The sequence below is a fragment of the Periplaneta americana genome, chromosome 11 (assembly GCF_040183065.1).
Source record: "Periplaneta americana isolate PAMFEO1 chromosome 11, P.americana_PAMFEO1_priV1, whole genome shotgun sequence".
NCBI lineage: Eukaryota > Metazoa > Arthropoda > Insecta > Blattodea > Blattidae > Periplaneta > Periplaneta americana.
The window spans coordinates 32,866,896-33,011,074 of NC_091127.1; the positions used below are offsets into that span (position 1 = coordinate 32,866,896).

Below are 144,179 nucleotides of genomic sequence, written 5' to 3' on the forward strand. Positions count from 1 at the left end.
GTGCCCGATGTCTGGATGAAGGGGCGCCGCGTACATGTGGAGACCTGGTTTCCCGTTCTTAAGAATGATCTTGGAATAGACTTTCCCATGAGTTGCTGAGTTGTAACCCATCGTCCTTGTTAATGTTCATGGGGTGTAGTTTGATGTGGATGGCTTCTTTGACCAGTCTTCTGTATAAGTTGTCTTCTTTATCTATTATCTTGATATCAGTGGCGGCTGATTGACTGAGGCAAGTGAGGCCGGGCCTCAATCACTTACTTAACTGAAATCAAATTTTGTTTTTATGTAATGTATTAGTAATTTCAATGAAGCATATATTGCTGTATAGAAGCATTTGAAAACTTTGTGATGTAGATAGACCTGTTTTGCAGTAAAATTTGTTCCTGAGGCCAGGATCGCTCGTGCCAGGTCTGCTTTTGCATTTTCGTGTGTCTTCGCGGGCTTTTGAGGTTGTGCTTAAAATGTTGTAACTGAGGCACAATTCGTCCGGCCTGGTCAGGTTTCACTCCTCCTAACCATGGGCCGGCCTCAAGGGTAGAGTGGGGTAGGAATAGGGTGACTTGTCTTCCTAAATAGGCCATAAATAACAAACATTCCAGCTCTTTGGCAGGCAGAGGCCCACACTATTCTCTCCTTTTATGTCTTAGTTTATGACTTAAGCAAGGGTTATTGTACTTCGTGTAGTGAATCTGGGTCAATGTTGTTATGTATTTCGGGTAAATACAAACAGAAACAAATGCCAGAAATAATTCTGGTGTAGTTAATTCATTGTTAGAGTGTCCTTTTTCGAGAAGAAATATTGAAAGAAAGGAAGTTTTAAATAAAGAGAGAGCCTGTCGAGATACCTATGACATTGCTGAAAATTTTTCTGACAGATAATCTTAAAACGCGAGTTTCTATTGCATCCTGGTATGGGCAACATAAATGGTTAAGTAGTAATGTGGTGCAAAATAAACTTCTCTGTTGGCCTTATTTGTTGCTGTCAAAGGAAAAAAAAATAAAAAGAAAAGAAAGAAAGGGAAATTTCAACACATAATATGGGTTGCTTCATCACACTGAAACAATCACTGAAACTCGCAGCATAACAGCTTATTTGGTGAGTGAAATTATTATTTTTCATTATTAGTAATAATAATAATAATAATAATAATAATAATAATAATAATAGACTAATATTAATAATAATAATACAGTAATAATGATATTAATAATCTAATAATAATAATTAATATCATAAATAAACATTTTCTATCGGAGGCACTTAAACTAGTTGCATCTGGCCTCACCGAGGATTTCGATCACCGGCCGCTACTGCTTGATATTGTCGAAATCGGTGGTGTGGCCTGAATCTGTGTAAGGCTACAGCTGGTTTTTCGTATGGTCCGTATTTGCAGAGTCACATGTTTTCCTTCCTTCAATCTTACATCATACGTCCAGTTTGGCCTATGTATTTTAGATCGCAGGAGCAATGGACCATGTATATTTCGGCTGATTGGAGGTATGGAAGTTTATCTTTGACTTTGACTAACGAGTGGGAGATCTTGCGTGGGGTGTTGTATACAGTCTTGATATTGAATTTCTTAGTAATTTCCCAATTCTGTCTGTGGTTCCTTCTATGTATACATACTTATCAATAAAAACTTTTTTGTTTTTTGTAACCAGAAACATAAATAATGAGGGGGTCAGAAGTAAGGAGGTATAAGTGCAATAGTTACTTTAGAGAAAATGTGATAAAAAAAAGTTATTAAGCTTTTGTAAATTCCGTGAAGTTTTAATTTTAAATATTAATGTGTGATGTGGTTAAAGAAATATATATCACTTTGTCACTAAAATTTTATATGCTGTAGTTTACCCAGGATGCACTTTACTCATCTTTTTTTTTTTTTAGAAAACAAAATGTCACTTGTACCCCTTTGCTTCAGATCCCCACATATGACAATGAAAAAATTGAAGTCATTAGTTAATATAAGTTTTTCTTGCATATGTTTATTATATAACATTTCATTTATATACAAGAATTAACTGTTAAGTTCTCAATCCCAGTCCCAGATGCCATTGCACTGTTTGATGGTGTCCATGTTTTCTCTTCTGGACCTCGTTACAGCACTGGCTTCACCCTTCACTGTGATTCTTTTCCTTACGGCAACTTTTTCTCGCTTTTGTAATGTCTTCTTAACCCGACTTCGAATTTCTTCTGGAGCTATTGTTGCTGCTGTTGAGGTACTGTAGACACTGCAACTGTTGCTAAATAGCCTCGTCCTCCCCTGTTTACATTCAGATAGTTCTTCGCCAGATGAACAATCAGCACTCTCTTCTTCCTTCTGTACTTGAACCTCTTCACGGTCAATCTCCAGAGACTTGGTATCTGTTGTAGTAGTTAAAAGTACACGAGAATTATCAGACTCAGAAGTACTGTGGGTATAATCGTCACCAGTTTTCCTCTGTTTTTCATTGAATTCTTCATTCAACATATCTTCTACTTCTTTCCGTAATTCTTCCACTTCTTCATTCCCAATTGTCTCATTTTCTTTGTTTATTTCAACACTACTTCCATTTTCTTCTGTTACAATTCCCATTTCAACATGTAGATCTTTCTCCATTTGACGTGTGAAACCACTGGCTGATACTTCTACATCCAGATCATCTTCTCTCCTATAAAAAAAAAATATTTTTACAAAGCTATCCTATAACATGCCGTAAAAATGACAGGGGTGTTGTTTTCCTGAAAATAATTCACACTATACTCTTAATTTATTCATACATGTGGGAAAGAACTTCCAGCATTCAATTTGATATTGAGCAGACCTAAAATTCGTTTAGAAATTCAAATAAAGCAAAGTATGTCTTGTCTATGCAGATAATGTGACTATGTTAGGAGAAAATCCACAAACCATTAGGGAAAACACGAGAATTTTACTGGAAGCAAGTAAAGAGATAGGTTTGGAAGTAAATCCCGAAAAGACAAAGTATATGATTATGTCTCGTGACGAGAATATTGTATGAAATGGAAATATAAAAATTGGAAATTTATCTTTTGAAGAGGTGGAGAAGTTCAAATATCTTGGAGCAACAGTAACAAATATAAATGACACTCGGGAGGAAATTAAACACAGAATAAATATGGGAAATGCCTGTTATTATTTGGTTGAGAAGCTTTTATCATTCAGTCTGCTGTCAAAAAATCTGAAAGTTAGAATTTATAAAACAGTTATATTACCAGTTGTTCTTTATGGTTGTGAAACTTGGACTCTCACTTTGAGAGAGGAACATAGGTTAAGGGTGTTTGAGAATAAGATGCTTAGGAAAATATTTGGGGCTAAGAGGGATGAAGTTACAGGAGAATGGAGAAAGTTACACAACATAGAACTGCATGCCTTGTATTCTTCACCTGACATAATTAGGAACATTAAATCCAGACATTTGAGATGGGCAGGGCATGTAGCACATATGGGTGAATCTAGAAATGCATATAGAGTGTTAGTTGGGAGGCCGGAGGGAAAAAGACCTTTAGGGAGGCCGAGACATAGATGGGAAGATAATATTAAAATGGATTTGAGGGATATGATGATAGAGAATGGATTAATCTTGCTCAGGATAGGGACCAATGGCGGGCTTATGTGAGGGCAGCAATGAACCTCTGGGTTCCTTAAAAGCCAGTAAGTAAGTATGTCTTTGCCCTGTTTGAAATCAAGCTCAATGTTTTGCATCCATGGACAATGATATTATCATTCAAGTAACCATAAAATCTAAGATGGAAATTGACTCAGTAGTATAAAATATGTAATAATTTATTCAAATACTATCTAGATTATTATGTTTCTCATCTATTTTTCGACATAGGAAGCCAGTTTACTCCCAAGAGATTTAATATTTTTCAATATTTAATTAGGTAACTCGTTAACACCGAATTTAAATGCTACTGTGATGTGTAACTTGGGTCTAAATAATATTATAACTTTAAATTTTAATTTATGTACTAATAACAAAAATATCATACATAGTTTGAAAAATGTTTCAAATTTCACAACTAGGAGAACGATTCCAACAACAATATAGATTATGAAATGTCTGGATAATGATTTGGATGGAGTTATGCAACAACAGACCAACAGACAATTTGAAAAAAATTGAGATATTTGCACAAATCTGATGTTGGCTGGATTATTTAATTCGGAAAAAACCAGGAATGTGATATCTCCAAAATTTGTTTATTGCATAAAATTTATTTATTTATTTATTTAGTTATTTATTTACTTACTTATTTATTTTGCAATATTAAATCAACTGATGGTCTGTTATTAAAAATTGGTTAGCCTTTTTATTATTATTTGTGCCATTTTTTGTAATAATATAAATGTTACAAAACTTCTTGCATAAAATGTTTAATAAAAATCAGATTTATTTCAATGGTCAGTATCTCCAAAACAGGTTTTTGTTGATTCGTCTCTTATTGTGTAACTCGTCCAATTGTAAATGGTACCTGGGAGGAATAGAGATCTATAGCCAATTTTCATAAATGGCAAAATAATATTATGGCGATTCTAAAATACAAATACTTTACGTAAAATAGTGCAAATATCTACTTAAACCACAAAATTAAGTTACATAGCCTATCTAACTTTTTGTAATTACTAAAAAAAAGGTATTTTTGTGCAAATCTGCAAAACTAAAGTTCATCTTTATTTTGTTTGGACCATACTAATTTCATTCATGTATGCCCTTTGAATGAAAATTCGAGAAGAAAATAATCATAATAATAAAAGAATATCAATAACATAATAAAAAAAATTAATTTTTGCTAAAAACACGAAATGTATATTGAGAAACTATGTCATCTTCAAGACACCTAACCTCTTTCTAGGGTTGTGTTGAGTAAATTCTAGATCCCATGATACATTAAAATCTATATTACAGTAAATAAATTTATGAATAATTGTAATTTTACGTACAATATATCGCTGAAAGTTGGGTGCAAGCTGCTTTCATAGCCAAATCGTCTCTTAAAGAAGTCACGAACACAGTTCACATCTCTATCAAAATACCTGCAAAACAGAAGAAAAAAGAAATTATTTATAAGATCGTATACATTCAGACTTGAAGAGTCAATGCAACAAGGGGGAATGTCGTAAATTTGTGAAAAATGAGATGAAGGTTCAGTATTATATATCAAAGGGAATAGAATACAATACACTTTGTTGCACTGCAAGAAAGATGATAGTTCCAGATCTACATCGTGTTGTCCACACCTGTGGAGTAACGGTTAGCACGTCTAGCCTCGAAACCAGGTAGCCCAGGTTCGATTCCCGTTGGGGCAAGTTGCCTGGTTGAGGTCTTTCCAGGGTTTTCCCTCAACCCAATATGAGCAAATGCTGGGTAACTTTCGGTGTTGGACCCCGGACTCCTTTCACCGGCATGATCACCTTCATCTCATTCAGACGCTAAATAACCTAAGATGTTGATAAAGCATCAAAAAATAACCTACTAAAAAAAAATCTACATCATGTTGACGAATTGGTATACAACATAAAAAAGGGAGAATGTCAAAGTTTAAATTTCATTTCCTGCAAAATTAAATAAATTCGACATTTTCCCTTTTTGCAGTGGACCCTTCACTTGTTAACTGCATTCGTAATTTTAATTTATGAATTTATGATTAATATAAAAAAATAATTTCTCGGTAAGTTAATTACACTGAAATAGTCTATATTTTCTTCACTATGCATTCAAACAATTTCAATCCACTGGAAAGCAATGTATAGACATATTGGTTATCAATAACTCCAGATATTGTCTTGTAGGTCATCTTATATGCTATTCTCTCGAATTCAGGCTTGGAAGTTACTGCTGAATTGGGATAACACTTTGCATTGTTAATCAAATAGCTTCTTTTAAAAAATAATGTTTGCAAGGTGTTATCCTTTAGTCACATTCTTCTGCTCTGGAAGAATTATCAGCCCTATGCATAGTTTGACATGAAAGAGCTGCTGTTGTATGGCTTATATGAATATCTGTCAACTGTACTATCCCTACATAAAGTGTTACTCCATACACCCAACCATCCTGAACATGGGCCCTCAATATTTGTCTCCTGGAGAGAAAGAGTGGAAAATACCTAGCTACACTACTACCAATTATCAACCTTCACTTTGAGCATTGTATGCAGCAATTCTCTGCCAATAAAAGCAGTGTCTCAGAGAGAGCTTTTCTCACAATTCTCCTGTCAACTTTTTACCACGTAATTCTTTTTATTTATTTTAGAACAGTGAACTTGTCAGACAGGATCATCTTCAATATTCTACCTTCATTCTGACTTAAATAGTGTGAAGCTTATGGTTTTTCTTATTAAAATCTGCAGTATTTTGGGAGATTGAACAAAAGAATAAGCATTTTAACTTCGGAATATATATAAGTCTTTCTTGTGTTAAATTTTAACACACCTTGTTAACATGTTTCGACCTATTTTGGGTCATCTTCAGAACTGGTCGTTGTTGGTCTTGGCGCCTCTTGTTTCCTGTGTGAGTGCATTCGTAGTGTAGAGTCAAAGAGTGCATGTGTTTTGAAATTGAGTTGTGTGTTGAGAATATCGTTGGGGTGTGTTTTCGTGTGTCTGTATATTTCATATTGTTCTAGCGTGTTGAGTTTCTGGCTTTTTGGTTGGACGTGCAGTATTTCCATGTCTGTGTTGATGTCTCTGTAGGTGTGGTTGGCATTTATGATGTGTTCTGCATATGTGGAGGTGTTTTGTAATTTTGTTATGGCTGTGATGTGTTCTTTGTAACGTGTTTGAAATGATCTGCCTGTCGGACCTATTAGAAGTTGTTGCAGGTGTTACATTTGAGTTTGTATATGCCTGTGTGGTTGTATTTGTTTGTGTTGTTTGTGTGTCGAGATGTTTTTGTAGAGTGTTATTTGTTCTGTATGCGATGTTGTAATTTAATTTCTTGAATGAGGTTGCAGTTTTATGTGTGTTTTTGTTTTCGTATGTTAGTGTGATGTATTTTTTGTGTTCTTGTGTTTGTGTTGTATTCTTCTGCTTTTTGTGGCTTTGTTTTGTCTTACATATTATGTTGTCTATTATGTTGGGGTTGTATCCATTTTCTTGTGCTATGTATTTGATTGTGTTTAGCTCTTCGTTGTGATCCTGTTGGTTCATTGGTATGTTGAGTAGTCTGTGTACCATTGTTTGGAATGCAGCTTGGTTGAATGTGTTGTGTATGTGTGTTGTTGTTGTGGGTTTTCTGTATACTTTGAATGTGTGTTTGTTGTCTACTTTTGTTATTGTGATGTCTAGATCACATTTTAACTACTTAAAGAAATCTAAATAACTTAATAGCTCATCAGTCTCACAAATTTTAAGCGTAATTTTAAGTTTCACTTTGAGAACAATGTCTTACAAAACTGCAGTATATTCAGGACTGAAAAGCAGTCTCTCTCTCTTTTAACCTACCCCTCCCAAGAGTATGTATTATTATGTGTTGAAATGTACATCACAGTGATTGTCACCCTATGGTACAAAGTTCTTACATCTCAGCATTTGGATGTGATGTTGACATCATTTGTGGGAAATCTATAAGAATTGGTTTTCCATCATCTGTTAACATCAGATTGAATTCGTTGAAGTCTCCATGTATGACTCCATGGTTGCCAAGTCTTACAATCAAATTCATCAAGTCGTCATACAGAGCCTCCACATCTGGAACCTCGTACACTTGACACCTAGAGAAACAAAAGAATGTAGCCATGAGGACAGAGACAATTTCATGCTGCTTTAAAAAAAAACTGTACAGTAAGTGTTTTTAGCACCAGTCAAGAAGATCTTAAAGGAGCACTGTACTAAAAAATTTGAATTTTTTTTTTTAATTGGGTTATTTTACGACGCTGTATCAACATCTAGGTTATTTAGCGTCTGAATGAAATGAAGGTGATAATGCCAGTGAAATGAGTCCGGGGTCCAGCACCGAAAGTTACCCAGCATTTGCTCGTGATGGGTTGAGGGAAAACCCCGGAAAAAACCTCAACCAGGTAACTTGCCCCGACTGGGATTCGAACCCGGGCCACCTGGTTTCACGGCTAGACGCGCTGACTGTTACTCCACAGGTGTGGACTGCATTTTAAGTTAGCATATTTACAGTACCGGTACAAAGACTATTAAAAGTGAAAACTAGATATTTTTAAGACTATAGATCCTCTGTACTCATGTTTAAAGAAATTCGCCATTGCCACTGCATGTTGTGTGTGCTGGGCCACTATATCTGGAATCTAAATTTTTTCAGCTTTTTCTCTGCTTGGTTTTACAGTGAACTTATGTCGCATGGCTTAAACCAGCGATGGCCAACTGGTGGCCCATGACCTGATTTATTCTGGCCTCAGAAAGTCTGAGATTTATTTATTGCAAGTCGCAACTTTTACTACTATAACGACATAGTATTCAGTTTTATCAGTTCACACTTCACTTAGTTTAGGGTTTTTTTGGTAGACTATATATGTTGTCACTGTATTGAATATTCTCTGAGTGCATGTGTGTGTCATTATTAGGGGGCGGATGTTGATGACCTAAAAATCTACTTAAAATTATCAATAAAATGCCCTTAAAATAATGGAAAAATTACATAAAATTAAAAGAAAATGACATTTAAATATTATTCACCATACTTGCAACGCAACTTCTTAAAAATTTTTTCACCTTGTTTCAATGACTGTCCTGCAGATGTTGGAGAAAGGAGGCAACTTCCTGGAATTTGACTGAGATAAAGGAAAAGAGCATGCAAGATTTTAATGAACGTTTACAATGTGTTTCAATCAGGGGTGGTTCATGTCAGTGCCTTCATTCTCTGTCTTCTCCTCCTTCTGCTCTTCACTTTTGTTACCAGACCTTCCAGATGGGGAGTGTAAACGACAAAACTAATTGTGGGCGCAAAGAGGATTCTTGCAACCTTTGTGTTGAAAATACTGTACTGTCTACACTGTAGTACATCCCTTCTGAACCATACTGGGGACACAACATCCTATTGTCTAGGAAACGATCAAAGTTCTCCCCCTTCCAAACATAAATTCTAAAGACAACCTCATACCAACAAAAGAACAGTAGCAGTCAAAATCCTCACTTAAACTAGGCTGTTGTCAAGCATTTTATATTACTTCTGTTGTGTGAGGTGAAGCCTTCAGTGAAATGGCGGATGGACTTTAGAGTTTGTTCCAAACTATAAAACTCAAACTTCACTGTTGCTCAGTTATTCAGTAGGTAATTACTAGTAGGGCCTACTACTGACCTGTTTGCTTAGAAAAAGATTTAACAGATCTATATGTAAAGAAGGAAGTAAAATGCATTCAAAGTTCTTCAAAATATTAAAAATGACCAAAAATGCCCGAAAAAATGTAAAAATGAGCTATTAGTTCAAAAACTTCAAAAATACAAAAAATTCAATATAAGAAATTAACTTTTTACGTTGATATTAACATAGAAAGGATTTCTATATTAATAGGCATCATCCTAATGTGAAAAATAAGATGACTTTTCATCAACAACCATCCCCTAGTCATTACATACCATTAATAAACTGATATCATTTTGTGTGAAGGCCAACCACTTTGTTTGTAATCAGTTCACACAGGTCACAGGAGATGTTGTCAACACTGCATTAGAAAATACAGTAAAACCTCGATAAGACGCACCCGTGTAATACGCTTTATTTGTCCGGTCCCTGCACATTTCAAATATAACACCTTTATAAAATACCCCGTTTGTTGTGCTCAAGTCCCACATAATATGCTGTTTTTGTGAAATATTTTCGATGTAATTTTCAGCAATGTACTGTAACAGCATTGAAACATCTTGGTCATTCAGCTCACTGGTGCCATTAACCTGAAAAGTATTGGTATTCGACCCTTCACCTGCGCATTTAAACCTTCATACTTTATACCTTAATATACCTCACCCTCTTGTTACGCTCTTTTATTCGACTTCTTACCTGCGTGGTTAAAGCCTACATACAGTTACAATATCTCACCCTCTTGCTAACCCTCTCCCTCAAACAACATTCCTCACTCGGCCGTAATAAAATTCTGGAAATTTTCTCGGCAGTTTGTTGTCCTTTTGTGTATTGAAGTGTCTGTGAATGTGATTACAATGAGTGTTAAACGAAAAGCCCTTTCTGTGTCGGAAAAATTGGAAATCTTACGAAAGTACGATGAGAACAGTACTCTTACTCAGAAACAACTCCCTGATGCATTAGGAATCCCATCATCATCAACATTAAGAACGATAATAAAAAATCGCGACTGTATCACTACAGCTGCGACGTCGGAAGGATGCAATTGCAGAAACTGAAGTTTGGTAAACACGAGGATTTGGAGAAATTGCACACGGTAAACAACTATAAATGTTTTTTTTTTTTTTTTCCGAAAGAATTGAGTACAGTACATAATGTAAATGTCTTTGACGCAGAGTACAGTAATTACATAATGGAGTAATACTGTATTACCTTTCATGAATCATGTATTTCAACAAAGAAAAATGCTAATAGATACGTATACAAAAAAAAAAGGGTAAAGGTATCCCCGTAACGTGCCATGAAGGCACTTGGGGGGGCATGGAGGTAGAGCCCCATGCTTTCCATGACCTCAGCAATAGAATGAGGTGGTGTGGTCGGCACCACGCTCTGACCGCCTTTTACCCCCGGGAAAGACCCGGTACTCAATTTTATAGGAGGCTGAGTGAACCTCGGGGCCATTCTGAAAGTTTGGCAACGAGAAAAAATCCTGTCGCCACCTGGGATCGAACCCCGGACCTTCCAGTCCGTAGCCAGCTGCTCTACCAACTGAGCTACCCGGCCGCCTAATAGATACATATATAAGTCAAAATTAGTACAAGTTAAAATTAGTATACCCGCCTAATACACGGTCCCGGTTAATACGCATTTTATACCTGGTCCCTTGAACAGCATCTTATCAGGGTTTTACTGTAATGTAAATTTGTAATAATGATAGGTACTGTAACTCCTTCAAAAATTATCTGTTTACAGTAAATAACATTTCCAATTCCGACCATTAAAAAGTGGAACATAAATTTGGGGACAAGATTACCTACTTCTTCCATCATAAGATCAGCTTAAAACTAGGAATAGTCGACAACCTCATCCAATGTGTACCTATAGTCTAACATTAAATGAACTAACATGGGTTTTCCATCCACAAGTTCCATGACTACACAATGCCTGTTGAAGTCGATGGGTTTGGGCACAGGGAAGCCACGTTCATGCAAAGCCTTCATGTATGCAAACTCCTTAGTAGCTGAAATTCGAGACAGATACAACCAGGAAGCTGCATGTCGGTGCTGGTGGTAATCACGTTTCTCTTTCAAGTTGCGAAAACATGTGCGACCAAGCCTGAAATTAAAATGCAACGGTTAAGTTCTGTGCTCAGTAAATGAACACGTTATGTTTTTCCGTATCATCTACTCATATATTCTTTCACACTTAACACATTTTCTTGCCATTTCAAGTACTTTTAACCTTATTTGTAGAGCTCTGATATGTAGAAGGAAAAAAACAAATATGCACTATAGATATGTAATTACAATTAATATCAAATCAATCTTCTTAATGTATCCAGCTGTTTGCTGACAACATAAAGTCCACTATAGTCCACTGTAGTCTATTCAGTTGTTTTTCACGAGAAATGAGAGGTATTTTGATCGGTGTTCATTATAGACGCCTGTTGCTAGTAGCCAGAGTTGGGGTGTAGTCAATATATACTGCAGGGCTGTGTCTTCTGCAACCGGTATTGATGAGTTTAATTTTTTTCTTTTGTGGTTTATGGATGGACAGTATAGAAGAATGTGTTTCAGATCATCATGATTATTACACTACAGACAAGTAGGATTATCAGAAATGTTAAATCAGTATAGGTACAATTGAGTGGCAATGTGACCTGTTCTGGCGCTTGTTAAAAATGTTTGAACATGTCTGGGCAAGTTTTTGTACATTTTCAGGTCATTTGGTTTCTTTTGTAGAGACTGTAAAATTTTTCCTTTGTCAGAAGAGAGCTAATTGTTGATCCATAGGTTTGTAAAATGAGACTTTACTGAAGCAAAAGCACTGGATAGAGATATCAGTTGAAGAGGTCTTGGTTGCAAATATGTTGCCTGTTTTGCAATATTATCGACTTTCTCATTTCCAGGTATACCACAATGATTAGGTATCCATTGAAATGTTATTTCCTTTTGGAGTTCTTTTAATTTACTTAGAACTCAAAATACAATTAATATAATTATAGTACAATTAGTTCAGCTTATTTTCTGCTATCATAGATTAAAACGGAAGTCATTCTTAGAATATGAGATATTGTTCAGTTCATAATACACACACATTACAGAAATCTGCCAAATTTACTTACGCAAGTACTAAAATGATTACAACTTTCTACTTTTCTCATTATGTGAAGTATAAAGACAGTACTGTGATAAACTTACTTAAAAAAAAATGATTTCGAGATTTTTACGACAATACAGGTTTTCAGCATTCATTATACCAAAGAAAGTAGCTTTGCCATTCCGTCAGTCAGTGTACAGTGATTTCACCTGAACTATTTTCATAGTTTGCTAATATTCAGTATCTACGAGTTATTTCAATGCACATGAAATCTTTTCTATTAAAAAAATTACTAAGTTTCTGTTTAAAAAAGTGAAAGTTTCTTGAAATCAGCTTCAAAATTTGATTCTTACATTAAGTTACAGAAAGTATGTTCCATTTGCTTTTAATTGGGAAAAATAATTATTACTTACATAATTAATTATGCAACTTAATGGCATATATACCTCTAATTGAGGTTCAGACTGATATGTATATATCTATTATCAGACAGTACATCTCGCCTAACAATATGTGTTATTGTTTGTATGCATCTGAAGTCTGATTAGTGTTGTAGCTAATCGGCGATGTATGCAATGAAGAGTGGCTGAACAAGAGTAGATTATGGACCTTCATCTGGCCACCCTACCCCATTATCTCCTGGCCTAATTGCCTCATAAGTTGCATTCAGTTCTTTAAAATTACCAAAAAAAATATTAAGTTCCTAAATAATTATTCCCAATTCAGTATATAGTCTGAGAGGCGAGTTTCTCATACAGAAAAATCACAATGATATGCTTCTAACACAATCCGTACATTTGTTTGTAGTTTTCAACTGTTAATATGTCTTACCTGTGAAGTTTCAAACAAAGTGGTTGGCCTTCTTCATTTGCAACAGTATAAATGTTTGATTCCTTTCCAACACCTATTTGATTTCCAAATGAAGAAACTATATTTCTGATGGTGAGAGTTTTCAGTGCCAAATAATCGTATCCAGAGTTTGTCAATCTGTAACCATCATCTAAAACCAATGATATTTCAATGTTAGCATGTGTGAATAAAATAAATAAACTAATGTGCGAAAGATACAAATATTATCATTGATACAAACACCATTCTTGCTTTTTTGTTTTCATGTATGGAAACAATTTCACCATGTTTATGTTCTGCTGCTATTATCCAAAATGTTTAGTTGATTTAAGATTTTGTTTACATAGGACATTTTATCTTTACTAACTAAAATCATACGCAAAATTGTGAACAAAATGAGTGAAATAGCACAAATACGGTATAATACAAAAGTCTACTGTACAATGTCTCATAATACCAACAATGTGATAAAAATGATCAAGGGACATAAATTATGGCATTCTGCCTCAAACTCCGATACCCAGTATTGTACAAGTAATGGCTAAGGACCTACTATCAACAAATGTATCACCTAAAGTAAATCAAGTCCTTACAGTATTCAAATATCTAGATTACGGGCGCACTTCCGTACAGGGGCAGGGGTATTTCCTCTAAGGTTAGAGCCCAGTTTCGGGGGGGGGGGTGCGTACGTGTGTGTGTGTGTGTGTGTGTGTGTTAATCGATAATTAGGGGCTAGAAAATATTGAGAACAGGACGCATGTTTATATGACAATTTTTTCGATTAATACACACACTTAAACTGGGCTCTAACCTTATTAGAGAAATGACACTGCCCCTGTACGGAAGTGCGATCGTGTCGCGTGCTATAAAAGAACCAATATGCATTATGTATTATAGCCTACATGTAAATTAGGGCCTATATGTAAAATATTCCAGGAAACCTAGGCCTACCAGTAATTTACTTGCCCGGAAAAACTTTGATCCTGCTATGCACCACACATGAGAGAAAAAAAAAACTACTGTAGCCCTATTTAAATCGTTGTAACTCTATATTATACTCTTCATACAGAATTTCCTAATTTCCAGTGGAGTACGTATTGGCGTTTTTTTTTAAATCTACAAAATGGTCTATTAGCCTACTTACAATGTTTTCCACGTTCGTAGCTTAGAAGTCTGTGCTTGCACAACTCTTTCAGGAGTTTATGAACACCCCCATGTCTCAAATTAGCTATAGATGCTGCTAGAGGTCCTGGCACAAGCTCGTGGTTCTTCATTCCCATTTCGATCTGAAAACAATCCAACAATATAGCATACATATCTGAAATAACGTCCGGTCTTAACTCATTCTAGAATTCGATCGTCAAATTCTAATTTCTCTCTGATTTATTCTTAACAATATAAACCGAAGCAACTGCAATAAAACTTGTGACATATTAGGCCTATATTATGTTGATTAACTCTTAGGCTAAATTAGCGCTGAAGTAGTTCCCTTCGTACTCCGTTTATACACCTTGCACATACGAATCTATGACAGATTAGGTTTGGTTAGTTTAGGCTTTTATTATGCCTTCCGTACCTATAAGATTTAAAAAATCCCTTATAAATTGAACGATTTTCACTTTCGAAATCACCGGAACTACCTCAGCGATAGTTTCACCAACTTCTCTTGCGATCTTTATATTAAATGTCAGTAGGCCTATATTGATCTTTTTGTTATTTTTGTATTACATATCATTCATATCGGGGTATACAGTCTAGAAGTCTAGTTTCAAGGAATGCATGCATGAGAATAAAAAAAATGTTCTCTGTAATTTATTGGTTCATACTTTGCAAACAGAGTTTGTAATAACTGAGTGACCCCTCTGATTTGCACTTGTTTTGATGGTAGACAGAATGCATAATACGGTGATTTACAAAAACATTGACTATTCGGTGAAACTGAATAGGTTACTAACAACTCTCGTATTACAGTATTTGTAAAGTGATTGCTTATTTGTTTTTTAACAGTAAGCTATTTAGGACAGTTAACCTATATCAATCACCATGTCAGCATCACTTACCGCAGTTAAAACTCTGAAATCTTCCTTTGTTAAGTATCGCAAGATAGTAACATTCAGTTTCCCCATATTAAGTTCTGGCAGATATCTATATAATTATATTAGCAATTCCAAACAATACAAGTTATAACACTCAATAACAATAACCAACGTGCAACCTATCCTGTGTGATCATATAAACTACTACAATAACAAATCTCTCTGATATTCGAGAGGTCGAAAAAAATTACGAGTATAATATTGGTAAAGAGTGGTTACAGAATGTATCATCTTTGACACAGTACATGACTCTGCGTTGTATTATGAAAATTGTGTAGTTGATTACGTATATAATAATTTTGCACTAACGTTTTCGAAGGAAATAAAAGAAAATACTTAGCTATTCTATTGTACTTTACATACTCGTACCAAACTACTTGCACAGGCATTATAAACTGACGTAAGGGATAGCATGACTTTTCTATTTGCAGCTTTATTTTTCCTTGATAAAAATTTATTTCGGTGTATTTGAGTTACAGAATACAAGTAATGTAAATATTCAACCAAATGGGAATCTTAATAATAGATTTAAGTCATTACAGGTGGTTTACATAGCCTACTGTTAGCCTAGATCATTCTAGATCATAGTATGATCTAGGCTGTTAGTCAATAATGCGTAACAGCGGACGTTGACATTACACAATAGGTAGGTTCAGTATATTTGAAGGCGACGTGACAGGTGGGAGGAGTGTGCACTACTTTATCCTAATAATATACAAAACGGAAAGAGATTGGGGAAAACCCCCTCCAAATATCGTGAAGGTTAGTTCCTGTCTAATTTGAATGTCATGTCATATTTATAGTATAAAGATGGAAATGTGGACTAATGTTACCGTTTGTTTTCAGAAATACACATTACAAACTTTGTGTAGTTTAATGGAGTCGTTAGTAAGATGGAAACGAAGTTAATAAAATGGTTCAGTAAGACTGTTAGTAGGAGAATCAACATGACAGAGTCAGCAAAGAAACGTGAAACAAAGGGTGAGTTATCAGAAGTTATTCAAGAGAAGATAAACATATCCGTGCATAAAGAAATTGAGAAAGGTAGAATAGAGAATGATCAATTTGTAGTAGTAAATCAGTCTACAATGAACTCCCATCATTCTGAATGTAGGTTAGTGTCTGCATGTGCTTACAATGCGCCAAATATTGCAGAACCAGAAACTAAAAGTGATGTGAGAGAAATTTGTGGATCTTCACAGTGTTCAACAGATGCTGAAATACCTGAGAATGAATTGGTGTTAGATTCATCGTGTGTTGCAGTAGGTTTATGTGATGAAATAGGACTGTCATCGAATTCAAATTCAGCCAGTGAATTAATAAGTGTGAATTCAAGTGCAATGAGTGTGGCGCCCAGCATATATTCAGCATTAACTGCAGATGAATTAGCCTTAGTTGAGAGCGATCTTGAAATGTTTTTAAATAGAACATGCCCGATCACATACTATGATTTCTGTGTGGTAACCTGTGACATAGATTATGAAGAAGCAGCAAAATTCAGATCCGAATTTTGTAAGGAATATAATTTAACAGGATGTATGTTGTATGATCCTGATATTGCAAGTTTAGGAGAGGATATATTTGACCAGTACGAAGCAATGATGGAAATAAGTACAAAAGTATTCTTTTATCATACTGAAAACTACAAGAAAGATCATGTTCATCTTCGTGTGCAAAATGGTGCTGTATACCAACAACTTTGGGAACGAATGCGTAGAGACAGAGATAAATGTGTACCAGTATTTCCTAATGGGAGTCACAGAGTAGGACTTGCTCTTTCAGGTGTGTCAGGACTCGATCCCACTATTCCAGATAATATGCGCAGAAGAGTTCTAGTAACATTCAATGATAGGATACGAAAAATTCGTGTGTTGAAGCAAGAGAATGCCAAGAGAAGAAGATCAGAACTTTATAAACAATTACTTTCCAAATATGTTAGTCAGTATATGATTAAAAAGAAATCTCATTTACCTATAAGTGAAACAGAATCTACTAGTACTGCTCTTTCCGAAACTGGAATATTAAGTTTGCAAGAAACATTATCATCACTCCCTATTGAAGAAGAGTCGCAGAAAGATATATGTAAACTTGTAACTGAAAGCTGTGAAAATATGTCTCAACTTGAACAAAAACTGTGTGACGTCAGTATAACTCAATCGTCAGGTATTCACATAGGTCCTAGGATAGAAGTGAATGTGCACATCAACAAGAGTGAAGGACAAGAATGTTGCCACAGTTCAGATTCAGATGATAATTGACATCATATGACGACCTGGAACACATGTTTTATCCAAGGAGTTGGCATTAGACTGTGTGTAAAAGGATCTTAAAATGGAGTTTTTATACAGATACCAGTAGTGAATTTCTTAATCCAGCTTTTAACATATAAAAAGTGGCAGAAAATAAGATCTTTTAACAGTCAATATTTGTAAAATTTGTTTTAAAAAAATAATATGGAGAACACTGTTAGTTGATAGGTTGTTGTCATTTTTCTTACGTAGAATGGTCGTTAAAGTAGATAGTTAGTGTAAAAAAAGGTATAAAGTATTGCCAACTAATAAGGAAACCTTCAAAATCAGGTCGTTATCTGCTTTGCAAATTTGTACACCTACAAATAATGTAGCCTCTAATGTCAAAAAGCAACTCATATGAAAAATGTAGCTCAAATTGTCGATACAAATTATAATATAATAGAATACAAAAACAAGTTTTAAATGTAACTTAAAATGTTCCATTATCATCAACATCGTCACCATCACCACTATCACTGGTATTAATCCTTTTATTTGTCATTAACGAAGACAAGTTGGATGTGTTGCATCTTACAGTATAGTATAGGTCTAGGCTAAAGTCAGATTGGTAACGTGCAAGTTACAATGTATAGTAGGATTTTTCAAAGGATCCCCAGTCGGTCTCTTTTGTTGCTAGAAGAACTTAGCTGCACGGTCCACCCCGGTCATTAAGGGACGCGTGCGGAAATTTCTAGGCGCGCAGTTGTCACATTTTACATTTACTTCGCCACGTGGGTATGAAACAATCGTATATTTATTTCTATACAACAAATTGTACTTTAATTCAATCAATCACGAATTAATTAATGGTTAATTTTGAGTTACTGTGTGCATAAATCCGTTATAGAATCATTGTACGGTCAACTTCTTCAAACTAATATATTTTCATACTTTGAGTATATCAATAATAATAATAATAATAATAATAATAATAATAAAATAATAATAACACCGAAATAATATTGTCAATTTGTGTTTCGTGTCTAAATTCGCAGCGAAATCTGAAATGTTATGTAATAAAATATGACATTTTTCTTCTCTTACCTCTATTCATCGTCACTCTCTCCTAAATGAATCACAAATCTCTCTTGGTTACTGTACCTGTCGTGCTTCATATAATTCCCTTCCGTTTTAATTGCATGTTGAACACAGGAGCACCAATTATGGGGACCGATTGTTGCAGCTCCATCACGCAGAAGTTAACACACTAGACTCAAGTCGCGATAATATTGTTTTTCCTAAAATTAGACTTCAGTTGATACCAGATCATTTCCAAAGGTCGACCTGGTTGGCGCAGTTGGTATAGCGCTGACCTTCTATGTTCGAGGTTGCGGGTTCGATCCCGGGCTAGGTCGATGGCGTTTGTGTGCTTAAATGCGACAGGCTCATGTTAGTAGATTTACTGGCATGTAAAAGAACTCCTGCGGGATAAAATTCCGGCACACCGGCGACGTTGATATAACCTCGGCAGTTGCGAGCGTTGTTAAATAAAACATAACATTTAACATTCCCAAAGGATTTAGAACACAGTGGTACGGAGGAAATCGTAACACAACGTGTCCATATGAGGCTGCGAGCTCCTCCACTGCATGTTTCTTACTGCATGGCTGATTTGATAGCCTGCAACATAACTCCCTTGATGGGTATGGGCTTGGGCAGGGTTATATTATTGTCCTAATAAAGTTAATTATGTCTTTAAAATTGCTGTTCATCTATCATTGCTATCTTGGGGTTGTAAAAAACTAAGTAATTTACAATATACTCCACGAAATAATAATAATAATAATAATAATAATAATAAAAATAAAATTACAGAAGACTTTCAAACAGCGAACAAAACACGTGAATTGTTAGAACATATTAAGAAAGACTGCAGTTAGTTTTAGCATTCAGGGGAGAATTGGCAACATTTATGTTTGCCTCAGAAAGCGGAAACAGAGATTACCCCATCCCCCGAGTGGGCAGAAAAGGTTGGCGGGACCGTCTTACTTCAAAAGACAACCGCTCAGCGTGCGGTAGCCTCTGTCTTTAACTGGGGATGCATAGAGCGAGCCTACTATAACTAAGTTGATGTACACTGTAAACTGGATGTTGTATTATCACTTGAATACTTGTGAAGAACGTCATAGACCTATCCTCTTTGCTGTATGGCTGCCATTGGCTAGAGCACTGGACTCATATTGTGGACCCAGATGAATTCCCCAATGTACCCCCAATTTATGACTATGTTGGACAAGTCCGTGGTCCAGGTGACATGGGTTTTGTTCTGGGACATCCCAATAAATCTCCATCATCATCTCATCATAGGCGTAGCATAGGCCAGCCTCCTATGACACATCTGGGCAATGACTCTCGGTGATTTGGTCTACACAACTGGCTTCATATAGATGAATGACAAACAGTCAAGTACCCGCCATGCTGATAAGAATTGAAGGATAATGGAGAGTGATGTTAAATGTGTTCGAACAATCTGACAAGAATTACTCAATTTCAGATTTTGCGCAGTTTTTGGAATCTGGTTTTTGGTTGACATGTTGGCATTCTGGACATCATTGTAGGAAGTTCTTGTGTAGCTGTCTTGAAATGTTTGCCCTTATATTACATTTTATTTGTTCTCTTGTGGAAGCCTAGCCTATGGTGTAATTTTATGAGAATTTGTAGTTTAGAATCAACTTTTTTCTCAGTGAATTTAAATCTTTATGTTCATTTTTTCGTCAAATATTGACCCAATTTCTCGAAACTCTTTTCAACTTATTTTTTTATAATCTGTCCTGAGAATGGGCACCATGGTAAATTGTGAAAAACAATCTTTTTACCTCTCTCACAAATTTTGACCTTTAAAGACTGACTTTGGGACGTATCATTTATGTTCAAAGTATTTCTGTGAGGTTAATGCATACAACATTTTATTATGTACCATACTTTTCACTTTAGTCTCTCTGGACTGTAGATGTAGTTAGTCTTACATAAAATCCATAGTATTTTTATTTGTTAACATAGCTATCAAAAACTAATCATTTTTAACTGTTCTTTGCTACTAACTGGTTAGATGAAAAGAAGGTAAATGTAATATAGGACTAGAGTTACTCAAAAGTCACAAAATATTTAAAAATTCTCTTTGTTAAGAAATAATTTTATAGAAAAATTACAGCACAGTTTTGTTCATAAATGAATGGGAGTTTATTTCACAGGAATTTCTGTTCAAATTGTTTATTTATTTTTTTTTTCAAATTCATACCAGAAAATAATAATTGTTTTGCTTCTGCAAATGCGAATTGGCCATATTCAGTGTCACTGTGAATGGAATGTAATAGAGACTGTTTCAGTGCATCGAAAATATTCAGAACTCTAAATTTATTGATTGAGGTATGGACCCTGTGATTATGGAAGTTTGTAAAAAAAAATTTGAAGAGACTGGTTTCGTCTCAGATAAAAAGAACATTGTGTGGTGTCTGTAAAAAAAACGATGTAAACGCTGCAGTGGTTTTACAAGAAATCTAGAAAATTAGACAAAATTCTGAATATGGAACATGCAGTATGGATCAAGTTGCAAGTTGGCAGCAGATGAGCTGCTCAACAGTGTGGCATATTCTCAGAAATTGATTTATATCGGAATAAACCCCAAAAATGTGTTATTATTTTTCTATAAACTTAGGCCTAACTCTTAACAAAGAGGACTTTAAAATGTTTCGAGACTTTTGAATAAACTTTATATTTATGACGAATACCTGGCTTCATAAGCGGATTTTTTCGTGTGTTCCTTTTACATTTAAAGGAATCAAATTTATGTACCTGTAGTCTTAACACATACTGTTTCCCCGAAGAATCTCAAGAAATTAAGCCCAGTAGCATTGCATAGCTGTCATACACTGCAGTATTCTGGATTTATTTCCAGTTTATGAGGTGCACAATGGGCCATTTGTGCCCAAATGCTATATTAGTAGTACACACCCTTAATTTTTATTTATTTCCCATCAACCTTGTCTGGACATGGCAGATTTGATGCATTCCAGTTCAAATCCGTCATTTCCATATAAAGTGAATATAACAGTGTACTATTTAATACTGCATAGCTACCATATTATACTATACAACACGAATGCAGTAATAATAATAATAATAATAATAATAATAATAATAATAATAATAATATCATACTAAATTCTCTTCACTAAATTTATCATTTCTAAATGTTTTATCATCATTATTATTATTATTATTATTATTATTATTATTATTATTATTATTATTATTATTAATCTTTTAACTTGTTTACTGAACTGTTTGACAATTACTAATTTGGTTACTCTTTAACTAATAGCTTTTGTAGAGTGAAGGATTCTGTCACATTATAATCTGTCTTCACATAGTTCTTTTATCTTCTTTTCCAATCTAATTTTGACTCTGAACAGAAATTTACCTAAATTATTAAACTTGTTAATGTTTAACAGCCTGCTTAGCTTTATGAAGACTATTTTCACGTTTATCTTCAAAAATTTATTACCGGTACCTATTCCGCTACAGCCACAGAAATATTATGAAACAGTAACTTAAATATTTTGAACATGTTTAACTTGAGGACATACACTGTAATGTATTGTTACTTCAGCAGAACTAAAAATTATGAAAGTGTACTTTTTATTATTATTTTTTTTTTTTTAAGTATTCATGCTATTATACTTGTAGCAAGTTATAAGACCAGTATAAAACGAAGTGTTTTGTTCATTCCATTTAAACCGCATTGTTAATATCAGGTCCGAATTTTTATGACTTAAAAACTGCCAAAAAAAATTATTAGATTTACTTAAAATAGTGAAAATTTATCTGTAATAAGAGTACTCTTAAAACTTTCACTAAAACATTATTTATTTACCTTAATACCAGAATAGTCAGCTTATTTTTCTTGTTAATTTACGTAACTTTTCATGTCCATGATGGTGTGAATATACGCTAATTGAACACTTAGTCTAGTTTGAGTGTCTTGACTTTTCCAACACTTCTGCAGAGTGCAGAAAAAAAAATGGAAAGAGCATCCACTTGCATTTTGCTATGTTAACATGCGAGAGTAACTTTTTTTAGTGTTTAGTATGTGTTTGTATTATTGCTTAATGCTGCGGTGACATATTGAGGTAATATTATGTACTTTATGAAACTTTTCCTGACAAGCTTATGCTAAAAATTGTAATGCAGAAAAATTTCAAAACTGAATTGTAAGCTATAAACGATTAAAAGAAGTTTATAAAAATGACACAGAAATTGAAGAAAGAATATTGAAGTTCAAATGGCAAAATACTGTAATAATGATTATGAAAGTTATCATAATGAAATCGGATACATTTTTACAACTAAGATACCGTGATCAAATTTTACAGATTAGCATTGTTTGTGAAATACCAAATCAGAGATCATTTATCATTAAAATCTGGGTGATTATTGTTGTTATTCATTATTATTGTTATTATTATATAAATCTACTTATAATAATCAATAATTTAAATCCATGACATATTTATAATGGTTTAAGTTGGTAATTTGCTTTGAAATTATCCTCATATTACAGTATATTTAAATATAGTGTTTAAGATCATTATGTCAGGTTCCTTTCAGAATGGAAGTGGTATTGTTTGATTCTGTTTATCTTTGCATTTCAGATCACAATTACATTTATTTTGTAATGTAACAATGTCCAGTAAAACGGAAAATGTATGCCAAAGATGGCAGAAATATTAGAAAGATTATTTCCATGTTTTAAGAAGCAAACTGAAAGGGAACAGACAAGGCGTACAAGAAACAGACTTCTAAAATGGCATTCAAAGAGATTATCATTGAAGCGAAATGGAGGATGTAATAACGTAAACGAACCAATTCCACTTTCTACTTGGCCTGGGCAACAGTTACGTCACAGTATAGAGGAAACTATTGCAGAAGAAAATTTTTGTTTGGATGTCACACACATTTCGGACATCGAGATGCAAGTAGAGAACGAACTGCAGGAGTCTTGTCCATTTGAAATGAAAGACCAGTACGACTTCTGTATGATTTGTTCAGAGACTGATACCTGCGAAGCAGAAGAATTGACTAGAGATCTAAGCAAACGTTTTCAACTTAAAGGGCATCTTGTCTGGAACTCAGTTTATCTTGGTGCTGATCAGTTCACAGTGTTCGAAGACGTGATAGAGAGGAGCTCTATGGTTGTATTTTATGTCACAAAGAGATTTACAGAAGATGAGTTTTGTTGTCATATAGCAAGAAATAGATTAGTAAGTCCTGTTGAAATGTGTGGTACCGGTGTGATTAGAGATATTCCACTTTTGATAGATCGTGATGTAATATTGCCAGAATCTCTTCGACTTGTACAGAAACTCACTTTACAATATGTTGGAGCCCAATTCCCGAAAATTTTTACAGATAAGATTCGTTTTGAAAAAGTTGAAAGGCAGGTTCAACGTGAAATGTTGACAGATAATTTGAGACTCTCTCTTATGAGAGATGTTGTGAAGAGAATCAGTGTTAGATGAGTTTTCTTGAGAAATTAAGAGTACAAATGTAATTAGTGCCTTACTTTTAGGAGAGAGTTTTGTAGATCTGTGGTTCACATGGAGTCGGAATTTTAAAGATGGCGATCTGTTTTACGTATTGTTTCGGTTAGATTATAAGTAAAAGGTGTTATGTTGACTATTGGCTCTGCTGTGATCAGATATAAATCATTTGATGGCAACTGAGCTGTCAGCTTCCCATAAGAAAATGAGTCAGAGAAGACTGATGCCATTTGTTAGAGTGAAACATTTTATATGGGACTAATTTTTTTCAGAGATGATTCTCGTTTTGTTGGAGTTGTTTCAACTGATTGATATTACATTTTCCAAGTTACGTTTTCGAATATAGCACTTCTCTTTCACATGTGTTAATGCTCAAATGGATGTTTATGATCTATATGTTTTTAAACATTATTCTCATTTGTTAAGTTGTATATTTTCGCGATTGCTTCGTATTTTTTATGAATCATAAGTATACGTCAGAGCTTGTTAACTTCCAATATGTTTTAAACATTATTCTCATTTGTTAAGTTGTATATTTTCGCGATTCCTTCGTATTTTTTATGAATCATAAGTATATGTCAGAGCTTGTTAACTTCCAGTATGTTTTAAACATTATTCTCATTTAAGTTGTATATTTTCGCGATTGCTTCATATTTTTTATGAATAATAAGTATACTTCAGATCTTGTTAACTATTAATATGTTTATTCAGTGCTTTTTTTCTGGCTGAACACTGTTCCAGCACTTTTTTGTTGTATTTTTCACCAAGGAACCAAGAAAATGTTAATTATGTTTTTAACTTCATGAACTCCGCTTAGGCATTGAAAGTCTTGAAGTTGGACAAAAAGGAGGTTAAAAACGACAACTCTCGTGCACTGGACAGAAGGCCTAATTATCTCTCCATCCACTGCAATATATTATACACAGAGTTCCATTATCTTCTTTCTCCAGAAGGAAAGCACTGTGTTTATTGAAATGTATTGGAAAGTAAACAAACCTTTTTTTATATGCCCTAATAATTGTATGAAATTGCTTATATAAGAAGTATAACCGAGTATTTAATGCACAGAGTATTTTAAAACTACGTATTCAGGCTTCATAGTGTTTAATAAAGCAATAATGGAATGGAAATGATTTAGAAGAAAGTGAACATTGTTGTTTGGGATGATTGACATGTACACTCTCCATCCCAAAAGTTATTGGACGAATTTTTTCTCGGGCATAATAATATAGCTTGTGCTTTCAAAATAGTTTCCTTGCACAGCACAGTGATGTATAGGTCCAGTGGTATTGAAGGTCTTTGAAGCACCTCTAGAACGTGTCTTTCATAATGGAGTTAAGTTGCATGTAGAGAGCCCATTTGATGTCTTCCACATCATCAAAATGTCTGTCTTCTACTTTAAGTTATTTTGTTGTTTAATCAACTGTCCAAAAACAGGTTGGAACCTTACAAGCAACACTAGTAAGGCATCACTCATGAGGCATTTAAGGCAGGAGATAATGAGGTAATGTGGTCAGAGAATAAAATGAAAATTCGCAAAGGGACATGTCAGGCGAGTAGGGGGCTCAGTTTTTAATGGCTGTGAAATAATCATGAAGATAGTCATTCCATGGAAATATTACTGTGCAAATTAATCTGTGTTTAACTTTATATTTTGTTTATATAATTATAAATGTTACAAATATATTTACTATCAGTTATACTACATTGTAATAATTGTATATGGAGGCCTATATATTTTTTATTATATATGGTGAATGGATAGAAAATTTCCCTTAAATATTTTGTATATTGATTTTAACTGAACTTAAGAGCTCATGATGCCCCACAATATCTTGACACTGCAAATTTATTTCCTGATTCTAGGAAATATATCAGTAATAAAGTATTTTAAGTTGGCTTTGGGAGAACTGTTTTACTTACAAGGCTTTAACACATGGCATCAATTTCATAGTATTTCCTACCAGTATTGCGTCATTTCTTAGTTTCATGTAGGGATAGTAATATGTCCTCTATAAGCAAGACAGTACCGGTAGCCTGTATATTTGTCTGAGTGACAATATAAAAGAGGGAATCTGTTTTTGTAAAATGATAGTTTGTGCAAACATAAGGCAATATTCACTCATTCATAGCGTTCTGCCCAAGGACAGGTCTTTCACTACAAATCCAACATTCTTCAGTCTTCCCTAATTTCTGTCTTCCTCTTAGTCTCCGCATATAATCCATATATCTTAATTTCGTCTATCATTTGATATCTTCTTCTGCCCCGAACTCTTCTCCCATTCACCATTTCTTTCAGTGCATCCTTCAGAAGGCAGTTTCTTCTCAACCAGTGACCCAACCAATTCCTTTTCCTCTTCCTGATCATCATCATCATCCATAGCAGTACAGCCCGGATCGGGCCTCGGCTTCCTTAAGAATTCTTCTCCATCGGTCTCGATCTTTAGCCACCGTCCACCAGTTCTTCACTCCAAGCCTCTTAATGTCGTCCATAACACAGTCCATCCATCGTAGCTTTGGCCTTCCAACTCTTCTTCCTCCAACAATCCCATATTCCATAACCTTCCTAGGTATTTCACATTCATCATTATCTTAACATGCCCTGCCCATCTCAAACGAGCAATCTTAATGGATGTTATTATATCGGGAGACTCATAAAGCTCTCTTCCTGATCAGTTTCACCATATCCATTCTTTCGAAGACTGCTTCGTTTCTTATTCTGTCTGTCCATTTCACACACTCCATCCTTCTCCATATCCACATTTCAAATGCTTCTAGTCGCTTCTCTTCCTTACTTCTTTCTCCAGAGATCCGCAGAAGATGCTCCTTTTTCTATTAAAAGCTTCCTTTGTCATTGCTGTTCTCCTTTTGACTAATTGGCAGCAACTCATGTTACTGCTAATAGTACACCCCAAGTATTTGAAGCTGTCCACTTGCTCTACTGCCTCATTTAGAATTCTCAAGTTTACCTCCTTTACTTTTCTTCCTATGACCATGGTCTTCTCTTGTTGGCATTTATCTTCATTCCATACTGCTCACAACTGTCATTTAGCTCTAGTAGCATATCCCTTAGTATCATTTCTCCCATGTTCCGAAAACAGTTCTTCACTAAATCCTCCAAGTAGATGTTGAACAGTGTAGGTGATAAAGATCATCCTTGACGTACTCCTCTCCAAGGTAATATTGTAATACAGATTTTCATTGCTGTATCATTGAATTACCAAACACAGGTTACCTTAAGATGTATCTCTGTGTACATTATGAATGAAAATGATTACTGACTTGATGAAAAACACGATTTCATCTACTATATATTAGTAAACATAATCCGTTTGGCAGTCTCCAATTAAGTTCAGATATAAGCCTGCTATAGTAAATGATAATGTTTATGCTTATGCAACACTAAATATATATTGCATTTTAGTTACACATTTTGCCAATATTATTTCTTAGCAATTAAAAAGGAATGATTTATTATGCACGTGTATATTTTGGATACAATGTACTGTACTGCAATTTTAACTCATTTTCTTTTATATGGTTATGATTTGGTAATTGTCATAATGTTCATAATAAATCATTTGCGTAGCAGGGCAGTGTAAGCTGTTCTCTACGAAAGTAATTTAATCACCTTAATACTGTATGATTGCAAGTAGTGTATTTTTAATGTTTCTCTTTTTAAGCTAATTAAGTTACTTTAATTTTAGTTAATTAATTTTGATGTAATTGAGATCTAATATAGTTCTGCTCATTAATGTTCCTCTACAGACAATTAACATTTATGGCCTGTACTTAATAAATCTGTATTTAAGAAGAGATTAAGTGATGAAGGTAATAACATCTTCTCTAAGCTATGAATTAGTGAATCATTTTCATTGAAATTCATTTTTTGAAGCTGTAATAAATACCGATATATATATATATATATTTTACAAAAAGACAGAGAGAGGTGATATTAGTTGCTTATAAATAGAGCCCAGATTTCCATGAAAATGCATGTTTTTATATAAGCTTGTTAAACTTCTCAAACTTTGCAAATATTCGTTTTATGACTTATCAGTTCCAAATAATCGTACTTCTTCTGTGCATGTATGCATGTTTTGTCATTTTTGGAACTAAATTCAAGCATAATGGATATTTTGAAGATTTTAAATTTAATAGTATATATTTAGACTTTTATATTGCATATTATGTACGTTTTTCTAATTTTAGTGCACATATTATATTAACTTGCGTAATAGTGCCTTTTATGAATGTTGCTTCATATCTTTGAAAAATATTGGAGTGCAAGAGGTCAAATGACTTTGTCAAACGCCTGGCATTAGAAAACAACAACAACATGAATGTTGCTTCGTAGAATCTAGTAGAGTATTTCCAAATTATTTTTCTACTGAGAAAAAATACAAGAAAGCTACCGGTAATAATGATTTTGTGACATTGTACCTGATAACTAATCTTTGGACTTTCTACTAAACTCTCTTTTGTTACACTGGAATTTCCAACCTCCAACTCTTGCTTGTTACAAGCCAGAGATCAAAATACTGAACGAAACAAAGTCAGAACCAGCATGCTTGCAAACTGCAATTTAATATATTTTTGTGTCGAATTGTGAAGTGTTGCTGTAGCTCCTTTTAGAACTGCAATAAGCGATCTTCTGTCTATATGGATTGAGGGAAAGGAATTTCTGAAGATGGACAGTGATGTAGTTTATTGTGATTATTGTAATAAAGACGTAAGTACTTTTATATTTTGGGGCGTGTGATAGTATAACACTGCAAAGTTGGAATGTCGAGGGTTCGATTCCTGATGGGGTCATGATCATGCGGAAATGTAAAACACAATTCGACCTCACTTTTTCCCAAATTTCTTGACTTATGTATGCACCTCTGAATTCTTGTAACATAGAAAGATAATTTTCTGTGTTCAGGAATGTTCTTCAGCGAAACACATGAGCTTAAGTGAAGAAAATCTGAGAAATTAGTTGTCATACGTTGTTTCAAAATAAAATAAAAATGTAACATAATGTGGAATTCAATTTTTATATATTTTTTTTTTCTTCATTGTGCTTGTTTTGTCATATGACAGTACATGAATGCATGCATGTTTTAAATATTTGATAGTGCATAGAAATCTGGGCTCTACTTATGAAATACTTTTTATGGTGCTGACAAATCTGAAGATTGCATTTATTATAATTTAAAAAAATAAATATTCAGTAGTTTAGTTATGAGAAGTGTTACTTTATAAGTAAAAATATGGACAGGAAATTTAACTGTGGACAGTATTAAATATATTTTATATAAATGTTTACTATGTATTTTTAATGATGAAATAAAAATTTGCTTATATTTTAAAATGCTAGTTGTTAATTTTCGATGCCTCAGCATAATATATTACTAGTCCTTTCTCTTAAGTCTTCATCCATCATGTATATACCTCGGATTTTAAGTTAAATGTCAATTTTTTTCTGTTGGGATGAACTAGAACTAGTTAAATACGAGTATCTTCACATTTTATATAGAATATGAATGTTTGAAAGCAGTTTTATGGTGCATAAAAATGCCTGTTTTACTCATTGGGACCTATTTTTAAAGTTTTAGCAAGAGGAGTAGAATAGAAGCCCGTTGATGTGGTTGATGCCTCAGTTACATGAAGATAAACCAGGTTTTTTATTTCAACAAGATAGGGCTCCACCACATTTCCATCTGGAAGTGCGAGAGTATATTAATGAGCATCTACCACAATGTTGGTATGGACGGGCTTCTAACAACGATCGGTGTGTTCTCCGTTGGCCTCCTCGGTCTCCAGATCTGACTCCCTATGATTTTTTTCTATGGGGGTTTGTCAGAGATCAAGTGTATGTACCTCCTTTGCCATTTAATCTTGAAGAACTTAATAACCGGATCCGTGCGGCAGTGGCTAGAGTTGATCGTGATATATTCCAGCGGGTGTGGCAGGAGTTAGACTACCGAGTGGATGTTTGTCGCGTGACGCAAGGAAGTCACATCGAGCAGTTGATGGACCAAAAACTTGATGAGTTTCTCTTTTTATTGGTATAACTTTCAATAATGTATGTCTCATACTTTTCATAATACAAGGCTATGGAATTGGGTAAAGCCTTTGTAGTAGCCCTGTATATGCTGTTAATTATTGGGAAGCTAGAAGGATAATGACTTCACAGTTGAAACCACGAATATCATCCTAATGGCAAGAACAACTCATCTAGGAATTAAATATAACAAAATTACTCAACTGATATTGTATAAAAGAGAAAACTTTAATGCAACACAATTTACAATAGGAACCAGAACTCGACTAGGCTTATATGTAACATACATTACATAACAGTTTCTCATATATAAGATAAAATAATTTAATGCATCAAAAATACACATAATAAATGGTAAATATAAACAATCCTTTAAAAAGTTCCATAACAAAAAGAAATTACATTTATCAGAGTAAGACTTTTTTTTTGTCATTTAATTTCATGGCAACAAGCAAAGCCTTGTAAATGTAAGTCTTACATTCTCGTATTTGCTCTTGAATTTGGAGTTTCAAATGAACAAGTACAAAAATCTTTTTTTTTTTTTTTTTTTTTTTAATTTCTTTCTTACTAATGTCTACATTACAAAATGTACCGGTATATATTTTTTGTGTTATAAATTACCGTCAATCGGGTATACTTTACACAAGGGGGGTAACTTTACACATTTCTAGAAAAATGTTTAGAAGGCAGCACATTACAGACAATGTGTAGCAACTCCGTGGAACTGATTCTATGTGACAACAGGACATATGTGTGGTAGACTGAAGTGTGTGCCATTATTAAAACTGTTATACACCATTTTTCTAGAAATGTGTAAAGTTACCCCCCTTGTGTAAAGTATACCCGGTCGACTGTACAATGATTGTAGGCACTTTCTTGTTCACAAGTATTTTGTTGTGCAAGAGGATGACAGAAAACTAAAGAATGGTGGGGTATATCATTAGAGCAACAAGTTTGTGAGAAGAAATATCTGTATAAATATTGTGACAACACTATGATTACCTTTTGAATTACAATTTCATATATTCGATGAACACCTGTGTAATAACTATTAAAAATTGATCTTCATGTACATTACTATTGTCGCACCATCGGATCTGTGCCCCTTCAGTGCTGTCGTCATTCTTGGAAAAGTTAACACCTCTACTCACCCCATTCCACCCGTTTCTCTCCCACTACGTCAAACAGCAGGCCACGAATCTTGCCGAATAGGGATGCTGCCAAACTTCCGTCAAACAGTGTCATGAATATTTCTTATAATAATGTAAGGTTAATTATTACTTATTCATAATTTAATTTAAGTAGGTCTAATGACGCTGATTGACTTATGATTGTTTGCAGATAATTATATTATTACAGTGGATATTTATTGGTTAAATTGAAATTACATCAGAAACATCATCGCTTTGCCAGCATTTTTTAACAGTATAATGTGGATGTATCCATGTTTCGTCTAAATACACAATATACTTTCCTTCTCTGCGAAATGCGCAATTTTCTTAAATAACTGGCCCTCCATGCTACAATATGATTTTTTTCAATCAAAATACATTTTGTATTTCTACATTTTTAAATTCTAAATCCCATGTCTCGAATCACTTTCCGTAGCGTTTCTCTCCCTCCTTGGAAATTTATTGCTTCTCTCGCAACCTTCAATAATTTCTCCAATGTCGGAACTTCTTTCTGCATGGTATAAAATTCTTGTATCTTTATTCTTAAAATACATCTGTCCATATCATCTACAAGAATTAAAGGTTCCCTTGGTCTGTTCTTCCCTGGTGACTCTAGCTTTTCATCTCCTGCACAGACTCCCTCTCTCCTGATTTTCTTTATTAGGCGCTCTGACCTGTCTATATAAATTACATAACAAAGTTGTATTATATTAGTATTAGTTAAGTAAGTAATTTTAATATGTAACCAATTGAAATAAAATAAGCCTCACATGTGATCGCAGCTGCTCTTTTCGTTGCCTGATATATAGGAAACAAATACTGACCTGTTTGTTTCTCTTCATCGCAAAATGCTATTACTTGCTTAATAATATTTCTTTCACCACTTCATGTTGAGTTGACAACACTGGATTGCAAGTGCAAATAAACTGTCCCGCAAGAAGGCTCAAAATTGTGAGTAGTGGGGGAGAGAAAGACAGAGGGATAGAAAAGAGAGAAATAGGAATACAGGGAGAGAAATGAATTGCCGAGGCTGAAAAGGAATTAAGGTTCAGTTCGCATATCCTACGGGGGCACAGATCCGATGGTCGGACTATACTAAAACATACTGAAAAACAAAACATTCTGATTAACTTCAAAAACAGTTGGCAATCCTATAGGCAGTTAATATATTACAATTGTATTTTTCTGTACCTATTGTGATTTTATCTTTGTACTTGTATTTTTTTTCTCCCCTTTTTTTTGCATTTATGTTGTCTTTTTTGTATTTGTCTTTATAATTTCATTTCCTTTTCTTATTTACTTCTCTGTATATTTGATATATTTTGTATAATTGTATTCTGGTGGTGTGGTAGAGAAGGCCTCATGGCCTTAACTGCACCATATTAAATAAATAAATAAATCTTTCATACAACTTTTAATGTTTGGTGATAGGCCATAATGAATCAGGTAGCAACATATACTACATATTACCCTCATATTTATGATTGCATAGAATTTAAATATCCTCTTTAAATATTGTCATAAGTTCTAAAGGCCTCTGAATAATTTACCTAATAAATTCTAAACCTAAAAAGCTATTCACTAGAATAGAATGGTGCGTTTATCCTAGATGAAGTTAAAAAATGGAAGCTACATCACTATTGGACAAAAAGTTTTGATCACTATAACAGAAACAAAAGAAAAGTTATCAAAAGAAACTGATTCTACATATTATAGTAGAAAATAAATAGATCATTGCTTGACGAAGTTATACATTGGGTATCTCGGAACAAATTCCAAACTGCCCTGAGTGTATTCATTATCTTCTGCATCTTGAATATTCTGGGGGCCAAACATACATTCAGCATATGTTGGAGGAGCTGAAAATGCAGAGAAATAAGTTGTACAATTTTGTTACAAAAAATATACAATAATACTGTAATACAGTAATACACAATAGTATAAAAAATACTAAAGGACAGTTTTAAATGGCAGTCATGTGACGTGGAGAGCAATATAGCCAACATCGCAAATATGAAGCCGATGAAGTAACACTCGATGATTTTAGCATAAGAATATTTTGCTTGCGTTTCACGGAATCCATTGTGTAACAGCAGCACTTAGCGATAATAACCATGATACTATCTATCACTAGAATGAAATTTTTGCGCGCTGTATGAACAGAGAATTTCACACTTTTCTATTTAGACTCATCTAAAACCCTTTCGAAAACGGGCGAGTTCAAGTGTTAAATTGAAAGATATCATCTCTGTGCATTGTTTTCAAGGTCCAAGTGACAGCTTACCGATGCTACCCGATATACTCCAGGGACATAACGGCTTTTTTCGTCTCTGTTTTCACACGTGAACAATGTAAAGAGTAAACACGATATGTGGCATGTGCGATCCATAAAAACCACTCACATCTTCATCCGACTCTTCCCTTTCGCATGAATGACTTTTTTTTTTGGTCTAACCAAAAGTGCCGTTGTTTTGGTATTGCCAGTTATTTGGGTGTCAGATACGAGGGATTTGACTGAACTCAATTTATTGAGTCATTCACCTACACATGTTCTATACCAAAGCTATGTAGATTCAACATCATTACTAGAACAAGTGTTGAAGTTAAAATGTAAAAATTACATAGATGTTACTTACGCATATCGGGATAAGTTGGTGCAGAGGGTTCGTAAACTGGTTTGTTTATTTGGTTTCCTTCAGCATCTGATGTCTGTTGATCGGGTACATTACTACGGGATACATTGGCATCGACATATTGTGGCTGAGAGTCAGGACCAGATGGGATAGCCCAGCCAATGTTAGCTTCCACTGGTGAAGGTATTTGATAAGATATCAGTGGAACTGTTCCGAGCACAATTGGTGTGCTTGTTTTCAGATCACTATGACAACGACTTACTTCTGCTACCACCTGGGAATAAAAAGTATAAACACGAAACTAAATCTCTCTTATTTTAAAATTAACTGATAGTAAAAGCATGAGATGAATATATTAAAAAATTTATTTTGAATAAACAGTTCATATCATAATATGGATTTTCGTCATAGTTGAAGTTCATGGATCTTCGTCATAGCTGAAGTTCGGATATACAGGGAGGAAGTGAATAACCTTGAAGCTTGAAAGGGATGATAGGGTACATGTAAATGAATAGAAAACCTACATTACGTTTTGTGATTAAATGCGTGGTTAATTACTCGTAGTAAATTAAGTTTGAAGTTTCGGAAGTCCGGCAATATCGTCGCTAATAACTCTACTCATGATACAGATGTAAGAGGTCAACGAACTCGGTGAGTCTCCATATGTAGACTGTCAAGCTACCAAGATGTTGCCATTCGCTCGCTTCGAACAATGGTTTGAAATTAGAGCTTTTTAAAATTAAATTTACACGAAAACCGTGCATGCTATTGAAATATGCCAGAGGGATAAATTAGTCTTTATTAGATTTCCTATCTATGTGGACAAAAATCACGATCCTACTCGCAATAGTTACCGAATAAGAGATTGTTAAACATTTGGAAAAAAATTCTGAAAATAAAACTATGAACTTTCCACTAATATGATATTATAGTTCTTTGTTACATATAACATGAGCTATTCACTCTGGAAATCTGCAAGACTACTTCACTTCCACTATATGGAGAGATAAATATGTTGTTGTTTTTTAATGCCAGACGTTTGACAATAAAGTCATTTGACCTCTTGCATTCCAATATTTTTCAAAAATATTGTCATGGTCAGCCACTGAAGCACAGATTTTGAGGTGTTCCGAATCCATTTCTTGATTTGAGTTGCACAATGGGCAGTTAGGGGACTGATACATTCCAATTCTATGCAGGTGCTCGGCCAAACAATCATGGCCTGTTGCCAATCTAATGCAGCTACAGATGATTTGCGTGTTAAATCGGGAATTAACTGTGGATTACAACACAGAGAGTTCCATTTTTTCCCGTGAGATTGTGTTATCAAATTTTATTTGTTGAATTCTAAGTATGTAGATTTAATAAATCTTATAAATATAAGATAAATATAAATTATGCACAAAAAATGTACCAAAATGTGTATTATCATTGTCGTCAATATCATATCTGTTAAAAGTTTCAAAGATGTTTCTAGATTTTTCCCCCTTATCTTACCTGGCATTAAAAATTCGTACTAATAATCTGTATCCATTCTATTGATTGACTGAAGCAGAAATAATGCTACAAATATTTTGAGAACTTGTATATGAATTCCTTCAATGCCAGAAGGCAGAATGCTTGATGTATTTATTTAACATAGTCATTGCATGCATGAATCAGTAATAGATAGTTAACAATTTGATTGTAAACTGTAGACAATTTTATTATTAATACACAAAAATTTTAGCACTCCCCTGAAAGAGAGTGATCTCGTACTCAGGGGAGCATAATGCTGTATACCTATTTGGTAACTCCACACTATTGCGTTTACTGCTGCTAAAAATAAACGGAAGTTCCTTTTCCGTACTGCCTTCATATTACATAATAAATAATCGAAATTCTAACTTCTACTGTATTTTTGGAATGATCGTACTCAAAACTGATTGTTAGCGACTGATAGCTTATTTCCACAACAAAGGGACATAAAACATTGTTTGTCTGCACTTGAAAAGCTCAACATAGAAATGTTTTATTATAGGAAAGTGTGCAGCATGTTTTGCAGGTGGCATGAGAATCTCCAGTGCAATGCAGTCTTTTTACAGGCCATTGCATAGCTTAAAAATAACATTATAGAAGATATGCCCGTGTTCTTGCATCCTCGCAAGATTTCTTGGGGCTGTTGGGAAATCTATATAAACTCCAAACCTCTTGCCTACTTCGTCTTATTCTCGAATATACTATTCCAATGAAGGAATTGTGATAATTTTCAAGGAAATAAAACCAATCATTTCGTTTCTTTTTCCTTGTTTCTCTGATGATGGAGCTGACATATAATAATAATCCGTGGCAGTCAGTGGCGTAGCGTCAATGTAAGCTAAAAAGCTTAGCTTCCCCAGTTAATAATAATTTCATAATAAACCTGCAGTTTATGGAGAAAATTATTTATTAATTTTAATAGAATTTATATTTACGTGTTAAATATTGTGATGCGGCAGCTCAGGATGATTTGTGATGCAGAAGTAAACGAGAAGCCTGCACACACCAGCTTGCAAGCAGACCGGCTTCTTCTGTGTAATCCACCCCGCAGATTTTCCATCCCTTTCTAACTAAGCTACCTTAGTCGCAAGGCTCGCAAAGAAGCTAGCTTTAACATTTAAAATAAGTAGTTTCCGAGTTATCCCTTTTCGTCAGTTGTGTTCCGTTGAAGTGTTAGTGTGCATTGTGGCTGATATAATAAATAATGAACGAAATAACAGTTCCTGACACTGATTTACTTGAATTTTTTTAGGACAATTGTATTATCAAAACTGACTTACGAACAAAAGTGTGATTTAAAAAACAAATGACCGACTCCCTTGCTGTCAATGAAGGACACAACCAAAAGACAGACGCATACTTACGTAATGATACTAATATTGTGATTTCTCTAAGTATGACAGGGAGTGAGCTAATGTTATACGTATACGTGTCTATTTGTTAAGAGATATGTGTAAACTGTGAAATCATATTTTATTACGTATCATTTGAGGTCATGCCTTATTGGTGTTACTTACGATGTTCCAACCAATCTTCGACTGCTGACTTGAAATTGAGTACTATTTATTTTAAGACTGTATTTTTGTAATACGTTTTCTCATATTGCATGAAAGACAACTTAAGTTAGCTTCCCCTGCTCAAAATTTCATGCTACGCCACTGGTGGCAGTACAGCCCATGAAGAGCCAAACCCTACCAGCCGGCTGCTGGCCTCACGGCCACATGCCAAAGCAGAGGTGGACGATCATCCAACCAGATTGGATGTATCGTGTGGTTAGCATGATGAGCCTCCCAGCTGTTATAGCTGGTTTGCGTAACCGGGGAGATGACATATTGCTCTGAGAATTCAAAAGCTTGTACTGCATCAATACGGGAATACATAAAAAAATCTTAACTTAATGTATTTTCTCTGGATATAAAATCATCAGCTAAGACATAATTTTTCATAAGTTAAGAATGTTTCCTAGAACTTTCATTTTGCATATAAATCTAGGATTTGATCATGATTTAGTAATACCTTCAAATAATACGACAGGTCGATTATGTCACAATTATCCAAGTCGGATGGAGGTAAAGGTGGGATTTTCATATTCTCTGTCGCAGTTTTGGAATTATTGGGAGGAACTGCAGGAAACGTCACTTCTTCAAGTGTAATTTCTTCTTCACGGGAACTGCCATAAGGGGAAGTTGCAATAAATGTGATGAGCTGTAACAATCGTTAGGAAAAGTATGAATTATTTACAGAAACTTGCTATATTGAAATTTTTCAATTATGGTTTTATATTATATTATTTAAATGCCATATTCAAAAACACTGCCTTTTGTTAGTTAAGAATAGGAGTGCTGTCATTTTTTATGTCTGAAGCTGTACATAAAGTGCAGAAAGTTGAGTGGCAGAACAAGACAAGCATTTCAAATTTTCAGTTTTTTTTTAAAAACCTCGTTTCACTTGATTCATCACTGTGCATACTTTCTTTTCATCATAGATTTCATTCCCTTATCGGTATACTTTTCTAGAGCCACTTTTATTTATAAGGCATTTTTTTTTCAAATAATTTCAAATATATTTTCAAATTTTTTAAAAAAAGGTAGATGTAAATTTCCTGGCAGATTATTTTCCAACACGAAAAGCAATATTGGAATTTAGTAGATAAGTTTAATAAAACAAGTTCTATGACAAACCAGAAAAGAAAAAGAAGACGCCATGTGCTTAAAGAGGAAAAACTTTAATGAAATAAGAGCTGCCTTGGAACATAGTCCTCGAAAATCTTTCTGCACTGTCTTGATGTCTAGTCTTAGAAAAACGTTTTGTCAAATACTTTATAAGTCCCAGAAAGGAGGCAGTGTGCATGATCAAGCTTACAATGAAACAAAATTAATTTTATTACCTCAACTAGTCCTTCTCGTGCAAATCTACGAGGCGTGTTCTTAAAGTAAGTTCCGTTTTCAATTATAGCGGTCACATCGCTGCAATCGTTATTTTGTGCATGCATGTTTTCTTCTTCAGTCCTCAGGCAAGCTGTGCATGCAGTTTCAGAGCTTCAGTCCGTGTGTGTGGTTAGTTGTGATCAGTTGAAATGTTTAAAGTGATTGAGCACCCCCGCCGACTGTGAGATGCGGTCTGTTATCCGTTTCTTGAATGCGAGAAACATCAAACCAGCTGACATTCATCGTCAACTTTGTGAAGTGTATGGTGATGATGCCATTAGTGATTGAATGGTCAAGAGATGGGTTAGGAAGTTCAACGAGGGCCGCGTCTCTGTGCATGACGAGCAGCGTACTGGTCGGCCATCTTTGATCAATGACGATTTGGTGCGTGCTGTCGAAAAAATTCATGAGGACAGGAACAAATTGACCATCTCCCCTACAGCCCTTCATCTCTTCCTGCACCTCAAGAAGTTCCTCGGTGGTCAACGTTTTGATGGCGACGACACCCAAAATCTCATCTCGAAATTTGGCTGGGAACAAATTGACCATCCCCCCTACAGCCCGGATTTGGCTCCGAATGACTTTCATCTCTTCCTGCCTCAAGTTCCTGGGTGGTCAACATTTTGATGGCGACGATGAAATGAAAACAGCAGTGAGGGAGTGGTTCGCAACGCAGGCGGACAAATTCTACAATGAGGGGATAGAAAGACTTGTGCCACGACTCGATAAATGCCTCAATAATGGTGGAGATTATGTTGGGAAGTAATTGAAGTGTGGGGAATACAACGCAACAAAAATGGTTAGTAAATATCTTCCCGTTTACTTACTACACCCTTTTGGAACTTACTTTAAGAACACGCCTCGTAGCTTTCAGGTAAAACTCCCTGTGAAGCAGACTTGAATAATTTTAAGGGAAAAATTGTTCCGGGGCCAAGTATCGATCCCGAGACCTTTGGCTTAGAACACCAATGCTCTACCGATTGAGCTACCCAAGAACTTCATCCAACACCGTCTCAATTTTTCCCTTTTCATCCACATACCTCGAGTGGGCTGACAAGATGCCAGAAACCCACATTGAGTCCACTTGATAATTATTTTCTGTGCATTGCACAGTTGATTAGCATCCTGCTGATGATGATACTCACTTTTTTCAGCTTGCACTTCACATCTAAAACACCGACGTCACTGGCATTATCAATCTCAAGAGTAATGGGGATGTCTTGGCCAGGAACGTATCCTGACACTGGCAGGGAGAGGACCATTGTCAGAGGGCCTGACTCACAGCAGAAGCAACAGAAACGTTTCTCGACCTCTTGCTTTATAGGATTCTGGTATGAAAGCAAATATTAGAAACGAAGTCCATTAATTTTAAGAAATATGTCTTAATGTACAGTATTGTTATCATACTCAATACACAGTGAAATCTCCCTACAATACTACTTCCTTTGACCCAACCTCTTTTATTACGACCATCTATATATTTAATTTGAACTGTGGTGGAAAATTTCATGAAAACTATACATCCTGTGAGGTTGTGTGATGTCTCAATCTAAAGATAATAATATTAATATTGCGGGAAAATCTAAATGGTTTGTAGCGAAGTTCATAAAAAGCTTTAAATTTTTTTAAAAATTTAAAATATGTGCGTCCATCACAGCAAACCGTATACCATAGGACTTCTTGCAGTTCATTTCGTAGTGTTGTCGGAGGGCCGTGGTTCACATAGTGGCTTTAAATGCAGCCTACTTCACCTTCATGAGTTATTAATACAGCTGTGTTAGGTTTTTTTTGAAGGTCATAAATAGTGTCAGTAATGTGAGGCTTTGTGTACAGAAAAGGCTATGGTTCAAATAAAGAAATTTCAAACAATAAAACTTCGAGTTTCCTTAAAACGATCAGAAATGTAGTTATCGAAGCCTTCTGTATATGTGAGATGCTTTTCGAGACCTCGATAATAATGGTTTATTAATATTTCAAATGTCACATGTTTTTTTATCTGGTGTTACTTAAAAAGTAATAGTGTTGATATGTTGTGAATTTAGTTCTTCTTTATTAGTTCATTATTATGAGTATAGCTGGTCGACCAAGAAAACTTCGTAGAACTTTTAGAAATGTAATTGCATCAAGAACTCATAAACGACTAGTCCTATGTATGTAGAAATAATGTTGTAACAAAGTATCAAGAAATGAATGAAATTATGCATAAGGGCAGTATTACATATTACGATATTAGTCCAATGAACGAAATCTGTTATCATCTTTATCATAAGTAGCAGCATTTTATTGAGGTTTTCAATCTCTATCAAGCCGCAGTTGCTGCTACAAGCCACTAGTATGGAATTTTATTCTCCCTAATGATTTCAAAGTGAAATGAAGAAAAGATCTAGAATATATATTATTTTAATGTACCGAAGTACATATGATATTTCCATGCAGATATTCTGCGTCATCATACGATGTAAGAGTAATGGAACAGAGAAAAATTCTCTCCGGCGCTTTGAACCCGGGTTTTCAGCTCTATGTGCTGATGCTTTATCCACCAAGCCACACCAGATACCATCCCAGCGTCGGACAGAATCGTCTCAGATTAAGCTCCAAATCCCGCCGCCGGAGAGAATTTTTCTCTGTTCCATTACTCTTACATCGAAAGATCTAGAAACTACAATAGTGGGATATAATCACAGTAAAATTTAATGTGGAAAAAAAAGACAGGAGTGTAAAGAAACAAGTTAAAATAAATAATAAAACATTAAAGGAAGTAGGTAGTTTCGTGTATCTGACGAATGAAATAAACACTGGACAAAAAATTAAAGGAGAAATTAATAGAACAATAAGAAATAGTTTTAAATTTTATCACAGTTCGAGAAACTTATTGTGTATGGAACAAGAATGTACCAAAAAATTGTAAAAAAATAATATAAAACATACTTCAAGACAGTATTAACATTTGGAGCAGAAACATGGATATTAAATAAAAATATATTACAGGCAATAAATGAAGCATATTAGGTTAAACAAGAAGGGACGTAATCAGAAATACAAATATTTGAGAAGAACTATACTTCATTCCATAATATCTGACAGAAGAAGTAAACATTGTCCACAGAGGAGGAGAGAAGTATAATTGCTATTCAACCAATGGCAGAGGTTTCATTCCAGGCTTGTCTTGAAATTGGACGGGGGCAGAATGCTTCAGACTGCCCAACTTCAAGAAAGCGTGGAATGAAACCTCTTGCCTTCTTCATATAGTGATCATATATATTTCGTTGATCATCTTAAGTACTTCTGCCTTTAATATTTCACTGTTGGTTTATTTTGTACTGTTGCTTGGCAGAGATGGAAAGGATCTTGGTTTCTTCCATTCCCAGGGAGGTATGTCATGAGTAGAGAGCAGAATTTTAGGCCCTAAAAAGTGGCATTTTAGGCCCTTAAATAGGCTCTTAAACTCCTTTATTTAGGCCCTATAAAATAAAAAAATTGGCTTTTTTGTTAAGAATGTCACTAATATAAGATTCAACATTTATTTAATGCAAAATTCTAGGATTAAAAGAAACTTCCACACATTTCACATTTTACAAGGGTACACATGCATACACAAAATGAAGACTATCTTTAAGTTAGTGTTTTTCATTCACCAATCACATTTCCATAGTTTGCTTCACATTAGATGATCAGCACCTAGTGTGGCTATTGTGACTCTCACTGCTGTACTTACAAATGGTGAGAAAAAAGGAAGAGGTTGTTATCTATCTTGGAATGTAGGAGAATGCTTATTCGGGTACAACCCAGCGAGTTTGTGTTAAATTGCTGACAGACAGAGGAAGATATAATAATAATAATAATAATAATAATAATAATAATAATAATAATAATAATAATAATTTGTCATGCAGGAGTTCTTTTACATAGCAGTAAATCTACTGACATGAGCCTGTCGTATTTAAGCACACTTAAATGCCATTGACCTAGACCACGATCGAACCCGCAACCTCGAACACAGAAGGCCAGCGCTATACCGACTACGCTACCCAGGCCGACTGAAAGTTGGAATTTTAGGATTGAAAGATTGTAAGAATGAGAAGGGGTGGTCCGGGGGTACTTCTCTGTTGTGTTGTTCACTGCTATGAAGGAGTTGTTGTTATCCATCTTGGAATGTATACGGTACAGGATGTTAAGAAAACCAGTAAACAGTTACGAAAAATAATTCAAAATTAAAAAAAAACTTAAAAATAGGCACTAACGTCGAAATAGGAATTTTTAGGCACTATAAAACCTCTTTAATTATACCTATATTTCCATGAAAAATGTAAATATTAAATTTCATGCTGTATGTATCCAGGAAAAAAATAGGTTTTTGCCTAAATTCCGCTCTCTAGTCATGAGTCACTGGGATCTTTCCTATGTTGTTTGTGTTCAATATAGTGGGTGCCTGACTGATTGCATATCTGAAGGATTGTTTTGGTGTTTTGGGATCTGGATTCAAGGCATATAGTGGGTGTTGTGATGGTGTTAACTGTAGCTTTTTTTTATGGGCATTTTTTTTTTGTATGTGGTAGATAAGAGGTTCAATATTCAATTCAATTTCCATAGAGTTGATAGACGTTGTTTTGAGGCATCCTAGGCAAAGTCTTAGTGCTGACTTTTGTATTGTTAACAATTTCACTATATTTGAATGTGCTATATGTTCCCACATTTCACATGCATATGTTAATTTTGTTCTGATATAGGAGGATATTTACATTCTATAGGTACTATTTAAAAAAACAGAAGATTGTAAAATTAAGCCGGCGCTTCGCTAGTATGTAACCTTATATGGTTAACATTTAGAAAACTGAAAATTTTGATCAGATTCACCCAGTGTTTCGGTACAATAGTCCTTTCAGAGTTTTAGAATGGTGGGGTTCTTTATCACATTTATTCACACACTTGTGGCTTTCAGAAAAACTTTCGAAGTTTCTAAAATAGTTTACCTTAGCTGTTTCGTGAGTATTCAGATCAACTGGTGAAATAACTGTAAATGCTGACTTTATCTCGTGGTCAAATTTCCATGGTCGATTAATCACAACTTTGACTGTGTATCGGATGTGACCAAACTCTCCCTCGAAGGATGACGGAAGTTTCGGTGGTAAAGTAGTTGTGAAAGGATAGCAGTGCTCTCCTTCTGCCAGTACTATTTGATCACCTACAAGTACATTATTCAAGACATGTCAAAATGAGATTGAACAATGAAGACTTCTAGAGCAGGAAAGTATAATGAAGTGAAAAAAAAAAAAAAAAAAATTATATATATACATACATACATATATATATATATATATATATATATATATATATATATATATATATATATTTGTAATGATTTTTGTTTGTTCTTTAAAGTAACAGCTCATAGTGTTAATAAAATTCACTGCAGAAAATTCCTCTGACTCTTAGGTACATTTTCTACCTATTCAGAATAATATCATTGTGAAATCTAAATTGTTAATTATATGAATTCTAGTTTAACATGATTTTAGGGCCTATTAATTCTGTCATAGTCTATTACTATGTTATGGATTACTTACCACGTCCTCCAAGCAAATAATATTTACTTTCAAAATATTTTTCATTTCCTTGAAAATACACAGTATGTTCTTCAGTAGTGCCATCACTGTTTTTCCGTGATTCAGTTTCAGTCCATTCAACATTTGCCTCTCCTTTGAATCTTATTTCAATATCTGAAAACATTTAAAATAAAATATTTACTCTTTTTCTAGAACATTTCACATAAAGCAACTTCATTGAATGATGAATGTGTCTCTCAAACTACTTTTTTTTTTTTTTATTATTTATAAAAAAGAGTAGCCTACTGAAATATAGCTGGTTTCGAAAACCAGCTATAACAGCTCGGGTAGGGGAGATCTTTGTGCTGACCACACATTACCATTTACTGGTTAGAGGATGAGGCTAGAAATCTGCTTGTCGGTCTTGGCCCTTCATGGGCTGTTGCACCACGAATACATATTAATTTTCTTAGCAACAAATTTCATTTACGAAGGTTACATGCTGTAATTTTTTCAACTATTAAACATACACTATTATTATTTGTATAGCAAATTATTTTACTATTAAACATCCTCTCGCATTTATTTGTATGACAATCCAATGTCCTTTTTTTTAACTGTTACCATTTTAAATACTGGTAGTTTCATTTATTGTGAAATGTAGGACACTGGTAGACAACGTCTTTCCTTTTACATGGGCCTATTTTTAATTATCATTACTCTTCATTTTTCAACATACCTATTAAAAAAAAAAGGGATTAAAGTTATTTCCCGATTATAATGCCTAATCCTCTATCACAACTTCAAAAAATCCTTTTATCCGTGACTGGTACCAAAACTCGTCTTTCTTTCACCGTCCTTAGCAACCTAAACAAAGGCTTTAATTCACAGTGAATTAAAATGTTTAAAATCACTCTCTCCATGGCAATCAACACATTAGAAACAATAAAATCCAGATAATCATTAATTTATAACTTTTTCACATTACAAAGAAAAGGTCTACAATTTAGAATTAAATTTAGATACGGTACCAGTAATGGATAAAATATTGCATTGCACACGAGAGAGATTTTATCGCTCGTAGAAAATTATCACCCTCGGCTTCGTCTCGGGCGCTAAACTTTTCACTCGTGGGTAAAATCTAATTTTACTCTCTACTTTAAATTGCCATTATCACTCCAGCTATAAAGTTTTTAGATCTTGGAATCAGAAAGAATAGAATGATGTAGTTAAATTTGTAACTGCAGTTAGTATAATATTTATGGATATCCAACTAAATTCGTAACTAACCTTACCTGTATTCTGCTTTGTTGATCATGAAATTCTGCTTTATTAGTACAAGCCCTGATCACTTCAAGGGTACAAGCTACAAGGTACCACATTAAGCAATTTCTAAATATATCTACTTACGAAAACACGGGTTCCCAAAAATACTTCTCTTAGAAATTTAGTTTCACTTTTCCAGTCATGTCTTTTTAGGTTAAGTTAACTAGTCTACTGTGTACATATAATAGGACATTGAACGATTTCGTGTATTATAGCCCTGAACATAGATTGGCCATCCTCATGTTAAAAACGGGAACATGTGGAAAAGAACAACCACCAGTCGACATGTAAAATCAATGTCTATAAACATCATGAATCAAAATTGTTTACATGAATGTGATCTCCCCACCCTTTCAACATATCATGCTATATCTATGACTATTAAGTAGGCCCCAAGTATTCTTACGTGTACACACCACGGATGGTTTTTGCAGAGTTAAGAGATAAAAGTACACGTCCTGTAACAGTTTCGCCTCCGTAATAGGTTTCGTTTGGATTGTCGAATATAATCTGAAATGCTTTTAAACCCATATTTCTTTATTTTTTTAAATGCAGAACATCCGAGACCACAACTAGACCTGAGTTTTTCCAAACAAAAATAACACAGCTCATATTTAGAAACACAGGTAATTAAGTTGGGAATTTCAATGGTCATGCCCCCGTTCATTGGTATGGTTCGACATGGTAGCCACACCCCCCTTCGTTTGTATGAAAACAATGGTCATTGTACAGAAATTTCCCATGCTTTCCGGGAAAACGACAAGTCGTATGTTGTCCGCTATCCACAAGGTCATCTCTTCTCTAACCGTAGCCAGATTCCAACCAGCCTCCTCTGAGACCGGGATGTATAATAACCCCGATCACAATCAGAGGGATTAACAAGGTAATGGAAGAACTATCACGTATTATAAGAAATACAGGGTGATTCAAAAGGTAAGGTCAACCGGTGAGGAGATGATTCAGAGCGACATTTACAGCCGAAAATTTCCTTGTCACTTTTATTTATTTTCAACCATTTCAGAGTTACAACAGGTCAAACATTTATTCACAACTAAGGTGACTTACAATAATAACTAATTTACAGTAAGTTACTTTATTGGAGCAGCTGCTCAAAATGTCCCCCGTTTGCACACAAACATGTCTAGACGCGTTGTTTTACTGCGCTGTGCACAAGATCTGACAGCCCATTTCGTAGTCTGATATCTGTTGCAGCTACATTAATTCGCTGGAGCGGATGGTCTTTATCTGTAATCTCCGTAGCGTACACATTTATTTCATAAAACCCCATACAAAGAAGTCCAGAGGCGTTAAGTCAGGGGACCGTGCTGGCCAATCACATTTCACAGCGTCATTCCATCAATGGTGGAAATCATGCTTTATAAACAAACATAGCTCAAAACAGCTGACGGTAAATTGGTATTTATTTAAGTATCATGAGATGTGAATTAACTGTTTGACCTGTTGTAACTCTGAAACGGTCGCAAATATAACTGATAAAGGACTTTCCTGCTCTAAATGTCACCCTAAATCATCTCCTCACTGGTTGACCTTACCTTTTGAATCATCTTGTATACCAATATTCCGAGGAAAGTTATTTATGAATCTAAATTAAAATGCAATGCAGATTTTTCAGGGCGTCAAAAAATGTGGGGAAAGCAATATGGGAAATAGTTATATGGGAATCTGGGAAATTCAGGTTATACCAAAAATATTTATAGTATTGAGGTAAAGAAATATTTGATGCAAAATGTATTACGCCGCTGTGATCAACTGATCAGTAATGTTAAGGACAATTCCGCATGAGATAATATGTAACTTGGCGCGCCACTTTAATAATAACAGGCTGCCAACAGGCTTACGATAATAGAAACAATAAAAATATTTGTATGGAAGAAAGCATTGTTGGAGCTATGTAACAATTATGAAGTAATAACAAAACAATAAAAATGAAAAATATAATATACTGTGATCTGAATCTCAAGGTCGATACACCTAAAAAGTGGTATCAGATCGCATCTTGCGTGAAAATGCATATTGTATTCAAAATCAAAACTGAGAGGACCTCTCAGATTCAAAACGATCTCAATCTCTATTTATTTGTCTATGATCTCAATACTCTAAGCGCGTGAACGATCGTCATTTATCATCGGGTTCATCGAGACCAAACACATGCAGAGACGATGCGGCAGATAAAAGTTCAAACCATTTCTTTCTCCAATCTCGCCCAGAACCTTCTCGCTTATCTTCTCAGTTCGCCGCTGATGAAAATAGTTCTGCGTCAATAAAGTATCCGGCTTATATTTACTGTTTCTTTTTGTTATATCATCTGAGTATGGAATAGTTTCGAGGGGAAAAAAACTCACTTTTTCTACCTCTAGTTTCTACGTGCTTTATTTATTCACCTATTTTTAAATGTATTTTGACCAAATCAAGTAATTTAATAACGTCACTACCACAGTCTAGTATATACAGTGACGGTACTAGGAACAATAGACTGTGCAATAGACAATAGATAACCTGTAATGAGCACGGACTCTGGTAATGAGGGGATAGTAGCGATCCTAGTGGTTAGCAACTATCTATGGATGCATATTTACTACGTATTAAGCTTCGTGACTGTACACCAAAGAGAACAGAATGAGAACTGTTCAGTGAAACCACGGTCGACCGTGGTGAAACTCATATTATCGAATGATCATCCTATAAGACAAAAGTAGTTTTTATAACGTGCATGAAAAATCAAAATGGCGTGTACGTTTTTGCGGTGTTGTTGTAAATTGTGTTAATAACAAAGACAAATAAAACCCGAGTAAGACGCATTGTGCACATTCTGCTTGTGGAGAAATGTTTTAGTGTCTTCGACATTAGGTTTTGAAATTGAGGTGAAGATACATTTTACTTGACATGTGGTGACAACTTCAGTAGATCGTCATTATTCTCACATTTGACAGCCAAAACTGCATTGCTTAACTGAGAAGATGTTCTTTCATGCTTGATTTTATTGTTATATTTAGTTATTAACTTCATGGTCATTGAGTGATAATAAGGTTTTGTGTGTTGGAATATTAGAATTTATTGTTCATGTGTCACATTTTGACACATGTCTGATCTAAATAAAAGTAATCTACAAAACTTGGATAGGAATGGGTCTTTGTATGAAGGATGATTATGGATGTCGTTTTCAGGTGAAATGGATGATGGTTTGATTATGAATTCCCTTCAGTGGGACATCATTGAACTCGCTGGACACCTTCGACAAGAACGGCTTTTTGTTTCATCAGAGCAACAACATTTGCAAGGATTGAATGAAAAGGTTTGTCACATTTTATATGCAACACGTTAGAGTTTTATGATAGGCCTGCATTAGAAGTGTTTGTCATTTCTCGTTTTTATTCACACTGACTTCTTCATATTGTATACTTCATGTTAAATATTTGTCTGAATTATGCAAAATATAAATTTGCTCATGTTGCAATTGATCGACATGCGTTAAAATTTTGTTAAATAAAACAAGCTAAATCATAATAATAATAATAATAATAATAATAATAATAATAATTTGGGTAATTCTTCAAAAGGACTACACCAAAGGCACGTTTTATTGCGTCCTAGACCTCTGTTGTATTAGTATGGGAAGAATGCATATCTAGGGAGAATGCATCTTTAGATGTAGTTCTTGTGGAGAATATCTTATGTAATACTGGCTCTCATACCAGTTGTTTTCCGCTTTTCAAACATTTTTTTACTTCATCTTACGTGACATATGAAAATGAAATTATTGTTTGCAATTTTATAGGCTACTGAGAGTTCAGTTTGGCGCCCAGCTGGAAACACGCACATCAGATAACAGAGTGTCATTATCGATGCGTAACCTTCCGCGTGTTTTTGTTGATAAATCTTTGATTAGTAATAGTATGCACACAGTTATGGTAGTATATTTTTATTTCATAATGAGTAGACTTGTTACTTATAGTTGTTCACAGTGGTGTCCGTCTGCAGTCACACATTCCCAACATCTTTAGATGAAATTGTTATTCACTGCCAAAAAAATAGAGTATATAAGACTAACTCTCTCAGTATAGACGAACTCCGAGACAATATAAGAGAAATTGCAAACATTATGGAAATACGTAGAACTTTTGATAATTTGCATTTAAGGCTTTTCCAGGTACCTACGGGTTCTTAATCCCAGATTACTGTTGTAACTCTCTCTGCCAGTCCTAAGAGCCTTTAACATGACCACTGAATACCTATTGATACACCTACGGGCAGTGAAATAGTCAAAAATAAATTTTAAATCATCATATGTCAATAATTCTTATTATTATAGTTTTAAGATGCGGAAATAAGCCACTAATGCTTCATGGTGTTCAGGATCTTGCACTGGGTAGTGAATAGTAAAGACATACACATTCAAAGTTAGCACACCTGAGGTTGCCAGATTCTCTCATCAGGAATCCAGGACAAGTGGTGATAATGCATGTACCTTAACGTAACTACACATTTGAATTAATTCAATTTGCAATACAACTGATTTTATTCGTTTAGTGTATTAATACAATTATTTCTTTTGAGCCTAAACTTTTAAGTTTGTTACATTTTTCCTAGATTATGAAATTTCCTCTTATATAGTCAAGTGTTGACTCAATCAGCAACTGCATCAGCAAAATTAAGTAATCTAGATACTATCAAGTCAGCGTCTGCGTCAAATGCTGTTAATACGCAACTTATGACGAATGAGGTCGAATTACCTTGAGTTCCTATTGATGGTGAGGGATTTCAAATTGTCGCAAAAAAGCGAAAAGTCCGAAAATATAGGTATCCAGGGTGTGTTAATTTCTAATGTGCTGGAAACAATACCTGTGAGAGCGAAAATTAAATCTATATTTGTCTCTAGATTTAGTCCCAAAGTTAATGGCAAAGACATTGAGGATTCTTTAAAGAACCAACATACCGTACTCTAAGTTGTCTGGTAGTAACTAGGCCTAAATTAAAAACAAAATACGAAACTTATTTCTCTTTATATATTTCAGTTGAGGAAAAAGATTTCCACTTAATAAATAATACCGGAGTCTGGCCAGTTGGGAGTATCATTGCACCTTTTACGGTAAATTAAAACCAGAGCAGGATTATTCTTCTACTGCAAGAGAACCTGAGGGTTCTAATGAGAGTGCCTCTTAGTGTTATCATTGATATACAATGTATAATTCCAGCAATAATCTTGAAATATGTTATCAAAATGTCAGAGGATTAAAAACCAAAATTAATGAACTTTTCGAAAATGTTGTTAGTAATGCTGTCATTATTATCTGTTTGACGGAAACATTGCTACAAGAGCTCGTTGAGTATAATAATATATTCCTAAAATTATTACACCATTTTTCGTCATGATAGAAAATTTCAGGATACCAATAAAACTCGTGGCAGTGGTGTCTTAATAGCTGTCAACAATCAGATACCTATAGTATACTGCAGACATGACTTAGAATTCTTTAGTGAATGTGTATGGATTCAGATTCCTATGGCAGATGAATTCAATTTGTTAATTGGTAATCACTACTTTCCACCGAATACTGATCCAAAGTTTTTAAAATGTTATCTAAATTTTCTTGAAACCATCTTGATTCACACAATATTGAATAGTTATTCTTGGTGATTTTAATGCTCCTGGTTATTGTGCTAATAATATTTATTGGCACGCTAAAATTAAGAGTTATTTCGTCTTCTTATCTGAGAATATTCATTAACAATAAACTGTAATTTCATAGTTATGTTGATTACATTTATAATCACGCAGTCAGAACACTGGGAATAATAAAGTCAATAACTTAATCTTTTTCCACGCCATGAAGGTAAGTGAGGAGAGGGAATGGAGGTAGAGATCCATGCTTTCATAATCTCAGCACTGGAATGAGGTAGTGTATTATAGTACCTAAAAATTGTCAATATTTCTCTATGTCTTTAACCTCTTCCCTTACTATATATTTTACCAGTTTTGTGAAAAAAAGTGTCATATTTTTTTATTTTCGTAAAGAGAGAAATATTTGAAAATCACAACCTGTAAAATTACATTATCTTCCTCATTTACATAACCCAAATAATCAAATTTCAGTACCTGTAACTTACTTTTAAATGTGCTCACTTGTAAATAGTAAGAATATTTATGTTTTAGCATTAATCTGCGTACCAAAATTTGCTTGAGTTGTGCTCATATCAATGCGCAAGTAGGAATTATTAGAAAAGTAGAATTGAACACCTTGATGAGTTGTTTCAGTGAGGGAGTGAGGGGTGTTACATGACTGTTATATACAGTGAAGTCGCTACAGTGTACTTGTAACAACAGAAGCAAGAGTGAAAGTTCGTATGGTATTGCTGAAGGGTGACCACTACACTCTCACTCTTTTTCTTTTTCGCTCCTTATGGCCTATACATTTCGCATTTCAGAACTACACTTGTGAAGTGTATTTAAGGTAGGTTTAATAATGCAGAAAAATATTAATTTTTCCGAATTATTTGAACCCCCAAGAAAATTGGTCACAAGCCGCCAATGTCAGTGAGGTCTCATTTTTGTTAATATCTTGTATAAGTGTTAGATTAATTATGTGATCAGTTATTATATATTAGCTGTTAGCAGTATAGAATGAAGATAAATGTCAACAAGACAACCATGGTCATAGGAAGAAAAATAAAGAAGATAAACTTGCGAATTCTAAATGAGGCAGTAGAGCAAGTGGACAGCTTCAAATACTTGGGGTGTACTATAAGTAGTAACATGAGCTGCTGCCAAGACGTCAAAGGGAGAATAGCAATGGCAAAGGGAGCTTTTAATAGAAAAAGGAGCATCTTCTGCGGACCTCTGGAGAAAAAAGTAAGGAAGATACTAGTGAAGTGCTTTGTGTGGAGTGTAGCATTTGACTAGAAGTGACTAGAAGCATTTGAAATGTGAATATGGAGAAGGCTGGAGCGTGTGAAATGGACAGATACAATAAAAAACGAACTTGTGTTGGAAAGAGTGGGTGAAGAAAGAACGAAGCTGAAACTGATCAGGAAGAGGAAAAGGAAAAGAAATTGGCTGGGTCATTGGTTGAGAAGAAACTGCCTTCTGAAGGATGCACTGAAGGAATGTGTGAACAGTAGAAGAGTTTGGGGCAGAAGAAGATATCAGATGATAGACGACATTAAGATATATGAATCATATGCGGAGACAAAGACGAAGGCAGAAAATAGAAAAGACTGGAGAATGCTGGGTTTGCAGTGAAAGACCTGCCCTTGGACAGAACACTTGAATGAATGAATTATATATTACTAATTATTTTTTCTCGTGTACCTAAGGGAACAGATTGTTTTAATACTGCAGTTCTAAATAGTATTTGGGGCTAAGAGGGTTGAAGTTACAGGAGAATGGAGAAAGTTACACAATGCAGAACTGCACGCATTGTAGTCTTCACCTCATAATTAGGAATATTAAATCCAGAAGTTTGAGATGGACAGGGCATGAAGCACATATGAGCAAATCCCCAAATTCATATAGAGTGTTAGTTGGGAGGACAGAGGGGTAAAGATCTTTGGGGATGCCGAGACATAGATGGGGAGGATAATATAAAATGAATTTGAGGGAGGTGGGATATGATGGTAGGAACTGGATTAATCTTGTTCAGGATAGGGACCGATGGCGGGCTTATGTGATGGTGACAATGAACCTCAAGGTTCCTTAAAAACCATAATTAAGTAATAGACAGTGACATAAAAAATGTAAGTACGGCAATTCAGCAAATGTAGCACATACGATGATCGTAATCATCGAGGTTACAGAGACTAAACAATTATCAGAAATCTATGCTGTAGGTACTTCATAAAAATTCCTGATGAGACCGTATACATATATGTACTGCTGGGTTCTGAAAATTTGAGTGTGATTAGTGTAATGCAGTGCTTTTCTTCTGGAGGAGATGATGTTGGAACTCTGTAGAATATATGTTATAGTGAATGGGAAATGATTACTGTCCAGTGCATGGGAATTTTATTCTTTTTAACCTCCTTTTTTTTTTCCAACTCTAAGACTTGCAAGGTTTAAGCGGCGTTAAAAACATAATAATTATTAACACATTTCGGTTCTATAATGAAAGATACAACAAAAAAAGTGCTGAAACACTGTTCCAGCGTGTTCCGCCGGAAAAAAATCACTGGTGTAATGTATTAGTGGTTCAAGAAATTTTCAGAAAATTGTTATTATGATGATTTTGTTTCAGAATTTGTTAAATTTATTAATAGTGTGCTATACTAAGTTATCTTAATTTTTTAGGTAATTACTGGATCTTCTAGGTTAGCTCAGTTGGCATGGGTTACAGCCCAGCAACGAGATAACCTTAATCGTCTAATTGTGGCACGACCTGATTGTACACCAGCCGCTTGTTGCAAACGAGCCAACACCTTGGATAGCACTGTTTTTGTGGATGGATACAAAGTGTTAGGCTTCCAGGTATAGTATTGTGTTGAACATTGATATTACTCAGGAAGTTTTAGTATACAGGGTGAAAGTGACATAGCCTTGCAGATTTTCAGAGAGAATAGCTCATGTTGTATGTAAAAAAAAAAAACTAAGTTCATAATTTTTTCAGAAAAGAAAATGATTTTTTCCAAATGTTTAATTTAATTTTAAAAACCACTAATTTCAAACCACTGCACAATGCGAGCAGATTGAAACATCGAACCAGAGGGCAGCTCACTTAGCTAGACAGAGTTCGTTGACCTCTTAAATCTGTGTTATGAGAAAAGTGTGTTATAGTCCCGTCGCTCTTATTTCCGGCAGCCAATCACGTTGCAAATCGGCTACATTTAAACATGTGCGTCTTGTCATTCGCTGTTGATTTCATTATGGACTTCCTAAGGCTGTATAGATACTGGGTATAATCGTCCGCCATTTTCGTTTTTTCCTTGCCATTTGAAGCAAGCAGACGAGAATTTACAACAGTACAATAGTGCAACATTTGATCCACATACATTAAACATTATAGTCAACAATTGATTTCGTTAGGTATACAAAAGCTATCTCAACATTCACTTAGCTATTTATTTTTAAGTTTCTCACATTAAACATTATAACAAGAACGTAATCGACAGATTGAATTTTTTTCCGGCAGCGAGTCCCACAAAGCTCGGGGCCTGGGGTGACTGCCCCACTTGCCCTGCCGAAGGGCCCCCCTTTCTATGGGAATCCACAGTTCTAACAGACCGAAGTTGTTACTCTGCAAACTGAGGTCCGCGCATATGTTACTCCCAGTAACTGGGAAACTAGTACGGTACAGATTTCGAATAGGAATCACTTTTAAAAGTAATTCTTTCTAAACATTTCACTCACTTTGACTCCCATCTAAAGTTAAAAATAGAAAAACTTTTGAAGGTGTCAATGTCTATTTTGAACATGGCACTTCGAAGTTAGTAATTTTTTCTCCCTTCCCAAAAAACATTTTGATTTCGAATTTTTTCTATGCTTTCCTTAGATATCTATCTATCAAACCTAAAATTTACAATGCAATTATCATAGGTGCTACAAAGTGATAATGTTTAACGGTGCGGAAAATAGCGTCGTCTGCTAACCGCAACTGGCAATGAAAGAACTAAAATGGCGAACGATTATATGTACCTACTCTTTATAGAACCTCCTCTTACTAGGACGTAAGGAAAGAGGCGGAGCCACGTCGGAAATAACAGCGATGTGACTATAGCTGCGATGTTGCTGGACTGCTGAATCTCCAAACTTAATTTTCTAATTAACTGTGTATTTAATCACAAAATGTATACAGGTTTTGTATTCATTTAAGTGTACCCTATTGTCTCTTTCAATCTGGAAAGTTGAAGGAATGGTGAACGGGAGAAGAGTTTGGGGCAAAAGAAGATATCAGATGATAGACGACATTAAGATATATGGATCATAGGCGGAGACTAAGGGGAAGGCAGAAAATAGGAAAGATTGGAGAAAGCTGGGTTTACAGTGAAAGACCTATCCTTGGGCAGAACACTGAATGAATGAATGAATGAATCTGGAAGATTATTTCACTTCCACCCTGTATAAGTATTTTTACGTGGACATGTATGTTTCTGTTGGAATATAAATTATTCTTACTGTGTAATTTGGATATTAATGTTATTTAGTTCAGGGTTCAATCGAAGGAACCAACTATTCTGACCTAAGATTTTCTTGGTTTTCCAAATCCCTCATGCTAATGCTGGAATAGTGCCAATTTAAACCCAACTCCTCCTCTATTTTAAGTAATCCTTCACCATCACATCTCAACTATCATCCTACCATCTACTGTGATTGGCCTGCCACCTCTCCACGGAAGTATTGCACTAGGCAGAACTTGAACACGATGGTGAACGACGTCTTGTGGAGAGAACCAGAAACAAAACTTTGTTTAAATTGATATGATTTTGTCATACTGCATCTCTGTGACACTAGACTGAGTCCCAGTCTCATCGTTTTAAAATCCAGCAAAAGTTTAAAATAGATGCAATAAGATTAAATTGTATAAGTTAGGTCAGATACAACAGTGTTCATGAGTGGGATTATTATGTACAATAGAAGTAATTTAATACAGTTATATGAACACTTTTAAATGATTGAATAAAATTAATAAAATCGGTTAAAAACCAGACATGTTTCGGAGGAATGCTCCTCCATCTTCAGTGATAGTACCACGACGCTGGTAAAGATGTTCAACCGCGTAACGTAGCTTAAGGAAGACCTGAAGTTGGAGGAGCATTCCTCCGAAACATGTCTGGTTTTTAACCGATTTTATTAATTTTATTCAATCATTTAAAAGTGTTCATATAACTGTATTAAATCACTTCTATTGTATATAATAATGCAATAAGATGTTTCATTTTTTTAACAATATTGATAAAATACTGTATGTGAGCGTAAGTTATTATAATATTTTATTGTTATTGAAAATTACTGTGGAATGTGTATTATTGTCCTATTTGTATTTTGATAGGAATGTCTTGCTTATGGAGAATTTCTTCAAACCTTGAGAACATCTCCTCAGCTTCTTGCGAGCTGTCTTGTTGCTGGGGATCGATTGTTACCAGATATGATGCATGGAATAATTCACTCTTTAATGGCAGGATTATTTGGCAGTAGTTTGCTACCAGAAGATAAGTTACTGGCTTTAAGACTTCTTCGGTATCTCACCGAACTTCAGCTTGTACCCTCAGAAAATCCACGCAGGTATGTACATATATCTGTAAATCATGGGGTTGCAGGGAAGTTTAATTTTAGAATACATTTCATTGTTAACTTTTTTGATGCTTTAGAGAAAATTTCAGTTATATAGAAGGCCACATGTTACATAATATCTTCATTATAATGTGTATTAAGGAATACAGACAATCAGTATCATCCAAAGGAACTAGTCTAAAATAGTCAAGTACCTGCAGAATGAATTGAAAGACACAGAAGACTGGCTAACTAAATGGAGAATACAAGCGAGTGAAAACAAATCCGTTCATGTTACTTTCGGAACCAGAATTGAAAACTGTCCTCCTGTAACACTTTACAACGAAGAACTTCCCGAAGCAGACGATGTTAAATATTTAGGTATGCAATTAGATCGCCGATTAACATGGCGTAAACATATTGAAACTAAATGTAAAGAATTAAATTTTAAAACATAAAAAATCTATTGGTTATTGGGACCTAAATAAAAACTGTCGTTAGAAAATAAACTTCTTGTTTATAAAGTCATACTAAAACCAATCTGGACATACGGCAGTGGGGAAGTGCTAGCAACTAAAACATTGAAATACTGCAGAGGTATCAGTCTAAAACTTTACGTTCCATTGCCACTGCACCATGGTATGTCCGTAATGATGTCATTCATCGTGACCTCAACATTTCAACTGTGAAAGACGAAATCTCTAAATTCAGTAAAAAATACCTGCACCAATTAATTCAACATCCCAATCATGCATTAAATTTGCTGGATAATAGTCAAACAATAAGAAGACTTAAAAGGACCAATGCTCTTGACCTTCCATTCATTTTTAATACAGCTATTTGAAACATTGTTATTTTTCTTTTGGAATGTTGTCATGGGATAACATCTCCACTCATGTCATATTCTTTTATAATATTTACTTATTGTCTCTTGTAGACAGATTGTAAATGTTGTTGTTGTTGTTTTCTAATGCCAGGCGTTTGACAATAAAGTCATTTGACCTCTTGCACTCCAATATTTTTCAAAGATATTATCATGACCAGCCACTGAAGCACAGATTTTGAGGTGTTCCGAATCCATTTCTTGGTTTGAGTTGAACAATGGGCAGTTAGGGGACTGATATATTCCAATTCTATTCAGGTGTTTGGCCAAACAATCATTGCCTGTTGCCAATCTAAATGCAGCTACAGACGATTTTCGTGGTAAATCGGGAATTAACTGTGGATTTTGATGCAGAGAGTTCCATTTTTTCCCTTGGGATTGAGTTACCAAATTTTGTTTGTTGAAGTCTAAGTATGTAGATTTAATAAATCTCTTCACAGGGTAATACGTAGATTTAGTAACAGGTCTGTAAGTAGCAGTGCTGCCCTTCTTTGCTAAAGCATCCGCATTCTCGTTTCCCAGGATTCCACAATGGGATGGTATCCATTAGAATACAAATTCTTTTATTGAGTGATATTAATTGAGAGAGCATTTTAGTTATTTCTGCTGTTTGAGATGAAGGTGTGTGTTTAGAGACGATTGATAGAATAGCTGCTTTGGAGTCTGACAATATAACTGCTTTCCTAAATTTATTGATGTGGCATAGAAGGTTCCTGAGACATTCACTTTTTGCAAATGTGGCATAAGTGTTAAATAAAAAAAAATTGTCAAGTAGTGAATTATATGCATTTGTACCTACAGAGATCTTTAATGTAAAAAAAAAAAAGAAAAGAAAAAACAAAAACAAAAAAACAGATAGGAAGTGACATGAGAAAACATCAGGAAAGGTAAAGTATTAGCATAACTGTTAACAAAAGCAACTGATTAAGAATAAATGATAGCTGAATAGAAATGCAGTACAGTCCCTCTTAACCTGCACCAATGGGACTAGCAAAGTTCCGGATATGAGATTTTGCCGGATAATTGAATAAGTATTTAAAAAATTATCTGTTCCATATTTTATGATGCCAACCTGTTGAAACTGCAGTCGTACGAAGCTTATTTCTCAATCACTTGATCATATATACTCAAAGTTTTTATTGTAAAGACTGTCAAACTCATCAATTCACAAATATGATAAACACAAAGATACTGTTATTTACATAAAGATGAACACCAAAAAATCACATGTCTACTCATTAGTGATAAAATTATTATACTGTAAAATTGTTTTACCCAACAGGCTTCTTCGTCAGAAGTCATGTGCATTTGCTCGCTTGTATGGTGAATTCCATGAAGGTCTGTTTTCTGCAAAATTGTTCCTGACAGCTGCACTTCACAAGCCTATTATGCAATTACTTGTTGAGGATGAAATGTTTTTGGACATAGATCCAGATAAGGCAACAGTGAGGTAAGAATGCAGTAATGTTTCTTCTTATATTAATTATTTATTGTAACAATTTTTTTGGCCCTAGTTTACTTCATAAATTTATGTTCACTCTTTCCTTAAGTGATTTTATTTTGTATGACTTTATGCTTTAAGAGTGCGAAGTTCTTCAGTATTTGCACTGTGTTATAGAGACATTCAGTGTTTCATAGCTATATATTGGCTCCATTATTAGGGAAAATGAAAATGAGCCACCGGCATAGCTCAGTCAGTTAAGGCACTTTCCTGCCGATCCAGAGTTTCACTCAGGCATGGGTTCGATTCCTGCTTGGCTGATTACCTGGTTGGTTTTTTTTTTTTCCTTCTCGAGATTTTCCCTAACTGTAAGGCGAATGTCAGGTAATCTCTGGCAACTCCTCGGCTTCATCTCGCTATTACCACTCCCATTGACGCCAAAGAAGCTAGTAGTTGATACAGCTTCGTTAAATAAGCAACTAAAAAAAGATGGAAATGGGGTAGCCCATCTGTTGGATCCACTACCAAGAGCTACTCTCTGAAACTGGACTTTCTTTAATGCTATTCTTGTTATAATAAAATAAATTGCATCTCAGCTCTTCAGTTTAATGTTTTTTTTTTTTTTTTAATATGTTGATAGAAACTTCCATTTTTGGGATGTAATTTATATTTGAAATATTTTAAAATCATGTTTGTAATCTTAAGGTACGGTCACACGTCACTACTTTTGCAGCGCTGCAGTACAAAAAACTGTGCAAGTCTTGTACTGCGACGTGTGAACAACGGTGCAACCCGAAAAGTAGCGGCTGCCGAACGTGCTGCCCGCTACTTTTCCATGCTGCGCGCAGCTTAAAAGTAGTGACATGTAAACAGGGTTCTCAGAGTTGCAGCCGCAGCATTTTTGATATCGGTTTTGTTGAAACTTTTGCTGTGGTTGCAACCAGTGTTACCACCCAAATGTGCCAATGATACTTTTATTTTTTGGATATATTTTAATGTTAAATGTGATGAAAATAAATTATTTGCAACAGTTATTAAATACACAACACAGTCTGAGCATAATTGCTGACGATATAATTCATTTTTTAAATTTTCCGTAGCGTAGTTCCAAACAGGAGGGTTGCCAACATTGATTACGTGAATATACTGTTGGTTATCATTTAAGTATATAGGCGTTTTTAAAAGCTTTATAGTAAAAATAATGTCAATTTTTGAATACTAGATACGACAGAAAAGCAAATAATAGATAAGGAAGCTTTCGCGTGAGTTTCTTAATAATGCAAACATAACCACAAAATGTATATTGAGAAGTCAACACGGAGATGGAAACCTGCAGCATGACTGTGGCTGGAAAAGTAGCGCCTTGTGTGTGAACAGACTCGCAACCTCCAGTTGCAATTTTTGCAGCACTCGGGTTGCGCAGCACGAAAAGTAGCGTGCAGCGCGCTACTTTTGGCTTACGTGTGAACACGACACGCAACTTTTGCAGCTGCAGTACAAAAGTTGCTCTGCAAAAGTAGCGATGTGTGACCGTACCTTTACATCATTCAATATCATATTTTCATGATTTCATTTTTCTACTTTTATGTACTTCAATAATATAAGTATATCTGTATAATTGTTTTAAGACAGATAGTGTATGCAGAAATGTATTAAGAATTGATTGGCCTTATTTGCAATTTATTAAAATTTATTTGCACAGTCCAACTGTTTTATTGAGAGGGACACAATGTGTGATTAAGCTTTGTGTTACTTGTTACTGATATGATGATGAAATTTGTTTTTAAGATTTCCTCCAGAGGAACGCCTAAAGAAGTTTGGTCCTGAAGGCTCTCCTGAGTACAGTGTTCGACTCCAGGAGTATCGAAAGTGGACCAACAGTTGTCTTGTAGCTATTACAAACCGTTTCGTGCTTAGTCTACGAAATAACATGCACTGCTTTCCAACTGGTGTGTGTTGGCTTGTTCGTCAGATTGCTGGTTTGCTCTCAAAATCAGGGAATATTGAACCTAAAGAGGTAAGAAAATAAAATGTTTAATGAGATTTTGGATTTAACAGTTTGAGGTAAAAGTTTTCAGTATGTTTCAATCAGGTTACGTCTTCAGGAAAAGAAAAATGAATAAAGTTCATAAGTATTATGTGTTGCTCCTACTGTTTGTTATTCCAGTGGTCATGAAATAATTTGTATGGCATATATTAACACATTTACTTTGTTGGATTCATTGCAAGATTTTGGTACTTGAGTGTATAATTATTAAACAGTTGCTTCTTCAGAGTTACACTTGTTGCAATAATTATGAAATACAGTGAAACGTCGATCTATTGTTTTACACTGATTACTAAACATCGGATTTATATCCAAATGCATATTTAGTTTGTTTTTACTTGTGATATGGAATTAACTTTTGCTATATGTTTCATGTTCTTCTGTTTTTGTGTGTGAAGTTTTATAGTGCATATAATTGTATATTTCCGATGTTCATCATTTTTACATGCATAGAGCATATAATGCATGTGGGCTATTCCATATGAAATCGATCAGTAAAAAACCTTGCATTTTTTTATACTCTAATTTTTTCCCTATTTATACAAGGTGCTGAGGAGAGTGCATTTGCAAAAATATACTATCGAAAGTCAAACGGTTTTCGTGTTGTTGAGCGACAAATTTAGCGTATTTTAGAAAAACAAGCCTCTTTCAGTGCTCAGAACTCTGGAACCATTTACTGCAGAACATTGAACGAGAGCTCATTTTGAAGCTGACATTTGGTAGGTTATGATAAGAAGTAATCCTTATTTTTATTATATACAGAGAGACAGATAATCTGATTTTATTTACTTTTAGGCTTTTTGCCCATTTGTAAAAATTAAAAAAAAAATATTGAGAAAAAACCTTGCATTATTAAGAGGGATTCGGCATTGTTTGCTTAATGTCATAGTAATAAGATTCGGGGGTATTAAATAAATTATTTTCACACGCCTAGACTTGAAAGGCGCAACACAGCACACACTGGCCGAGAGATGAAGATAAGCGAGCATTGGGCGTCATTTTACTCCTGTGTTTATGAAAACCTGTGATAAAGCTAGCCCAGCTATGCGCTACTAGACGAAACATCACGTGTTTATGTCTCCTGGCCTTGCTTGCCTAGGCTAGCTCCTGCCTCACAGTCAGCTGGTTAGCTCACGCGCTTACTATTTATTTTCTTTATTTGATTTTTCAATTCTTTCTTATTAACGTTGCACCAGTAAAAAATACGTGTTTATTTGTACTTTCAATGCGGAATCTAACCATATATTTTAAAAATATTTTTTCGTGGGCAAAGGTGTCTTAATTAAGAAAAATCTAAATTTCTCCATTTCCATAAAAAGTAAGAAAAACTGTTTACATGTCAATATAAACTTTAACTTTTCAGCATCAAAATAAACCATGATTTTGATCATTGGGTGAAAGGGTTTCGGAGCCACAACAATTTAAAGTTGCTAATTTTATGAAAATACGATAAATTAAAATATTTTTAATTTAAACACTATGAAGTTCTGATGCCTCAAACTTTGCACAAAGCATTGTATCGTAGTTGTCTACGGACAGAAAAAGTTTCATTGTATTTAAAAATTGCAAGGTAAATTTTCTCTATATTTCGGTCGATTTGAGATGGAATAGCCCATGTATTTTTTAATTTTTAATTTTAAAACTATTTTTTCCAGACTCATTCATGTTGCGTGTATTGTGCATGGACTTCGTACAGTAGCGGAAATCATAAGGGAAAATTTTCCTGACATGAACACTTCAATATCCAACACCAAGAAGTTTTCATTAAACCCCCTTCCAGAGTTAATGCTTACAAAAAACAATTTCCAGACCTCCCATTACCCACATTACTCTGGGGTGCTTCAATTGAAGCTGCACAACTCTCCTATTCAGATAATTTCATTGCAATTAAAGAATTCGTTAGTGTGCCAAATGCAACTGAAGCTTTGTCAATTCAGTGTTCTCAGAATATTTTTAATAATGACTATTTGCAAAGGGAATTGGCTGTAATCAAGGCAAATTTGAAAGTTATAGCAAAAAAAAAAAAAAAAAAAAAAAAAAAAAAAAAAAAAAAGTGGTTTGTTTTTACATGAATCTCTCTCTCTCTCTCTCTCTATATATATATATATATATATATATCCCCCTCCCTCTCAGCACTTGGACGTCCTAATTAGCATTTTTCATATTCACTGCTGAATTCATAAGCAATGATTGGTGTAATATTTTAGCCAATATAGATGAATGTTTATCCTTTGTTTCAGGTCAATGCAATTTGTACAGATTTGGTGTTTACGTATTTCATTTGCCCTGCAATTGTGAATCCAGAACCGTATGGTATAACTGATGCCCCTATCAGTTACATATCTCGTTTTAACCTTATCCAAGTTGCTAAAATTGTACAAATGTTGGCTATGAGGAAGTATGAGGATGTGGACAGTAAAGTGTCTGATCTCTACAACCTATTTGAAAAGGTTAGTTGTCCATATATTATATCATATCATATTGATGGTGTTTAGGTAAAAGGACTTAACCCTCATTTTTTAAATGTGACTTTTTTTTTTGCTGTAATCACTGTAATTTGTTAAAATTTAATTATAAAACGTGAAGATATGTTTTCTGACAGTTATGTTTACATTCTTTCATATAAAGTAACTAATAATAATAATGTGCTAAAATTTATCATAAATATGTTAGAAAAAAAATACGAGTTCAAAGATAAGATCACAATAGGCACAAAAAGTACTAATGTAATATATTGATTGCCTAATATATTTAGTTCCTAAAAGTAATCATTTCAGTTCAACATGTTGGAAATGATTTTACCGATTCTAGTAAATTTTCATGAATTATTGTTCAGAGAATATCGGCATCAGAACAGCCAAAATTTAATCACATTTTAATGTTATATCTCTGCAAAATAGTTTTGGCCAGATCCACTTAACTGTTCTTCTAACTGTGCGTACTTGTCAATTTTATTATCAGCATAATTTTTTACTTGTTTATGAAATCATGCAAACAGATAAGTGAAACTGGAAACCTGTTATATTATTCTCCTTCCACACTATTTTAGTCGTCAAATGTGACGTCCCTAAAAGGGGAGGAGAGAAGTTTTTGTGTATGTGTGGAAAAGTTCAAGTTTTAATTTTTTGCAACTATATTTTTCTTTAATATCAGGATTGTGTGTCCTCTTTACTGGATGCGATTTTGGATGGTGCTACAGATGGTTTGGAAGATGGCCCAGTGATTACTGTGAGTTCTAAACTTCAGGGATTATCACGTTCTGCAGCTTTATTTACAGAGGCAGAACTTCATAATTTGGTAAGGATTAATTTTTAATTATTAGTAACTAGATATAGCAGACATTGAAAAAGCATTTTTAATTTCACATTGCTCTCTTTTATTTAAACAGGTAGTTTTCTTGCAAGCAGTAGCTTCTGATGACAGTGAATGCCAGGAAGCAGAGAAGAAGCAGCTGAATAATTTACTGATGCAATTTCCTCTTACCAACACAACTGTTAATGGTCATGGAACTGCTGGAGGATTAAAGCCACAGCAGACGACTCCTAATACACCACGCAAAGGTGCAGGACTGTTGGGAAAAGGTTAGTTTTAGATATGTTAAGATAAAATGCTCTTATTCTGTCTGTATTAAGGAGTCGTGAATATGTGAGAGATTGGATTAAATTCCTTTAGAATAGCCAATTCATTGGCCCATTTATGTGCCATATTTTGAAGAATCTTTTATTTCTATGATGGTGATGATTACGAAGAGGAGTAGGACAATGATGATAGAAAAATAAGAAAAAGCAAGTGTCTTAAGTGGAAGACAAAGCATTATTCATTCATTAATTCAGTGTTCTGCAAACCCAGCTTTCTCCAATCTTTCCTATTGTGACTTTTATTTCACACAACAATGTTACTTTTATTACAACAAGAATGACTTTCTATAACTGAATTTAAAACACTCCCGTCAACAATGGGTATTTCACTCCACACAGCAACACAGTATTCGTTATTGCACTCCCCAGACGACAATTACAATTCACTTGGATTGTTGAGAACAACAATGTGCTCCTAATCTCAACCAATGTTCACAAAGCACTATTTACAAAACAAAACTGTCAGTTCTCAGTTCACAGTTCGTTTGCCTTGGCTAGTTCTTCTAGCTCATTCACTCAAGTTCACAGTATATCGAACCCAAGACTTCTAGAGACAGTCCACTGCACTCGAACTCAAGACTTCCGGCCGCATTGCTTCCGCCTGGACGCTCACTGCTGCTTCACAAACTCAAGTCGAACCCCGGTCTTGAAGGCTGTTTCACAAAATCTGACTGGCTTGCTGTCCAAACTAAACTGGCTTCACACTCGCTCACGGCTGCTTCACAAGACTGACTCCACACTTCTGCGCCGTTCTTCTATTTATTACTAAATTACACGTTCTCGTCTTTTCGATTTCTGGACGTTTCGTCCTCCTCTTACGTCCGTCCCCTCCAGTTCGCGCGGCCATGCCACGCCACAGTGCTGCTGACTTGCGTCTTTCCCCTCTCCGCCGCTTCGCGGAGCTCGCCTCGTCTCTCGCGCCCCAGCCTTCTGTGGGACGTACTTTCGATTCTCGATGCGGCTGTCACACTATGTTCTGTCTTTCTCTTTGTCTCATATGATCCATATATCGTAATGTTGTCTATCATCTGATATCTTCTTCTGCCCTGTCCCTTCTCCCATTCACTATTCCTTCCAGTGTATCCTTCAGTGGGCAGTTTCTTCTCAGCCAGTGACCCAACCAATTCCTCTTCCTCTTCCTCTTCACCCACTCTTCCCAACACAGCTTCATTTCTTATTCTGTCTGTCCACTTCACACATTCCATTCTTCTCCATATCTACATAAAGCATTATTATAAAAAAGTATTTGTGACATATTAACTCCATTCTTACCATTGGGGGGAGAGGAGTTGGGGTGGAATCATCACTTCATAAATTGTATGCTGCAAGTTTTTCATTCTTTTCTCTACATTTCAGAATATTGTAAGAATGTATGAAGTCCTAAAAGAACACTTCGGAAAACCCCTGTTTGAGTTTATTAGATCCTAAACATTTAGGACTACTGACAACTGAACAGTCTTGAAGTAGTAGGAGGCTAATTGTTTAGTGAGATATTGTTATTTAGAAAATAAATGACGGAAAACTGTAGTATGAAGAGGGGAAAATTTTGTAATTCCAATATATTTTCTTTGTTAATCACGATTTCATCTATTCAGCTTTCATGGGTCATAGTATCATAACAAAGAAATGAGATGGGGAGGGAAAATCATAACACTTGATAAAGCTTTCTACTGTATTTACTAAAAATCTGCTGGAAAAGTAGCCTTGGTCCCTTTGGTGAGAGACTGTCGTATGAGCAACCCATACCTTGCTCTTTATATGTTTTTTATTTGTTTATTTTTTTGTGTGCTCGAGAATCTGTGACAGTGACGAAGTTTTTCCGTTTTAATAAATTTCCAGTTGGTAAAAACCGAGCAACACGTTCGTCATCAACACCTGCAACAACTTCAACTACAGAGACAACAGAGGAAAGTGTGGGCATTGATGAAGAGAGTGGTGAGCAAAGTAGTCAGGATGTATTGGTCATACCCTTCACTCCAAATGTGGGTGAGAGTATAGGACTCATCGCTGAACAGAAAGTAAGTCTTAGTCAATAAATGTCTGACAGAGGAAACATCACTCAGTGTTAAGGGTATATGTACATGAATGACCACAATTATTATCAGAAAATGCAGGCTCTAGATTTCTAAAATTTTGTAAGAAAATGAACTCATAATTGGACAAAAATTACAAGGTATCACAACAGGACTTATGGAACTTAAATATCTGATAAAAATATGAAATAGGTTACTAATAATATTTTTAAGAAATCACTTTTTACTTTAAATTAAATTTTCCAAAATTTGAACATTTTCACACATATTATTTCATAACTCCACAACCATTAGAGATAGAATTATGAAATTTTGTACATTGATTTAACATGAATTTATGCAAAAAGTAGACTACAATAATGCCCATTTTTTTAAATAGAAAAATTAGGTCACAAAACATTATGTAAATTTTAATATATTTTATATAGGGACACATAAAAAATTAATTGTATTAAAATAAACAACTCTACATGTCTGAGAATAGTCTACTTTTCAGAAATAAGTGTTTATTACATGCAGCAAAAATATTAAAGCCATCAGAGAAACCATAACAACGTTATGGTTACGAAAGGATTTAACTGCAGAATTCGTTTTTTTTTTTCATACTCTGATAAAACTGGTTTGAAAAATATTATTAGTAACCTTTTTTTTATATACTTTTATCAGATATTTAAGTTCTAATAAGTCTTATTGTGGTGCCTTTTAATTTTTGTCCAATTGTGAGTTCATTTTCTTATAAAAGTTTAGAAATTTAAAGCCTGCATTTCCTGATAATATTTGTGGTCGTTCACGTACCGATACCCTTAAGAAAACTTCTAAACAATTTATACACCATTTGAAAGAGCATCCTGAAAAATGTGAAATCTCTAATATTACATCCTGTGATGCACATATGAATGAGTTAGAGTTATTTTTAGACTTCTTATCTTCCTCTTGTTTTTCACTCTTCCTATTGTCATTTCAGTCCTCTTTGACTCATTTTTTGTCTTCTGTTTCCATCTTTCTTTTCATCTCCTTTCTATTGTTCTTCCCCTATTCCTCTTTCATCTCTCTTCTCCCTTCTCTTATTCTTTCCCTCATTTTCACCAGCATTATCACCTTCATCTCATTCAGACACTAAATAACATAAGATGTTGATAAAAGCGTCGTAAAATAACCTACTAAAATAAAAAAAATTATTCTTTCCCTCTACCCGTGTATTCTTTTTTTCGTTATTTTTCTTTTTCTTCTTGCTCTTTCTTTGCTCCCTTATTCTTTTCTTCAACTCTTCGTTTATTCTGTTCTACTTCCTCTTTTTATGTTCTCATCCTTCCTTTTTCCCCATTTTAAGGCTTAGACTATCATTGGACTTGCAGACTTTTTTATGTTCATAGTTGTTATTTATGCAAAGTTATTACTGACTGTCAGTTTTATAATCTTACCATAAGATGGCATTTTACTGCCTGCACCTGTAGTGAGTTTCCCTGACATGCCTCATAATGTGTTAATATTGGTGATCCAGGCCTAAGCTGACAGTAAGATAAGAAAGGACAAATACACGACAATTGGATTCATTCAGTTCCTGTAAAAAGGAGTTAAGTTTCTTGCTGGATCTGGCAGTCGGTACGAGTGAGAATTTTTTTTCATGTGAATGGAATGGAGGTTCCACAATTTACTATACAAAGGCAAGATTTGTTTATGATTTTTATCTATCTATCTTCGTAGTGTATCCAGCTATTTGCTGACAACACGTGTTCCACTATATTTCACTATGAATTTTCTCTTCTTACAAATGATGGGTATGATTCTTATGTATTCACTAACTCTGCCCAACAAATGCATAGAAGGTTTTGTAGAGAACTTTCCAGGTGTTGATGTTCTTAGTCATGCAACTGTGATCTTAGTAACAAATTGAGAGGGACTGAAAGTATACAAGATAGAAAACATAGGAAAAGACGTCATAATTTTAATAAATAAAGCTATGTATTTTATTCCACTTTTTAATGTAATAGCTATTAGTGGTAATGTGAATGAGTGTCAAATGTATTTTTTGCTATTATCTTGTGGGCTGGGTGACGGAAGGCAACAGTGTAGCTGGAGATATCGAAAGTGCTAGTTTTTGGTAATGTTCTAAATCTGGCACATTGTACTTAAAACTTAATGCTGTACGAATTTAAGACGAAATTTTCTTGAAATGTCTTAAAGGTTTGTGGGTTTCTTATGTGTTTTCCTTTCACAGATACTTTGCATGGAGGAGCATGCATCATGTTCAGAAGCTCGAGTACGTGTAAACTTGCCAGACAGCAGAGAAGAGCGAGATGGTGAAGGAGGGGGCGTGGTTGAAAGAGGAGAAAGTCATGAGAAAAGAACCAGATTTTCTCTATCACATGATGAAGGTTCCATTGGTAAAAATTGTTTCGACTTCTATTAACATTTTGATGTAAATATAACATATACAGACAACACAAGTTCGTAAACTCTTGTATGGTGACAAATTATGAAGAATGTTTTACATTTTCTCGGAAAATATGAGAGATACCAAATTATAATAAATTAATATTGCATTACTTGAATGTAGACAAACGGTGAATGAAACTTATACTGAAATTAAATTGAAATTAAATATGTACCCTAAAAATTGAACTGACAAATTTAGGGATATATTGTTACTGTAACACTTCCAAGCAGTTATCCATTGATTAGCAATAGAGACTTACATGTAGTGCTCCAAATTAGTGTTTTCTCAAATATTATTGCAACTTCCAAACTAAACAAAAGAATTAGCTTACAATGGAACCTGCCCTTTGCAGGCTAACTACAAATGAAACAAAAAGAGCTGTGCTACTTAATGATAGACTCCCACATAGACTTGAAGTTTTACATTTTTAATGTGAACTTAATGAATACACCAGGACCTCATATTGTTAAACTAAATACGGTACACGCACACACACAATGTTTCTACATCTCTGGAGACTGTGAAGAAATCAAAATCCCTTACACTACATTGAACACCACAAAAATTTTAAGGTTATACTCCACATTAGTGTAGATGAGTAAATTTTTGCGAAATTATTGGTACTACAGTGCTCGTCCCATGTTTCAGTATTTTTCAGTTCTGTTTTTTGTTCTGTGATCTGCAGGCAATACAAGTGACAATCTTGAAGCTGTATCAGAAGCCGCATCTAATCACAGTGTTGCATCATCTCTTGAACTAGAGAATGATCAGAATGATAATCTCTCTGACATGGTTTCAGCCAATGTGTCAGGTAGAGGAACACCAAATATTTCAGGTAAGAATAACAGGAAATAGATGTTCCTGTATTTGGACAATAAACATTATCATAACTTGAGTATCAAAATCAACTATTTCAAGTAAAGCAAGTTTTATTTTTTATAAATACACTTCTTGTACAATAGTGGCAGAAAAAGCGGATTGACCCTTGTAGCTGATTTCAGAGTCTTGTTCACTCCAGAGCACGATAGACTGGTAACTAAGACTTTCATGGTTCGAATCCTGCCTGGGAAGGAAACTTTTTTCTTTTGTTCCTTATTCAAATTTATTCCCAATACTTTCCGATTGCAGCAATATTGTACTACTTAATTAACTTATTATTCCCAGAACATGAATTTTACCAGCTTATTTTCTAATGACTTTCGAAATGGGCTTAGAATTTTGCCTATCCCTCACTTTGATTCGTTTCATATGAAGGTTACTTAACAGCCTGCTCTCTTTCGAATTCACATTAATTTTCTTCAGGATCCCCATGAGTTTCTTTCAATCCACTCTGTTAAATGGCAATAATAATAATAAAGGAATTTAATTAATAATGTACAAGTTTACAGACAGTTTGTTTTCATTAGGTCGAGATACCCCTTCTTCACAAATAACAGAGGGTGAAGAAGGGCTTGGTGGTGTCCTGAGAGGACCAGTTGGGGAACCTCGTCAACCTATGGACTTCGCTCCTCCACCGCCAAACAAACAAAGTCGATCAGATATTGATGACAAATTTGGAAAATTTGAAATCAAGAAGTTACTTGAAGGTAAATTCATAATATTTGTTTCATTATACTTTATATTTGGCTTTGAGTTACTTTCACTGTACAATGGAATCAGGAGATTCTTATACAGAGTTTGTGAAGAAATTAATTATGTTACATTATAATGATTTAACACGCTGACTGGATTATGAATAAAAATTGTAGAATTAGTAATAACAGAAAGCCTATTGAACATTACTTGTGCAATAGATTACGTAAAACAATTTATTTCTTTGTTATACTTCGGCCATATTTACCAGTTAATATTTTACGTGTAATTTATTTAGATTTATTTCAACCATTCTCCAGTATGGAATTTTAGGGTGAGGAAATGCTTGTAATTCTAATCTCATTCCACTAATACTTGTTCAGAAAAGAGTAATTAAATATGCCTTAATTAACCAATTGATTACTCATCCGAACTTTTGTTCGGTGATTTTAATGTTCTGAAAATTAATAGTACATTATGCAACGAGCCTATAATGGTAGTAATTAAGACGCGAGTATGTTTGTTTATGAAATGAGCGCAGGTGAGTTTCATAATTTTCATACGAGCGTCTTAATTACCATTATAGGCAAGTTTCATATGACTTTTTATGCTCGACCATATTTATAACTTGAAATTATTCATAAATATTCATGTTATGGTTATGTAAGTGAGGAGCGGAACTGACCTTCTAAATTGTGAGATGTGTGCAGACGCGAAAGTATTGATTTTTTCCAAGGAATGAATGTCATTGACCTTGATATAATCTAGAGAATAACATGAACATTAGTCTTGATATAACCTGAAAATTGATTTAGAATTGAAAAACGAGATGACAAATTGAATTTATTTGAATATTATTTAAAATTAACGCTAATTATTATAGTAACAGAACATAACCTTCTGCGACAGTATTGGATTTCCAGCCTCCGTGACTTTTCGCTAGTTGTCTTTCGATTGCATATCCAAGAATAATCGATACTTGCGCTTTTATAATGATACAATGGTGATTTGTCATTGGCTGAACAACTGAACTATAATGAATAGGTGTACTTTAATGAGGTGCATTAAAGAGCTACTATAAGGTGTATAATTACTACATTTCGGCATGGTCGAGCATAAACAGATTTATTATATTGCCTGATTAAACTTCATACATAAAAATCGCAATAAATTCTAATTGTATCATCATAAATATGGAACTAAAAGATCCGATTTTATACGACTAGAGGAACCAAAGTGTTTCACAAGCACAGCTCTTAGCCATGATGCCTGCTGTGGTCCAAGGTTATATAATAAAATAATTAAAAAATACCCAAATTTGGAAAATTTTACTATCAGAAAATTAAAAAATAGCATTAGGAATTTAATTTTTAAAGAATATATATTGATTTAATATGTATGTGTATTTGTATGAGTTAAATTGTTAAAATTGAAATTGTGTTTGTTAATTTATCTGTATGTTTTTTTCTTTCTTAACTCACTTTGTGTCAAACAATTATCTTTATTTGTGTTAAATATGTGTTTGGATAACTCCCTGAACACGAGTTTTTAATCCTTCAGGAAAGAATTAAGTCTGTATTTTTGTGTATGTTATTTTACTAACAATAAAAAATTTGAGAGTTCCCAAAGTAAACTTGAAGAATTACTTCATAAAACAGTGTGAATTGTTTCCTGATAACTTTAATAGTTTTGTATTTATAGAACATTGAAAATGTCAATTTCTTTGTACTAACCCTGATATTTTGTTGTGATCTTTCTTGTTCAGCTCGTGAACACCCCGGTATTGTAATTACAGTAGATACTTTAAGATGTAGTTGATGTCAATATCTATATGAGTCTTTTGTCTAATAGGGGATGAAACCATCTCATTAGTGAGTGATACATGGAGCACAGATGTACTGGCAAGTGACAGCGAGACAGTTGAACAGTGTAGTGAAAAGAACTTTCTCACCAGCACTACAGATGGTGCAGTCACTCAGCTTGCAGAGTCAACCCAGGCAAGTTGTAGTCGTGCCTTATTATTATACCCAATTTAAATGTCACATCAGTCTCATGCATGAAAAATTTTCATATTTATGATATGACATTCCGCAACAATAAAGTAGTTATAATAATTATCCAATTATTTTGGGATTTAATAACTCAGACCCAGTCAGGGATAATAAAGTATTTAACATATTTTTCTTCAGAACTGACATGTAATGGGATTGTAGTGGCTTTCCTTTAAAATCTATAGTTTTCCTTAAAACCTTCATTTTGTTGCATACCCTTTTCCTTTATCTTAGTCAAATTCCAGGAAGTTGCCTCCTCTCTTCGAGATTTGCAGGGTAGTCATTGAAACAAGGTGACTAATTTTTAAGAAGTTGGGGTGCAAGTACTTTGAATAGTATTTAAATATCATTTTCTTTTAATTTTATGTCATTTTTAAATTGCTTTAAGGGGATTTTGTTGATTATTTCAAGTAGATTTCTAGATCATCAACATCCTTCCGCTACTTATAATTATATTCTGTTTTAATAAGTTGATTTAACTTGTGTTAACAGTTGCTGGATGTGTCAGAGACAGCATCTGAGGCCTGGAGTACAGATGTCTTGGCATCTGATTCTGAAAGACTGACAGAAGTGGATACAGATGACACGGGTAGTGTTGCTAGATCAGATGACACAGCTCGTTCTGAGGTGGAGGTTGAAAGTAGGGGTGAACCAGAGGGTGGTGAAGATGCACCAGTACCCAGTGCATGTAAGTACATTTAACATATATAGGTGAGAATCAGCATTAACTTGCAATAGTAAGATAGTTTTTTGCTTTTTACAGAAGCGAGTTCAGCACATATATATATAAAAACACTTGTAATTATTTCTTAATACAGTATTTTAAAACTAGACATTATGATGTTAGAGGGCGTGTCCCCAGGCACATGGATAGGAAAGAGACCTAACCAGCTTGCTGGCAGGTAGGAGGGAAATAATAATAATTTATTTTATTTTACCTGTCAGAGGCAAGGCCTTAAGACCTTTTCTTCCATCAAACCAGGTTTACAATTTAAAAAATAATTCCTGCAGACCAACAGGTTGGGTAGGAGAGACTTCTAAGTTATTGTGATGGCCACTCTCCTACAGGAGTAAATGTCAAACAAATATACTGGTGTGCAGGTTTGGGATTGAGGCAGCTCCCCCACACTCGGAATATGTACTGTTGCTAAAAAGCCCAAATTAAGGAAGCCAATTGAATTTTCAGGATGAAAAGCTACAACATAGGACAGTGACTATAGAAACATGGAATACTAGTTATAAATGTTAAAATTATACCTGTATAAATGTTTGAAAGTAAAATCAAATTTTACTCATTTCTTTTTTGTAAGTAGGAAATTTAAAGATATCTGTTTTGACTTAATTTTTTAGCCTTGAGTGTTGGCCTGGGATTTCGTCCTATCCCTGAGGACCCTGTGGGACGGCCATCCTTGTTAGCTCCTGCGTCACCCACCAGGGTAGATGGTGGCTCACATCCAGCCTGGAATGTGACAGGTCGTGGAGGTGGTAAAGCAGATTATCGCCGGCGTACAGTTGAATATGTGGATAACAATGCCAACAATCCTGCACATCGTAGTCACATTCCCATAGACTTCAACAAACATGGTAATTTTATGTTTTAATCATTTTAATATTTTGTTTCCTTTTGTACTTAAATATTTACGGTCTTACTAATAAACCATGTATAGTTTTTATACAAGACTTATGCAGAGTTGGGACAGAAAACATTACTAATAAACCGTGCATAAGCGATGGATGTATAAACAGCCTGTAACTATACATGGAATTGCTTTGCAGTAGTTATATACACGAAACTCCTTGTATATATAAAAAAAAAAAAAAAGGTCACTCCTCTAACAGCTGTTCGTATTGATTGTCATTTTATGATGATGATTGCCTTATGACCACAGAAGAACAAACCAAAGAGCTCAGAATAATGAGAATAATTTTGCTGTAGCTGTACTCTTTGATCAAAATATAGCATGATAATTGATCAGGCCCAGTTGTACTATCGATACTTAGCATGGTACACTAGCGCGCACTATCAGATGCAATAGAGAACTTCTGTTATTCTATTATCTTTCATTATGTAGAGCGTGTTTAGGATCAGTGTTAAGTCAGGATCTATGTGTTTAGAATCTGTGTAAGTCAGGATCTGTTTGTATTTCAATCTGTGTGTTAAGTTAGAATCTACGTGTTTAGGATCTGTGTAAGTCAGGATCTGTTTGTATTTCAATCTGTGTGTTAAGTTAGAATCTACGTGTTTAGGTTCTATGTAAGTCAGGATCTGTTTGTATTTCAATCTCTGTTAAGTTAGAATCTACGTGTTTAGGATCTGTGTAAACCAGGATCTGTTTGTATTTCAATCTGTCTGTTAAGTTAGAATCTACGTGTTTAGGATCTGTGTAAGTCAGGATCTATTTGTATTTCAACCTGTGTGTTAAGTTAGAATCTACGTGTTTAGGCTCTGTGTAAACCAGGATCTGTTTGTATTTCAATCTGCCTGTTAAGTTAGAATCTACGTGTTTAGGATCTGTGTAAGTCAGGATCTATTTCTATTTCAATCTGTCTGTTAAGTTAGAATCTACGTGTTTAGGATCTATGTAAGTCAGTCAGGATCTGTTTGTATTTCAATCTGTGTGCTAAGTTAGAGTCTACGTGTTTAGGATCTGTTTGTATTTCAATCTGTGTGTTAAGTTAGAATCTACATGTTTAGGATCTGTGTAAGCCAGGGTCTGTTTGTATTTCAGTCTGTGTGTTAAGTTAGAATCTACGTGTTTAGGATCTGTGTAAGTCAGGATTTGTTTGTATTTCAATCTGTGTGTTAAGTTAGAATCTGCGTGTTTAGCATCTATGTAAGTCAGTCAGGATCTGTTTGTATTTCAGTCTGTGTGTTAAGTTAGAATCTACGTGTTTAGGATCTCTGTAAGTCAGTCAGGATCTGTTTGTATTTCAATCTGTGTGTTAAGTTAGAATCTACGTGTTTAGGATCTGTGTAAGCCAGGGTCTGTTTGTATTTCAATCTGTGTGTTAAGTTAGAATCTACGTGTTTAGGATCTGTATAAGTCAGGATCTGTTTGTATTTCAATCTGTGTGTTAAGTTAGAATCTACGTGTTTAGGATCTGTTTGTATTTCAATCTGTGTGTTAAGTTAGAATCTACGTGTTTAGGATCTGTTTGTATTTCAATCTGTCTGTTAAGTTAGAATCTACGTGTTTAGGATCTGTGTAAACCAGGATCTGTTTGCATTTCAGTCTGTATGTTAAGTTAGAATCTACGTGTTTAGGATCTGTGTAAGTCAGGATCTGTTTATATTTCAGTCTGTGTGTTAAGTTAGAATCTACGTGTTTAGGATCTGTGTAAGTCAGGATCTGTTTGTATTTGAATCTGTGTGCTAAGTTAGAATCTACGTGTTTAGGATCTGTTTGTATTTCAATCTGTGTGTTAAGTTAGAATCTACATGTTTAGGATCTGTGTAAGCCATGGTCTGTTTGTATTTCAGTCTGTGTGTTAAGTTAGAATCTACGTGTTTAGGATCTGTGTAAGTCAGGATCTGTTTGTATTTCAATCTGTGTGTTAAGTTAGAATCTGCGTGTTTAGGATCTATGTAAGTCAGTCAGGATCTGTTTGTATTTCAGTCTGTGTGTTAAGTTAGAATCTACGTGTTTAGAATCTCTGTAAGTCAGTCACGATCTGTTTGTATTTCAATCTGTGTGTTAAGTTAGAATCTACGTGTTTAGGATCTGTGTAAGCCAGGGTCTGTTTGTATTTCAATCTGTGTGTTAAGTTAGAATCTACATGTTTAGGATCTGTATAAGTCAGGATCTGTTTGTATTTCAATCTGTGTGTTAAGTTAGAATCTACGTGTTTAGGATCTGTGTAAGTCAGGATCTGTTTGTATTTCAGTCTGTGTGTTAAGTTAGAATCTGCGTGTTTAGGATCTGTGTAAATCAGGATCTGTTTATATTTCAATCTGTGTGTTAATTTAGAATCTACGTGTTTAGGATCTGTTTGTATTTCAATCTGTGTTAAGTTAGAATCTACATGTTTAGGATCTGTGTAAGCCAGGGTCTGTTTGTATTTCAATCTGTGTTTTAAGTTAGAATCTACGTGTTTAGGATCTGTGTAAGTCAGGATCTATTTGTATTTCAATCTATCTGTTAAATTAGAATCTACGTGTTTAGGATCTGTGTTAAGTCAGGATGTATTTGTATTTCAATCTGTCTGTTAAGTTAGAATCTACGTGTTTAGGATCTGTGTAAGCCAGGATCTATTTGTATTTCAATCTGTCTGTTAAGTTAGAATCTACGTGTTTAGGATCTATGTAAGTCAGTCAGGATCTGTTTGTATTTCAATCTGTGTGTTAAGTTAGAATCTACGTGTTTAGGATCTATGTAAGTCAGTCAGGATCTGTTTGTATTTCAATCTGTGTGTTAAGTTAGAATCTACGTGTTTAGGATCTGTTTGTATTTCAATCTGTCTGTTAAGTTAGAATCTACGTGTTTAGGATCTGTGTAAACCAGGATCTGTTTGTATTTCAGTCTGTATGTTAAGTTAGAATCTACGTGTTTAGGATCTGTGTAAGTCAGGATCTGTTTATATTTCAGTCTGTGTGTTAAGTTAGAATCTACGTGTTTAGGATCTGTGTAAGTCAGGATCTGTTTGTATTTGAATCTGTGTGCTAAGTTAGAATCTACGTGTTTAGGATCTGTTTGTATTTCAATCTGTGTGTTAAGTTAGAATCTACATGTTTAGGATCTGTGTAAGCCAGGGTCTGTTTGTATTTCAGTCTGTGTGTTAAGTTAGAATCTACTTGTTTAGGATCTGTGTAAGTCAGGATCTGTTTGTATTTCAATCTGTGTGTTAAGTTAGAATCTGCGTGTTTAGGATCTATGTAAGTCAGTCAGGATCTGTTTGTATTTCAGTCTGTGTGTTAAGTTAGAATCTACGTGTTTAGGATCTCTGTAAGTCAGTCAGGATCTATTTGTATTTCAATCTGTGTGTTAAGTTAGAATCTACGTGTTTAGGATCTGTGTAAGCCAGGGTCTGTTTGTATTTCAATCTGTGTGTTAAGTTAGAATCTACGTGTTTAGGATCTGTATAAGTCAGGATCTGTTTGTATTTCAATCTGTGTGTTAAGTTAGAATCTACGTGTTTAGGATCTGTTTGTATTTCAATCTGTCTGTTAAGTTAGAATCTACGTGTTTAGGATCTGTGTAATCCAGGATCTGTTTGTATTTCAGTCTGTATGTTAAGTTAGAATCTACGTGTTTAGGATCTGTGTAAGTCAGGATCTGTTTGTATTTCAGTCTGTGTGTTAAGTTAGAATCTGCGTGTTTAGGATCTGTGTAAATCAGGATCTGTTTGTATTTCAATCTGTGTGTTAAGTTAGAATCTACGTGTTTAGGATCTGTTTGTATTTCAATCTGTGTTAAGTTAGAATCTACATGTTTAGGATCTGTGTAAGCCAGGGTCTGTTTGTATTTCAATCTGTGTGTTAAGTTAGAATCTACGTGTTTAGGATCTGTGTAAGTCAGGATCTGTTTGTATTTCAATCTGTGTGTTAAGTTAGAATCTACGTGTTTAGGATCTGTTTGTATTTCAATCTGTCTGTTAAGTTAGAATCTACGTGTTTAGTATCTGTGTAAGCCAGGGTCTGTTTGTATTTCAGTCTCTTGTGTATTAATGTTGAAGTACGAAGACTACTTGATATGTTGCGTACCAGAAGTAATTACATATAATTTTATGGATCATTTTTGCTTTCCAGGATCTCATAGCATAGCAGAGGAAACTAGATTGATCCATGTGATAGATAAAATAGACAAACCACCAGATCTAAAGCCGGCAGTTGTAGCTGCAAGCCAGGCAAGTGTGAGCATCGTGCACATACCTGGCCCTCTGACATTGCCTTCCATGCACAATGGTCCTATCGCACCAACACCACGGCTTCCTCAGAATGGCGAGCTAGATGCAACACCTTCACTGCCACTTCTGTCTAATCATGTTGCTGCAAGCACTGTACCCTTGGTGCATATCCACAGCAATCATGCTTCAGCACAGAATGCTGCAGGCACTGCACCTCATGTAGGAGGTGGAAATACAACAAATATGGATGCTGATCTGAAACCTGAGGTATGTTAAGATGTAATATATGTTACACACTTTATCAAAACATTAAAAATTACTCATACTTACAAGGGAAAGGTTTCAGCTCGAACAGGAATTTTTTGTTAAAAATTTGTGCAGACGCTTGCCTCACAATAGTGATGAAGACCGTAAAAGCATTCATTTGTGTAACTGTCCGTTTGGTTGGTATAGGTCAATACACTTCTTTAAAAATGTAGCCTACATCAGGATTCTCTACAAAATGCATGAAACAGCATGGAGCAAAGCAGTAAGCACAACACACAGAAGCAACACCTGAACAATCTTCTGAACCACACTCCAGTGCTGAAAAATCAAATGCCAGCTGAATTACATTTTTGAAGTCGAAGACTTGTTCAGGATTCACATAACCAGCTGACTGCCAGGAATACTGAAGCATAGGGCGGTATACTGGAGCAGACAACTGGTTATGAATAACAGAGTTCATTTTCATTATAAACACTCGATTTCCCAAGTTAAGTTCTGGATTCTCAGCAAGAGTCCTTATGTAATCTGTTTTCCTCCGAGCATATATTTTGTATTGTCTAAGGAAATAGATATTCAGAGGCTGGATATATTTAGTTTTTTAGGTGGAATGATCATACATTCCATGTCCTAGCCTTGGAATGATTCATTTATTAAGGTTGCGTCCTTGTGCGCATTCAGTGACTCACACAACAATGTACACTTTTGATTAGCTGCAATATTTTCATACAGAACGTTGTAGAAAAATGTTCTTAAATGGGCTTTAGACATTTTACTGCTCACACTAGCTTCTAGGCTAGGCTAGGCTAGACTTACGGGTAAGGTGTCCCATCCCCTCAGTGCTCTCCCCACCCCTCAACTTGTACAGTGCTCTAACAGACAAACCACACATTACACAAACGAATGCTTTTGGGAGCTTTACAGAGATGTAAAGATGGGCCTGTATACAAATTTTGGATACGAAATTCCTGTTCGAGCCGAAATCCTTCCCTTGTTAGAAGACAAATATAAATGACACTCAAGAGGAAATTAAACGCAGAATAAATATGGGAAATGCCTGCTATTATTCGGTTGAGAAGCTTTTGTCATCCAGTCTGCTTTTAAAAAAAAAACTTAAACGTTAGAATTTATGAAGCAGTTATATTACCAGTTGTTGTGAATGATTGTGAAACTTGAACTCTCACTTTGAGAGAGAAACAGAGATTAAGGGTATTTGAGAATAAGGTGCTTAGAAAAATATTTGTTTCTGAAAGGAATGAAGTTACAGCAGAATGGGGAAAGTTACACAATGCAGAACTGCATGCATTGTATTCTTCACTTAACAATTAGGAACATTAAAACCAGACGTTTGAGATAGGCAGGACATGTAGCACGTATTGATGAATCCAGAAATGCATATAGAGTGTTAGCTGGGAGACCTGAGGGTAAAAGATCTTTGGGGAGGTCGAGACGTAGATGGGAGGATAATATAAAAATCGATTTGAGGGAAATGGGATATGATGCTAGGGACTGGATTAATCTTGCTCAGGATAGGGACTGCTAGGCTTATGTGAGGGCGGCAATGAACCTCCAGGTTCTCTAAAAGTCATTTGTAAGTAAGTATACTAGAAGATGTGACCATCCAGATTAGCTACTACTACTACTACTACAGGTATAATAGTTTTCCTTCATCATTTTATTCCGTCCTTTTTTTTCTTTCTCTCCAGCTTGCTTTCCTTCTTTCTTTCTATTTTCTTTATTTCTTACTTTCCTCTTTCTTTTTCTTTTCTTGATTTCTTTCCCTTTCATTGTTTTGTTCTTTTTTTTATCTTCCTTGTCATCCTCGGTTATCTAGTAATCACTATGGTAGCTGTAGGGTCTGAGGTTCATGGGTTCAAACCCAACTCAATTGATAAAAATCATTAGCATGGTTTCCTCTGGAGGAGAAGCAAAGCACATAAGAAAACTATCTCTCTAATAGAGGATTCCAGGCAAAATTTGTGGGCCATTTCTTATACACATTGAATTTCGGCACGGAATAGCTTCTGCAGTTATAATAATAATAATAATAATAATAATAATAATAATAATAATAATAATAATAATCTGTGGCACTACATCCCTTTTTAAGGGCCGAGACTGACCAGCTGGCCTCATGTTCATTTGCTGAAGCAGAAGTGGACGATCATGCAACCCAAATCGAGGCATCATGTGGTTAGCACGATGATTTCCTCAGCCTCTATAGCTGGTTTTCGTAACTGGATTTCGCTACCTATCGTAGGTCCTCAAATGCATCATGATGCTAAAGCAATTAATATCCATCCATATAATAATAATAATAATAATAATAATAATGATTTATTTAACCTGGCAGAGTTAAGGCCATACGGCCTTCTCTAACACTCAACCAGGAGTAAAAACTGCGTTATAGAAACACTACAAATTTACAAAGTACACACAAAACTGAATAAGATAATAATAATAAAATGTAAACAACAAGTAAGAAGAAATCAGACATAATATATAACATACAGAAAGAAAGAAAAAAGCATAATAAAATGTGAACAGCAGGTCAAAAATAAATGAGGCCTACAAAGTATAAAAAAATAAGAAAATTATTGATGATAATAATAATAATAATAAATAAGAATAGTAATGATGATAATAATATTAATAATAATAATAATAATAATAATAATAAATAAAATAATAATAACAGGCCTAATAGTAATAATAATACTAATAGTAGTAATACAATAGTGCAGTACAAAGCATACAATGAATACAATATTTTTAAGTATACACAGTAAGGAAAATTATGTTTATATATAGCTCAACTTATCACATTAGAGATATACCATTATCGGAAAATATGAAAACAAAAATATAAAATAAGTTAAATATCATCATCATAATCATAATCATCACTATATAAAATAACCAAAGAAGAAATAAAAAATACCCAAAGAAACATAAAAGAACGCTTAAAATAAAAGAAATATAGGATTATTATCACTACCTGTACACTGGCCGATATTCATGAGAAAATTTGTTCCCCCATAGGGACTCTGATCAGCGTACATTCTGCAACGTGAGTCCTAGGCAGGATGTCTTAGACCATGATGCCACTGTGCAGGACACTGCAATTGATAGCACTGTTAAATAAAACATTGCTGAATATGAAAAATTTCTACACACGTAGAGTCGTCCATTTGCTATCAGATCATTGCTACATGAAATACTAAAAGTGATTTACAACACATCATACAGGGAATGTTAGTTGACATGTCTCTGTGTATAAAAGACCATGTGACAGGTAGTAAGGATATAATTAATAGTGAAAAGATCAGTATGCCATATTGTAGACTCTGGTGGAATACCACCAATTACTGCAGATCTATTTGCACAGCAATCACATTATTGGAATGCATGAGCCCAAATTGTCAGCTCACTGTATAACTAGACATTGACATTGTAAACACCACTGTGACACTGTGTGTGAGCAAGAGCGGATATGTACAGCTCGTAATCACATTAGCCAGGTACTGGTCCCACCAGAAATACTACAAATAGAAAAAGATTTTGATGTCCACCAAGTTGTAGTAGCGATTGGAACAACATCCAGAGAGATCCTACATTCTGTTGGGCCTATACTGCATTTGCAGGTTTTCATGAGGATTCATCTGTCAATGTTTCAGTGAGTCTGGACTGCAAGCACAGCATCCTCTGCGCTGTTTACCTTTGACCACTTAGTGTTGTTTTGCATCACAATTGGAGGCAGGAATGACAACACATTGTATTCTCTTATGAGAACCGCTTCAGTCATAGTGCAGATGATGATTGCATCACGCTTTGGCATTGCAAAGACAACGAAGCAATCCTGCATTTACGAGTACCATATTTTCCTGACAGCATAGCATGTGTTATGATTTTGAGTGCCATCAGTTATGGCTCCAGATCACCTCTTACGTTTATTGAAGGCACAGAGATAGCATAGCAATATGTCGAGATTCTTCAGAATGTTGAAAAATTTTTCAACAAGATGATGCTCATTTCCATACAGCTTGAACAGTATAACTGAACAAGTCTTGACACCATTCTTGTGAGGTTGCTGGATTTAGAGTACATTTAGGATGAGGTAGGATGATGTCTTCTCCTACATCACATACCCATATTAACACTGGATGTTCTGCATTTGCAGTTGTAGAAATGATAGTGAAATGTGCCTCAGAATACTATTGGGGACCTCTGCGATGGAATCTCTTGATGTGTGGCTTCCTGCATTGCCACAAGAGGGAGTCCTACCACATATTACAACTTTCTTTTGAGGATGTCAAACAATGCTTGCTTCTGTACATCTATGCACGATGGACAAATCACAAATGCTTTTAATGTATACTATCATTCTCTAAAGGTTAACATGAAGTTTCAGTCCTGGTTTAAGTTGTAGTAATTTTTGTGTGCAGCAGTGTACTGCTTCTGGCACCACTGTAATGTCACTGCTTTTCTTTATTTCTTTCGTGTTTTCTTTCCTTTCTTCTCATATGTATTCTTTCTTTTTTCATTTCTTCCTGCCATCCTTTTGTTCTTCCTTTCTTCATTTTTTATTTTACTTTTCCTTTTTACTTTCTCTGTGTACCTTTAATTCTTTTTGCATTTTTTGTCTTCTGTTTCTTGTCTCTATACCTTTTTTCTTTTTTCTTCATTCTTCCCACTTTTTTCTTTCTTCATTTCTTCCTGTGTACTTTTTCCTTTCCTGTGTCCCTTTTTTCTTCTTTATTTTTTCTCTCGTTTTTTTTTTCTTTCTTTCATTTTATTCTTCTCTACATTTCTTTCTTTCGTTCGTTTTCTTTCTTCCCTCTTCTCTTTCTTGACTTTCTTTGTTTCTTTGCTTTTTTTCCACTTTTTTTATCCAGTTCTCCTTTCCTTTCGAATTTCCTCTTCACTTATTTTGCCTTTCCCCAACCCTGCGCACTCTTTCTATATACTAGTGATTCAAAATATTCTAAACATATTATTACAGGTTTGTACACCCTTTGACAGGGGAATTGGTTGCTGTTCAGAGACTAAGTCCCATGGACATTGGTTGCTATTCAGAGACTAAGTCCCACAGACATTGGTCGCTGTTCAGAGACTAAGTCCCATGGACATTGGTCGCTGTTTAGAGACGAAGTCCCACGGACATTGGTCGCTGTTCAGAGACTAAGTCCCACGGACATTGGTCACTGTTCAGAGACTAAGTCCCACGGACATTGGTCGCTGTTCAGAGGCTAAGTCCCACAGACATTGGTCACTATTCAGAGACTAAGTCCCACAGACATTGGTCGCTGTTCAGAGGCTAAGTCCCACAGACATTGGTCACTATTCAGAGACTAAGTCCCACACACATTGGTCGCTATTCAGAGACTAAGTCCCACGGACATTGGTCGCTATTCAGAGACTTAAGTTCCACGGACATTGGTCGCTGTTCAGACTAAGTCCCACAGACATTGGTCGCTGTTCAGAGGCTAAGTCCCACAGACATTGGTCACTATTCAGAGACTAAGTGCCACACACATTGGTCGCTATTCAGAGACTAAGTCTCACGGACATTGGTCGCTATTCAGAGACTTAAGTTCCACGGACATTGGTCGCTGTTCAGAGACTAAGTCCCACAGACATTGGTCACTATTCAGAGACTAAGTCCCACAGACATTGGTCGCTGTTCAGAGACTAAGTCCCACGGACATTGGTCGCTGTTCAGAGACTAAGTCCCACGGACATTGGTCGCTGTTCAGAGACTAAGTCCCACAGACATTGGTCGCTGTTCAGATACTAAGTTCCACGGACATTCTGAATAACTCAGGAATCATCTTGTGTGCTGTGTTTACATGTGTCTGTTTTACGTAGAGAGAGACATCCAGTCTTTGCAACGAGAAGAAAGAGCTTTATTACTAAGCCATAAAGACTTCATATTTCGTGACATGCAGATAAGTCACTGCTATGACTTAATTTCATCCTTGGATCTCGATGTTTAATATTTCCCTGTGTGGCTCTCACGTTAACCCGAACAACACTTAGAGAAATTCACGGTACAGAAGAGTGACCATATTTTGTGTCAGAGGGTGTGCATATGCTAGCTTAATAATATGACGTTTTTAACTATTTTTGCTAGAAATCACTTGATTATAGTTGTGATCATTATTATTTTGTCCAGTGTAAGCATGTTTATACTCTTCATTATGATTTACCTGTAACATGCAAGCTTTCTGTGTTGTAATATGTTTTCATTATAAATGCGTTTGCAATTGAAAGGCTTAAATTTAGGTAAGATTTTTGTAGTGAAACTTATGGACCTTGTGTCAGGTAAGGTTAGATGATGAAGTTACCACTTGAATGTTTTCACTTGAGTGTTTGCCTGTGTTGGAACATCTTGTTAAAGACTAGCCTGTATAGAGATGGATTTTTGCCGCATTTTCTAATAGGTTCATGGTGAAGAAGAGACTGACAGAGATAGTGTTGGTGATGTAATTCCTAATGTAGTACGACTCAGCTCAACCAGTCTGGCCTCGACAAGCAGCAGTGGCAGTGGGTCTGACCCCAGACCAAAGACTGTAACTCCTACTCCAGGTGAGCATTTAACACGTGCAGAAGTAATGTAATAGTACATTATGCAACGAGCCTATAATGGTAGTAATTAAGACGCGAGTATGTTTGTTTATGAAACGAGTGCAAGCGAGCATCTTAATTACCATTATAGGAAAGTTTCATATGATTTTTTATGCTCGATCATATTTCTAACTTGAAATTATTCATAAGTATTCATGTTATGGTTATGTAAGTGAGGACCAGAACTGACCTGAATTGTGAGATGTGCGCAGACGCGAAAGTATTGATTTTTTCCGAGGCACGAATGTCATTGACCTTGATATAACCTAGAGAGTAAGATGAACATTAGTCTTGATATAACATGGAAATTGATTTAGAATTGAAAAACGAGATGACAAATTGAATTTATTTGAATATTATTTACAATTAACGCTAATTATTATAGTAACAGAACATAACCTTCAGCGACAGTATTGGATTTCCAGCCTCCGTGACTTTTCGCTAATTGTCTTTCGATTGCATATCCGAGAATAATTGATTCTTGCGGTTTTATAATGGTACAAAGGTGATTTCTCATTGGCTGAACAACTGAATTATAATAAATAGGTGTACTTTAATGAGGTGCATTAAAGGGCTACTACCAGGTGTATAATTACTACATTTCGGCATGGTCGAGCATAAAATATTTTATGTTACGTCAGTATTGGCAGTTATGTAACCGAAATATAAAGGAGTGAAATGTGACTAGTGATGACAGTGCTGGATGCAGTTGCTATGACTATCAAGGGATCCATTTATTGAAACAACTAATTATACTTGTGACAAACTGACACGTAAAACAGGGACAAGTGATAAGTTCGAGAGTTCTTGTTTTAAACACTGCTAATCTCAGCCAGGGCTGATGTTTTCCTTCCCTTGATTATTATTATTATTATTATTATTATTTTTTTTTACTTTTTCTTTTGAATTGTTATAATTTCTTTTAGAAATTATGAATATATATACAACTTTCGGGTATGATTATTATTATATTTATTTAATGTAACTTATTTTTTTTAATGTCCACTAATTTGCATTTTACACACCTGTCGCTGTGACTATAGGGAGGCTAATATTACACATTGTTGGTACAAATTCTACATTTTCAACGATCCTTCTGTATAGTGACTAATAGGTATGTGCTTAATTATGGAAACATCAGGATTTATGTTATTGTTGTTTAGTCACCTATCTGAAGACAGGTCTGAACCTATAGCCGCTTCACTGTTATTTCTGGCAGCCAATCACGTTGCAGCTTGGCTACATTTAAATGTGCGCGGCTTGTCATTGGCCGCTGATGACGTTATATACTTTTACTGCTGCCACTTTAGTACACAGCTGTTAATTAATATACTATCCAGCAAGCAGGAATAGAATGTGCAACAACGCAGCCAACTTAAGATGTAGGCCCTACACAAAGAGGAGCCATGCCAAAATAACAGTGAGTCTGCTATAATAAGTGACACTCATCATTCATGCCATTACTCATGAGGCGACTAAGTCAGAAGATAATGGATTAGGGTGGCCAATTCTTTTCTTTCTCCGTTACATACATCGCCGACTAGCTACATGTTTCACTAATCAGACTTCAGATGTATACAAAGAATTTTTCTTCCTCTGACACATATCGTCAATGGAAAATTGAGTGTAAAAAGTACAAACATGGTATAATATGAATATCAAATTATAATTAAGCTAAATGCATTGTATTTACATTTGTAATATTTCAAATACTATGTCCCATATCATAGCTGTGTGATGTAAAGTATCATATCTAGGACTAGCAGTTCAGAATGAGTGTTGGTTCTCCTTATGGGGGAAGAAATTTTCTCATGAAACACAAACACATTGTGGGTCTCTCTGGTCATGTGATCAGCATGGCACAGGACTACTGCTGAGACAATACATGACAAGGGACAAGCATCCAGTCCTGTGGACGAAAGATAAATGTCTTCCATTGACCATACTGGGAATCAAACCATGGATCAGGAAGCATATACACTATCCACAGAGCCAAGTAAATCAATAGATTTAAGTAAATTTTGCTGTGTATTGCAGAATAATATGCTGTTTATAACACCTCATAAAAATTTACCAGGAAACTAGTCGTCTGCAGCAATGTTACATTCCTACTTGATTTCTTTGTTTAGTTCACCTCTCTTTTTGGCTGGAACAGATTTAGGTTAACAGTGTTAGAAATTTGATGATACAGACACACACATTGGATCCACTCGGACTGAAGTGCTCAGGACCGACCTACTACACCTCTTTCTTTTATTTGTACTTATTTTCAAGTCTATATTTTTCAACTTACATTTTTAAAATTAATTTTAAAATCTTTCATTTAAGTTTATTGTAATTGAAAGCCCTTTATTATGTTTATTTTTAGACTTGCCACTTGCACCAACTGCATTAGTTCTGAATGGCCATGCCATGATGGCAGATGGAGAGACAACTGTATCAAAGCCAGTGAACTTAGCACAATCTGCAAGTTCTTCTACTGGAGCAATCCCTAAGAGTATTAGCTTCGACAAGACTGCTGAGAGAGGAGATAAGGTAAGCAGATTAGTGTCTGTTCTGAATTGAATATCGTATTGAAAATATGTTTAGGTCACTAAAAGAACGACTTAGAAGTGTCAGTCCCTGCTATACTGTCTTGTACTTTATGCATATTACTTCTTCTTGTATTAAAATGTTTTGTAGTTTTATAATATAAGAGGGGGGGGGGAAGAAAACCAATGCTGGTTGTATATCATCTGTGATTTATTTCTTAGGATCTTCTTGATGATGATCAAAAGCATAAGAGAGGTTTCTTCAGGAACTTCAAGTTACCCTTCAAGAGTCGTAGAGTCAAGTCACTGCGTGGATCTGATGATTTTAATAATCGATGGTAGGAATATATTGTTAATTTCTATCTTCTTTATCTGTATCGTTCCAAACTTAATTTTTCGTATTTGTATGATTAGTTTCATTAAACTTAATTTTCGTGTCTTCTTTTATTATACTGGTAATTCACAACCTGTAAAGACTTTTAACACTCCTTTCTTCTTATTATGCTTTGAGAGCAGTGCATGGCAGCATGGTCTTATCATTCTACAGAACTCTTATATTATTTTGTGCGAGATCGTGCGTATTTGCTTGTTTTCCGCACAGAACCAATACACGGTAAGTGTGAAATACCACATTCAGTATTCCCAACGTAACACACATAACAATTTCCCTCTTCTTACCGCTTAAGCGCGACATTCATTTTACTGCTTTAGGCTTTTAACATATTATTTTTAGAGACGTTTAACATAGTAATAATTATAAATTGGAAACTTACCACTGCAGTTTCACCTAAATTGCACTGTTAATTATTGTTTTTAAATATTTGCAAAAATTAAGTAAAGTCCACTACTCCACGAAAGCTGTTGTATTCCTGATACAAGTAACATTAAGGAAGCCGTGAAAAAATCAACAAGACTCCAGATGCCGACGTTATTACTGCAATATGTTATATAAATAATATTGTTAAAATATTAAAATGAAAAATAAATCATTACATAACCTTACCGTTTGTTTTAAGTTCGCATTTATAGACTGGGGGAAAAAAAAAGACAGACGTATATCATGGCCTGCTGGAGTATAGATATTTTTGTTTTCTAAAGTTGCTGTCATTAAACAGAAACCAAGATGGAGATTTCATTGCAACTAATTAGATATTCGTCTTTCAGATATGTAATAAACGATCTTCGCACAAAATAATGTACGATACACGAGCGGTATGTTTGTTTTCATGTTCTCGGAAATTAAAAAAGCTCAACTACGTTTCGCTTTTTCAATCTTTTCCTCGAACATGAAAACGTCGACATACCGCTCTTGTAACGTATATTACTATTGCGTAATTGACTTTTTCTTATCATGTAACTTTATTCTGAAGGCTTTTGAGTTCGTAAAATTTATATAATTTGCTTATGTTTCTGTGACTTATCACTTGAAATATTTTTAGAATTTCTTATCAGTTTGTCTTGATTTAGTTCTAGAACAGCTGTATAAGTTCCAGTTATCTGTAGTGTTAATAAAGTTACAGAATCTAACATTCAATAGGTCTTCTCATCAACTTCAGAAGTGTACAAGTAACCTCACCTTTGGATTATGGGAAAGTGAATAAACAATGTTTTATTTGGTAAAGATAAGTTCTTGGTAAACAAATATAGGGATATGGGTCGGGTAGATGACGCTTCCTTCCTTTAATCTTGTCACAATAAAAAGTCATTTAGCATCATGCACTATTTAGAAGAGAACTTGAACTCTTATTGGATGTGTGATTAGTGATTATGTGCAATCCGAATTCTTTCTAAAGTTAAAAACTACTTAAAAATAAAAGATGATTGCTGCCACAGCCTTCAAGAATATAGCCAGATATTTTACTAATGGAGTTACTTCTCGCCTTTTCCTTCATTCAGCCTCTGCACTATTACTTGAAAGTAATGTGTAAACCATAGAGGAAGAGTTTGTGAGAAGATACAGTACTAAAATATCTGTCAATTTCAACGTGACTTGGATTTTCATTTATAAATTTCTATTTTTCGAATAGAATCTGAGTTGTTTTGTAAAGATTTATGAACATCTCTCCAAAATAAAATGCATATACCAGTGTACAGTGGTGTTCTCTCTAAACATGTTTTTATTTTAGTGTGTTTATTCTTACAGTTATGAATCGTCATTAACTGCAGGTGAAGGAGATGTTTCTCAGTTAAGACTAAGGAGAGGAATGTCAGAAGAATCACGACCAACACATAACTGTAATGGTAAGTGCCACATGGCAGAAGCTTCATTTTTTCACTGCACTGTGATCATGATCCTGATCATGATGATCATATAAAAAATGAAGCCTTGATAGACCTAGTTTGTCCTCATCCTGTAGTTTTTTCCTTTCCATCTGTAACTCTATATCTGTTCTTACTACAGACATTCTGTTTGTATTAATTCTCAAAATGTTGTTGTTTTCTAATGCCAGGCGTTTGACAATAAAGTCATTTGACCTCTTCCACTCCAATATTTTTCAAAGATATTATCATGACCAGCCAATGAAGCACAGATTTTGAGGTGTTCCGAATCCATTTCTTGATTTGAATTGCACAATGGGCAGTTAGGGGACTGATATATTCCAATTCTATGCAGGTGTTTAGCCAAACAATCATGGCCTGTTGCCAATCTAAATGCAGCTACAGACGATTTTCGTGGTAAATCGGGTATTAACTGTGGATTTTGATGCAGAGAGTTCCATTTTTTCCCTTGGGATTATGTTATCAAATTTTGTTTGTTGAAGTCTAAGTATGTAGATTTAATAAATCTCCTCACAGAGTAATACGTAGATTTAGTAACAGGTCTGTAAGTAGCAGTGCTGCCCTTCTTTTCTAAAGCATCCACATTCTCCTTTTCCAGGATTCCACAATGGGATGGTATCCATTGTAATACAATTCTTTTATTGAGTGATATTAATTGAGAGAGCATTTTAGTTATTTCTGCTGTTTGAGATGAAGGTGTGTGTTTAGAGACTATTGATAGAATAGCTGCTTTGGAATCTGACAATATAACTGCATTCCTAAATTTATTGATGTGGCATAGAAGATTCCTGAGACATTCACTTATTGCAATGATTTCACCATCACAACTTGTTGTTCCATATCCAAGTGATCTATAAAGTGAGAAGAGACAGCACATAACACCTGCACTGGCACCTTGTTCTCTGGAGATCAAGGATCCGTCGGTGTATAAATGAAGCCAGTTTTGTGGAGGGTACCTAATATTAATTGTGTCTAAAGACAATTGTTTCAGTATTTCAGTGTTTATTTCTGATTTCAGTATTTCTTCTGTTAAATTTAGATTATATTCTATATTTAATAGAGTTAAAGGGTTTGGTTTAATTTGTAAGTTTTCTTTTAAATTCGGGATATTGATTTTCTGTTTTAATTCTTGAACAATGGATATGAAACTTTTTTGAGTTTTCAATCTACAGAGAGGACTGTATGAATGCCAATTGTTTCCTGGTAATCTGATAAGTTTTTCATATTGAATCAGTGCTTTTTCTTCTATTGTCATTTTGTTACTGTTAATATTAGTATTGAATACAATTATTTTTGCGTTTTTTATTTTATCAGTCATTGGTTATACTTTCAATTCTTTTACAATACTTTATTCCTCCTCTAAACCAAAATTGGTTGCCCTGCTATTTGTTCTGAAAAATCTCATTTCAACAACTTTGAATCTGTTCTTATTTTATCATTGAGAATCAAAACTTTACTGTTATACAGCAGATGGAAAGAGCTAGTGTATTGTATATCTTCATTCTAGGAGGTTTTTGCACCTTCTGTTCAGTTCCATATCGAATCTGTAATGCAAGTCTACTCTACATATCATGTGTTTTCCTCTTAACTCTGGTTTTTCCTACCACGTAAGTGACAAAATATTAACTCTACTTAAACCAACATTTGACCAACAAGGTTCCACTTTTTTATCTTCCTCTCTTGTCACTGATCCTTTTTCTCATCTCTACCCCCATGCCAGAGAGAAATAATGGTAAACTCACAACAGAAGTTAAGTCACATTGAAGCCAGATTAAACTTTTGGTGGAGTTGGTTTTTGCAGGAGAATTCAGTTTTCCATATCATCATTCCAATTTTTGTCTATAAACATTGTTTAGCCATTCCATGTAGTGTATCATGAGCATTGTCTTTGAGACCAAAGTAGTTCACGTTTCTGGAACATGTTGTTGTTATCTAATAGCGAGACTTTGAGACCAAAGTAGTTCACGTTTCTGGAACATGTTGTTGTTATCTAATAGCGAGACTTTGAGACCAAAGTAGTTCACGTTTCTGGAACATGTTGTTGTTATCTAATAGCGAGACTTTGAGACCAAAGTAGTTCACATTTCTGGAACATGTTGTTGTTATCTAATAGTGAGACATAAGGATTCAATCCACGAGTCTTCTGGCATTCAAGTACAGTTTTGAGAGGTTCTTCGTCTTCTGGAGATTTGGATCCAGTTTTCGGCAATGAAGTAGATGTTCTCTGTTCATTTTAGTGCTTTGGTCCTTGCAGATGGTGCAGTGTTCAGAGTTGTAAATTTTCATGCAATATAGATGTGATGCTAGACAGTCATGCTCAGTTTCAGTTAGAAGGTTGCTGTTTCTTCTTTTCTAGGTTTGGTTTTGTTCACCTGCCATGTTTCTTTAATATTTCTCCAAATTTTGTCCTGGGATAATTTCAATGCTTCTGCGTGAAATAGATCATGGATTCGGTTTGTTACTAGTCTTTTCACTATTTTTGTGTCCAGTGAGGTTGAAGTATGATTAAGTGTCGCTTCCTTCTTAGCAACTAGGTCTGCAATTTCATTCCCAGAAATGTCAACATGTGATGGGATTCATTGAAACGTTATCGATTTTCCTTGTCTGGGACATTCCACTAGATATTAAGGCTTAGATGAATGATTTAAAGTTTTCGCATTCGTAGAAAGAACTTCATATCTGTGTAATAATACAGTATATGTTTTGTGTTTGTATAGAACAAAACTGAATGTGCCATAGGTGGTTTTAAAGTTAATTCTTTTTATACATCTTGATTACACTACTTTTAACACTATATCACTTCGGAAAACGTATTATTTGACTTCTTTTACTCTGTTTTAGATACCACTGAGGACATTCTAGCAAAATACCGACGAAAGCCGAGTGCAAGTGGAGACTCTACAGCCTCAGAACCTGGCACAGAGATGAAACAACCACAGCTAGTGGGTGAAGTGGAGGATGAGAGATTAAGCATGGATCCCGCAAATATTGAAGCATCATATGCATTTATTGATGCCAAACGGAAACTACGGATGGTGCTAAGCACTGCTGACTTGCAGCATGTGCCCTGGACTACAGAAGCCACACCTCACATGGTATTTAACTAGTTTTACTGTTACAGTAAAAATAGCGTGTAAGAGGGCCTTAGACTAGAAATGTTTAGTTTAAATGTAGTTCTGTTTATAAGTATGCATAAGGATGCAATTATTTGACTTATTTGAACTGTTGTATCAGTGAAGCGAGGTGAGTCAGTGAAGCTATGGTTTTACAGTGCAGTGAACAGTTCCGATCAGTGATAATTTATAGCGTCAATGAAATGTGTTCTATAGTGTCAGTGAAATGTGTGCTAAAGTGTCAGTGAAATGCGTCATAGTGCCACTACAGGGAATGAGATGAGAGTAAAGTGAAAGACTATTGAAACTTATGTAGGACCTATACATAATTATGTAGGTTGTGTTGTAAAATTAGGTGTTTTATTTTATGTTTTATTATTATTGCGTTAAATTGTATTGTGTATTCTTATTGTATTGTGTATAAAATTGTATATGTGTTGTAAATTGTATTATGTATTGTAAATTTTATTGTGTATTGCTTATCATTTTATTGTGTATTGTTAATATTGTATATACCACTGCCACTGGGTGCTTGCCCACTTGCAGTATAAATACATACATACATACAAAAATATTGTTGGTGTTACAATTCTAATGCTTCTCATGAAAGGTTCACTTGTTACAAATTGATCTGAGATATCGTTACTTGCCTTATTCATGACATACTGAATTGCAAAGATGGATACATTTATTATTTATTTATATATTCATGGAGACTAAAATGGACATTCGTGAATTCAAGGGAGTTGCAGTTCAATTCTTTTGTTTGGAAGGCAGAGCGTGCTACAACAACAGTCCACACCTGTGGAGTAATGGACAGTGCGTCTGGCCGCGAAACCAGGTGGCCCGGGTTCGAATCCCGGTCGGGGCAAGTTACCTGGTTGAGGTTTTTTCCGGGGTTTTCCCTCAACCCAATAGGAGCAAATGCTGGGTAACTTTCGGTGCTGGACCCCGGAATCATTTCACCGGCATTATCACCTCCATATCATTCAGACGCTAAATAACCTAGATATTGATACAGCGTCGTAAAATAACCCAATAAAATTTTAAAAAAACAACAACTCAGCCGAGAGCTTCATCTCCTATTCTATTTCTCTTTTTCCTTTTGACATCACTTATTATCGAGAAAATTCTTTGAGATTTCTCATTTGATTGGGGTAGTGCCAGTATTATTTTTGCAAGTTTCCCTATATTGGGAAATTTTAGTTCGTCATTGAGGTCTTTAGCTTAAATGACAAAAGAATTAAAAAAATCCCTTCAAAATTAAAGAAATTACATAAAAGGTTAAAGCAACGAAAAATGACGTAAAAACTACATACTACTACTACAGTTCGTATCCCAGATTTATATATTTATGGATCCCGGCCCACTGTGGACTGAATGGTAACGAGAAAGCAGATATGTTAGCAAAGAAAGGAACTAAAATCAACTTAAAAACAAATTTCAAGTTCCCATATGAATCAATAAAACGAGTCATAAAAAGAATAAGTAACAGTGAACAGGCAAAACATCAAAATTCAAAATGGAAAGAATCATTCAAAGATCCAAAACTAATTCCTGATCTACCTCGAAAATCTGCCGTGGCCATGTTTAGATTGATTACTGGTTATGATTGCCTCAGTAAACACCTCCATCGTATTGGAGTACTGAATTCACCTAAATGCTTACTATGCATCAGAGAAGAGGACATGGAGATGGAGCACCTGGCTAATTGTGAAACTCTTAGGACATTTGTGGACCTTCCATCAAAATTTTGGGAAGCAAGAAGGATGATGACTTCATTGTTAAATGCAGAACATTAGATACACACACATATTATGAGCAAAGGATGTAAAAAAAAAAAAAAAAAAAAAAGACGACAGGTTATCAAAATCCGCGTCCTGATTATTAATTTCTTTTCTTTTTTTCAGAGAGAAGTTCAGGTCCAGAAAGAAAATGAGCTGGTCTCATTTTTACAGTTGCAATTAGCAGAAGCTATAAATCTTCAAGATCGTTCCCTCATTGCACATTTACATGAGACACTTCGATGTATCAGACTCTTTGATGATAATGGGTAAGAACATAATTTTCGAATTTATGTATTTCTGGCTAAATTGTGTACATTTAGTATGTAGGCATGTTGAAATCTGCTCTTCAAACCCACAATTCAGTCTGGTTTTAGTTAATAGTGTTTCCAGGTCGCAGCATCTCCTTGTGAGTACTTGCAATATTAAAGGTATTTTAGTCAAAATTTGACTTAGTTTATTATTTAAAACTACGGTACTATATAGGCAAATATTTAATCCTTTATGTGTGTTTTTTTTTCTTTCTAGCTGTCAGAAGTTGTTCAAATCACTTAAAGAAGACTATCAAAAACGGTCTCCATACATTGCCTATTTGGTGAGGTGTCGGCAAGGATTGTTATCAACTCTTGCACATTTAGAAAGGTAATTTATTTGCTTGTGTTGAGAAACAGTAAAATATAATAGGAGCCTATACAAGTTTCCATTACACTTGGGATAAATTTATCATGAAAGTAATTTTTGCAGTGTTCAAAGAATGAACCACCAGAATTCTTACAATTAAGAATTCTGCTTGCATGAAATACATCCCTGTCTCTTTGCATTGTATTTTTACGAAAATAATGTTTGATCTTTCATGAATGTATAATTTTAAACTAAAGTGGGTTTTTATTGTGACAGGCATATCCTTTTCACATGAGAGCTTGTTTTATGTTTGCCAACTTCATAGTAGGGGAACAGTGATAGTGAAAAATAAAATCTCGTTCTTTTAATGGATCAAGTTAAGGGCTGACCCATTGAATAAAAGAAAAAAAATTATAGGTACTTTTTGACTAACAGAAATGCATAAATACATCTGCGTTCTATACACTTTTGGATATAATGCTGGGATTCGAAGTTGGATTCTTTACCAGACACTTCATATCATTGCCATAAGGCAACTTTTGTCGAAGGGGTTTCAACTTCAGTGAATTTCGTCTGGAAATTAGTATTACAGAAACAATTACATAACTTCGAATTCTTTATCAAAATTTCATTTTGATTGTATTTTCTTTTGAACAACAATTAATTGTTTTAATTTCTGTTTAATGTAGGTTGACAGAGAGATTGAAGTGTGATCGTCAAGTGTGCAGCCGATTTTTGGTAGCTGTGTGCGTAACAATGTTTTTAGAAAAGAGGGAACAGATGCTTGGCAATTTCACAGCAGAATTTCAACAGTTAACTCTTGCTGATGAGAAAACAGATTTGCTGGATAATTTTCTCCATACTCTTGCTCTTGAAATGGACAAGGATCCTACATGGCAAGGTATGATATTTAATTTCTTTAGTTGTGAAATCCAGTCGTAGAATTTCCTGCTTACAACATAAATAACAATCAGAATATGTATGATAAGAATTTTCTTGTGTTAAATGTTATTAACGTACCTTGTTAACATGTTTCGACCTATTTTCGGTCATCTTCGGAACTGGTCGTTGTTGGTCTTGGCGCCTCTTGTTTCCTGTGTGGGTGTGTTCGAAGTGTAGAATCAAAGAGTGTATGTGTTTTGAAATTGAGTTGTGTGTTGAGAATATCGTTGGGGTGTGTTTTCGTGTGTGTATTTCATATTGTTCTAGTGTGTTGAGTTCTGGCTTTTTGGTTGGATGTGCAGTATTTCCATGTCTTTTTTGATGTCTCTGTAGGTGTGGTTGGGATTTGTGATGTGTTCTGCATATGTGGAGGTGTTTTGTAATTTTGTTATGGCTGTGATGTGTTCTTTGTAACGTGTTTGAAATGATCTGCCTGTCTGTCCTATGTAGAAGTTGTTGCAGGTGTTACATTTGAGTTTGTATACGCCTGTGTGGTTGTATTTGTTTGTTTGTGTGTTGAGATGTTTTTGTAGAGTGTTGTTTGTTCTATATGCGATGTTGTAGTTTAATTTCTTGAATGAGGTTGCAATTTTATGTGTGTTTTTGTTTTCGTATGTTAGTGTGATGTATTTTTTGAGTTCTTGTGTTTGTATTGCATTCTTCTGTTTTTTGTGGTTTTGTTTTGTCTTACGTATTATGTTGTCTATTATGTTGGGGTTGTATCCGTTTTCTTGTGCTCTGTATTTGATTGTGTTTAGCTCTTCGTTGTGACCCTGTTGGTTCATTGGTATGTTGAGTAGTCTGTGTACCATTGTTCGGAATGCAGCTTGTTTGTGTTGTGTGGGATGGTTGGATGTGTTGTGTATGTGTGTTGTTGTTTTTCTGTATACTTTGAATGTGTGTGTGTTGTCTACTTTTGTTATTGTGATGTCTAGAAAATTTATGGATTTGTTGTTTTCAATTTCTAATGTGTAGTGTAGCTTTGGGTGTATTTTGTTTATGTGTTGATGTAGGTTTTGGATCTGTCTTTTGTTTCCTTTGTATACAGTAGCGTGCAAATTAATCCGAACAACGTAATTACTTATGCAAAAACACTCAAACGGATAAAAAAAAAGGTCTAAGACATACCTCAGTAATCTATGTGGCCTCCCTTGTTCCTAATAACAGCTCTGAGACAATTTGGCATGGATTCCACTAATTTCCCACAAATATTCTTCATTTCTTCATCACGAAACCATACACCAATGAGGGCAGAAATCATCTTCTCCTTTGTAGAACAATCTATTTTTTGCATTCTTCTTTTGCAAATTAATCACAAGTTCTCAATGGGGTTGATGTCGGGTGAGTTGCCTGGCCAGGGGAGTACTTGAATATTCTTCTTGTTGAAGAATTCTGTAGTTTTTCGAGACGTATGGCATGGTGCCAGGTCTTGTTGGAACACACCTCTGCCATCCGGAAATGATTTTTGCAGCTGGAGTACGATTGTGGTTTCCAATAAGTGAATATATTTATCAGAATTCATCATTCCCTTGATAGGTATTAATGCTCTAGGCCCTTCATGTGTAAAACAACCCCAAAACATTACTTTAGGGGGGTATTTGGGTGCTTGTTGGAGATGAGCTGCTGTTACTTTTTCGGATCCTTTCCGTACGTAAGGAACACGGTGGCTGTGGACCTCGAAATGAGACTCATCGGAAAAAAGTACATTCTTCCAGTCATTCACTGTCCAGTGTTGATGTAATTTTGCCCACATTAAGCGTTGTTTGCACATAACAGGGGTTAGCAGTTGCTTCTTAATAGGCTTACGAGCCCTTCATCCAGCTTCCAAAAGCCTACGCCGCACTGTTGTGACGTGAATATTCGCGCCAGTGGTAGCCATTAACTCGTGGGTTAAGTCGACAGCAGTTAGTCTAGGATTTAATTTACTTTTCCTGACAATTAAACGATCATCTGCAGGTGAAGTCTTCCTTTTCCAGCCACAGTTTCCTTTTTTCTGGGGTGTGATGGATCCAGTCTCCCTGTATCGTTTTATGATCGAATTAACAGTAGCCAAACCGATGTGACATTCTGCAGCAATTTGTCTCTGTGTCATAGAAGAATGCTCTGCTAATGTTATAATTTTAGACCGTTTTCGTGGAGTTGTATCCATTTGTGAAGACGACAGAATGTACACAGGATTGCAGTATTAAGTCTTCAACACAACTGAAATGCTTATAAGTACAAAACGACAGGCAAAATGTCACATATTATAAAAAAAATAATGACAGACCTTCAACAATGGAATTACACGTACTACAGATGTCAATTAAAGCGGTATGAGCAGCTGTGAGGCCAACAATGACAGAAAATGTAAAAATATGTCATGTTCGGATTAATTTGCACGCTACTGTAGTATTAGTATGTCATTTACGTATCTGTGCCAATATGTGATGTTGTTTGCGTGTTTGTTGTTAATAATATTTAACACAAAGTTCTTACCATACATATTCCGAAGTGATACAGTGTTAAAAGTTGTGTACTCGAGATGTATAAATAACAAATTGATGATTTCTAGTATACTGATTTCTAGTATACTGACATGTGTACAGATGATTGTGGAAATTTATATTTAATAAGTTTTGGAAGTTTTGATACAGTACAAGTAGTGAAAACATATGACTTATGTATTCAACTCCCTTTTTTTTCACCTTTTCCTGTGTTATCTGTGGTAAATACAAGTTTGTATGTTTGTTCAGCTGCCAGCAGTGCACAGTTAGAACAAGCACGCACAGCTGTGGAGAGAGCAGTGATCAGCCGTGTGTACACCCATGCTCTTTACCCTAACGGTGATGGAGATGTATCCAGGGACCAGTGAGTATGACATGCATATGATAAGAAACAAAGAAGTGTTGTATTAAGTTAACATATGTGTGAGTTTTGGAGTACCGTAATCTTAACACAGTAGAACGCCTTTTTAACGAATCTGAGGGAATACTCCCCCCCCCCCCCCCCAAAAAGGGGATTTACTGTATACAAAATGGGAAGGAAAGACTAAAATAACTAGTAGAGCTGAGACGAGATGTTATGGCACCAACCTGCGCGAAGTTTTAAATTGCCGGTCAGTAGGGTAGAGGAGTGGGGGTTGTTTGGGTTACGGTTCTCAAGCTCAGAGCGGCAGGCATATCCGTTTCATCTCTTTCTAAAAACATTCGTCTTACCTCAGTATCACCACTTTCCTACTCAAGAGTCCGAAGGTACCTAATGAAATTACGCCCACTATTCCATCTTTATACTCTTATTCTCCGTCCAAATCAGACGACTGATCTGTGCTGGAATCAGATGTCCCTAAGTTTATGGAAATGTTCTCCAAAATACTCTCCATCACGTGCTCACTTTCACATAATCATACCACAGTCTAGTATATACAGTCGCGAAGCTCAATACATAGTAAATATGCAAACATTAGATAGTTGCTCACCACTAGGATCGCTAATATCGCCTCATTACAGGCAATGCAAAATAGTATTGTCACAGTCTATTGTTTCTAGCACCCTCAAAACTCAAGCTTCGTGACTATATATAGTAGACTGTGATCATACACTAATATCCATTTTTGGAAGAAGCGATTGCAGAATCGGCCTCTGCTTATGCATAGCGTAGAAATTATAGGTGAGTCTTCTTAGAACTTCCTCATCAAAACTGTCTACAGCTGCAACAATCTGCTCCTTCGGCTGTGATTTTTGCGGACTGGAGAAAGAATCTGCTGTTCCTGCTTCAATATTTTTCCCTTCTTTCCTGATTCTTGCCAAGGTTTGCTTTGAAATACCGGTGGCTGCTGGTACTCTTGCACACACGCTTTTCAATGGAATTGGTATTCCATTTCAGCCTCTTCTGACATGAATTTCCATATATTGTATGCTATTTCATGTCCTTGACTATGACCTACTCTATGATTTCACACCTTAGGCAATGCCATAATGAGGGTGCTCAGAAGGACAATGTTTTCAGTATTAGCAATAGCGGTAGTAGCAGAACGATCTGAACACTCGGAATACTAGTAACCAACTAACCCAATACCCCTCCAGTTGAGTGTGAGGGCGAGTCCAAGCAAACAAACTAAAATGCATTCCTCACGCTGGTGCCATAACTTCTCGTCTGTGCTCTACTAACATGTATGTTATGTACTAAACATTCATTCATTCATTTAGTGAACCCACCTTTCTCCAGTCTTTCCTATTTTCTGCCTTCCTCTTTGTTTTCTCATATGATCTGTATATCTTAATGTCGTCTATCATCTGATATCTTCTTGTGCCGTGAACTCTTCTCCCGTTCACCATTCCTTCCAGTGCATCCTTCAGTAGACAGTTTCTTCTCAGCCAGTGACCAACCAATTTCTTTTCCTCTTCCTGATCAGTTTCAACATCATTCTTTTTTCACCCACTCTTTCCAACACTGCTTCATTTCTTATTCTGTCTGTCCACTTCACACGTTCCATTCTTCTCCATATCCACATTTCAAATGCTTCTATTCGCTTCTCTTCATTTTGTCATAATGTCTATGTTTCTGCCCCATACAATGCCATACTCCATTTGAAGGGTTCAGAGCCATAGTGGGCCAAGCACCATTTATTAAAAACAGAGAAAGCAAATGTTAAAGTTAAGTAAATACCGTAACTTAATGAAGATTGACATATCATTTAATTTTGATGGGCATACTTTATCTTACTTGCTATATGTTTCGTTAAATTATGGTAATCACTTAAGTTTAATCTTGTTTTCTCCGTTTTTAATAAATGGTGCTTGGCCCACTATGGTTCTGAACCCTTCATATAAAGTAAATCACTGATCTCTTCCTTGTGCTAAACATTATAATGACTTAATTAGCCTAAAATTATTATTTACAATAAATTTCATTATAATATTTTCTAATTCTTTAAATGGTTTTCCTTTTGGTTGAACCTGAATAACAGTCAATCTCAGCATTGAAGATTTTTTGGTTCCTTCCATTTCATTATTCCCGATAATGAAGTAGTTTGCAACCATAATTTTTTGCCATATATGATAGTGTTAATTGAGGATTAGCCTTGACATCCTTATTATTTTCACTTTCTATCCGATAGTTAATTTCTTCCATTCAGTCACCATTATTAATAGAAAAAGGAACATTTTCTGCAGACCTAAGGAAGAAACTAGTGAAGTGTTTTGTGTGGAGTGTGGCATTGTATGATGCAGAAACTTGGACATTATGACGAAGTGAAGAGAAGTGACTAGAAGCATTTGAAAGGAGAAGGATGGAGTGTGTAAAATGGACAGACAGAATAAGAAATGAAACTGTGTTGGAAAGAGTGGGCGAAGGAAAAATGATGCTCAAACTGATAAGCTAAATTAATGTAAACAAAAGGAAGAAACGTTGATGTTTGTGTTGGTATATCTCCCTCAATTTTGGCAGTGAAGTAGATGGTCTTTGCCCATGATTGGGTTTGAATCTTTGAAGAAAAAAATTGGATACCTAGTCTTTTTTTCATCATCAACTCTTTGTTATTGTTTTAGGATGTAATGATCTATAAATAATATACTTTAATATGAATACGGAACATAGTTTCTACATTAGTGATATACATACAACACTATCTTAAGTATATGATGCTGGCACATATTATTTTAGCAGATATTACCTTGTTACAAGTAAATTAGCGATAAAATTATTTTCACCCCAGATTTGGTCACCAGAATAGTACAAACTTCGCAGAGTTTATTATTGATATGTAGGCCTTCTTACCAAAGATAGGACTATTTTTTATTGCTCTTTTAATCATTTGTGTTTTTCATTAAAAATAAATGAGGAACTTAAATTTCTTTATAGCAAGAGACTATACATAGCAATTTGATATTAAAAACTAAAATCTGTCTTTTCTTTTCAGGGTTCTTCACGAACATATGAAGAAACTTTCAAATGTGATTACACCAAATCACAAAGATCTCCGCATTCCAAAGGTAAATTAAATACTTGCATTACGTATTGTAGTGAGAGATAGGTAAAGTTGTGATTGATACTGCATGGACGAACTCATGCGTGGAGGCTCAGCCTATCTTGTCCAATTGCAATTCATGACCCAGGGGTGACGTAAGGGGTCATGAATTGTTACTGGACAAGATAACTCTGAGCCTCTACACATGTGAGTTCACCCACACAGTGTCAACCACAATCTTATGTCTCATTTACTATAGATTACATTTCATTAACTTTGTGATTGATAGCGTGTGGACTTAGATTATTGTCATGTTCAACTATCATAATTCATAATTTCTACTAACATCGTTTTGGCTGGTTTGTGTCTTGTTACATTTCTTGTGGATAACTAAAATTTGCACAGTCCAATCATGTGCCTGTGCTTCGTAATGTGAGTCAAGTAGCCAGACGTGGAGTTACAGATTCACACTTTTCACAATTGATTTTTAAAGAGCTGTGTCACAGCTATTAGAGTGCTGCAGAACAGCACTTACAACTGGTTTATATCTGTGCTTCAGTGGCTGACCGTGATAATATCTTTGAAAAATATTGGAGTGCAAGAGGTCAAATGACTTTATTGTCAAATGCCTGTCATTAGAAAACAACAACAACAACTGGTTTATATTCGACCGGTTGCAGATCAACCAGCTAGGTTGGACATTTGTTCGAATATCCGCCTTGAAGCGGTTGCGCCCGGCTAGACAGAACCACAGATATAGAGGACAGAATACCAAGTGCATTTCACCATACAGGAACTCTGATGACATTTTGTAACTACACAAATGGAGTAATTGAAGGAAATTTACTTTTCCAAATTAAAAAAAAAAAGGGTTATTGAAGGTAGCGAGAGAAGTAATAAATTTCCAAAGTGAGAGAGAAACATTACGGATTAATAGAAGAGGAAGTAGCTAGATTTGTTGTCAAATTGGGTGAAGACAGTGGCAGCAATAGTAGTGACTCAGATACATATAAAGGGCACACGGGAAAAACAATCAAGGTCCATCAAAAATCGAAATTGAGTTAATAATGCTATCTTATAGTGGAAAGGAAGTACTATCATGTGGTCTAGCTAGTAATAAGAAATCATCGTTCTTGACATTCCACTACGTCAATTTCTATTAAATTCACACATAACAAAGTATAAAGTGCTTAAACTTTAAAATTCGTTTTTCTCGAAACTTTCTAAAATGGACCTTGATCGTTATTCCCGTGTACCCTTCATATATGTAATTTCATGCATAATAAAAGTGTGTGTGTCTCTCTCCCTCTCCCTCCCTCCCTCCCTCTCTCTCTCTCTCTCTCTCTCTCTCTGTACTCATTTCACTTGCATGACTCGAGTCCTCATAATACTGATAGATGGTAGAACCATGACCCATTTTGAAGTTTCACACCACTTCGGCCAGCCATGCTGTGCATAGGTAATTAAAGTTTTATGTAGTCTTTATTTCATCATATATTAGTCCAATTTCTTTGAACACTATTAACCATCCAATGACCTGAAAAGTCTCTGTGAATATATGTTAATACAATTATGAATTATCTGTCCTTTAACAGATGTTCCATTACGAATGCCCTTGGCCATCAGCACAAGCAGAGGTATCAGCAGTGGCAGCTTACAAGACACCACGTGACAAACTTCAGTGCGTTTTCCGCTGTGCCACAACTATAATGAATCTGCTTTCAATGGCCTGTGAACGAGGAGTGCCAGCTGCAGATGACTTCGTGCCTGTACTAGTCTATGTTCTTATCAAGGTACTTCGAAATTAATGTATTCTAATATTAAATATGAAAGAAAGTGAAGTAATTAATTACTCTAACATTACATATTAGTCCCACGCCGTGGTGTCGTGTTCTAAGGAATGCTGCCTAGGACTTGTGTTACGGAATGCGCGCTGGTTCGATTCCACATGGGGGAAGAAATTTTCTCATGAAATTTCGGCCAGTGTATGGGACCGGTGCCCACCCAGCATCGCGATGCACTTGGGGAGCTACAATGGGTAGCGAAAATTCTGTTTCGCAAACCAACTATAACGGCTGGGAGGATCATCGTGCTAACCACATGATACCTCCATTCTGGTTGGATGATCGTCTACCTCTGCTTCGGCATGTCACATGAGGCCAGCAGCCAGCTGGTCGGTCTTGGCCTTCATGGGCTGTAGCGCCACGGATTAAAACATTAAAATGAAGGAAAAAGAAAATATGCCTTCCTTCCAAAATTGAATGAATTAATGAATAAAATAAATTGAAGTAAGGGTGAGTGTAATTCGTAATTTAGTAGAACTTGGTGCTATTATTTGGGAATTTTCGTCCTATGTGGCTGATGAGCAAAAATAGCTGCTGGAAATATAAAATGTTGAAGTGCTTATTTCTTAGTGGTTATTATGTTATGTTTTATTTGTCATGTCTCAATTTTTGTAACAGAGATTCATGGGGAACAGTGGGAATGAAAGATCTTAAACATCTTTAATGTATTGTAAAGTTGGTGTTTGCATACTCATAAGTCACAACATTGGAAACTGCTGCAGAAACAAATCTATTATAACCAATTTTACTAAAGATGTTATTAATTGGTCCAACAGAATAATATCTGTTATAGTGACAATTAATATTTGAGGAGAAAAATTCGCTCCGGCACCGGGGACCGAACCTGGGGCCTTGGTTCTACGTACCAAGCGCTCTGACCACTGAGCTACGCCAAATTCAGTCCATAGCACTGGACCAAACTCTCCTCCTACAGTGTTTCTCTTTTGTCGTCTGACTCCAAGTTGGGCATATACGTTGACGTTTATATTTCAAGTCAACTGCCATTATACAGGGAGCGCACTCAGCTGAATGACTAATGGCCAGGATTTCACAGTAAAGTGCACAGCAACCTGTACAGAATCATGCACTGCTAGCTAGACGAATTTACTAAAGATGTTATTAATTGGTCCAACAGAATAATATCTGTTATAGTGACAATTAATATTTTTAATATATGCCCAACTTGGAGTCAGGCCACAAAAGGGAAACACTGTAGGAGGAGAGTTCAGTCCGGTGCTGTGGATTGAATTCGGCATAGCTCAGTGGTCAGAGTGCTTGGTACGTAGAACCAAGGACCCGGGTTCGATCCCCAGCGCCGGAGCGAATTTTTCTCTTCAAATATTAATTATTATAACCAAGTTCTACTGCTATAGCAATATTGTGTAACACCATAAATAAAATTCAGGATACTTACTGATACCAAATATTTGTTGATTTTGCTTTAGTTTATATTTTTTAATGTCTGTGCTTCGTATTAAAACAATATTTTTTTATCTCCATAGGCAAATCCTCCATCATTATTGTCAACTGTCCAGTATGTAAACAGTTTCTATGGGAATCGCTTAGAAGGAGAAGAACAGTATTGGTGGATTCAATTCTGCTCAGCCATTGAGTTTATCAAAACTATGGACTACAGTGATTGAATCCTGTTACCTCTCTCGTCAAAGAGAAGTAACTAACTGCCAAAACTATGACCCTACAAACTCCAGGTAAGATTTAATAACATGTATTTAAACATTATTTAATTATGTAGTGTAGGCTTTCACGGCCGGAGTCTATAGATCTAGATTCATTTTCCAGGCTGAGAGGCCGTGGTCTATTGGTTGGTTTTATACCAGACGTTTCGTCTGCAACTGCGGCAGACATCTTCAGTGGAGTGGTATCCGAGGTCGCAAAACTCTTCTCTGCGTACCTGAGGCAACTGATCCTGTGGCTGGTTGTGCGGGCATATTTATAGTGCAACTAGCGGGCCGCAGCGACAACAGGCCTCGGCCCGCTAGTTGCACTATAAATACGCCCGCACAACCAGCCACAGGATCAGTTGCCTCAGGTACGCTGAGAAGAGTTTTGCGACCTTGGATACCACTCCACTGAAGATGTCTGCCGCAGTTGCAGACGAAACGTCTGGTATAAAACCAACCAATAGACCACGGCCTCTCAGCCCGGAAAATGAATCTAGATCTATTATTTAATTATACCTGTTATTTGAGATTATTTTAATTTGCTTTCATTGACCCATTTCTCATTATTTGTTATTTATTATTATTATTATTATTATTATTATTATTATTATTATTATTATTATTATTATTATTACTACTTACTTGCTTGCTTACTTACTTTTAAGGAACCTGGAGGTTCATTGCCACCCTCACATAAGCCCGCCATTGGTCCCTATCCTGAGCAAGATTAATCCAGTCTCTACCATCATATCCCACCTCCCTCAAATCCATTTTAATATTATCCTCCCATCTACGTCTCGGCCTCCCCAAAGGTCTTTTCCCCTCTGGTTATTATTATTATTATTATTATTATTATTATTATTATTATTATTATTAGTTTACAATTACTAACACTCCTCTCTTTCTTCCGTTTGAAATTGTTACCTACTTGACTTGATTAACATTACTTAATATGTGGGTCGTTCCATGAAGCTGAAATATCTGTTAAGTAAAGCAACTGAATTAAAGTTTATAATGAAAGTACTAAACAGAGCATTCACTAGTTCGAGAGATTCAAGAAAGCATCCATATCATAAACAGAAACTATAATTGTGTTTTTGCTTTCTGAAAGTATCGATCATCCAAGTTAATGCTCTTTTGTTTTCACACAAACTAAAATATAAATCCATTGTCGATTCTGTTTCAGTTTTCTGAACAATTCCCATGAACTCGGCCTGCATTTGGAGTGGAAATTGGGGCCTTAGTTTACTGAACAAACGCATTGTTTTATTGTATTTTTAAAGTAAACTATTTATATTATTGTTACTTGGTTTCAGATTTCTTCAGTTACCGATATAATTGTTTCACTTGTTATTTTGAAAGGTACCTATCATTAATCTAACAAAATGTTGATAGTTTTGTTTTTGGTTATAAGGATTTGTCTCCGTAAATAATGAAATGGCCAGTGATTACTCAAAATGACGAGGAATTTTTGCTGGTTCTTTTCTTCTCTCTCCTTGTTGATTTTTTATTATGGATTGAGGCTTTTCCTGATTTCTCCTGAAAGCCGTCCGTAGCACATGCTGTAAATAGTAAAGTGTTTTAAGTATCTCTAAAAACAGTTAACTGTGGATTGAAAATACTCAATATGTACAAGACTTTGGTAACAGATTATATTTTGTACAAAGATTGCATGTACGTTAGTTATGTAATGTGTATTTGCGAAATCAAAATTGCTGGTATGTATCTCTTGATTAATACTAATGGCTCAATAATAGCGAGTTAGAAGAGAACATTCCTGCTGGTGTAGGGGGAAAAGTCTGTGATGGAAAGTTTGCAAACTATTACTGAAATGTAAGTCGATATTCACTGCATTAACACCACACCTTCTTGTACATATTAAACTCAAAAAATGGCTGCTAGGAGAAAGGAAGCTTAAACATGTAAATGAAAAACAATGTAGAATTAAACCACAGTCTAGTATATACAGTCGCGAAGCTTGGGGTGATTTTTTGCATTTCTCGCGATAGTTGCTAGCCGCTTGGAGCGCTGTGTGTACTAGGAACAATAGACTGTGTCACTGCCATCATGATCTAATACAGGCCGTAAGGCAGACCATGTTACTCACTTAACCCGATCACGAAGGGCGGCGTTTCAACCATATAAATTAATTGGAATGCATAAAAAGTAACATATATTTCTCTAAAATGTAGTGTAATTGCGTTAATAAAATTTAAAACAATGATTAGGAGACACTTCAGACATAATTCCTTGCGAGTTAAGGTGTAATATTATTTTTGGTGTGAAAATTACGTTGTTCGTATGTGTAATACCTGCCTTTATTTCGATTAAATATTGCGAAATTCTTGTACATTCATTTATGCACGATTCAATAATTTTCAGTTGCACTGCACGAATATTTAGATATTTTGAAATTGTAGGTTATGTTTACTGTCCCAGTTGCCCCTTTCTGTCTAATTTTAATGATCTCCAATGCCCTTCCATTCATATGGAAATATTATAGGTTATGTTTACTATATCTTATATTCCTAAATTCGCAATTATACATTATAATTAAGCATAATGTCATGTATGATACTCCGCACATTCATTTTGTCTGTATTTTAATACTACAGTATTGAATTATTGTTTTTATCTACTACCTAAGAGACTAAGTAACAATCGTACGTACACTAATTTCATAAGAGCGATATGATAAATTTTCTGTCTTTATCAAGGAAGGTAGATGTGCTATATTAAAATCACAATATAAATTCTTTTTTATTAAACCTCAAAATAGCTTCCATTCTAAACTTAAAATGTTGATCCGAAGAGATTATGTTAACATGTAAAATTCTCTTCACATTAAAATAACACAGTTTTGTAATTATTTCTGCAACATATTATGCAACAAGAAGTAAAGGGAACTTATGGACACATTACACTAAATAAAACTTAGCTATGATACACAATAAAGTTATAATATAATAATTCACTGAGCTCCATACACTGAAATAGAAAACCTGAACATATATTACGGCCTGGTCTAGATCGAAAAGGCATTGACTGTGCCGTATTTCGCATTGTGAAAAGTTGTGTAAACTGTGAAATGTTCGTTATCGGTTGTAATAACTGTAAATGGCTAAAATACAATAGTTTGAGTAATAATATGGGACAAAGAAACGTTTGTTGCACTATAAATTCTAAGAAAAAGAGGTCAGAGTTATCCTTCCGAAAGATCCAGGAAGGTGAGTTTATAAAATATAATATATACTTTATGTAAATAATATATAAACCTCATGTATTTCGTATTTCAATAGTGGAAGGAAGGTGTTAATTTTTCAAAAGAACACGATATCATAAGTACAATACATTTTATTGTCTGCTAGGGAAATAGTCTGTGATGAGGCGATAGTAGCGACCCTGGTGGCTAGCAACTATCTATGGATGCATATTTCATCTCTCTATGTTTGCATATTTAGTAAGTATTGAGCTTCGCAACTGTATATACTAAACTGTGATTAAACAGTCAGTCCACACAACTGTATTTAGAAAAAGGCCAATCACAAATCATTAGATCCTTTTCTCCTAGTTCTGAATAATGTATTACCATCTAACTAAATAATTAACATTGCATAAAACTAAGAGGACTGATTTCTTGGATATGGCATTTTTATAAAACTCTGTGTATAGTGTTGTGTGTATTTTGTGTACATTGTGTTAAATGTAGAAAAAATAGCGATTTACTAAAATGCTCTAGTACTCGTATCATCTAATTTTACACTTCATTAAAAGCTCATTACTGCAGAACCATATATGCTCCCCCCCCCTTTAAGTAATTGCCATATATATATAATAACGCTTCGCACTTGTTAGTATTAGTAAAATGCAATGAAGATTTGATACAGCACTCTCCGATTTATATCAGGGACGTGCATCTAGGAATTGTATGTTCTTTTCAGTTATATTCAGATATTATAAAAGGGAGGTGCTTTTCTTAGGTTCAGATATTTGGAGTGCTAATCTAAATTGAGCCTTACTAAAGAGACCATAAGAAACAAGAGTTGAATAAATAATCTAAAATAAGACAGTAATACAATTATACATGCATATATATGTGAATATATACATATAATTTACTAACATGTTATTCAGTTTTTTTTGTCATGGAAAGAAGTCTGTATACACCAGAGTTGCGGAGTTGGGTCAGAAACAGTTTTGGATAAAGTTAGTGCAGAGACAGATTCGATAGAACTGTATTGTCTCTGAATCTGTTCTAAATATAAAATTCTGTAATAAGAAAATCCTTTATATTAACACTTTTGTTATCATGTGAGCCACTGGTAGCCTTATACAGAGGTTCGGTGACATGTTAGCTACATATATGCTTTGTGATTTCAGTTCCAATACTTTAAGAACTGATATTTGCTGTAACATACAATAACCATTACACTTTTTTTTAATTATAGGTTATAAGTGTAAGAAGGATAGTCTGATGATTTAAATGACGATGTATTGAGCTTTAGGTACCAATTACCATTGTGGTAGGTTTACCATTATTAACACACAATGAATTTTTATGAAGGAGTTGGAGTCGAAAGTTGTTTTTACCAACTCCTCGGCCCTGGTAGTCGCTGCTTCTGAGTACAACCATTGTGCAGCATAAAAGTTTGCTCAATCTCTGAATTTTCTATTTCATTCCATGTTCGTACACTTCAAAAACTATTATCATCATTGGCTGTTTTTATTGTGCCTTCCATGTCTTCATAGATCTTATTTCATGTTACCCTAACTTAAATTTCATTTTTATTTCTAATGCTACCACAGAAATATATTTACTACAGCAGTTACTTAAAAAATAAAGTTATTACGCTATGTACAATGATAACACAGGGTTGCGAAATTAAATTTTGGTTCAAGGCTTTCAATATCGAAAGGTTTGGTTTTTATTAATTGTTGGCTTCTGTTGAAGGATCTGAAATCAAATTTGGATAAATCGTAAAACAGCGAACGCCAGTCGCATGTATTTCATATTTTACAACACAACACAATACAACCAAATTGATGTGCATTAGACAACAACCACATACGTACTAAGACATATCCAACGACACACATTGCATTTCTGCATTACGTTATGGCAGTTCCCTTGAACATAAATAGATTCATTTTCCCTTCTACCACCAACTCGTCTCGGTAGCCGAGAGGTCTAAAGCATGCGTGCATTTCGTTAGGAAGATCACTGGATCGAATACTACCCTCTGCTAAGTCATAAGAAAAAAAAAGAGAGAGACATGAAGCAAGGAACAGAGAAGAGGCTGGAGAGGGAAACAGGACGAAGTTCCGCTTTTGCTTCGTAGATGCCACATTCACTCTTTTTGTTCCACTTTCCTCCACTAGATGTCATCGCACCCTAAACCCCTATTTCCGCTCTTTCCTGCTAGAGTGTGTGGTGAACTTGTAGGGGAAAAGTGGAAAGGGGTCGTGGGCGGAGCTTATCATTCGCTGTTTTACGATTTGCCCTCAAATTTTGCCTATCACATATGAAAAAATGTTTATAATTATTTGAGGATTTGCCATATTTATAGCCCCATTCATGCAATATTAACACATAAATCAAGTAATCTTTAAAAATCTCTATACAGTAAACAAAATCAAACAGCATTATGTTATTCATATTCACAATTTAGGTTCAACTCATTCCAAGTCTTGTGCAGACACTTCATTTTTCAACACCGCTTCCTCTTCATCTGGAAGTTCTGTCTTCGAGATTATCTTCTATGTTTCAGCTCCATATTGTTTTTTTTTTCCATAGACCAACAGTAGTCAGCCACTTCATTCCACCTGTCTTGATAACGCTGTTCTATTTCTTTCATGTCTTGATGAATCTTTTTTTCCATGTTCTTCCCTGTAATCTCTAAGACAGTCAAGGAAGAAGTCAAAATGGCTATGAAGGAAATGGATTTTAATGCTCATATGTTCTCTCTCTGGCTTTTAAGAGTGAGAAAGCTGCAGTAGTAACAAAACACATTAGAGTCACTTGCATATGATCTTCGTTATGAAGTCGCCGTTATTAGACTGATTTCAAATAACCTGATAATGTTCACACATATAAACTTCACTTTAAAATTATTATGATATGACTGTAATGCTTCTGTGTAATTCTAGACAACTCGAGAAGTATCGATTGTTGCACAGTCAATCTTGTTCAATCACTTTACGATAGATTATATTGATTGTTCTATAAGATTACACGCGAAATTTAAATATAGCGCACTTAAATTATATAAAAAAAACTGTGTGTTTTTGACGAAAACGGATTTCATTTTTGCAGAGAACATTCAAAATGACGTCGACCTGGTTGGCGAGTTGGTATAGCGCTGGCCTTCTATGCCCAAGGTTGCGGGTTCGATCCCGGGCCAGGTCGATGACATTTAAGTGTGCTTAAATGCGACAGGCTCATGTCAGTAGATTTACTGGCATGTAAAAGAACTCCTGCGGGACAAAATTCCGGCACATCTGGAGATGCTGATATAACCTCTGCAGTTGTGAGCGTCGTTAAATAAAACATAACATTTAACATTTCATTTCAGAATGACCCTTTGTCATGTAAAGCGTCGAAACATGGCAACCCTGTGTAAAATCAGCAAAAATGAATTTCAAGAAAATGACATCCATAATCTGCACATTTCAAAATGCTTTATTCATATTTGTACTGTATTAAAAATAAACACTATAATCGTCACTAGTTAATTTTTTATATTAATATCTCATTAGAAAAATATAAAATGGAAAAATGTAAATCGGAGAGTACCTGAACAAGCACCATATTCGGTTATTTTTCTTAGCATTATGTGAAGCAATATGCCTGCTATATACTCCCACCACTTTAAGTAAACTTAATTTTTAAACTGCGAAAAAGCTAAACTTAAGAAAGAAAAACTATTTTTAATGTAATCTACCCCTCATAGGTATTCTTATAATTTTAGCACTTTTCACTATATTTTTGTAAGTAATTCATGCGTGCATTTACAATGAATAATTATACATTTACAGTCTTACATGCTTCATGATCGTGTTGAACTTTGGATTTAAGGAAATGGGGACCAAAATGATCCATACATAATAATTTATTCTGATAGCACTTTCATGTTTTAGTTCCCAGTCTATAATCTGTTTGTTGTAAGAATAAACCTACAGTAAACAGTGGCACAAGTGAGGCTTGATTGGCCGCAGTTTGGCAGCAGTGATGCTCAGTAAGTGATCCTGCCCACTGTTGTACATTCTGTTTCATGTTAAACATTTCCTTTTACTCGTAAAAGTAGGCCTAATCTCATTAAGGGGACACTCAACTATATTTTGGAACTTTTTTCCTATTTGACCAATCTTTTTCAAATTTGGAGAAAAAGTTTAATATACACATGGAAAGTAACATGCAAAATCTCAGCTCATTAGATCCAATACTTTTCAAAATAAAAAATATTTGAATATTTAATCAATCATTAATTGAAATATCACTTTTAATTATCATTTTTTATTTTTTGGCTTTGTGCATTTGACTGTGACTTCTCAATGAATAGGGGAAGAATTCTGCGTATTGATTTAGTTCTGTCACGTAAATTAGTGTAGAAATGTAATTTTTCATTTCTATGACACTTTTTCTCCAATTTTTAAGTTGAGTGTCCCCTTAATATGCTTTCGTTTGCTTAGGAAACTGTTACTTTATAATTAATTAATTGCATTCAACTCACCTAACTTATTATATACATTCAACACTATTTGCTTCTCTCTGCTTTTGAGAGAGTTTCCACTCTTATGTTTAGTAACCAGACACACTGAGGATGCAGAAGCCATACTATCACATTGCTTACGAGAACGAAAAGATCAAATGACGCCAGTGTATTACAAGAACAGACTACGTTGATATTACTCTTTAGTATTCTTCCGTTTTCAGAGTAAATAAAATATAACAGTAGCTTTTTTTTTTTTTTTTTACATAGCATTTTAGATTGTCTTTGTGATCTGTTGGTGAGCATGCTGGCTTCCAGATCTGGAGGTCCCGGGTTCGATTCCTGGGCTCAGCTCTCGGTGAATTTTTCTTGAAAAATAAAAATTCGCTGGGTGTCTAGAGTCTGGAAATTTGTATGAATGTGAGTGTGATAGTGAGTGTGCCAGGTTAATATTAATTAGCAAATATTAAAAAATACAATATCGGTATATCGGACTGGGCAGTAACCTGAACACAAGTTTCAGCATCACATTGTTGACAAATAAATCCATCAGCACAACCATAAAGCACTAATAGATGCTATAGAGTTATCCACAACGAGGGGAAAAAAATAGTGTTTTACATATGAGTGAAGTTATGTTTCATCATATTTAAGAACTAGAATTTAATTTCTATTTTCAAATAATACAAGGTTATTGTTTCCAAATACAGAACTCTGTTTTCCTGCTTCGTGTGAGTGTTTCGACTGGGAGCCAATCACGTGCTGTTATTTACATTAGGATTTTTCTTACAGTGAAAAGATTATACTCTCTTAGCACTATTTTCCTGATAGCGTTCTCATTGTAAATCCTGTTTCAGACGAAACCACCGAAGTTATTATTATAGCTGCAAGACATGTATTCGGTTAAGTATAACGAGAATTGATTACTCTTCGCAGTGAGGGACTGTGAAGTCAAAGTTTATAACAAAATACTGTAATACTGTGGAGTATTTTATCTCATAAGAATTTGTATGAAACAGGAAGATATCATTGTTGCGCCTCCAATATCCACTATGTACATTTAAACAGATTTTTCAAGAGAAAAAAAACAACATTAGCATTTTTAATTTCCTTATATTTTCAAAGCTACTTTCGGTATAATTTCATCATTTTTCATATAATTGAAATTATACCGAAACTAGGTTTGGAAATCAAGGGAGTTAAAAGTGATAATGATTCTTTTCTTTCTCTTGAAAAATCTTTTAAATTCAGATCGGATTTTGGAGGCACAACAACGATATGTAGAGCTGTTTTTCACGGAATGACTATGAGTCAGGATATGTATACAAAAAGAAATACTAAAATTTACACCATAAATTACAAGTACTACTGATGAATTGTAGTGGAATAGACAGCATTCCACTGAATTTCTCGCAATCCCTGCTGTTGCAAAGGTATTAAAAATGTTGTTCGGTAAACCAGGAGCAAATTAATAAACCTTCGCTGCCATGCCTTTCAAAAGATGACTGGTGGCCAAGTAACAAGTATTAATTTCATAAATGTACATTTAAATTTGCACCAAAATTATGTTCGTCCATTAATACAAAAAATAACGTAATATGAAGGTCAGTTTGTATTTGAAGAGTAATGCAGGTTTCAAACCTAAAATTCAATCCTTTCATTCAAAACTAAATAGGTCTATGGGTATACTATAACGGTCTTACTAATAACAACTTTTATCCAGATGTTTAACTGTCTTAATCTTACACAACAAATAGCCTGTTTATAAGTCGTGTCCAAATTCCTGACTAATAATCACTACATACGTCGTGTATAACATTACTACTGTTGCACAGATATCGTCATTATTTTATTACGAAAGGTAACAGATTAACTGATTCTCTATTGCAGCCAATAGTGTGCGCTAGTGTGCCGCACTAAGTATCGATAGTGCAACTGGGTCTCATCGATTACCACGCTATATTTTGGTCAAAGAATACAGCTACAGTAATATCATTCTAATTATTCTGAGTCTTTGTTTTGTTCTTCTGTTATTACAAGGCAACCATCATCATAAAATGACAATCGATAAGAACAGCTGTTAAAAGGCGGCCATTTTTTTCTTTATATGCAACACTTAAACGGGGGGTTTCGTGTGTACAACTACTGCAAAGCAATTCCCATGTATTGTTACACCCTGCTTATTCATCCATCGCATATGCATGGTTTATTAATAATGTTTTCTGTCCCAATTCTGCATAAGTCTCGTATAAAAACTATATACGGTTTATTAGTAAGACCATAACTGTTACCACATATTCATAAAAGATTAATGAAATTTCCTAAACAACTCGCTTTTGATTGGTATTTGGCATAAGTCATTTCTGTTTTGAATTTGTTCCTTGTTGTTTCATATGCTATGCAGTGCCTTACGTATCTTCGTTATTTTTATACAGCACTTCTATTAGTTCCACGTACAGTGCTTTTTTTCTCATATTCTTATATTTAGGAAACAGTGAAAAGAGGAAAGTCTGAAAAAAGTGACATTTCAAAATTTTTTGACATTTTATTTTGTTTTTGTATGTGAGAAATCGCGATATCATAGAAAAACAAACTGTGCAGGGAGAAAGGTGATAAAGAAAAAGTGAATCAGAAAGGCTAGACCCAGTAATGTGAAATATGAACTACAGAAACCGATCAGTCATATTTTCAACAGCTGTGGTGTAATCAAATGGTCCTTTCCGCTCCTTTTTTTGTTCATCCCCTTTCCTCTTTTTTTCTGCCCACTTGAAACTTGATAATGATGTAATATTAATAAATTAAAATTAAACAATGCCTTTATTCATATGAATAGTTAATTTTGTGTAGCTGATTCCTATACTTTTAGTAACTGAATTAATTTTTCAAGCATTTTACAGAATGTTTTCTTGTAGGTTTTTAAATTTGAAATTATTATGCAATTTGAATCTCGATTTTTTGTCTCAGCTATTTCTAATTAAAGAGTATTTTTACTTTACCTGTAAAATTGTCAATCAAAGCATAATTTTTAAGCATGTCTCTTCTGTATATATTTCAGATTGTTGTATGCAACATGCATTTTGATCATGAATCTGGTCTCGTAATTACAAAGTACAGTCAAAAAGGTCCCAGAATTAGCCACATACTTTAAGTATATACTCACGGAATTATTCTTTGCATTTAGATGCACAGGCTGCTTTCACGAATTTGGTAGCTTTAAATGTTGCAAATTATTATATCTAATACAATAATAATAGGAAGCCTCTATATCTTCACTTGATACTTTAGTATTCCATGAATTTTTTCAGATTTCATTATATATATTTGGATCTCTGGGTCGCAGTTCTTTGTTCATTTCACATAATGGACATATTGAAGGCTTTAAAATTTTCTTTTCTAGATGCTTTGCCACCAAACATGGCCTGCAGCTAACTTGAAAACTGTCACAGCCAAATTCGTCAGTATGTTAAGAATTCCATTCAGATTATTGTGTAACTTTTCACATTTCATTCTTAAAAAACGTATATTGTTACAGTTTTTATTAATATCGTTGTACATTGATTAATAAATCTTTTAACTGATCGAAAAGATGGTTTTACTCTACATTTGTTAGTAGTTAACTATGTTATTAACTTATAAATCTCTTTTTCATTTCCAACTATCTCACATTGAGCATATATCCATTGTGAGATATGTCTTTTATTTAGTTTTACAAATTGTGAAAGAATTTTAGAACATTCTGTAGTTTTGGAGGATTGAGCCAGTGATTGCAAACTTCAGCATTAAACGGCATGTTCATTGTACCTCCAAAATGCGCTACGTGCTTTTAAAAAAAAAAGATTTTGTAGGGGAAAGAAAAAGCATTGCCACTTTTAATTCTCTTGATTTTCAAAGTTACTTTCGATATAATTTCAATTGTTACATGAAAAATGATGAAATTATATCGAAAGTAGCTCTGAAAATCAAGGGAATTAAAAGTGATGCTGTTTTTCCTTTCTCCTGAAATAGTAATATGCATTACAAGAGCGGTATGTTGAAGTTTTCATGTTCGAGGAAAAGTTTGAAAAAGCGAAACGTAGTTGAGCTTTTTTAATTTCCGAGAATTGAAAGAAAACATACCACTCGTGTATCGTACATTATTTTGTGCGAAGATCGTTTATTACATACCTAAAAGAGGAATTTCTAATTAGTTGCAATGAAATCTCCATCTTGGTTTCTGTTCAATGACTGCAATTTTGGAAAACAAAAATATCTGTCTTCAACATTGTTGCTTTAAAATGTTTTCTGTGTTTACTATACTCCAGCAGGCCATGATATACGTCTGTCTTTTTTTTCCCCCCAGTCTATAAATGCGAACTTAAAACAAACGGCTTCCTTAATGTTACATGCATCACGAAATGCAGTAACTTTAATGGAGTTGTAGAGTTTACTTAATTTTTGCAAATATTTAAAAACAATAATTAACAGTGCAATTTAGGTGAAATTGCAGTTGTAAGTTTCCAATTTATAATTATTACTATATTGAACGTCTCTAAAAATAATATGTTAAAAGCCTAAAGCAGTAAAATGAATATGTCACTTAAGCGGTAAGAAGAGGGAAATTGTTATGTGTGTTCGGTTGGGAATACTGAATGTGGAATTTTAGACTTACCGCAGGTTGGTTTTGTGCGGAAACCAAGCAAATACGCACGATCTCGCACAAAATCTGTTTAAATGCACATAGCTGATTTTGGAGGTGCAGCGACGATGTGCAACTCTTTCTTGCTGGAATGTCATGCTTTGCCTCTCTGATCTGCCTCATTGCAATAGGACAGATAGTAATTTATTTTCTTTCACATTATGTTTCAGTCTCTTGGAAAATATCTGTTGTCATCGGCATGAAAAGAAAGTGTTCTTAGTGTTTCAATTTTGATTCAGATTCTATTTTCAGGGTAGGGATAAATTAAGAAAATACGTTTGCTTGTTTAATGTCATGGTGGCTCAGCGCTAGCACATTGGGTCAGGGGTGCAGGTTCAAATCCCAGTCAATCCACCCTGAATTTATAACTTGTGTTGGGCAAGCGCATGGTGCAGGCAACACAGAGGTGTTCTCTAAGTACTCCAGTTCCCATGCAACATCCCAGTAATTCTCCACTATCATCCTTTATTATGGGTGCATTGTGGATCCATCATCTGATGTGCACTCTGGATAGTCTCTGGAAGTGATCTACGCATCTTGGCACTAGCAACATCTATGAGCCATGCTATAGAGCTGGGATAAATAATAGCAAAGTTAAGGGCCCTGCCTTTGAATGGGAAGGAAACATTTGCTCGTTTGATATATCTAATGTTTTTAGATTTGTATTATGAGTGTGACTATAAATTTCTCATATTCTTACATTGGTGGGGTTCAAACGAGACAGATATGATTATTGAAGTGCAACTTCTTTAGGCAAGATACGAGTCAGACACCATAAAACATAAGTCTAGGAATGTTTTAAGAGAGTTTGGCGTGTTGCTACAGGATTATGTACGTTGCTATGTTACCATATAAATGAGACTATTCATGTTTGCACTTTTCCAGAAGTTTACACAAATTAATGCATTCATAAGTGGTGTAGGGCTGCTGCTGGGCAGTGCGTCTTCTGTGTAGTGCTGTGACGTTAAACAGTCAAAGTGAATGAAATTACATTGTTTAGAGATATTTTGCTCGAAATTATGCTGAAATCAGAGGGGAGAATTGAATGAAAGAGAATGGTGTGAAAGAAAGCAAATGAACCACCAGAAATTGAGCTAAAAACGAAAAAGAGTAGACTGGAATGAATGGGATGAGGAATTATTTAATTTTTTAATTCTAAGAGTATTAAGTATAAAAGTTTAAAATTAATACTGTTCGTTCTCATCATATAAGAATTATTCTATTTATTCATTTATAGTGTTCTACCCAAGGGCAGATCATTCACTGTAAACCCAGCATTCTCCAATATTCCCCATTTTCTGCCTTATGTAACTCAAATTCTCTCCTGCTCTTTTTGTATCTGTCATATACTTGCAGGCTCATTATTTTCGTATAAGAAATGGTTAGCATTATTTAAAAAGGGAATATATTATTTTATACTGTTTTTAAAGTGAATATACAGAGTGGTCCGTAAGTAATGTCATTAGTTTCAGGGGGTTATTCTTTCAGATATTTCAAACAAAAAAGTTTAATACAATTTTGCTTGTTTTCGCTTTCTTTTCGAGATAAAAATTGTTTTATAGTAAACATTTCATAGCGTGTTTTGGGAAATCCATTGATTGAATTCCCAAAATGCTCAGTCAGTTTAAGAGAGCAATGTATTATAGATAATAAATGATTTAAAGAATTTTAGTTTTGTTCTTTAAATGTGTAGAAATTTGACCCAAACAAATGTAATTCTACATTCTAATTTTACAATGTTACATTTGTTCAGGTCAAATTTCTGCATATTTAAAGGATAAAATTGAAGTTCTTTCAAATCATATATCATTATAACACACTGCTTTCTTAAATCGACTGAGCAAATTGGGAACTCAATCAATGGCTTTCCCAAAACATACTATGAAATGTTAGATATAAGACAATTTTTGCCTCAAAAAGAAAGCAAAATCGAGCAAAATTCTATTAAATTTTTATTGTTTGAAATATTCCAAAGAGTAACCCTTTAAAATTAATGACATTACTTACGATTTACTCTGTATATTTCATAATACGTAAAATTTTGTAATCTTCATTGAACAATATGATAAATCACATGAATCTATGAGATATAATAATTAATAAGCTATGTATTCTAATAACATTTGGGAAAAAAATAACTGATTACAATATTGAAACCTTGATGGCCTTCCAAGTAGAATCCTCCTGCCTGCACACACTTTTTCGATGGATCTTTAAAGGCATTTATTTATAAAGCCCTTTTCTGTTGGAACCATCAGCTGGAAGGATATTTGTTTTTAAAAATCAATATTTGAATTTTTTTATTATTTATTTATTTATTTTATTTAAGCTACAATTGTATTTAAATGAGTGTTATACCTTTAAATTATTCTCTTTATTTTAATTAATACCTGATACGGTATGAAAGAACCATAATATGTATAGATACGGAAATAAAATTTGGTGCTCCCTTATTGTATAAGTTCCGCTTAAAACACATTGCCCATGTCCAGTAAACAAGAACCACTGTATATATGCTACTTGTGGACAGTCGTGCGAAATTGTTGTCTACATACAGATCAAGACTCCATCATCCTACTCCATTATCTTCTGGCTTAGTTTCCTCATGCCTTGTTGGTGTCATGAAGTTCCAACCAATCTTCGGACTGTTGACTAAACATACATCGTTCTCGTGTGCCAAAAAAAAAGAAGTCCATGCACTAGACAGTGCCTGGACAGCACCAACACTACTCATACACAACATGACATTGTTATTGCGCAATTAAGATGGACAGACTTTTAAAATAGACTGTATGTGTATGCAACATAGCACTTTGTCAGCCAGAAAGGGAGAATATGGCCAACTCTTAAGCAGTAAAACATATTTTAAGATTATTGATCTAAATATTCTTTATAGTCATGTTTTCAGATAAGTTAGGTAAGAATTTAATCACTCGTAATAAATATTCTTTATTTGAATGAAAGAATTTGAATCATTGTGTTTAATTTAAAGATTGATTATATACTATATGAATTAATTTCAATAGCTTCGTTATTTATAACATTTTAAATTTTAGGTATAAAGTAAGAGTCACGTGGAGTTATGTCAGTGAGTATGAGGACTTCTGCACTTGTGGAATTTCATGTTTGGCTGGAAAATTTTACACAAACTGCAATGAGTAGACTAGAAGTTCCTGGTCACCTTGGTGCCGCAATACTGGTCACTATTTGAGTTGAATCAACTGGTGTCTGGTTTGAGTACTCTATTCTCTGTTCACCAATTACATTGTTCTGTCGGTCATTCTTTCTTGATTATTTTCTTATATTAACTGGTGGTGTAAGTTCCTAAAACATCACCACTTTCCATAGGATTCTCCCATGGTCACCTAGGTGCCGCAATACTGGTCACTATTTGAGTTGAATCAACTGGTCACCTTGATGCTGCAATATTATTCACTATTTGGGTTGAATTAACTGGTCACCTTGATGCCACAATACTGGACACTATTTGAGTTCAATCAACTGGTCTCCTTGGTTCCACATACTGGTCACTATTTGAGTTGAATCCAGTGGCGGCTTGTGATAAAATATTATGTGTGTTCACAACTTTGTGGTTCCAAAATCGAAGAGAATTTGAAATCATACGTTTAGTCTAATATGAAATATCATGATTCCAATGTTTCACTATCGAAAAAAAAACCGTATATAAATTCAAAACAGCATATAATAACAATAATAATAATAATAATAATAATAATAATAATAATAATGAAACTCAGTCTTTTTATTTCCAATTTTTCTTGGTAAGCCAGTTTACCCAGTTCTTTACTGTTCAAAATTACTTGAACAGAGTTCATTGTTTACGTTTGTTAAAAATGAATACGTACCACGGTCTCGTTATTTACAAACGCGTGTGTTCAATAATATATTTTGATTCACAACACACTGATACACTATAGCCTATACCAGTACTGTAATCCCACTCGCATAGATTACTATAAATACATGCCAGTAAATATTATTCTTAAATATTATACACTGACATACAGATATTTAAATTCATACCACCGCCAGAGTCAGCCAGCATGTGTTTTAAAGCCAAACTATGCTATTATGCCGACACTGAAGTATAGTAATTCACAAACTACACTTTCGTAGCAGCACTGTACACGTAAGTAAACGTTCCTACAGTCAGATGCTGACATCTACAGGCTATTAAATTTCCTCCTCGAGATATAGCACATGAACGATAGGCATCGATGGACCTGACATCTGTAGGATAGATACTCATCATGTTCACTTAACGCTTTGTGCTCTTGATGAGTCATAATCGGCCAGCTAAAGACAATTTTCTCCCGTGCATGCGTGAAATTCCTGTAACCAACTCGAAAAGAGCACGGCTTGTACGTGAACGGATGTTGCCAAGTTTACATAAGAAGTTTATGCAAGATGCGGGAAGTTTAAAATACTCGATTCTGATATTATACATCCCCACTACGTCAATACGGTATCAAATAATAAAACTAGTTGTGCATTAATGGAAACAAGATGTTCACGTGCTCTTGTGCTCTTATTGACGCACCGCCACTGGTTGAATCAACTGGTCACCTTGCTGTAATATTGGTCACTATTTGAGTTGAATCAACAGGTATCTGTTTTCAGTAGGTCTCTAATTTCCATTCACCAGTTACATTGTTCTGTCGGCCATTCTTTCTTGATTATTTTTTTGTATTAAACTGGTAGTGTAAGTTCCTGAAATGTCACTTTCGATAGACTTCGCCCATCTTTAAATTGAAAAAACCAGTTGTACTCTTTGCATAGTCCATTGAGTCTTCGCCATGCATTTTCTTATCATCTTCTAAGTTCATGGGAACAAGTGAACAAATTTCTAATAATTTGATGCAAATTCGTTGTTCAACTTCTCTTCAACATTACATTAAAGATGCACATGATGAACATGACTGCAGCCAATGGCTGATTGCTACCAAATTGAGTTGTCCAATTAAAATGCATTTATTCATGTATATTCAAGAAGGGCTAAGTACTTCATTATAAGTCCCAAATGCTTTCCCATAATAAAATTGTAGTTTTTTAATCAAACCTCTTGTAAAAATAGCAACTTTTTAATGAGAATAGTTATAAATTCTTTCAGTTAAAAAAAAAAGTATTAGAGATGGCCACTGAATTGATGACACCATTTCAATAATGTAAAGAATTTCTTTCTTTCTCCTACTCTCATATTGAAATTAAAATGTAAAGTTTAACCCTGAAATCAACAACAATCACAAAAGAATTGTGAGGAGTGAATTATAATTATCATGTAAATTAAACAAATGTACGTGCTTAATTTGGTGCTAATATTTTGATCTGCAGTTGTTAATATTAGAACCAGATAAAATATTTAACGCAAATGGAAACCTGTAAGGAAGGAGATTTATCAAACTAGCCATGATTTGATGATTGGTGTTTTATCGATGTAAAATGCTACAGTACAAAATTATTCATAATTTTCATGTGAATTATATCATTTCTTTGAAAGTTATTGAGCTTACTAAGGGAATTACAAATATGCAACAGTGAACTATGAAAATGTTCCAACATTCATATACCACATGTGCCACACTTAAAAATAATTGAAATTTAACAATATGGATGATTGTAGTGGAAAATATAGCATTGAGAAATTACTGTCCATTTAATTTATTTTTCTGTGAATTGGCAGGACACGTTAGTTAGAACTGTACAATTTTTGTGGTCTTTTCAGACAAGGAATGAGTTTATATGGTCTTTGCAATATCAACTGTATGTGGTCTCTTGTTATACGTATTCTTTCAACGTACATAAAACACAAAGATATTCATGGTTTCAAATAATATTAGTAGAATTATGCCTCAGAAACATAATATAGAGCGGCCTTCTATTGTATTACTGAATACTATATCTTCCAATGGCAGCATTCTTTGGAATATAAATTAAAATACCAGTTGTACAGAAATAAGGCTGAGTTATTTGTGTTAATTCACAAGAATTGATTCCTAAAGCATTCTGTCATTAAAATATACGTTGTGGCCTATATACACACATTATTTTGAGTAATAGTGTCTTATTTTTGTTATTTTGTACTATACTTATGTACTGATGATAACTGATAACATTTTAAAAGATTTTCTATAAAATTGGAGTTGATAAAACCTCATGCAGTTAATATTATATAAAGAAGTATGTATATGAATGGAATTAATTAGTTGATATAATATGTTATGATTTCTGTGTAAATTGTATTTTGTTAATTTTTTATTTAAATTTATGTGTTGTCTTAATATACCCAGTACTAATCTACGTCATGTTACTTCATTTATCAGTAATTTGAATCAGTATTACTATATGTTATGTTTCTCCATGTGCTGGTCTTTGGTAATTACTTTTAACTGATGAGCACTCCGTGCACAACTACGTAATTGCCAGTTTACATCGTGCCTGTATATGTCTTCCTATATTTGCAAGCAATGTGTTGCAACTAAATACAGGGACATCCTTAGGCAACTGCTACATCGGAAATTCTTCTTCAAATATTGTGTATAGAGTTACGGTTAATAACTGTTTTTTGTGATGCTGGAACTTAGGACTGATTTGAATATGTAAGCTTCAAGTTGGGCCATTTGTTTTACTCTGGGATTCACTATTCCACTGAAGAATAGGTGAACTTTAGCTCCTTCTTTCCCTCCATCTTTTCGTCTTATTTATTTACTTGAAGACTTATTTGCTTAACCATTTGTTTCATCACATTCTCTCTTCCTTTTCCACACCTATAGCTTCATTTTTGGTGATTTAAGAGGGAAATACATGTTGACCTGCAAAAAATTAGTGAAATTCATTTTGTTTTATATCTCGGCTACTATAAAAGCTAAATGAAGATAACTTTTCATGTTTAATATACATATATTACACTTTATAAAACACTGTTCAGAATATTAAAATACCTAATAATTACCTGTCAAAATAATATCAAATTTGCATAATTTTTTACAGCCATGAAACATTTATGTAATAAAATATGCAGTTAATTAAATATCTACATGATTCTTTTACTGATATTTTTTAAAGACCTACATCAACAACATAGTCTAGGATCTTTTACTTATCCCTTCAGGAAATTTTTTTCTTAATTGTTACCTTAAATATTAACTTTTCTAAAATTTATTAAGAAAAAAATATTTCCTGAAGGAATAGGTAAAAGATCCTAGATTATGTTGTTGATGTAGGTTTTCAGAATATTTCTGTAAAAGAATGATGCGGATATTCAATTAATTGCAGATTTTATTATGTAAATGCTTTATAATTGTAAAAAAATTATACAAATTTGACATAATTTTTACAGCTGTTTTAAATTTCTGAAAAATCTATTTGCATACTTACCGACTCTGGAGTTGTGCACAGTATTTTCAGAAGAATTAATTATTTTAAGCAAAGGAAAATTTAAAAAAATATCACCCCATTTTGGGTAAAGATCAGCATTTTCTTCATTCCACTTTGCTATTTTCTCTCAAGTCGCATATTTGTTCAAGCAAGAAATTTCACCAAATAAATTATTTCATTTAGTTCATCTCCATCAACATTTTAAGAAAAATAATAGATTTTTTTCTTAGCATTTTATTCCACAGATATCTTATCTTGTGAATTAATATTCTATGCAATGGAATATTCAATAACATTTTCTAAAATTATAGTAATTAAGACTGAAAATCCGGGGAAGTCTGGAGATAAATTATTAAATTCGGCAGCATATCAGGGACTGTCCCCAGGAAATGGGGACGTCTAGTAACCTTAATATAGGTGACATTTAGTTGGTTATTAACGACGTTGTACCAACTACTAAGTTATTTATCGTTGATGAAATTGGTGATGGGGAAATGGTATTTGGCGAGTTGAGTACAAGGATTCTCTGTATAATTACCTAACATTCACCTTATAGTTGAAAAAACCTTGGAAAAACGCTGACTGTTCGAAAATGATTCGTATATTAACCAACACCAATTTTTAATACTAGAAATATTTGCCTTGACCAGCAGTAATTTACTCCCAAAACAATTTCAGTAGTGTGAATCAACAGTATGTCCTTCATAAAATACTTTCACCATCAATAAACTGGAGGTTCCTTGTTGATTTAAGACATGTAAACATTCTGTACCTGTATCTCCAAACAAATTTATCGACCATATCCTCATCCATATTTCCTACTTCAGAGGTTAGATTGTGTGGGATTACAGTCGTTTTAAATGCTTGAATCAGGAGATAAAATTAAAACCCCTGAAAAACTTCTGAACACTTCATGTAGTAATTCAAACTTGTGGGGAGGAACAGAAATTAATTTAAAATGTTAAGGAAGTTGACACAACAGATCCGTCGGATTGGAGTACTCAAGACTAGTCTAATCCGTCTCCAGGTGTATTTTAACTTTAAATATACCTACTCCTTCTACTCACACACAAATCAAGGAAGATGGGAGTATTTCTTGCAAATCTATGAAGTTCATTGCAAATAATACCAATGAGAAGAAAGTTTTCTGTCATACACAGGCTGTCCTGCTTTGTGGTGGAATTGTTGGTGTGAGAGGAATCTCGAAATCGATAAAGAATAATATATAATAAAAATAACAAAAGGATAAAGACAACATTAAGTTTCTTCCCCTCCCCTCCAAAATCTTAATTTACACCAGACATGGTAAACTTATCTCAGCAAGCTTTGTAATTGCTGCACCTCCAAAATCTGCTTATGTGCATTTAAACATATTTTTTAGTGTGCATTTAAACATATTTTTTAGAAGAAAGAAAAAAAAATATCACTTTTAATTCCCTACTTTCGGTATAATTTCAATAATTACATGAAAAATTGAAGGGTTGATAGCAAAAATTGGACAAATCCAAAATATTAATTTTTCAGTAAACGAAAAAAAACTGTCCCTCACGTTTCTCATGTAATAAAATAATCTGACATATTTTATATAGGTATATCATATATCTACCAACTTTAGTAAAACGTTTCACTGTTCTCTTTTATATGGTTTCTCGGAAAATATATATATTTGGACATATCCACTTTTTTGCAGAAAATTTTATATCTACACACATTTATTGAGAAAAAGTATATGAAATGTTTCATTCATATCGTCAACTGTATCAACATACAGATATATACTTTATAAGTGTTTTATTAAATTAAAAACTTAATGTTGGAATGATTCCCTGAACAAGAAAAACAATATTATGTTTATATTTTTCTCTTTCTAAATTTGTGTCCTTCAATCATGTACCAGTATTATTTTTCAGTATGGTACTTTATACTGAAAAATAATACTTCTAATAACACAAACTATGCTCAATAAAAAAAATATTACCATTATTATAGCTGTTTTCACTCATCACTCCCACCCCTATTGTCATCTTCTGCTACCTCAACATTCTTTTCTCATTCTGATGATTGCTTTTTTTTGGATCTAGTTTATTTTGATGATCATTCATTTGTAAAACGAAATATTTAACCAGTAACACCGACATAACAGCTAATATGGCAGTGAAACAAAATAAGACAACACTAATGCCATCTTCATGATATTTTCTAACAAGAACCAGATAAGTTTTTGGCTTTTCCATCTTTTGCTAGAAAGACATTGGACTAATCTGCTTGTTGCAGAAATACTACATTTGCAAACACTCATTTCAAAGGCATAAATCCGGTTTTTTGTAGAAACTTGTTATGTCAATAGATGCTTCTAGAAATGAAATGAAGAAAATTGTACTATGCTCAAAATTGGAATTTTTGGACTTGTCCGGTTTTTGCTATTAACTCTTCAGTTATGCCAAAAATAGCTTTGATTTTCGATTTCCAAAGCTATTTTCGGTATAATTTCATTAGTTTTCATGTAATGATTGAAATTATACCGGAAGTAACTTTGAAAATCAGATTTAAAAGTAATAATGCTTTTTTCTTTTTCCTGAAAAATCTATTTAAATGCACATAGGTGATTTTGGAAGCTCAGCGAAAATATTCATTCAATATTTTGACATAAGCATAATACAATCCCTGATATGCAAAGTTTATATATCAAGATGGGATAGAAGAGAATGCAGAAATCATGTTCATTGTGCGAGTTTTGAGATGCCCTTTTTCTTCTTTGTCCTCATTTTTACGTATTTTAGTGAATACAGTGTGTTCTACTTTTTACCTTCTGTAAATACCTGCTTATAATATCTTCTTCAGTATACTGCACTTTTTTGAAAATGTATGTTGTAGTTTGACCTTCATCTGTTCAGTGTCACACATGATATGCTAGAGCTTAAGGTTGTCCCTGTTTCTAAATAAAGACAAGTGATTACTTTCATACGACAAATTAACATTCAAAACGTAAAAAAAAAAAAAAGGAAAATCTTTTGGGAACACGTAGTTATTAATCATACAGATATGTATTATAGGTCTACTTGAGTATAAAGGGATGTCATAAATAGTAACTTAAATACGAAACATAACATGGTTAAAGGTACAAGTTTTTCCCCTTTATAGAGACATGAGAAACACGTATGTGTAGCTGCTCCAGGTGAATGTGTAGTGCAGGAATTTTGCAAGCTAAATATGCTCAGTGAAGTAACTAATAAGAAGCAAACTAAACACGCCTGTTTCAACACTATGAAATATAACATTTTGGAAATATACTTGTATGTAAGGATTTATGTATTGTAATGTGATAATTGGCAAGATAAGTGCCTACTTTTAGTCTCTCTCGATCTATTGTATATGTCCATGCTAGAATTATGCTTTCAGTAACATTTTACAGACAAGGTAGTAAACTATTTGTATGTTCTGTAGACTTTTAAATGATCGATATTTCAATTTGTGTTAATGAACTGTGTAAAGATAAAGATGTAACACTTCTTTCTACATATTTCATTGCAAGATAAATGTTTACCTCTTTGAAAACTGCTGCTTCTTGTGGTAACAGTTTGTAATTCTTTAAATATACTTTCTATTTATTCGATTGTAGATGATCTCAGAGATATTTGTTTCTGAAATATTTAAATTTTTAACAGTTTAATTATTATTCTAAAACGTAATATTATAATTTGTTTTTGAATGTATCATAATTGCTATATTCCACATAATGCTTGTAATAACTAGGATAAGATGAATTTCTTTATAGATGCTAACTGTATAATTTTTTAAGCTAGTGAGCACTCTGGCTATAGATGCAAACACTGCTGGAGGAGCAACTCGATATAATGTGAGAACAAAGTATTTTTTTAAATCTAAAGAGTGCTATTATAGATTATATTTAGTGTACAGTAATAACATAGATATTCAAATATATAACTAAATATATGTTTCAAACTGTATAGTAATTAGTGTTATTTCAAAGAAAACTCTTCATTAACTTGCTATCATTTAGTAGTTCCTTATGTACTGTGAATAATTATGCACTTTTCTTATCTTGCTGGCTTTGTGAATTTATATTGAGAAAATATGTAAGCACATCGATGAACAGAAACATCCAGTCCATATTATGGATTATAAAATGTTTAATATCATTTGTACTTTCATTGTGAAGTTACCTGCTGTCTACATCTCTTTGAAGAACTATCAAGCTTTAACAGTTAAAGGACCGTTAACACAAATTACATCGTAGATCGTGTAAATGACGGTGAACAGTCTCGTAAATTGTTGCGAGATTTTTTTTATTTTTACAATGTGTCACAAATGCAGAAATTTTCCCCAGTGTGAAGTCACAAAAATCTCACACTACCTTGAACACCGTGAAAGCCTTAAACTGTACAGTCTCTTAAATTATTTTTTCTAAAAGCACTGTGTTTTGCGTTAAAACATTTAACATTGAAAATTAACCTATCCCCTGCATTGAAACATGGCTCTCCATTCACCCATTTGTTTTCCATTTTCCCTTCTCTTTTTTTTTTTTTTTTTTATTCCTTTGCATTTATTACTTTTGTCCTTTTCATTCCAGTAATTCCCTTTGCCCCAGTTCTTTGTTCTTATTTTTGTTGATTATATTTCAAAATCTCTTAATACTAAGGTTGGATAAAAAGTAATGGCAACAGTTCGATATTTCTGACATGGCTTTATTCACAGGGGTACAACATTTACGTACCTTCTCTATAGTCGCCCCCCTTATTTAATACCTTTTGCCAAATGTTTGGAAGGTGTCGTACACCATCAACGTATCCATCTTTGTTGATGTTCCGTATTGACCGCCTTATAGCATGGATAAGTTCATCTCTGATATTGTACCGGGTCCCTCGCAGTAGTTCTTTCATTTTGATGAAAAGATCCTAATCGCATGGACTCATATCGGGTGAATAAGGTGGACGTTCCAGAATCTGCCATTGCCAGCGGCTCGAGAGGTCCTTGACAGCAGCAGCGGTGTGACTCCTTGCATTATCATGAAGAATGATGGGATTCTGTACTACCAAGTGTCGTCGTTTTCTCCTGAGGGCTGGACGAAAGTGGTGCTGCAGGAACCTGCAGTAGTAGTCCGCTTTTGCCATCTGCCTTGGAGGTACAGCGTGGTGCAGTATTACCCCATCACTGTCATACGCCATAATGAACATCACCTTCACAGCACTTTGTGTAGGGCCACTTTCTTCGGACGAGAAGAACCTGGATGTTTCCATTCATTTGATTGACGTTTCAAGTTTTGTTGGTTCATATGAGCGAGCTCAGATTTCGTCCATAGCGAGGATTCGTCCAAGAAAGTCGTCATCTTTCCTTTGGTACCGGTCCAACATGGCCTGTGCGACTGCATAGTGGTGCCATTGTTAAACCTCGGAAATTTCATGGAGTATCCAATGCCCTGTAATTTTGCGGTAACCCAGAATGTCTTGCAGAATGTGGAGCACAGTTTTGTGACATACTCTGACTTCCGGTGCTAACTCACGTGCAGTTCATCGGCGATCAGCATCCAACAGGGAAGCAAGGAGTTGAACTGTGTTGTCCTCCACGTGGGGTCGTCCTGTATGGAGGTTGTCCTGAACTGCATCCCTGCCTTCCCGGAACGCTTTAACCCATCGTGCCATGTGTGATATGGCAACGCTGCATCGGCACATGCTTCATGCAGTCTCTGAAAACATTTTTGTGCACTATGACCTCGTGCCACTTCAATTTTGATCCAGGAACGTTGCTCTAGTTTTGTAAACGTGGTCTTAGGGCGCTCGCATTATCCCTATGAAAGTCAACGTTCTACACACTGCAGTAGATTGACAGAGTGCTGTCGCCGCTGGCTGCACTAACTCATCTAACAGTCCTTGTTCATGTCCACACAGCTGGCAGCTCTCGAATGCACCATCGTCACGTGACAGCAGCGTTGCCATAACTTTTTATCCGACCTATGTATGTAAATTTTAGAGTCTTCCAACGAGTAGTTAAATTTATTCCGAGTTTTGACGTTACGTCATTTTATCATCTTTGTGTTCTCAGAAAGTTTTTTGAATTCCATACTTATGATGTCATGCAACAGTTCATAATTATTCCGCATTAAATCATTCATTATAACATCTGTTTAAGAATTTCTCGAGAGTCTGTCATCCTGATATATGTATATTGGAGTTTTGATAATAAACACGCCTAAGAAATTAATTTCACTTTGCGAAGGAAAATGAGTTAAAAACTTAGAAAGATAATGCTGGACATACAGGAGATTAAGGCTCCTGCCTGTACAAACAGTAAGCACTAGATGGCAGTAGGGATGTCAGTCCTACGTGCCTGCCACCTTCTCTAAGGAAATACCCCTGTAGATCAGTAGAGAAAATTCATGACCTAATCTGGAATATTGTAGATTCTTATGGCCACCATGCCTTAAGTTGTGTCATGAGTAAGGGGCGTCTCTCTCGTCATTCATCGTTCAATGACATCATTAAAAGAGTATTAACATCCTCAGGGGTTCCATCCATCTTAGAACCTTCCGGGATCAGCCGTTCATACGACAAGAGACCCGATGGTCTGACTCTAGTCCCATGGTGTGTAGGCAAATCCTTAATTTGGGATTCCATATGTGTGGATACACTGGCCCCTTCTCATCTGTTTTCAACCTCTAAGACACCAGGATCTGCAGCAGAAAGTGCCGCTGTCAGTAAACACCATAAATATAAACATCTTGCAGATAATTATATTTTCGTCCCTTTTGCGGTTGAAACGTTTGGATCATGGTGTAGTGAAGCCAAAGCTCTCATCTCCACCATAGGCAGAAGTTTAGTGCAACTTTCTGGGACCCTCAGCGCAGTGGTATCGCCATTCAGCGCGGTAATGATACAAGTATTCTTGCATCCTTCCCCGAGTCCTCTTATTTAGATGAAATTTTCTTCCTTTAATTATTCAATTTATTTGTATTTTATTATAAAAAATCTATATATTGTTAAAGGAGTCCGATCTATTGTAATCAGTCTATTCTTTAACAGACATCTGGAATTGAAAACGCGACCTTCTGCTTATAGTGTTACGCCTTAACCGCAATGCTAGTGCAGTGTAAATTTATTTTGTTTTTTCTCTCCTCAGTGAAGAAAATTCCAGAAATGCGAAATATACAAGATGGGTCAAAAGTTGCTTTCCCAAATATTCGTTCTTAGGTTTCATACTTGTACACATATACAGATATCATAACTTGAATAAACGAATAGCTGGTGTAGTAAGTGGTGGGTTGACAACCATGTTCGTACATCAGCTGTTTTTCTAATGTGATTTCTTGTTCTTTACGAGGAAGAAATGCAGATTCTGAGAGTTAATTTCTAGAAAAAATAAAAGTTAATATGGCAACAGGATGGAACACCATCTCATTTTGGTGTAGAAGTGAAGGACTTCTTGAACCAGCAATGCGACCTGACGCCATGTGATTTTTTGCTGTGGGGTATCCAGAAAAATGATGTTTTTAGTCAGAAATCGCAGGATCTGCATCAGTTGCGACATTCGTGAAAATCGATGAAAATCGTGAGTTATGTTCTGCCATCTGTAAATCAGTGTCTAAACAGGGCCTCCATTTTGAACAAAATCTGTAAAGGAATGCAAGTCAAATGTAAATTGAATATAATAAATGTAAGGAAATATTTGGGGAAAACAACTTTTAACCCACTCTGTATTCTGATATAAGAATGATGACATATACTTTAACTTAAGTTGTGGTTGACTTTTTAACTTTATGCACAGATTATTAAGTATTTTGGTTTTATAGCATGCTCAATATTGATAAGTATTTTTTACCACAACAGTGAGTTGTGCTATTCAATTCAATGTGGCGTCAGACATCCAATAGTTCGCAAATTGTAAATAAAATTCTCTTAAAATGAGGGTTTGTTCAAATGTACTGTAAATAAATTTCACTTGGAGATCTACAGTAAAAGCTAAAATTGATTGTATTAATTTCATGCAAATCCGGTATTGATATTTAAACAACTGGTAACGTTATTACGAGGGCTATTCATAAATCATCTTCCGATTGTTGATTGTGGATTACTAGATCGTTGCAGGAAGATGGTGCTTGAGCAGTAGCCATGAGTAAAGACATACTAATGCTCCCATGCATCGTGCACTCATTTCTGTTCAGTAGTCTGTGAGAAACAGCTGTTGGTAATGGACGCGATTATTACTTGTCCCGCGAGTTGTGAAGTTATTTCGGTTATTCGATTTCTTCACGCAGAAAGAGTTAACGCTGCTGAGATTCACCTTCGATTGTGTCGTGTTTATGGCAACATTATGAGTGATGCAGAAAAATTAAGAATGGGCGTGAAGATGTGCACAATGAGGGAGGTTAAGGACGACATCCAATTGATGAACTCAACAAGTTGAACAAATTGTGCGTGAAATACGTTGTTTCACAATTTCTGAACTCTCTGAAAATTTCCCACAAATTTCAAGGACAAATCTCTATGAAATTGTTATGGCAAGCAGGGGCGAATGCTAGTCACGAAAGTTAGGCTTGCTCTTTTGTTCATAGGGGAAGATGGGAGGATGTAATAATTCATAATTAATAAAAATAATCAGACCCACATAAATAATTTATTTTATAATTATGAAATCATGAGTCATGGATCATATTCGCTTATCACATGTAGAAGTTCGATATTAATATAACAAACATGGCCAACAAAACAGTTTATTTAGTTTTTTCGACCCTGTCAACCAATGCCAGTTTTTGTATTGAGCTGCATTGAACGAGCGCACATATTCTCTATGTCTGTCTTCTCTTGAATAGTCCTTCGGGAAAATGGATTTAATAATAAGGTTTCAATAACACAGAATTCCGAACTCATTGCAAGACTTCAAATTAATGTTTAAGAATTAATAATACATGCAGCAGCTAACACAATTACATTGCACTCGCAAATCACAGCACATTCCCGCTGTCAATACTGGTCTGTATAACGTTAAATAGTCGTTGGTGTAGCTCTCGGATCAGAGCTTCAAACAACACATAACAGAAGCATGTGCGCCTAGGACGGACTAAGGAGGAAGGCACTTGCGCGCGCATCATATTCTCGCTATTTCTACGTCTTTCCTGTAGCTCCAAGAAACGAGCAAGCGTTGCGATACTTGCGGTGTGCAACCTGGTGATGGTATTACGCCTATACAATATTCCAAAAATCAAAATAAATTTTAATGTACGTAATCCCATTTTGAGAAATACAAATTCTACGAAAATATTCGGCTTGCGCAGCAAGCATAGCATGCCCTGAGAAATCGCCCCTGATGGCAAGGTTAGGTTTCCACAAATATTGTGCATGATGGGTGCCGAAAAAATCTCACTGACTAGCATAAAGCTCAGAGAATGACCTTGGCTTTAACGTTCTTTCAGCATTACCATATTGATGGTGATCAATTTCTGGACAGATTCGTGACAGGAAATGAGACATGGGTACAGTTCGTGCATGCTACCAAAGAACAGTCAAAACAGTGGATGCACACCCAATCCTCGAACAAGCCAAAAATATTCAAACATTCTCGAACCGAAAGATGATGGCTACAGTTTTTTGGGATCAAAAAGAAGTATTGTTGATAGAGTTTATGGTGCCTGGAACCACAATAACAGCAGATGTTTATTGTGAAACGCTAAAGAAGCTAATCCAAAACAAACGCCGCGGATTGCTCTCCAAGGGTGGCATTCTTCTCCATGACAATACGAGGCCCCATACTGCTGCTCGCACAAAGGCTTTATTGGACAAGTACACATGGGAAACTTTCGAACATCCCCCTACAGTCCAGACCTGGCGCCGAGCGACTACCACCTCTTTCCCAAGATGAACTGGTTAGCCATTCAGCACTTCAGTGACGAAGAGCTCATGGACAGAGTGAAAACCTGGCTGAGTACATAGGCGGCGTCCTTTTATGAAGAAGGGATACACAAGTTAGTCCCATGCTATGACAAGTGCATGAATTTATATGGCGACTATGTTGAAAAATAGTGTCACTACCCAGGAACGTTTTCCAGGCAATAAATAGTTTGTAACATTGTGTTTTTTTAAGCCAATCGGAAGTTTATTTCTGAATAGCCCTCGTATTTTTATTTTATCATTGTAAGTGTAATCCGTGGTGACAGTCCATGAAGGACCGAGGCCAACCAGCTGACTTCTGGCCTCAGTCCATATGCTAGAGGTGAATGATCATCCAGCCAATACAGGGGTAACGTGTCAGCATGATGACCCCCTTCAGTCATTATAGCTGATTTCAAATTTGGATTTCATTACCTAACATAGCTCCCCAAATTCATTATAATGTTGGATGCGCACCGGTCCTATAAATTGGCCAAAATTTAATTAGAAAATTCCTTCCACATGAGGAATAGAACCAGCGTTCATTCTGAAACAGGACTTCAGGAATGATGCCAGAGATCTTCAACCTTTCAGACAGTGCAGGAAGCATTAAATATTTAAATGAAGCCCCTGGGCCATTGAGGTATACTGTGGTACTTAGAATTGAAATGGAAGTTATGACGTGACTCCTTATGTAAGAACTAGATGGCAGCATAGAAAACCTGACAAAAGTTGTTACCGCCAAAATCTACAACGCCGAGCAATCTGGATATATATGATCTAGGAGCTAACGTAATTCTCACTGCGACTGCTACAGAACTAGATAAAAGTTACCTTATTTTTTGTACATATACTTTTTTTCTACAATTCAAACTTCGTTTACAAAACCATAGTACAAAAGTTATTATTTCAGTAGGCGGCGAAAACATACCTGGGAGCAACAGTAACAAATATAAATGATAATCGGGAGGAAATTAAACACAGAATAAATATGGGAAATGCCTGTTATTATCCGGTTGAGAAGCTTTTATCATCCAGTCTGCTGTCAAAAAATCTGAAAGTTAGAATTTATAAAACAGTTATATTATCGGTTGTTCTTTATGGTTGTGAAACTTGGACTCTCACTTTGAGAGAGGAACATAGGTTAAGGGTGTTTGAGAATAAGGTGCTTAGGAAAATGTTTGGGACTAAAAGGGATGAAGTTACAGGAGAATGGAGAAAGTTACACAGCACAGAACTGTACGCATTGTATTCTTCACCTGACATAATTAGGAACATTAAATCCAGACGTTTGAGATGGGCAGGGCATGTAGCACGTATGGGCGAATCCAGAAATACATATATAGTGTTAGTTGGGAGGCCGGAGGGAAAAAGACCTTTGGGGAGGTCGAGACGTAGATGGGAGGATAATATTAAAATGGATTTGAGGGAGGTGGGATATGATGATAGAGACTGGATTTATCTTGCTCAGGATAGGGACCAATGGCAGGCTTATATGAGGGCGGCAATGAACCTCCGGGTTCCTTAAAAGCCAGTAAGTAAGTAAGGCGGCGAAAACAAGTGGCCAACATTGTTTAATTAAACTTGATTTTAAATTAAAAATTAAATAATTTCATAATGGATGTTTAGTTCAGAAGATGTACGATAAAGGGTATTTATTCATTGGTGACCACTGTTTTAAAATGCAGTTTTAGATTTTTATAAGACTTGAGTTCTTCGTGTAGGAGAATTATTTTGTATAATAATTGACATTCGTAAGGGATACATAAATAAAAGTACTTTTTTTTCCTATCTTTTTATATGCCGATTTTCGTAAATATTAAAATACTGTAATATTTAAAGTGATTACAGTGTACGAAACGAATAAAATTTATATGAATTTATGCTAAATTAATTACATATTATTTAACCGTACAATTTATAAATGAAATCACATTTTTTTAAATTGTAAAAAAAAAAAAATGTCATGTGTAATGCGGAAAGATAGTGATTTTATATATATAGTAACTATATTTTCTAATTGAAGTAATGAATTTCCAACAGAAATGTAAATGGTAATTTGAGAAAGCGTGCGTTTTCGTCACGAAACGTTTTAAAGTGTATTGGCCACTGAAGAAGATCAATTTGCATCATTAACATACTAGCAGAATGAGTAGTCTTCTTCTACTCGCTAGATTTCTTTTATAGCAAGTGGACACTAGAGGGAAATGTATCATGTGTAGCAGTTTCCCCCTACCGGTGCTATTTCAAACTTGCTCGTTACGCTCCTCGACTGTAGATGGAAGCAGTTGTAACACGTGTAACATTCGTAAAGACCGGTTTACACGGGGCAAGTAATTAGGAAGTAAATTGGCAAGTAATCAGGCAAGGCAAGTGAATAGAAACAGTTCTATTTCTCAGGCAGCTTGCCTCCGGCAGGATAGATATAATTTTTCATTCATAGTTTTCTGCCCAAGGGCAGGTCTTTCACTGCAAAGCTAGCATTCTCCAATCTTTCCTATTTTCAGCCTTTCTTATAGTCTCGTCGTACGATCCACATATTTTAATGTTATCATCTGAAGAGTTCGCGGGAAAAACTATGAATGTCACATTTCTGTTAAGGATTACATAATGATCTAATTGAGTCTGTAACTGCAAGTTGTAATGCTGTTTCTATAGAAAATAAAGGAAATGATTACTGTATTCGTGGTGATAATTCTCCTTTTTACCATTTTTCATAAGAACAACATTAAATTTCGCAGTGATCCATTGAATTAGATAATGACATCAACCTTAAGAAAACTGTGATATTCATCGTTTTTCCCGCAAACTCTTCATCTGGTATCTTCTTTTGCCCCGAGCTTTTCTCCCATTCACCAGTCCTTCCAGTGCTTCCTTCAGTAGGCAATGTCTTCTCAGCCAGTGGCCGAACCAATCCTTTTTTCTGTTCTTGATTAGTTTCAGCATTATTCTTTTTTTTTTCGCCCACTCTTTCTAGCACATTTTATTTCTTGTTCTCTCTGTCCATTTCACACACTCCATTCTTCTACATATCCACATTTCAAATGCTTCTACTCGCATCTCTTCGCTTCGTCGTAATGTCCGTGTTTCTGCCCCATACAATTCCACACTCCACACAAAGCAGTTCACTAGTCTCTTCCTTAGGCTAATTCTTTTTCTAGAGGTTCGCGGAAGATTCTCCTATTAAAAACTTCCTTTGCCATTGCTATCCTCCTTTCGACTTCTGACAGCAGCTCATGCTATTGCTTATAGTACACCTCAAGTATTTGAAGCTGTCTACTTGTTCTACTGCTAGGCTACATATCGAATTCGCAAATTTACATTTTTTATTTTCCTTCCGACAACCATGGTCTTCGTCTTGTTTGCAACTCTTCATCCCATATTGCTCACAGCTGTCATTTAGCTCCACTAGTCCACACCTGTGGAGTAACGGTTGGCGCGTCTGGCCGCGAAACCAGGTGGCTCGGGTTCGATTCCCGGTGGGGGCAAGTTACATGGTTCCGGTTTTTTCTGGGATTTTCCCTCAACCCAATATGCTGGGTAACTTTCGGTGCTGGACCCCGGACTCATTTCACCGGCATTATCACCTTCAACTCATTCAACTAAATAACCTAAGATGTTGATAAAGCGTCGTAAAATAACCTACTAAAAAAACCTTTAGCTCCACTAGAATATCCCTTAGTATCATCTCGTCTTCTGCTAACGCCATATCATCAGCAAATCTTATGCACCTTATTCTTCTTCCTCCTACTATCACCTCTCCCATATTCTGAAAAAAAGTTTTCACTAAATTCTCTAAGTAGATATTGAGCAGGGTATGTGACAAAGGGCAACCTGTCGTACTGCTTTATTTCACTTCTCTCTGACATTTCTTCTCCTTTCCTGACTTTGACTCGTTTCATATTAAGATTACTGAATAGCCTACTCTCACTTTCCAATCCTCGCTTATGTTGTCAGGATCCACATAAATTTATTCCAGTCCACTCTGTTAATAGTAATATGCCTTACAAGAGCGGTATGTTGACGTTTTCATGTTCGAGGAAAAGATTGAAAAAGCGAAACGTAGTTGAGCTTTTTTAATTTCCGAGAACATGAAAACAAACATACCGCTCGTGTATCGTACATTATTTTGTGCGAAGATCGTTTATTACATACCTGAAAGATGAATTTCTAATTAGTTGCAATGAAATCTCCATGTTGGTTTCTGTTTAATGACGGCAACTTCGGAAAACCAAAATATCTTTCTTCAACATTGTTGCTATAAAATGTTTTCTGTGTTTACTATATTCCAGCATGCCGTGATATACGTCTGTCTTCCCCCCCCCCCCAATCTATAAATGCGAACTTAAAACGGTAAGGTTATGTAATGATTTATTTTTCATTTTAATATTTTAACAATATTATTTATATAACATATTGCAGTAATAACATCCGCATCTGGAATCTCGTTGATTTTTTCACGGTTTCCTTAATGTTACTTGTATCAGGGATGCATTAAGTTTCGTGGAGTAGTAGAATTTACTTAATTTTTGCAAATATTTAAAAACAGTAATTAACATTGCAATTTAGGTGAAATTGCAGTGGTAAGTTTCCAATTTATAATTATTACTATGTTAAACGTCTCTAAAAATAATATGTTAAAAGCCTAAAGCAGTAAAATGAATGTCGCGCTTAAGCAGTAAGAAGAGGGAAATTGTTATGTGTGTTACGTTGGGAATACTGAATGTAGTATTTCACACTTACCGCGTATTGGTTCTGTGCGGAAAACAAGCAAATACGCACGATCTCGCACAAATGTATTTTCCAGGTCTACAAATACTACATACACTTATTTATTTTTCCCTGAGAATCTTTCGCCGATTGTTAACAGCAGTTCAGTTGCATCTGTCGTACCTTTTCCCTTTCTGAAGCCAAACTACTCTTCTTCCAACTGTCCCTCCGTCTTAGAATATGAACGTCGATTCGGTCGGTATTCGCAGGAGAATCTTCGCCGAGTGTGATATCAGGCTGATAGTCTGAACTCGTAATATTTTTTGGCATTATTTTTCTTTGGTATATGGAAGCAACACTGTCTCCGTGAAATCTTCAGGCCATTCACCTTTCTCATATATTTCATTGCATAATTATATAATTTCCTTCTTATCTTAACTTAAACTTGATTGTAGTACGATATAATGGCATCTATAATGAACATAATTTTAATAAACAAATCAAACTTATTTCTTGTACCTTTGTGTGATCTTCCAGTTTAAGATATAAGGTTTCATGAATAGATTTAGATGCTGGATAACTTTCGGTGCTGGACCCCGGACTCATTTCACCGGCATTATCACTTTCATTTAATTCAGACGCTAAATAACCTAGATGTTGATACAGCGTCGTAAAATAACCCAATGAAATAAAAAAAATAGATTTAGATATTGAAGCTTTTGAAGCCCGGGAAAAGTTTCGGAGACTTAACTATTTCCATTTGCTAAATATGACAGTGCAATTTCTGATTTAATTCTCGAGTGTGTGGCTTCCCTCATCATTATATCTAATTCCTTTATGTCATTGGTTAGTATCTGAAGTTTGATTAGTGTAATATGTTACTAGTCAGCGATGTATGCAATGGATGGGGAAAGGAACTGCCATCCTATGCCATTATTTCCTGGCCTAGTTGCCTCATGAGTGATGTCTTGTTGGTGTCACTCGTGGGGTCCAGACCTGTCTTCAGACAGTTGACTAAACAACATTGGCTAATACATCATGTAAAGTTTCAAAACGTTCAGGAGAACATGCCCTTATTCAACCGGATTTTCTGCATGTATTTCTTTTTAAAACAATGCTGGGCAGTTATGTATAGCCAGTTTCTTCTTACGAACCATTTCTGGTTTCCCATAACTTCTTTTCTCTCCCAATTTCCTCTTCAAGAATCTGTGAACCTGTAGAAGCAATAATTATTCTCTTACATTTTTTTTTTTTCGGTTCATTGTGGTAACTTAAGACTCTACTTCAAACTGCACTTGCTTGTAATATGAACGCCTCTTGCTTCCCCACTTGCTAGTTCACGATATAAAGCAGGTTACTTATGCACTTGCATTGCTCCTCTCTTTGTCCCGTGCAAAAGGGCCTTAACAGATGATTCTTACAACAAAAGAAATGAACGTTGCTTCATATGCTCGCGTACTGTCTTATTCTCAATATTGTATTTAGAATCAACACAAGCAGTTAGAAATCTACAAGCCCATAGTGATCAATTTATAGCATGGTCCAAATTTTGGAGGATAAAGTTAAATGCGTAACCCTTACGAATGTCAGTTATTTTACAAAATAATTCTCCTACTATACGAAGAACTCAGCTCTCTTATAAAAATCTAAAACTGCATTTTAAAATAGTGGCCACCAATGAATAAAATACCTTTTGTGAGAGATCGTGCGTATTTGCTTGGTTTCCGCACAAAACCAATCCGCGGAAAGTCTAAAATTTCACATTCAGTATTCCCAACTTCACACACGTAACAATTTCCCCCCTTCTTACCGCTTAAGTGACATATTGATTTTACTGCTTTAGGCTTTAAACATATTTTTAGAGACGTTCAATATAGTAATAATTATAAATTGGAAACTTACAACTGCAATTTCACCTAAATTGCACTGTTAATTATTGTTTTCAAATATTTGCAAAAATTAAGTAAACTCTACAACTCCACTAAAGTTACTGCATTCGTGATGCAAGTAACGTTAAGGAAGCCGTAAAAAAATCAACAAGATTTCAGACTCATCATAGACTGGGGAAAAAAAAGACAGACGTATATCACGGCCTGCTGGAGTATAGTAAACACAGAAAACATTTTAAAGCAACAATGTTGAAGATAGATATTTTTGTTTTGCAAATTTGCCGTCATTGAACAGAAACCAAGATGGAGATTTCATAGCAACTAATTAGAAATTCCTCTTTCAGGTATGTAATAAACGATCTTCGCACAAAATAATGTACGATACACGAGTGGTATGTTTTCTTTCAATTCTCGGAAATTAAAAAAGCTCAACTACATTTCGCTTTTTAAAACTTTTCCTCGAATATGAAAACTTCAACATACCGCTCTTGTAACGCATATTACTATTACCGTCCATCTTTTGAACTAAACGTCCATTACTAAATTATTTAATCTTTAAATTAAAATAAAGTTTAATTAAACAATGTTTCAAAAGCAGCACTGGCTACTTGTTTTTTTCTCCTACTGAAAGAAACCGTATTTTATAAAATGTTCTTTTAGGTGAAATATAATCAGTAAGTATTAACGACAATGCACTGTCCTGTAAGTCTCGTGTAAAATGTACGGTGTTCACAAAAGAATGGTGGGGTTTCAGACCATTGTATTTTCCGTATTTTTTAATTTATAAATTAACGACAAACTTCAATCAGAAGATTAACTGTGGAAGTTTGGTGTTCATCACTCAGAGTCCCTCAATGTGTGCACCTCTAGTCATCCGACACACATCTAAACAGTAGTCAAATTCCTGCCATTCCTGATGGAGCATGTTTGGTGTAATGGTCTCCATAGCACGAGGGATCTGTTCCTGGAGATCCCGGAGGGAACGAGGAATTTGGGATACGTAAACTCTGTCTTTCATATGCCCCCATAAGAAGAAATCACACTATTAGATCCGGAGACCGTGGCGGCCACCGGAGGAGATGGTTGTCCGCATCTGTAGCACGTCCAATCCAGCGCTGTGGAAGAACACGATTGAGGTGGAGTCTCACATCATGGTGGAAATAAGAGGAAGCTATATCCTGTTGGAAAGTGTATTTGTTAGAATCAGTATTCAATTTTGGAAATAATAATTGTACTAACATATCCTGGTATATTGTAATTTCTTCTTGTATATCAAAGTGACTGCGGATTTACGGGTACTTTGCCACAAACATACAGCAAAGGGCAAAGTGTTAGGTTGAATATATCATTTCCTGTACTAAGATCAGAATATATCACACCAATTTTACCAATACTGACAACGCTGCTCCGGTGCCACTGCATACGGAAAGATTTTTTTCCTTCCTCCCTCCCCAACCAATGGCTGGGCCTTTAATTTGCCGTTATTCGTCCGACTTTACGAGCTTGACTCACAGACATCGCTATTGTAGAGAAGCGTAAACCATTTAGTTCAAACTGAAAGTTTAATACGTTATTTGAGTGTATACAATAAATTATCTATTAAGTTTATACTCAAGTTCATAGTGTTTTTGTTCGTCATCATAACACTGCGTTGAAATCACCTCTGTGGTGGAGGGGTCAGCATGTTGGCCTCTTACACAGAGGGCCCGGATTCAATTCCCGGTCGGGTTGAATTTCCTGGTTGAGGTTTTTCAGGGTTTTCCCTCAACCGTAAGGCAAATGCCAGGAAATTCGGGCTACAACAACCCTGAAT

At 34.9% G+C, this 144,179-nt stretch overlaps 4 protein-coding genes across 8 annotated transcripts; 2 read left to right on the forward strand and 2 right to left on the reverse strand.

Moving 5' to 3' along the window:
* Positions 1 to 1,966: 1,966 nt before the first annotated feature.
* RIOK2 (RIO kinase 2) lies at positions 1,967 to 15,465 on the reverse strand. The gene is made up of 7 exons (XM_069839239.1): positions 15,278 to 15,465; positions 14,362 to 14,503; positions 13,200 to 13,368; positions 11,175 to 11,384; positions 7,525 to 7,716; positions 4,950 to 5,042; positions 1,967 to 2,652 (listed from the first exon to the last, which is right to left on the reverse strand). The coding sequence occupies exons 1-7, from the start codon at positions 15,341 to 15,343 to the stop codon at positions 2,034 to 2,036; spliced, it is 1,491 nt and encodes a 496-aa protein (XP_069695340.1). The 5' UTR covers positions 15,344 to 15,465; the 3' UTR covers positions 1,967 to 2,033.
* Positions 15,466 to 15,596: 131 nt separating this feature from the next.
* LOC138708913 (uncharacterized) lies at positions 15,597 to 39,734 on the forward strand. Of its 4 annotated transcripts, XR_011334786.1 has the most exons (4): positions 15,597 to 15,713; positions 15,856 to 16,075; positions 16,160 to 16,294; positions 23,256 to 29,505. XR_011334786.1 is itself a non-coding variant. In XM_069839242.1 (2 exons), the coding sequence occupies exon 1, from the start codon at positions 16,402 to 16,404 to the stop codon at positions 17,569 to 17,571; it is 1,170 nt and encodes a 389-aa protein (XP_069695343.1). In that variant the 5' UTR covers positions 16,301 to 16,401; the 3' UTR covers positions 17,572 to 17,624; positions 23,256 to 29,506. The 4 variants fall into 4 exon arrangements, 1 of the variants encoding a protein (XP_069695343.1); XR_011334787.1 differs by lacking the exon at positions 23,256 to 29,505 and adding an exon at positions 39,597 to 39,734 and having other exon boundaries at positions 15,625 to 16,075; XR_011334785.1 differs by having other exon boundaries at positions 15,625 to 16,075; positions 23,256 to 29,504.
* LOC138708912 (arrestin domain-containing protein 17-like) lies at positions 32,596 to 46,075 on the reverse strand. The gene is made up of 7 exons (XM_069839241.1): positions 45,728 to 46,075; positions 44,007 to 44,159; positions 43,413 to 43,624; positions 39,588 to 39,770; positions 37,532 to 37,720; positions 34,001 to 34,271; positions 32,596 to 33,223 (listed from the first exon to the last, which is right to left on the reverse strand). The coding sequence occupies exons 1-7, from the start codon at positions 45,840 to 45,842 to the stop codon at positions 33,096 to 33,098; spliced, it is 1,251 nt and encodes a 416-aa protein (XP_069695342.1). The 5' UTR covers positions 45,843 to 46,075; the 3' UTR covers positions 32,596 to 33,095.
* Positions 46,076 to 48,044: 1,969 nt separating this feature from the next.
* Gapvd1 (GTPase activating protein and VPS9 domains 1) lies at positions 48,045 to 117,337 on the forward strand. 2 transcript variants are annotated; one of them, XM_069839245.1, is made up of 30 exons: positions 48,045 to 48,193; positions 48,497 to 48,624; positions 53,614 to 53,790; positions 56,309 to 56,541; positions 58,695 to 58,862; positions 60,642 to 60,870; positions 63,141 to 63,350; positions 64,054 to 64,197; positions 64,289 to 64,481; positions 66,378 to 66,556; positions 68,790 to 68,955; positions 69,694 to 69,843; positions 70,415 to 70,594; positions 72,432 to 72,577; positions 73,124 to 73,319; positions 73,982 to 74,215; positions 78,378 to 78,742; positions 85,183 to 85,327; positions 87,735 to 87,901; positions 88,120 to 88,235; positions 90,041 to 90,138; positions 93,019 to 93,272; positions 95,201 to 95,343; positions 95,603 to 95,716; positions 96,385 to 96,596; positions 99,373 to 99,487; positions 102,537 to 102,609; positions 104,180 to 104,377; positions 105,931 to 106,137; positions 117,217 to 117,337. In XM_069839245.1, the coding sequence occupies exons 2-29, from the start codon at positions 48,502 to 48,504 to the stop codon at positions 106,069 to 106,071; spliced, it is 4,869 nt and encodes a 1,622-aa protein (XP_069695346.1). In that variant the 5' UTR covers positions 48,045 to 48,193; positions 48,497 to 48,501; the 3' UTR covers positions 106,072 to 106,137; positions 117,217 to 117,337. The 2 variants fall into 2 exon arrangements, with proteins under 2 accessions (XP_069695346.1, XP_069695345.1); XM_069839244.1 differs by lacking the exon at positions 117,217 to 117,337 and adding an exon at positions 107,297 to 108,116.
* Positions 117,338 to 144,179: the final 26,842 nt, after the last annotated feature.

Excerpts from the sequence above, each read along its gene's own strand:
- LOC138708912 (XM_069839241.1), bottom strand. The coding sequence starts at position 45,842 with ATGGGTTTAAAAGCATTTCAGATTATATTCGACAATCCAAACGAAACC. Across the intron at positions 43,625-44,006 it reads TTATTTGCTTGGAGGACGTG|GTGATCAAATAGTACTGGCA; the intron begins GTAAGTAATCCA and ends ATGTACTTGTAG. Across the intron at positions 33,224-34,000 it reads ACCAACTTATCCCGATATGC|CTCCTCCAACATATGCTGAA; the intron begins GTAAGTAACATC and ends CTGCATTTTCAG.
- RIOK2 (XM_069839239.1), bottom strand. The coding sequence starts at position 15,343 with ATGGGGAAACTGAATGTTACTATCTTGCGATACTTAACAAAGGAAGAT. Across the intron at positions 5,043-7,524 it reads TCACATCCAAATGCTGAGAT|GTATTTTGATAGAGATGTGA; the intron begins GTAAGAACTTTG and ends TCTGTTTTGCAG. Across the intron at positions 2,653-4,949 it reads CCAACTTTCAGCGATATATT|GAGAGAAGATGATCTGGATG; the intron begins GTACGTAAAATT and ends TTTTTTTTATAG.
- LOC138708913 (XM_069839242.1), top strand. The coding sequence starts at position 16,402 with ATGAACTCCCATCATTCTGAATGTAGGTTAGTGTCTGCATGTGCTTAC.
- Gapvd1 (XM_069839245.1), top strand. The coding sequence starts at position 48,502 with ATGGATGATGGTTTGATTATGAATTCCCTTCAGTGGGACATCATTGAA. Across the intron at positions 70,595-72,431 it reads AATCAAGAAGTTACTTGAAG|GGGATGAAACCATCTCATTA; the intron begins GTAAATTCATAA and ends TTTGTCTAATAG. Across the intron at positions 87,902-88,119 it reads CTGCTGAGAGAGGAGATAAG|GATCTTCTTGATGATGATCA; the intron begins GTAAGCAGATTA and ends TTTATTTCTTAG.